The following is a 143,309-nucleotide window of genomic DNA, read 5'->3' as shown; positions in this document are numbered from 1 at the left end:
GTCTGTGAATGTTTGAACAAGTGTGGTCTGATGTGTAATGTGCATGCTCGAGGGGTGCCAAGGTACCACAGCAGAGTTACCTCCCCTCCTCCTCCTCTTCTCATTATCCCGTGCAGATGTTCAGCGCTGGGCCCTCGCCGTATCAGGTGACCTCAAATCTAATTGATATCAAAACTCTGGCGGGGGAAGCCTAAGCCTCTCTGTGCTCTCAGGTTTCGGCCTGTTATAAGCCCGGCCCGACTTCTGACAGCCACTTTGAGCGTGAAACATGCACTGTCTTCACTTCAAAGGAGGCAGGCGTGGAGAAAAAACATCCCGCCGCCACCTAGGAAGAGCCTGACAGATCCACGCTCTGCCCTGTTTCCACTGATCAGATCACGCCTCAGACTTTGGTCTAACCGAGCAGAGAGCATTTGTTTTGGCACGCTGAAACAAAAGCATTAATAAGCTCATCGTCAAACAGTGAGTTTAATACGGGAAAGTGATCCGAGGTGGGTATTACAATGCAGCTGAGAGGGGGAATTGGAAGCTTAAGGAGAGGATGTGATGGTAATGACTTTAAGGCGGCATAATCCTCCCCATCTGGGCCCGGCGATTGTTTGATATTTATGGTTGATGATCAGCACTAATAGGTTTGTTATTGTCTTATGGGCTGAATATATGAATGGAAGGGAGCATGGGAATAGGGTCCTGATTTGTTTAGTTTTCATTTTGTTTTGGGTTCAGACCCGGGATCGGTTTCAGACGGAGAAGTGTCTGATCTTTGTCTCGCTGTGGAGACGCACAAGGAGGGTTTTTCTCACACTGGATGGACTTAAGACTCAGACTGAATCTTTGGACATCAGGCCTACATCCTGCATTTATCACATTTGTCTTGTAGTGGATCTTATTCATGTCCATCTCAGTGAACCACTGAAGCAGCGATGATTAAATAGCTACTGATGCTTCAATAATTTGATCCCGATAGCACTGAATGCAGTGTGGAACAACAGGACTTTAGTTTAACCGCTTCAGTCAGTAACAAGCTTGAGGGCAGATTTAATACTTTGCTTTTCTGTCCAATCTGAACACTAAAGGTTGGATGTCTCTGCCATATAAAAATGTTCAGGGCTGTCAACATAGTTAATCGCGACAATTAAAGTCTGAAATTAATACATACATTTTTTTAAATCATATAACTATTAATCTTGTTCTGTTTTGTCCCTTCAGGCTCTCGTAGATAGTCGTCCTCAGTGTCTCCCTGTAGTCTCAGTGATGTAAAAGAAGGACACTGCTGCATCTTTGAATGTCTCATTTCACTTTAACAAACTCTCAGACAGCTCAGCTGACGAGTCCAAAGTAATATCTTATGACATCACACATTGACCTTATGACATCACACATTGACCTTTGTTACCGTTCCTTTGAGCTGTTTGACCTCAGTTTGGGATCTCTAACCACTTCCTGTTTCTGTGCTAAACTTCAGGTTCTAACCTTCCATATACAGGAAGGGCCTTACTGTATTTCAAAATTAAAGCACACAGCAAGTAAAGTACTCTCAGCTTTAGACAGGACAAACCTTCAAAATAAAAGCATCACATCTAACTAACAACCTTAATGGCGATTAAAAAATGTAATGCTTTGACAGCCCTAATGTTTTTTTAATCTGCGTTCTGTGTTTGTTTTTTAGACATCATTTAAAGTGTTTATTTAAGGAGCAGCTATTATCTCAGATGAGTGTCCTTGAATTCCCCGTGAAGAAGAGATCTGGGACGATCTGTGCACGCAGCCACATTAGAGTCCTAAATAATGTAGTCGTAAACTGTTTTAATTACGAATGTGCTGACTCAGAGTCTGAACGTTTAGAGACGTGAGGTGAAAAAAAAAACAGACAGGGAAGGAAGGAAAAACACTCTGCAGTCTAAATATTTTTCAGTGTGAATTCTGGAGTATTCTGGGACGTTCCCGTTGTGATTTTCTCGGCTGCTCGCTCCTCACCGACCCTTGGCCCACTTGTCTGATGGATGACTTTATGACACTATTTTTAGTCCGGAGCGTCACCGAGGGCCAGGCTGCCCGTGCCCAGGGCATGAGACCTTTCTCTGGTTATGTCGTTACAGGACTGCATGCGTCAGGAGCGGCTCAATGAATCCAAAGAATCATGTTGAGCATGCAGAGAGGAAGGGGAGGGGGGGTTTCCACTGGACCAGTCTATATTCTCTCCTGAACTTTTTTACATGTTCATCTCTTCCTTCTCTTGTGAGTCAGAACAACATAACACACATTTAGTGATGGGAATAAAACATTCAATTTTTTTTGGATCATCACCAGATGTTTCTTGTCTCTTTTGAAACTATTTAAAACAGTGAAGCTTGTTCAATAAGATTACTTTAAAACACAAATTCAAGTTTCAACAAACATCAATCCACATGTCTGAAGTTTTGGCTCAAGATCTGAACTTTTGTCGGCCCTGTGTCCACCTGGCCTTTTTTCTAGGCAGAGAAGCGCTGGCTGTGCACTCCAACTAGTGTTTGCATGAAGTGTTTGTACGCTGAAGAAAAGTGCTGCACATCCGTCCTGTCTCTATGACAACAGTCTGTTGACAACGAGGATGTGACATCCTCTTTGCTCCGTGTCTGATCAGGAAAAATCTAAAATAAAAAAGCACACAGCCAGCGCTTCTTTTCTGCTCGGAAAAACACTAGGTGGACACGAGGCCTAAGAGATCTAAGGTCATCTGACCAAAACCTTCTGTCCATGCCTAGATCCAGGACAGACTTTTTTCTATTGATGGACCAAAACCGTGAACATCTCTACCTCCCAACATCCGTCTCTCACCTACTATTGGGACTTTTAAGAATCACCTTAAAACATATTTCTACTTCATTTTCAATAACCCATAAAGCTCAGAGATCCATAGCGGTAACTGTACATAATTGTTACCTTCTCTTGGCTTGGGTTTTCCTCTATCTACTAGCTGTTCAGTACTTTGGATCAACTGTGTTGTGTGTGAAGTGCTATATCAATAAAGTTGAGTTGAGTATCAATCAGAGACATCGTGTTCTGTACCTGCCCTCAGTAATTCATGAGAGCAATCAATCCGGGTACTTTGCCCAAACGATGCATGAATGAATGGTGGTTAATGGAAAAGTTGGGGTCTTTACCGATTTAAAGTCTTAAAAAAAATGAAAACCTAACTTTAAAACAGAAAAGTATGAGCCTAAATCTGATGACCAGTGATGTAAACATTTAAAATATGACATTTCTGAACAGAGATCGGCATCATAACAGTATAAAATTATCCATGTATGTGAGTGTCTGTTTAATCTCTCTCCGTCAAACTGCTCAAACGAGTCATCAGAGGATTCATAAACTGACTTTAAACACCTGATGAGTAATTATTAACCGTGTTACCCGAGAGGAATCCTTATTTTTAAATAATATTATAATTTTTAATAGTTCCTAACAGTGTTCATAGCTGTAATGGAGTGGTTACAGACATTTATTTTAGAGAAAAGGGGACATAAACTCTGAGTTATCAGCTGATTAAGAAAAGAATAACATATGTAAAGTCACCTGGATGATGTTAAAACCTGTTGTATTCATACGTGAGTGTAAATAATGATGAGAGGGGCGAAACTAGGTGTTATATCGAGCTAGAGAACTTTTTATTTTGACATTTATTTTTCGGTAAGACGATTTGGTGTAGTGTTCCTTCGTTTAGAGACATTTTCACCAACATATTTATGTGACCTGACAGTTGAAACGCTGTAAATACGTTAGTGAATGAATGTGTGAAGAATCTGTTAACACACTTCTCTTCTGTCACGGAGCGATTGCTGCTTTAAAGCTAGCAGGAACATGACTGCGGTCCCACAATTTACCACTTTAGTCCTCTCTAGTTTCAGTCCAAACACACAGATCTCTTCTTTTACCCTCCTTTGTCATTTGTAAATGAAAACCCGATACTAAATTGTGTTTTTAAAATAGTTTGAAGTACAAAAAGCTTCGCAATCGCATTTAATTGCACGGCTACCACTCTAATCTAATCTACCGCCGATATATTCTCAGGTCTTGTTTTCACCCAAACTCAAAAGCTCTCATTAAATTTCCATCTTTTACGTTTAGTCTCGTTGTTTTTGACATTAATGCAAACCAAAGTATCACTGGCCCATCCTAGCAGCTCAATGTCGTCTTTGACTTCTTCCACCCTGCTCATTATTTTTGGTGTATTTGATTTTAGCAGGAGTTTAAAAGTAGATTCAAATCCAAAGATAGAAAATACTTAAATGTCAAAGTGCCAAATCCATCTAAAAGTAGCCTCCCCCAGGTGAAAGATTAGTCTATGATACTCTGATGGAACTAACATGTTTCTATCATTCTTTGTTTTTGGTTTCAATATCAACTCTTTCACAAACGTTTTCCAGCACTTTGGTAACATCCTCCTGCGTCCTGCAGCTCGAGCCACACCTAAACGCCTCTCGGACGGATGATTTGTGACGTTGAAAGTTGGCTCTGATGAGATCGGCTCTCTCATGTTACATTTCAGGCATTTTGCTGACTGCCTTCATCCATAAAGACTCTCCAGCAGGCCGCCGGGAGAATCATGGAAACACATGTCATGTTGAATCTTATCCTGGAAACATCTCTCAGTATGCGGAGCAGGTTCAGTTTAGCACAGGGAGGAATCTGTGGGAATAAAGACTCAAGAGGAGTGACAGGACAGTCCTCTGCAGCCGCTGGAATCATGAATGAGACACCAACTGTTATATGACTGACAGAATACTAAGTGGGACAAAAAGTCCAGTCACTAAAGTATCCGGATTCTTTTTAAAGTCCACTGTACGATATTTATTGCAAAATTTTAAAAAAGATAAGAAAATTGACGACTCAGAAAAAAGTCAGTTGTTTAGCCTGATGCTATGGACCCCTCCCCCCCTTTCGTGCCAGAAGCCCAGGAGGCCTTGTCCCAGCAGCAGAGGCCGGGCTCTTGAGTGGATGGAGACCCCCCAACCTTTTAGCAAGGTGATTTGGCAAAACGGCAATCAGACTGTGTCGTCCCACAACCACCGCCTTCCTCATTCATGCACGGCCTGCTCCGACCTCCACCTCAGCGGCAAGGAAGTGTGGACAACAGGAACGCGAGGAATACAAAGGAGAAATCCTTCCTGCATATTATCCCATATGCTCTTTTGTAAAGCGTCTGGAGATAAACCTGGTTATGAATTGGTCTTGGTCTTGTCTCGTCTCGTAGCACTCTGGTCTCAGTATGTCTGGGTCTCAGTTAGTGTAGTCTTAACTTCAACATTAGTGACCCTCTTAGCACCCCCTGGCAACCCCCCAGGCGGTCTGGACCCCCACCTTGAAAGAAAACACTGTTGTATACAGGTTATGCACAAAATCAATGGAGCTCTCATGGTGGCTATTTTCAGATATCCTTGCAGAGTAAGAGAGTAATGTTAAACTGAAAAATGATAACTAATCTTCAAAGAGCGGGTCAAAGCCTCATGTCAACACAAGTTAAACTGTTTTTTAACAGTAATTCAACAATTAATGTTGCGATGTTTCATATCTTTTTTTAATTTGACCTTTAGAAACATAAATCTGTGTTTGAAGCCTCAGAGACTCTCAGCTCACTGTTGCCCCCCTGAGGCCGAGGCGATCACTGCAGTCTGTTTCTTCAGTCATGTGGCATGTTGGTTAATGTGTCGTCTAATGCTCAGTAAGACCACGGACATGCTGGGAATGTAGCACGCACACAGACACACACACACACACACACACACACACTCTTCAGGTTTCTTTTAGGGTTCAGAATAGCCTGAGGAGAAAAGAAAGATAAACTTTTCTGTCTGTATGTTTATGAAATGTAACCTGATCCAACACTGATAAAACGAACTTGGTGGTGTAGTAAAATATACTAATTGAACTGTCCTAATGTCTATCATAAAATGTTAAGTTTCAGCGGGAACTAGATTTTGTCAAGTAAAATTACATGTATGTACACAATTTATTCATGTATTGAAAATGACTGTGTGGAAGGAGTAAGTCTTGTTTGAGGAATAGGCCTCAAGAATGGAAGTAACACATAGTGATGATAAAAATGGAGGGAATTAAAATGAATGTGATTTAAAATATTTGGCAATTAAAATGCATGTGAATCAGAAAACCAAGTAGTGATGATGTGTGTGAATTAAAAACAAAAATGATCACTAAGTGATTAGATAAACACCATTTATAACATCCAACAAACACTTATTGTTCACAACATGCAATTTGTGATACTTGACATCTTTTGTTTGATGTTATAGTTGTTATCTTATCAATTAGCAATTAAGCATTTTTATTTTAAACTTACAAACATTGTTGCTGCTTAATTTTGTAACTCACATGCATTTTATCAAATAAACTTTCAAGTATTTAAATCTCTGTATTGTTTAAGACTTTATTTTTAAATTCAAACTTTAATCACTCCTTTAGTTCACATGTATTTTCATCACCTCAGCTTTTATAATTTCATTTTTGTTACTGTCACCCTTTAAAAAATGTTTTAGACCATATTTTGAAATCTATCATTTTTTCTTTTCATTCACAGGGTGACCCTACTCTTGGGAGCCAATACAGTCGAGGTCTAGGGAAGAGAACAGATAAAGAGTTTCAGCAATGGTGTCATCAAAGAGAAACAGTAGGCTTCTGGTCATGCAAAAAGTGTAGCTTGAGGACATTTAAACGCTTAGATCTCTTAAAACATTATAGACTGAAAGCACCTACACTCTGGTCAGGGCCAGTCACTACCATGCTTGTATTCAGATTGTCTTTGTACATTTAAAATGTGGGGTGCACTTCGCTCACATTTGTCCAGGGATCATTATCAAACTGAAAAGGTGGGCAAAATTGTTTCATTTTTGTGTCTTGTATGTAACTCATGTAGTTTTCATACAGAGAGGCAATATTTTGAGCACCTTGGAACTGACACTATTACTCTTTTCACAGAACACAAGCACTGACATGAGGCGTGACGCAGTTATCCGTGGCCTCATACTATACCTTGGTGAGAAAGAAGAGGAACTTTTCAAAGTTTTTTTTCTAAATTAATTTTTAGTGACATATACCTGGGTTTTGAAGTCACAGTTCAGTATGTTTTTGGTAAAGCAAGAAAAAAAGAAACAGACAGGTTTCATTTTTTTATGAAATAACGGTTGAGTGAATAAACTATGACTTTAACCAGAAAGAAAAAAAACTTAGTATTGCTGCAACCCATTTTAGCTTGTCCTCAGTGGAGTGTAACTAAGCAAATACACGTAAATAAATGTATACTTCAAATTTCTGTGTACTTGTTTTGCATATCAATCTGATATCAAATTGTACTTAGCACAGTATAATATCAAATACCTGAAGACCTTTACTTGAATACCATTTCTACGGATGATTTTAATAAAAAAAAAAAACTCTAAAAATTCCTACTCTAATTGTTGTCAACTGAATAGTTTTCTTTTTTCTTGTGAATTTTATGCAGGAGGACAATCGCAGTGATGCCACTCAACACATAGTCAAGATCCTGAAGAACCAGTAGATGTTTCCATCCTTCTTGAAGGGAAGGAGGTATTGACAGGATGCAGCAGCACAGCCAAAGCTTGCACGTTGCTTTTGGGACTGATTTATGCCCTCAACCTTGCATACCCCTCGGCTCTGCGCTACACCTTTGAGGTGTTTCAGAAACTTTTCCTGGAACTGAATGGGATAAAGCTGTCACCAAAAGTACATAAAGCTTTAAAGTTGAAGTTGCTGTCTTAAATGCTATTTCCAGGAGGTACACAGTGCAGTCTAATGGCTAACAAGATGTTAGGAGTTTTCTTTCTTAAATGTTCCTAATTTTGTTGTCAACAAAGGCGACTGCTGTCATTCATGTTCACAAGGTAAAGAAAAAGTTAAAATTGTATTCTTTGTCTAGTAAATGTTAATATTTTTGTCCTAACCTTTGTTTTTAATCAAGCTTTTAACAGAGGATTTGATGTTGTACTCAACCTGTTTTGGCGTGCTTTAATGTTTTAACCGAATGCTAATATAAATATGTTACTGTTAATGTTGCGGTTTAGAATGTTGTTCATGTCAGTACAGCATATTTTGTCAGGTCAAATCCTCATAATCTGTTTTTGTCATCTGATGTGCCCTTAATTTTATGCTTCCAGGGGTCAAAAACATTTTCAGTTTCCAGTGATATGCATTTTTTTTTCTGTAGAGCATAATGATCACTCAGTAAAGGTAAACATTTTTTGTTTATTGATGCCTATCAGCATTTACTGCTGCTGAGATTTTATTTCAATTTTGTCAGGTCAAATGTTAGCACAATGTACAATTTTACACGGCTCTTGTAAAAATGAGGTGTTACATAAGGTACCTGACAAATGTTTATAAATAAATAATAGAATTGTATTTTAGCTCTGTGATTTTTTTTTTTTTTTTAAAGATTTATTTTGGGCTTTTCGTGCCTTTTAATGCAGAGAGAGGACAGTGGATAGAGTCGGAAACCAGGGAGAGAGAGTGGGGAATGACATGCGGAAAGGGGCCATGGGTGGAAGCGAACCCGGGCCTACTGCTTGAGATGAGAGTCTCAGTGCATGGGACACGTGCCCTAACCATTGCGCCACCAGCGCGCCCCAGCAACATTTACATAATTAGATTAGGTAATATAACTTCAAACAACTAAGTAATTAAAATGATCAAACAGGAAAAAAAAGATAAAAAGTACTTGATAATTTTATGACAGTAATTATCAAAGATAAATAAAATCTACTCAATATTTTGATGTTGAAAATGTGTATACAAAAAATATACTGTATTTTACTTAATTTGTGTAAGTAATAAAAAATTGAAACATCAGTAAAACTAAGTAACACTTACCTAATATTTTCACAAATGTTACCGTAAGAGATAAGTAGATTTTACTTAATACTATTAAGGAAGTTGTACTTAATATTACAGCAGTAAAATTTACTCAAAAATTTTGAGTGCAAATTGTTACGAGGATTTTTTAAAGTAAATCTTTTGAGTTGTTTTTTTTCAGTGAAGATTCTTGTTTCCTGTTGCACCAGCTCAGTCTAAGTTGTCTCTAAAGTTTGGGTGTAAAGTCTGAACTAAACCCTACCCTAGCATCTTTGTTAAAGCTGCATTCATTCCAATGTTTCTTCTTGGGTCTAATCGTCTCTGAACAGACTAGTGTTGTAGTCAAGGCCACACTAACCGAGACCAAGACATCCCAGAGACAAACAAAAAAATCAAACTACAAATGAATTGAAGTTATTTGTTTTTTTATAGAGAGGCGTTTTCTTTCTTATCACAGTGATGACGTGGACAAATAGCCGATCAGTGGTGGTCTTGACCGGTCTTGATTTAAAATCCTGAGTCCGCCCAGTCTGAGAAAGAGACAAGACCGTGTAAAAATGTTCAATTCGGAGACGAGACCTTCAAAAAGTGGTCCCGAGACCGGTCTTGAGACCAAGATTGATTTTGAGTACTACAACACTAGAACAGACTAACAGCTAAAAATATATTTTGTTCACTGACGTTAATTCAGAAACGATGACGAAGCTGACATGATGAGGTGATAACTAAAGCCTACACCTTTAATCTACAGCTCGTTTCAGATAACAACAGGGAACTTGAGTTTATGAAAACTTCATCTGAAACATGAGGTAGTTTAACAGCACTCCATTACTGGACGGATGATCTCGTCTTATGGAAAACTGAAGCGGGATCACAAATCAAAGTCATGATACATTTCTGAGGGATGTAATCAATCAAAAAACCCTCTGCTCCTCCTCATCCTCCAAGTTATCCCACCTTTTAAAACCATCACCATGACAATCGTATTCAACACAGGACTTTACACCTACTAGCAACTAGGTGTAAGATTTAAGGTGTAGCTTCTGCTGCCTACGTTGGAACGATCTTCGCTGGTGCAACACTTTACATATTAGTGGAGCTTAAACACCATCCTGAATTAGAAATGATCATCAAACTAAGTTGCGTTTATCCTCCTGCAGGGCTAGCAGGTAGCAGGAGTCGGATTGGCAGGGAACTCTAAAATCCAACGATTGATTAGAAGTCACTACTTTTTCTGTAATTGTCATGTAACTTTAGCCTTCAGTGTCAACTTACTACATGCCACACGACCTCATCAACCCCGTGGACACACACTCTTTCATACACAACACTCACACACACACACACACACACACACACACACACACACACACACACACACACACACACACACACACACACACACACACACACACTTGAAAACACAAACACACACAGCAAAGCACAGCACTAACCTCTGGCAGCCTCCACCTGCCCTCCCCCTCTACTACACATCATGCCATCGCTGTCATGTGCATGCTATGTGTGTGCGTTGGTGTGCGTTTGTGTGTGTGTGTGTGTGTGTGTGTCTCCTGTGTCCATCTTGACTTTTCATTTGCCGTGCTCCGTGACATTTGTTCCTGCAGCTGAACATGTGCAGGACAATTTCTCGATTCTTCCAGCAGTGGACAGCTGCAGCGTGAATTACACTAAAGCTGCTGCTTTGGGGGGATTAGGCTGGTGAAGTGTGTGTGTGTGTGTGTGTGTGTGTGTGTGTGTGTGTGTGTGTGTGTGTGTGTGTGTGTGTGTGTGTGTGTGTGTGTGTGTGTGTGTGTGTGTGTGTGTGTGTGTGTGTGTCTGTCTCCTGGGACATGTTAACCTTGTGCAGTCATAGGTCCTCCATGTCCTGGACCAAGATCTGAACTCTTACTGTCTCTCTGGTTGTGGACTCTACTTTACTTTCATCTTGTTCCTGAACTGATCCAAGAAGCTCAAACATCTTCCCTTATATAAAAGGAGTTAAAAGTGCTTTTATATGACTTAGTGTTCCACAAATAGTCCATGTAGCTTCATCCGTTTCTTTGATAGTCGTCGGGTAACGCCATGTCTGAAAACCAAAGCCAACCACTGCATGGCAGGATAATGCCAAAGTGCATTGTTGATGATACACATACTCTCTGTACTCATCTGTAACCATAATCTATTGTCGTCTGATGGACGGTACATGTCTCTGGCTACTGATGTGAATTTACTCTTAATTCTGGTGAAGCCAGCGGTTAGCGTTGAACGACTTACAGGTAAAAACTCCTTTTTCCTGTGGTGCTCACATCTGCAGCTTAAACTGCATCATTTCTTTGTCCATAACATCCCAGAGAGCCAAATGCAACGCCAAATGCATTTCGCCAAATGCATTTCGAGCCAAATGCAACGAAATTTCGTTCTTATCTGCACTGTAAAGTACAAGTTTGAATGACAATAAAGAAAGTCTAAGTCTAAGTCTAAGAACCGCCCGTTCATCAGTTGAGACTCAGTGCAACAGAAGAATATAAGGGCGCACTCACACTCGGCAATCCGTGCCCAAGCATGTTTAACCCATAGACTGTAAAAATAATGGACAGGACAAGCTCCCCAGTGGAGTGAAGCTTTGATTTTTAGAGCTCCCCCTGCTGACTGGCTGCAGTATAGGCCATAAACCCCGCCTCCTTAATGATAACAGAGGGGATGTGGGTCAAACTGTTAAAGCTAAAATACTTGTCACATAATTTTTTTCCAAACCTAAACACTGCTGTGATCATTAGTTATTATCACACTACATTGTGTTCAAGTTTCTTTTAAATAAGTTATTTGAGGTTGAAAAAACAGGATTTTACGTCATATTTGACGATGATTGACAGCCGCTGGTCTTGCGTAGCTCTCTTTGGGAATAGCGAAGCTACGTAGCGAAGGAAAGCCGAGACGACATTGAACTTTTCCACTCCGTGTTTGTCTCTCTTGGGCTGACAGAATGAGTTGTTCTGCTGTAAACCCATCTAACCAACCTGTGGGATTTAAGGATATCTGCGTTAACTTGGTAAGTTGAAATGTTTGTTGAATGTTCTGTTCGCGGGTAATTTCGTTAGCTAGCTAGCTAACACTGAAGTAGGCTAACGGAGCTAACGTTATGGTGGCAATAATATGTTACTGATAGCTGAAATTTAACATTAATATTTGGAAGAGGCAGAATATTTCTTCATGTGTTCAGATAACACTAAAGTTATTATCTGGTTCAATAATGTCTCTAGCTGTTCAAAGAAAATAAACAGAACGGACATGTTAACATCAGCAGCCGACGGTGAAATGTAATATGAACCAGACATGATTTGTACAAGGACTCAAAACGGGCTGATCATATTCTACTAAGACTTCAACAGGTTGACTTTAGTGTTAATTTACTTTAGTTAATATTTAAGATTTAGGCACATTACCGGGAGTCAATTCAATAGTTTACAGTTGATTTGTTGTGACTTTGGTTCAGCTTATTCAGAATTTGTTCAGAAATACTCTTCTTGCTTTGCTCCATGATTATGTGATTCATATGTTATATAATAACTTTCCTGTTATTAACACTATTTCTGTTCAACAAGATTCATTTAAAATGCTCTTTTGGATATTTCATTATCATATTTGTATGTTATAACTTTTTAGTTTTAGGCTTAAATTTTAACCTCAAATAACAAAGCAGTCTCAAATCTCTTGAATTCTACTTTGCATACAGTATATCCTCTGATAAATAAACTGAAGTACTTTGATTGCATTTCTGTGGTGTTCCTGTAGGTGACCATGATGCACCCAGACTGAAGCAGCAGGTTGTGAAGGTGGACGCCATCATCTTGTCTTTGCAGTGCTGATTCTGAAGAGCATGTCTTCACAAAGGACTCAAAGGTAAAATGATCTCTTATATGATTGGACCGTTTTATTGTAACCGCTATCAGCATCAAAGACTAGCAGAAGATTTTAACAGCCTCTATGATTCTGCAAGAAGTCTAGTTCATGTTTAAATTGTTCTTCTTTCTGTCTTCAAGGAAATCAATGCCCAAAGGAAACCGCAGTCCAGACTCTGATTCCAGCTCCGGTGAGGTTCTGCACACAAATTGGCTGATTCTTTTAATAGGTATTTACCACACAACACCAAATCAGTACATTGAATTTACTTTTTTTAGCTAAATACTGAAGGTACTTCTGCATATTTCTCATGAAGCACAAGAATCCAACTGACTGCAGTTTCTGCTCACACTGCTGAAATCATGTCTCACTGTTTAAGTTTCACAGTTATACTGTGAGTAGTGAGAAATAATAAATCAACAGGAGACACTGTGGTGCAGTGTGTGGTAAAATTATTACATTCATGTACAAATGAACACAATACTTTTCTGCAGGATTGTTCTCTCGTTACTTATCTGCAGCTGCAGTATCCTGTTTTACCACATTAACTTCATCATCACACCTCATTATATTGGGCTGCCTGCACTCAGCACTTTTGTGAATAAAAATGGCAAAAGACATTTCACACGCCCCCTTTCTGTGACGCGCTGAGAGCCTGAAGCAAAACGCCTGAGTTAACAGACAAAGTTCATAATCAGCTCATGCTATCAGATATCTTCATCTGGGGCTTCTGACTATGCTGAACTAGCTTTCTTGAAGAAATCCTGGATATGTTGAACTTGCTTCAGGGCACATAACAATACTGATCAATAACTTAAACAACAGCCAAATACTGCCACCTAGTGTCTACAGTGAGTTTTGTCTAAACTAAATATGTTGATGTGTTTGGACTTCAGAAATAAAAGTTTCCATGGCTAACAAAAACGAGTATAAACCGGTTCTGCTCATCTGTCTGTCCCTGTCCATAGGCTCACTGCAGACGTGAAGAGAGAGGACACTTGGCTTCCATGTATGTGACACACAAGTTCCAGATTGTGTCACTCTTTCAGGTAAAGAGCTAGCTCACTTTAAAGTGATATAAGAAGGTGGAGTATTACAGAATAATACGAAGTTAAAGTTAGTGGCTGTGTGTTTCGGGGGTTAATCTGAAGGTCTGAGGATGAGCACTTTGACGAACGGCCTATCAGCGGCAGCAGCGGGTGGCCGCTGAGCTCGGGATTAGCTTCGGTCAAACCTTCAGCGCGAATCGTTTTTTTACTACACAGAATATATTGATTTCCACAGGAAGACACTAAAACCCCTGAAATTTGTCCGGGGTAACGGGACACGGTGAGGCGGAGAGGGGATTTCTGCCACTCTGAGAGCCTGTTGTGTGTTAATCGTCGGCTCAATCTGCAGAATCTGAGCGTCGTGCCAAGACAGGATCCTTTTATTGCTAGTTTGAAGTCCTGGGGCCGTGCCAGAAGTTTGAAGCATGACTTGTTTTGGAGTTAATGCTTGTGCTGCTGGAAGTGACCTCCGACCTCTGATGGAAAAGACAAGGATGATTAAAAGTTTCTTCTGTTTTTTATCTGAGATTTTTCTCAGCATCTCCTTCATGTTTCCTGCTGATTTAAAAAAAATAAAATGTTTTGAAGTTTGAAGTGTGAAAGCACTATAGCTTACATTTACCCTGCATTCTAGATCGTTCTCCTTAAAGGGGCCACGCTGACCTGCATCTCCTGTGACTAATATACTTACCATTGACAAATTAATTTTAAGTGGCACACAATCAGGGCTATAGTTGAGGTAAAGGGTGCAAAGAAGTGGTCTGTATTTGACCAGAGAAGGTAGGCGGTTTTAAGGCTCCCACACACAGCCGTTTTGGATGCCCCTCGGTTGTTTGCCAGATATGAGACCAGTTATCAGGTCAAACCAACAGGTTGGAACAGCGATGGAAGCGGGCAAGAGAACTGGTTCAGATAGAAGTGATTGTACTCGACCTAAAAAGCCTCTGCATGTTTCTAATAAGATCCACGAGCAGAAACGTGCTCAAACTAGGATCAATATTGGAGATGCTTTTGACAGCTCCCTACAATGTTTAGAATTTGGACTGCAGTATCCATTTTAAACACTAGGTGTCGGAGTTACATACTTACATAATTATCAGATTTATCAGCTGCAGAAGGTCGTGTGCACAGATATCAGCCATAGTTAAAGAACTCTTCATAGTCTGGTTTTCACATCTCGAGGGCCTGACACACTTCAGAAACATTTTAACTGTGAAACTGAATCATCCCCTCCGAGCGCTGCGATGAGTAAGTGACCTCTGATTCAGTGTGTAACCTGCTGTAAAAACACAGAGAGGAGGACACACAACATGTGGTCAGAGACTTCAACCACTTTACTGTTCAAAGCCTCAGAGCTTTATTTCATGTGTTAGCAGACAAACAATCATATCACACCAACCACACACGCGTCGGCCTCTTAAACCTCCACACTGCTTTGTATTCCACTAAAATAAAAACACCACAGAAGAAGACTGTAACACAACACGGCCCTTTACTTCCTTTAACAGGTGAATGAAACTACATCCGTGTCTCGATCCGCAGTGAGACCGCTTTGTTTTCGGCTGGATTATCGAACTCAACCTTCAAAAGTGGAAAACCATCTGCGTGTGTGTGTGCGTGTGTGTGTGTGCGTGTGTGTGTGTGTGCGTGTGTGTGTGTGTGTGTGCATGTTTGTGAGGTGAGTCCAAAGATAACAGGCTTTTTAACAAGTGTTTTTACGCGGAAGGCAAGTGGCCGCGCCACGGGCCGCCACGAGGACGAGTTTACGGGACCTCACAGGGAGACGGTTGGTGAGCAGCCTCGGTTTGATGGAGGGCCCCGATCTTTACTGCGAGTCTGTTTGGAGGCTTTATGAAGGTGGATATGAGGATCAGGTAGACTGGGTGAGGAGGAGTTGGCGTCTACGGGATGATGTTTAAGCTTTAACAGACGAACAACTGCTGAAGTTATTGAAAGTTAAAGCTCATCGAATCGTCAGAGGTAGCGTGACCTTTACCCCCCAGGTCAGGACCAACAAATCCTTGAACACAAACAAAAACACGGTCGGCGGTTTCAGAGCAAATTATTCAAACACACTTTCTGCCGAGTTGTAACGATTCAAAGATGTTGTAGAAGAAAAACAGACTTTGTGAGATGTGGAAACTGAGTCCCATTTTCTTTTGCATTGTACAAAATATGATGGTTTAAGAGAATTATTGTTTCATGGAGTAGCTTGTCAAAAACCTGAAATATTGGGGTGGACAGATGTGCAGAAACTGGACTGGCTGTTTAACTTTGATGTGTTTTAAAGACTTGTAAAAGAAGACAAGATACTAAGTTTCATTAGGGTTTATCTTGCTTTTTGTTTTCTCTCTTTGTTTCTTGACAATGAATGACCTGCTCTGCACTCTGATCCTGGATCGTTTTAACGCATTGTGTCATGTGAGCCCAAGTGGGCTTTGAATATAAATGTATGTTTGACACAATTATAAAATAAAAACTTCAAACTTCCAACAACCAACCAGAGGGTCACCGTGATATTTTAGATGAAGCTGCTTTAGTCTGTGTTTTTTCTTGGCTTTATCCACTGGACCGTCTGATTCTGTTAAACACAATGTGAAACATGACAGCTTAAGAAATCCTCTCAATACAAGATGTGTGGCTACTTTTTTGTCCACCAATTTGTCCTCATCGTTGTTGAAGAAAAATACATTAGTTTCATATTTCATATTTTTCCTAACCGATAGTTGAACACGTCGACAATCAATTATCAGTGAATAATTAAAAATGAATGTGCTTCAAAATACACGTCTTTTTCTCAGTTTATGATTTATTAAAACCATTATAGCAGCACAACAGTGACTTGAAACGTTAATGAAAACACCGCTCTTTTAAAACGTAGGACTGTCTTTACTTACGAGTGCGCTGCTAACAAAACAATGCCAGACGTAAACTAAATCCTTCTGTTTTAGAAATGTAACATCTACACGTTCAGGAGTGAGTTGTGAGCACAAAAAAATTGCCACTCACCATAAAATATTGAGGCCTAGTGGTTTTTTATTTAGAAAGATGAACATATCTACATGATCAAGGCTGAGTTGTGTGCAGTCTATCCCAATAAGTCCAGCTGCAGAAAACATGCTTCATTTGTGCCTCACTTTTCTCAGTCATGCCTCTTCCTGAAGTTGTTATAACAGTAATAATTTTTCTGGGTTGCAAAGGTGAAGCGCCCTGCCCCAATGGGTCTGTTTCTGGAGTGTGCGCCCAGCAGAGTTGGTGTATTGTTTTATTTTGAAATGTACTGGATGCTCTGTGCGTTTCATGTGTGACTTCCTGTATGCGTCAATCTGTTCTGTCCAGCTTGACTCATGCTTGCAGCGGGCTCCGTCGAAAATATTCTCGGCTCGGAGTGTATTCGAAATGAAGCAGTGTGTCCGCAGACGGACGGCAGCGCTTGTTGTGGAAACAGGAGCATTGACTAGAGTGGAAGAAAATGGCGCCTTAGCGCGTGGACAGACCGCGGTGCACAGACTTTGTGGAAATTGGCAGCTACTGTGTATGCTAGAGAGCTTATTTTAGGCTTTCATTTCTAAAATGAAACCGCTCTATTAACAGTTTTAACAAGTTTTCAAGCACTTTTAATTTCCCTCATTCCTTAACAAAGTACTTGACTTCCTGTTGACACCTCGACAAATCGACCTCAAACCCAAGTAAAAAAAACTGCAGACTAACTGGCCATCGTTGCTATTTCTTCTGTTTGATTATAGTTTTTTTTAACTAAATTGACCAAGTCAAACTTTCCGTCTTTTCAGCATTTCAGGTGTTCATTTATGGATCTATCATGTTGAAGTATTTTTACTGGATGTCCACTTCCTGCAAAGGAATCCTCCTGGACTCTAAAAACTCAGAAACAAATGAATCTAAACATGTAGCACGAGTCGTACTGACAAATAAGAGAGACTTGAAAGTTTCTAAACGCTGCAGCCAGTTGAAATCTGCTCATCACGTTTTCAGAGTCTTAGGCAGCAGCAGCAGCAGCAGCACTAAAGTGAATTGACAGCTCCAGGTGTCAGCTGAGGGCTTCAGAGTGGACAAGAGGCTGAAGAGCAACTGTTGGCCTGACGCCGGCAGATAAATAATAAACCAACTGTGAGCTGAGCGGCGCTCTTCAGTGAGAACAGAGAACAAGACGTGGTGCAGTGGGAGGAGGAGGAGGGCGGCAGTTTAAACCTCTGCACTCGCGGTTTGGCACATATCGATGAGGATTTTTAATTGAGCAGATGTCACCGCGAATATTTCAACTTTTTGAGCAACACGATACTGACGGCAGTGATGTAAGACGTGGAGGGATCAGCCAGTAAGCCGAGGAGCATGTGCAAAAGTCCAACCACCACAGCTCCACCACTGAAGAGGTCGTACGCACAGAGATATTTCTCTTCTGGTGTTTCTGTCCCTTAACTTTGTCCTCTTCTGTTTTTTATTTTTCATTTATGGCCTATTTTTTAATTTCACAACTGATGCTGTCTTACGGACAAAAGGAGAAGGAACAGTGCAGTCTCTTGAGTTTCCAACTTTCAGTTTCAGACACTCCTGGACTTTAGAGTGAAAGTATTTTCACTCCGAGACAAAACTCGATGACAAACCGTTGAAGCGCCTCTTTGGCTTGGATGGTTTTCCATTTTCTTGGTTGGCTCATTGAAAAATAAATGACCAGCTGCTTTATGAAACATCTGTTTCTTTGGTGAAAAAGTCAAAGGTACAAGTGTGTGTTCAGTAAAACTTTATCCCAAAAAGTAAACAACTCCCAAGATGCATCTGACAAGAAATATCCTTTTACTGGCCTTAAAATGTTGTGCTCTTGACTGCTGACACCTTCTACAACCTGTAGCTTAAATCACATTTTTTAGTTTTCACCAACAAGGAGAACTCAAACAGGAATGTGCAACTGTTCTGATTTACATCTCTCCTAGTGATATACAGCGTCCCAGGCTCGTGGGTATTATAATCTAACTTTCATTATTAAAAAGGTCTAACAATTGGAATACATTTCAAGATTATTGGGTATGATCTTTGTTGACATCAACTCTGCAAAAACTGTGTGGGTTTGTAATTTGTAGTTTAAAAATATCTCTTAACACCACTTCAGATAAACATCTTATTTTGATATTTTAAAAAAAGTTAGGCCCGCTTGTCATAACTTGAGAATATCTGCAGATGCGGCGAGCACGTTTAATATGTTAGGTGTTTGACGAGGAGATGTAGTGAGTGCTGGCTTCACATGCAAACAGCAACAGCAGCAACAACTGTTTTTCAAATTAAATATTTTGATCCGACGTGTAAGATTTGTTCATTTTGATTATTAAGAAGGAGCTGTTCCATCTCGTCTGAACGTCTTAATGTTGATGATTTGCGGACACGTCTTACAGCTCAGTCTGAACATCTTCAGAGCGAGACCGTGCAAGTTAAGAATGTTTTTTGTTCCCAACGGTATCTCTCTATCAGTGGTGTGGATCAGCGCCAAATTACGTCAATATCAGACCCGATAGGGATATAAGATCTCTCCACTTTGTTGTTGAATTTATGACATTGCGGTCTTTGCTAAGGATTTGAATAATGTCACTTTAGTTGATAACCAATTTAAAGATCCTTTTTATTGTTGTTGTTTTTTGTTGCTGATGCTTTAATTCTATCAAACAGTTTTTTGAATGTTGGTCACTGTTTTGCGTCGCTGTAATTCTCCTATAAATAAATTGGACTCAACCTGACTCCTCAGTTATTTTTATCTAAGGCCTCAGTAAAGCTGTAGGTGTGTGCGTGCGTGCGTGCGTGTGTGTAAGAGAGAGTGAGCAGGGTAAATCCAGTCAGGAACCAGTCTGGACAGGATTAAGTGCACAGTGAGCTCATGGTTTACTGGTTGTAATGGTTTAATGTTTCCTCCATGTACCCAAACACAGAGATGGCATGTGTTGATACATTAAATCATTTATATTTTGATAGACTAATAAGTCTACAGAAAATTTTCACCTGCTTGTTTTTCTGCCACTGTCCTTAATAATAGTGTAATGATGCAATAGTTTGATCCATGCTGGTTGTTTGGTTCTGTAACTTTTCATCGTGTGACCTCCCCAGCTCAATATTTCGTTTTTTAAACACTTTCAAATAGTGATGTTCCCAGTCCAATGATTTCCTAGTTGGTTAAACAACATTTTTAAAATCTGTTAAAAGTTAGACTTAAAATGAGAAGATCAGTCAGACAAAACCAAAATTGATGTGATTTGGTTTGCTGATTGTGGCTAACGTTAGCATTGCTAGCACCGACAGTTCTTCAGTCCTTCCTGCAACTTATCTTCCCCATGCTCGTGCTAAACGTGGTTACGCATTGCGCCGGTCAATATGCTGGTTTTTAACCTGACGCAGCCTACGTACAACTTTATCTCCAATAGATCAAAATACTGTTGAACCCAGCTGCTCCCACACGCTAACTGTTCACTGGGCTTGTTCACATCCAGGTTGTAGAGCGAGGAGGGCAGGCCCATTAACCAGAGCTACAGCTAGTCTATCTCTGCAGCCCCAGCTAGTGGTGGGCAGCTTGGCTGCAGTTTAAGCATAACTTTGAGGCCATGATAGCAATAAACCGTTTAACCGACGAGTGACAGTGATGACGTTTAACCGTTTAGTCGACACACCTCTACTTTTCAAAGCACATCGTGAGCTGTACACCGGAGATGACAGTTCTCCTTCTCTTAGAGCAGAGCATGCAGAGCCTACATGTACCAGAATGCATTGCTCTCTCACTGCCTCGCTTGCTGTATTCCTTTGGCGTGATTTAAACACTAAAATGTGTCCTTCTCCATCACATCGTCTGCACTCAAATTTGGGGAAGACATTTTTGCTTTGATAGCATTTCCCCTTAAAAACACTCTACTGCATAGATTCTCATCCAGGCTTTAAAGAAACAAAACATTTAAAAAAAATCTGTTTTCATGTGTTAATAAGGTTTTCTTCGAGGGTTTAATTTTTAATTTGAAGTAGGCAGGTTTTACAGACGTCGTGTTGATGCAGAGTATAACTTGACGTTGTGATTCTTTTCTAATAAACTGGTGATGCTTATCAAGAGTAGTGTGCAGGATTTTTTTCTTTTCAAGTGATAGTTTGTCGTCCTACGCACTGACTTCATGAGATAGATGGATGTGCGAACACCTCCTTATAAAACAGTGCAGAGTAACCACAAATGACCTGATGAAGACTACTGAGTCCAAACGTTGTGATTGTAAACTGAATTTGACATTCATTGGATTCAAAATAACTAAATTTGGAGAAACATGTCTATTTTAAATATTGGGCTGTGAGTTAATGATCTTTTTTTTTCTCATTAGTAATTAGTTGATGACAAACACAGTCCTATCTGGTATCCATCCCAGTTCTCCTATCTCTTCTCTTTCTTGACAGAGATGCTTTCTGGCATGTTGACGTCATTTTATTTTTGTTGTCATGACCTCAAATAACAAATAAAACTTATTTTAAGTCTGTTAATGAAGAGAGAGAGATAGCTTGTAGTCAGTTTTTAGAAGACGGAGGTTTTGGTGTCTGCTGCTCTTATGAATGCAGCTACAGTGGAGGTTAAGTCCTCTGTGTTTTCCGCTGGTCAATGACTCGCCTGCTTTGCGATAAAGATTGACAGCTGCTGGTTTTGACGACAGATCGAGTGTGAGCGGCATAAACGGCTCGACGCACGAACCGTGACACGTTCCGTGTTACAGGGCATCAGAGGGTGAAGCAGCTGGGTGACATGCAGCCCAGGGGGGAGGGAGAGGTGTGGGGTGCTCGGGTGGTGTTGCGGTGGTGGTCGTTGCCCCCCCCCCCTCACTTTAGACCCCTCCAGATGCCCCACGATGACAGAGGCCCCCACCATGGGCCGCACCAGGACACTTTGCACTGACGTGAGCTGTCGGTTCTCCCCGAGGCCGGAGCGTGCCAGGCGACAGCTGCAGGGCTCAGAGTCTCTATGCATAACAACCCAACCCCCCCCCCCCCCCCCCTCAAAAAACACCCCCATCAACCCCCCTACCAAAACCCCCCCATAACCCTCCATCCAAGCCAGGCCACGCGGGGCAATGTCCTCCTCAATACGACCATTGTTGTGCTTCAGGCTGGTTAAGCCCTCCATATCTCACAGACACACACACACACACACAAACACATGCGCACACACACACACACACACACACACACACACACACACACACACACAGAGCAGTGATCGTGTGCTGGTGTGTTAACATGAGGCTGAGGATGATGGACTGGACTTTGAGAGCTCAGCAGCTGTTTGCTCTGTAGAGATGCACAAATGCAGAAAACACTGCAGAGAAGAAGAAAACTCATGAAACCACGACCGTCTCAAAAAACGACCTTAATCATCCTGATGTTGAGCTAAAAAACTGTGTTAAAATGTGTTTGAACATTACGCGTCATATTCTACATTCGATCGAAGTATTTTCGTTTCACAGATTAACTTGCGGTATTCCTCAAGTGGCCACTAAATCCCCATAGAGCTCCATGGTGTTAATACGTCCAACAGCAGAAAAAACAACTTGATTACACCCTCTTAAAATAAAAACACGTTGACTTGGTTTGTCAGAATTTGCTCCGGACAAATCATCAGCTGGTCCGAGTGTTTAATACACCAAAGTTTATGACTGTCTGACTTCAGTGAACACTTTAAAACATCTGTGAAGTTTAAACTCTCAGCACAACTTCAGTTTAAAGCTGATCAGTTTACTGAAAGTGAGAGCAGCGCGCTGTGTGTGTGTGTGTGTGTGTGTGTGTGTGTGTGTGTGTGTGTGTGTGTGTGTGTGTGTGTGTGTGTGTGTGTGTGTGTGTGTGTGTGTGTGTGTGTGTGTGTGTGTGTGTGTGTGTCTGTGTGTGTGTGGGAAGAGGTTATGTAACTGGCATGTTCCTCTGGACATCCCCTGACCTTTGACCTCAGGGCGGGGGGTGAAGAGGAGCCCTCATGATGATCTTTCACGTCAAACACACAACTCAGGTGTCACAGTTATGTACAACTGCAGCAGAGGAGGGAGGGAGGGTGGGGGTGGGGGGGTGTCGTACTAAGCATGTGCAGAAGACACTTACACAACCTGAGAGGGAGCTCTTAACAAGAAACATTCACATGGTCTTACTCAGCTTCTGGGCATGATGTGATTATTTTAAAATGAAGACGAATTCTGCAGCTGAGGATGAAAATATCTCACAAGTCAAATTACTGTGAAACAAGGCTTTCATTTGTTTCAATCTATAAACTCAGCCCACCTTCATTAGTGATATACACCCATCTGATTAATCTCTAATTTAAATCATGTGTTGTAGAACAACACGTCTATGACAGCCTGCTGCTCTGAGGGGAGGAGGGACAGATACAGGCTGATATACGGTGAAACTTCAAATATTAGCCCCGGCTTCTTTTTACATCTCTAGAATCACGCTGACGGACTGGAATTACTTATGTTCAAGCAAAACGTCTGCACAGCAAAGATGGGAAAGACGATAAAATAATCAATCTAAACCAGAGAGAATGAGTTACTGTGTATTATTGCTTGGGTGCAGCGCTCCGTGACGTCCAATAAGAGGAAAGATCAGATCACAACAAAAGGTGTCACGCTCTCCTCAGCTCTGAAATACAAGTTTCAAGACCTACTAGGACATCGGCAAGAGAGCTCGCTTGGACAGAAATGTCCGACAGTTTGGAGATACCAGGCAAATGTGTGTCTCCTCCTCAGCAGAAGAAATTCACATTATTTTCAAGATTTAAGCAGAAAAAAACCCATTAAAAAACAAACTGAATCAAACTGTGTTAAACTGCAGCAGAACGAAAAGTCTGTAAGGAAGACCTGAATTGTGTGTGTGTGTGTGTGTGTGTGTGTGTGTGTGTGTGTGTGTGTGTGTGTGTGTGTGTGTGTGTGTGTGTGTGTGTGTGTGTGTGTGTGTGTGTGTGTGTGTGTGTGTGTGTGGTATAGCGGGTGTGTCAGCGAAGCACTCTAAACTGTGATTTATTCTCAGCTCTGACACTGAAACCTCACTGTTACAAGATCCTCCATGACACCCTGAGTACCTGGAACCCACCTCATCAGCACCTTACAACACACACACACACACACACACACACACACACACACACACACACACACACACACACACACACACACACACACACACACACACACACAGAGCGCTGAGAAGTCCGAGTGAAGAATGTGCTGCTGTGAGGATCATTAAAATGATGGACTTAGTGTGTGTGTTAAAGGTTGATCATCAGTCATGTTCATTTACTCATAACTTCTGTCCTCAGCAGCAGGAGTCGTAGAGAGACTCATGAACATGCATATTATACATTTACTACCCTCACGTTTATTCATGTGTGTGTGATTGGGTCGTCACAAAACAGAATTTTGAACTAGGAAAATTTAACTTTTATCGATACCCTGCTTTCACACCTGCAGAAAACTCCTGAAAAACTCCTGATATTTCCAGCAGGAGCTGCATGTGTGAATGCAAACACACCTCTGTGTATCGCAAACACGATGTAACTTCTTCAGCTACGGCTTCATCTTTATTAAACTCACACGCAGCAGCCGCATCGAGCCGGGTTACTGCTAACTGCTTTACGGAAGCTATACGGTAACTCTCTAGCGACACAATACTCCAAAGGCGAGAGGAAAAAAACACAAATCAAAAGACGATGAAAACATGCGGTGCAGAATACGTAGCGTTTAAACTGTGTGTCGTATAAATACTAGTTAAATGTTTAACCACGAGCTGACAGCACGAGGAGAAACCAGCAGAGACAGACATCACTTCACATCATTTACAGGCCACCATCACGGCTTGATTTTCTTCTAAATTTGTCCGATTCTGCAATTTCTCTAACACTTTATTACTGTTTGCTTTCCTCCTTCCTCTTTAAGAGTCACATTTATGTTTAGAGCACATTTAAGAACAACTCAGAGAGAGAATATGATTAAATTAAATTTCCAATAAAAGAATCAAAGCACACACATATCCAGACAAAATGTAATATATAAGAATGAAAACAAACATAAATAGAGTCGAGGTTCCTTCATACCTCCTGACCTTCATCAGTCAGACGATTACAAGGACTTATTATCTTCAGTCTCAGGATCGTTTCTTTCTTCTGTTTCAAAAGTCAGAACTGAACTGGTGAAAAAGGCGTTTAAGTTTGCTGCTCCCTGTACCGGGAACGAATCACAGCAAAAGCTGAGACTGAACGAGCTGCTCTGATTGGATGATTTTAAGAGGATGTTAAACGACTTGGAGGCGGACACATCAGGCTGTGGATGTTCTCCCTGATGTGTTTGTGGATGATCATGACAAACATGCTGTTCAAACTTGTTATTTGTGTCTTGTGATGTATTTTTGTATTAGTATGTGTTGCTGCTCGGTGTTTGTGTGAAACTCTGTAAATCGTGTCTCAGCCAAGACGCTTTTGAAAAGAGATTTTTAATCTCAAGGAGTTTCTTTCCTGATTAAATAAAGGCTTGATATTAAGGCCATTGAAACGAGGTTGGTGTTCAGCTGTGAGTAATATTTGATTAAAACACACAAATCATTAAATCTGTCTTCCTGTAAGTATTAAGAAATGTCTGTAAAGAAATGTTGAACTCATTTAAAGTCTGTTCTTTCAGAAGCAGAGTCCTCTTTACCTTCTGTGTCCACTAAGAGGCAGTAGAGAGTTACGTTTTCTTCTCAGCTTCATCGTCTGCAGAAAACAGTTGTAATCTCTCTGTTTGAACACTAGAGGGAGCTGTTGACTCATGAGGAGTGAGAGGTTTTATCTGCTGAGAGTTTCTATAAGCAGGCTGTTTTAAAATCCCCTTAGAGATTCTGACCCTCCTGTTTTTAGAGATTTAATAAGACCCAGAACACCACAGGAAGTCTTTTCTTCCTGCAGACATTACTGTCACTGTTCAGGCCTCTGTCAGTGTGTCAAGTGTTGAATGTGGGTCAGAGTAGAAGGTGACGGTGTTACTCCTCGACTTTCTGCAGGAGGAAAAATGGAGCATAACATCACACCATGTGGAGTACAGCATTTCAGTACTGGGCTGTATTATCCACATCAGTGTTTCCCATTAATTACCCAAACTTCCTGATCTTTGGTGTTGTGTTGCCGCTGCCTCTGCAAAGCGCCTGTGACCCCCGTTTAGTTTAGCTGAAGTCTCTTCCTTGGCTGTACTTACCTGTGACCTGAAACTACACCGTGCACTTTTAGAGACAAGATTACAGCTCACACTTTAACTCTTAATACCTCTTTTTTTAAATCCTCTTTAAGTTACATTTTCTTTACTTTTAAGTGTCATAAAAGTTTGTTAAACACTTGTCATTGTTTGTTAGTTCTCTCATATTTGGTTCTCTTTAGTGTGACTCCTTTTTGAACAGATTGATCTCATTGTGTCTTCTTGTGTCTGTGCTCGGTTCTGTATCACTGAGTGTGAAACGTTGTAATGCAGCGTGCTCGGTCAGAGCGCTGCAGGATCACATCTTCTCTTATCGATCCATCGATCACTCCGTGGTTATTCTGGTGACTCTGATCAATGATTCATGAAGTGTGAAACCTTCAAGCTGCTGCACTCTGAGTTCAGGGAGGACTGGGACATCTGAACCCCTGATTATTACTCTCCGATTAGTGATTAAAAAATATATATATTTTTTTAAAACGAATAAAGGAATTTTCCGTTAGGAGTTCCATAATAATTCTCACTTTGATCAGATTTTGTCGGACTCTGAATGGATCCCTCACTTCAGACATGTTTTTATGATCAATCAGAGTTCGACTTTAGTCCACTAATTGACTCCAAACAGTGTTTCCCCTTAGGGCGGCTGTGACTCAATGGTTCAGTCGATTGTCTATCAACCGGAAGGTCCCCCACCTTCGACTTTTTTGAGACCACATGCCCAGGAAGCCTGGCAGCAGAAGCTGAGTTCTCGAGTAGACGGAGTTCCCCCAACCTTCAGCGAGGTGATCTGGCACTACTACCACCCGACGTCCCTGATGCCCAGCCTCCACCATCAGACTGTGTCGTCCCCACAACCACCGCCATCCTCATTTATGCATCGCCTGCTCCGACCTCCACCTCAGCGGCAAGGAAGTTTGGACAACAGGAATGAGAGAAATACAAAGGAGAAATCCTTCCTGACCCTAGGGTTGTCACGAAACCAGAATCTTAAACTTCGATATGATTCAAGAAGAATTTCAACAAATATTGACACCTGTTTTGAAACCACAGCAACAACAAATAGAAATCTCAGTCACCCCAGATTGGGTAATTTCTTGTTTTTAATCACCAAGAATTGCAGGAAGACCAAACATGCCAATGATTGTGGTTAATTTAGACAGTGCAGGAGTTTGACTGGGTTAGGGGAAGAAAGAGAGAGTTTATTGATTTAAGCATCAATCGATAAATCAATAAATATTTGTAAAGTGCCAATTCATAACAAGTGTTACCTCGAGTAGCGGGATAGGGGTAGATGGACTAATGTGCACACATGGTAATGGAGACCTGCTGATTGTTGAAAGTGTCCACATCATTGAACACAACAATCAACTCAAGACGTCTGTGCGTTTCAGGGCATCATGTCACCGCTCGCTCCTTTCTCTCCAAACAAAACCTCAGAGTTTTTTTTTATTCTTCTTCTTCCGGCTGCTCTGATTGGTCAGAGAGGAGTCTGTCTCCACAAATCACTCTAATCCTCTTAGATAAAACTGAGCCCTCGTCCAATCCCCTGCTCCAATCCCTCTCTCTCTGTCTCTCTCTCTCTCCTTCTCCCTCTCTCTCTCTCTCTCTCTTTCTCTCTCCATGGGGAAGAGCAGTTTTTAATCCAAGTGGATTACGTTGCAAATTGGGTGACAGTGGAGCCGAGTGGCTGCAAAATCTGCTGCAGACTGCCGGCTTTATGCCCTCCTGAACGCCTGCAAGGTGGAGAAATTAACCCACTTTTAGGTCCTGGAACTAGAAGAAAGCCTGGAACTACCTGGAACAGGTGCAGAGGAAACGGTTCCTGTGGGCTCTCTTTGGAGGACCTCTTTTCAACTTGATGTTTTTGGTTTTTCTTGCACCAAATTTGCTTTAAGTGCTTCATCAGGTAGTTTTGCATGACTTTCAAGTTAAACAGCCTAAAGATGATAAGAAGCTAAAAGCCAAAGTGGAGAGAAGATGCCGGCAGAAGGACGGGTTTATCAGGACATGAAGAAGAACATTCATTTCTTCAGCTCGCATTAGCCATCATGAGGAAACCTTTTCCTAAAAACTCTTGATGATCCTCTTCAACTTTCACAGCTGATCCCAGTTTGAAAAACAACCTCCAAGATTTTAGACTGTGGGAAATGTCGGGAGCTGGATGCAGGATGGAGGGCAGGACGCTGGGAAGGAGGACCCTACTGGGGATTCTGGCATTTCTCTTCCTATGGATTACAGCTGAGGCTCAGATGAAGATCCCACCGGAGACGTAAGTATCTTCTCTTCTGTTACTGGATCTCAGCTCTGTGCATCAGCCACCTGCTGGAGAGGAGACTTATCACATGAGCTGGTAAACTGATTTAACCCTCTAACATGCAGGTCGGCTTTTTCCAAGTGAAGGACTTCAAGGTTGAAAGTGTGTCATGGTTACAGCTTTCCAATCAAATCATCAATCAATCAATCAATCTGTATTTGTACATACTTCACAAGAGGACGTCTAGACTGTAATCTTTGTTGAATTATTTACAAAGACCCGGCATTAATCCACCACGAGCTCAGCAATAAGCAACATTTAGCAAAGTTACAGTGGCAAGTAAAACCTTCCTTTAACAGACAGAAACCAGACTCATGTCTGCTGGGTTTCATGAAAGCTGGTTGCAAGTCCTGGTTAACAACTTGGGTCAAAAAGCCTGTAGGAGCTTTTGGGGGGTCCTGAGGCAAGTCAAGTTGAGAACCAGTGATCCAGAGGAACCTGCGAGATAAGGGAGCCCAGGTGCTGAGCAAAACTAAAACATGGTCCAAGCCTGAGCCAGCCCTAACTATAACCTTTATCAAAAATGAAAGGTACAGAGTGTGTCTGTCTCCAGGACCCTGACTGGTAGATGATTCCAAAGGAGAGGGGCCCGATAAATTAATGCTCTACCTCCCATAGTACATTTATTTTTGGGGGCTTTTTGTGCCTTTATTTGAGAGATAGGACAGTGGATAGAGTTGGAAATCAGGGAGACTGAGAGTGGGGAATGACATGCAGGAAAGTAGCCACAGGTCAGATTTGAACCCGGGGCGCCCGCATGGAAGACCACAGCCTCCATACATGGGGCGCTGCGCCAACAGCACCCCCTCCCATAATACATTTAGAGACTTTATCATGATAGAAACTAAAGTTTTATGCGTTTGAAAAGCATTCGGCTCCTGAGTTTCAGTTCATAATGACCGACAAACCGGTCTGTAAGGTTTGAACGTTTTTGGGTCGTGTGTGTCTGTGTGTATTTAAGATGGCGACTCATAAATTACACCTTCAAGTCTGATGTGCATGTGCAATTCATAAATCCTTCAAACGGGAGCTTTTTGGTGTGCAGATCTTGTTATGCTTTTCTTACCTTCTGAGTTTTTTGGATCCAGCACCCACTGAGTGATGTGCATGTCTTTTTTAATTTTTCATTCAGGTTTGAAAGATTACCCAAACACTCTCATCTCAATGTGTCAAATATCAATGTTTTGCTCCAAGCTCTTGGCTTATTAGTCACATGTTCAAAATGGGTTCTCTTTAGAGGAACACCTGTCTTTGTTTTAATCTACGCTTCTATTTAATTCTCTCTTTTCTAAAATAGTTTTATCTTAAACATAATTTCTTGATTGTTGAGCGAACATTTGATCTATTTATAACCTACAGACCTACAATCCTGAACGGCCCTGTTCCAGGTAAATGACAACAGTAAATTCCCAGAGTGCATTTTGTTGTCAAGACCATCCTGAGGGACTAAGTTTGTGTCAGCTGATGTTAGCTGTCCCTCAGGACTCTGATGCTCAAATCTGCTCTTCTCTGTTTGTGTCCACAAATCAGCTGATCCCACACGCCAACATTACTACTGCTTTAACCCTTTAAACTCTAACCCAAAAGTAGATCAATGCACAGCATTTCTTTTGTAATTGTGCTTATTCTTAAGTCATTTCTTGGAGTATTTTCAAAAGCATCATTGTCCTAAAGTGTGTCCAAATACGCAGAAAGTTATAAACATTATCAAGTTATGGATGTGATCCTGCACATCTCCTGGTTGTGCATATTTAAATGAACCATTATGCAATAATTAGGGGGGAAATTGGCCCCTTTCTGGGCAAATAAGCCTCATTGCAAGAAATATTACAATGCACAAACCCTCGCGCTAATCACCACAAGCAGTCAAAGTGAAGCACACACCATCTGTTGATAGTTGGTGGTAACTGCGCCGCATTTTATATAAGAGATGTCTTAAATTATAAACATAAATCAAGTCTGTAAAAATTACTTTGAAATTACTCTTTTTACAAAACCAAGGGATATATTATATCTCCTTGCAGACGGCTTTACTCCACGTTTAGTTTGTTCTCCTGCTGCTTCAGAGTGTGAATGTGTATGAATGGATGAGTTAATACTGATGGATACTTTACACAGCAGCCTCTACCATCAGTGAGTGAATGTGTAGATTTGACCTGCAGTGTTAAAAGCGCTTTGAGACTCTCAATTTAACGATAGTGTTTTTCTATCAAACCCTCCTCTGTATTGTTTCCTTTGTCCACATTTCTCACTGCATTTCCCAGAATTCACCAAGACAGTCAGACAGTCCCGATGGTTCTGTTGCCTTCCTCCTGTTGTGCTCCCTCACTCTGTCCAATAACTTCGTTATTATGAAGCTGTGGTGCCGCCATCACTTTCTGCAGCTGCAGGATAAAACTCTCCCTCCTCCATCACCATCTGTGAGACCAGCTCGGCTCGCCTGGGCACGGGCCAACAGACACGCCCTGGTAGCCCTGGTTAGACCGGTCACCTTCTACTCTGACCCACATTCAACACTTGACACACCGACAGAGGCCTGAACAGTGACAGCCATCTTATATAGTCACAAAAATGATCACAATACACACCCTACAACTGTGTTAAGAGACTGAAAAAAAGGGCTTTTATCTGCTTTTTTGCCTTTATTAGATAAGACAGCTGAAGAGAGTCAGGGAACACTGGAAGGAGAGAAAAAAGGATGAAATGCAGAAAAGGTCCTCGGTCGGATTCAAACCTGCCACCACTGCAAGGAGGACTATACCCTCAGGCTCAAAATAAAAATATACAGTTTTTGTTTTCAGGACTTTTCTCATTTCAAACATTACAGCAGAATCTGTACAAACCTTCTCTGCAAGATTAAATGTATGGATATGCTTTTGTTATACCTGACTGAACCTACGACCAGGGGCATGTCCAGAGAGAGCATGCGCCCTGCTTCAAATCTGCTTGGCCACCCCAAAATCCAAATCTGTGATAGGCTATTTGCCGGGATGCATCTTTGCTATTTATAATTTATGTTACATAAACAAGGCTCATTCTTTCGACTGCTGACCGTCTGAACTTCTTTCAGTTGATTGTAGCTCACAGAATGAGATGATGGCTGTGATTCGTCTGTCTTTGTTTGTGTCCAGGTTTGAGTCAGATGTGGTTTAATTCTGCTGCATCACCGAGGACAAGATGATTAGATTTAGAGGTGATCTTGATGGAGGATTAATTTTTAGGTATTTTGTTTGGAAACTGGTGACTGATGGAAAGACATAAGAGTTTTTAAGATGATAAATATCTTAACACTTAAACTTTAAACCAACACAATACCAACACATGTGAATGAACAGATCATTTAAACTGTAGAAGTTTATTTTGCAAGTCACCCAGTGTTTGAGAGTTTTTGTACCATCCCCCTCTTAAAGAGTATTTTTTGGAGTGTTATATTTAATTTGTGAAGCTTTCTTTGCTGTTGGGCTCTGTTGTTAGCAGCCAGAGCTGTGATAGGAGACTTAACAATAAATCTGTGAAATCTGGGGAACTGAACGCCACATGAAAAGATTTATGACGGCTTGTTTGGTTTCTGTGTGAGCGGCAGCTTGAGGGACTGAGAGAAAACAGGTTTTATCAAGCAAGTTTGTAGTGGTGGGCGATATAACGATCTTAGATCGTGAAGGATTTTAACGCGCTGACGATCTGCCAAAGCAGGGAGATCGTAGATCGATGTTTATTCTATCATACTGCAGTTTATGCTCCGACACAGACACGTCTCTGCAGTGAAAACGAAACTTAAAAGTAAAGTCCGCAAAAAGAACTCCATCCCGGTTATATGAAACTGTTGTGATATTTTTCCAAAACGATACGCCGTGAGCAACAGTTAATTTATCTGCACAGTTTGCACAGTTAAGTTTATATCTCAGATAGCAACACAAGAAACCGTTTAACGAGCCGGAGAGACGTTCACAGTCTGCAGAGAGTCAGACAGAGCGGAGCTCAGACAGTCAGTGATGAGAGATATAACCCTGGTGTTTAAAATATTGTAAGTTACTCTCAAGCTTCTCCACCCAAAGCTCACCTGTTGTGATAACCGAATTTATAGGGATTACGCTAAACAACGTTTCACGATGTGTGCAGCAGGCAGGTGAGAGTGAGTAACCATGGTGACTGTCTGTCTGTCAATCAACGATGTCCCGCCCCCTCAATGAATTAAACTCTTCTGTCAGTAAAACTTGATCATGTGTCACAGAATGAACACATTCTGTATTATGTTTGATTATATATAAACCAAACTAAAGTTAGTCCAATGATGTCGTAAACAAACCGCCTATGAACAAAGGCTGCAGAGCCTGTATGAAGCTATAGCTGTAGGAACTCTGCAGAGCTGAATAGAACAGAAACACGAACTCAACGTCTACATGTTTTTAAATGAATGCATCACTGCGTGAAAATGTTCCTGATGAACATAAAAAGAGGACACATAACTAAATCATAATTTCAAAGTGGTGAGGACAACCTTCAAATTGTGCATAAATATTGATCAAATTGAGGGAAAGACATTTCTGTTGCTAAAGATGTTCTGGGTGAGATCTCCAAACCTCCTACAAAGATAACAAGTTTGGTTGAACTGGTCAGTAACTTACAAATTTGTCTAAAGATCAGTATGAAAAAAATCGTGATAAAATCGTGATCGTGATTTTGCAAAAAAATAAATAAATCGTGATATAATATTTTTCCCATATCGCCCACCTCTACAATTTTGTATATTTGGGCTGGACAGTAAGGACCAAACAGCATACCTAGATATTTGTAGTCTGTAAAAAGCAACAACAAAGTCAGTTCTCAGTCAAGTCCTCATGGGCCGACTGTCACACAGGCACTTTAATTAACAGCCAGCTGCCCAGTGTCAACATGTACATGAAAATGTTCATTACTGATCGAAAAGGGAATAAAAACAGCTAATGGGAACAGTAAAAAGGCGTGTTTACATGGATGGGACCACCGGCTCCTCCCCTTGTGTATAAAAGCTGTTTTAGTCAAGGACTAGAGAAGAAGAACATACTCAGTGATTATTTGGATGTTAAGAGTTTTTAGATCACGCTCATTCTGTGTCAGTTTACATCCAGTTTGAAGCCACGAACATGAGCATGCTAACACAACAATGCAGGACACAGGTGATTGCAGACAAGGACAATTTTGTCCACCGCTTGTGCTTGACTCCTTGATGCGAGCTTGATTGGAGAGAGGTTGGAGATGTGTCTCTGGAGGAGAGCGGAGGCTTCAATATGGAGGAGGTGTGGCGAAATAGAAATGTGTTTTTGTGTCATGCCGGTGCCTCAATGGCGACATCTACTGGATCAAAAAGTCGCACATTCCTTTATCTGAAATGAGACATTCAAAGACTCAGTGGGGTCGTTCAGTTCCATCACTGTGAATACAAGAAGACGCTGAGGTGACTTACGGTGTTCAGAAAAGGACAAAAAAAGAATATGATTAATTCTATAAAATAAACAATGCGTTCATTGCATTGGGATGAAAGGGTGAACGCTGACAGTCCTAATTCCCTTCAAAAGCATAGAATCATTCAAATCCAAGGGGAACTGGCACGATGGACAGAAGCGTCCTCTTAGACACCTACAGTCTCTTTAGTTGTTTTATACAATCAGAAATGCTGTAACATCCTGGATTGTCTGTTTCTATGAATTAAACCCAAACTTGGTCTTTTGTTTCTCTTAAAACAGACTGCTGATCTCTAAAGACTCAGCCTGCAGCTGTATGTTTCAGTATTTGAGTGTTTTTGTGTCATTTTAATTTGTGCTGAGCAGACACCTGCGGCTCTCTGTGTGACCCACATGAAGAACAGATTATCTAAATCTCTTCATCACCGTCATATTTAACAGCCTTTTCCTGTTGTTACTCTCACTGACGCTAACAGACAGCAAAACTGGGAGAAACGAGTCCAACAATCACACTGTTAACAAGAGTTACTTTTTTTAACTGTTTTCTGCTGGCTTTTTATGATTGGGTGTTTATGTGACTTCTGGGGTTCTTGGAGCCAGCCTCTAGTGGACACTCGAGGAACTGCAGAATTTTGCAATTCCTCAACACTGGAGGTTCCCGCTTGGTGCAAAAGCACACCAAACTGAATTCTTACATATTGTTTGCTATAATACAGATTGATATGTTATATATTTTACACATATGACTCCTGATACTTGACTTTCCTTTACTACTTTTGGTCAGACTATTGAAAATGTTCATGCAACATTTCCTCATCAGTTTAGTTTGAAATAAAAATCACCACTGTATGTTTTTTGCTGTGTTCTTCTTACCTGTATCTTGCACGTTTATATTGACTGTTGTCTGTGTGTGTGTTTGTTTCAGGGTGCAGCAGTGGGCGAATGTGTTCTCTGTTCAGCTTCGAGAGGTCAGCATCAAGTACTCCGGCTCTCTGCTGCTGCAGAAGGTAAAACAAAGAAGTTGTTCTTTAAATCACAAATAAGAGGTTTAGAGGAAGAAATCAGTTAGCAGTTAGAAGGATGGACTTCCCCCGATCGTAACAATCGTGCCTAATGTGAAAACGCCCTTAGTCTCCTTTTTTTTCCATCTAGTGTTGTTGTGTCTGGTGCTGTGGGTGTTTAGTGAGTGTTAACTTGTATCGTTTCTGTAAATGGTCCACACACCAACCTCCTCTGCTGTTTCAAGGCTTCAAGTAGAATGTTTTGCTAGTTTGTGGATTCCTACATTTCCCAGGATTCCATAAGATTTTCCATAAGCTAGCATCGCAAGAATCAAGAACGAGGCAAGTTTTGGGCATGGTTTCAGGCAGCAACGATAACGTTTTTTTGGTAGATAAAGGAGAGTATCGTCTGCGTAAAGGCTGATTTTATGATGCAAAGTTATTGTTTGATTCCTGTGATGTTTACTTCATTTCCTGAAGTATAAAACCTTTAAAGTTTTTGCCATAAATTCTGCGAGCACGCATTTAAGTCTTTAAATCTATGGGACTAAAGGTACATAAAGCACAATCAACTTCAGTTATAAAGGACCTTTTAAAATTAAGTGTGGGTGTGTGTGACAGCGTGTCTATTTATATGATACCAGGAAGCCCGAACACACACACACACACACACACACACACACACACACACACACACACACACACACACACACACACACACACACAGGGATCATGGTAATGCCCAGATTGAGGACCCAGCCCTCTTTAACAGCATCAGGATTTGTGGCTTTTTCCAATTTTAGACTTTCATCCATTTATCTGTCAGATTTAGATTTATTATACACAGTCTGCCTTCACACACATGACCACGTCATGTACTCAGAACAAACTACCAGGAAACACCTCTGTTAGGACATAAAGCCACCTTTAATTTAAACACAATATTTCCTCACTTTTCAGTTGAAGTGGAATTTATTTCTGATTTCGAGTGGAAAGCACAGGCAGACAAAAGATAAAACAAAGTTATGTCTCATCCGGCTTATTATATGATTACTTACTCAGATTTCTCAAGAGTCTGTGATGAAACGATACGTTACACTATGATATGACACGATAATATACGAGATGATATGATACAGGGCAACCAATGGTGCAGTGGTTAGTGCTGTTGCCTCACTGTGAGGAGGTTCCTGGTTTGAATCCCCGTCTGACAGGAGCCTCTCTGTGTGGAGTTTACATGTTCTCACCGTGCATGTATGGGTTCTTTCCAGGTACTCCGGCTTCCTCCCACAGTTCAAAGACAAGCTCGTTAGCTTAACTGGTGACTCTAAATTGTCCGTAGGTGTGAATGTGAGTGTGGCTGGTTGTCTGTCTCTATATGTCAGCCCTGTGATTGGCTGGTGAACAGTCCAGGGTGTAACCCCGCCTCTCACCCAAGGACAGCTGGGATCTGCTCCAGCCCCCAGTGACCGAAATGGGAGAAACGGTAAAGAAATTGAATGATGGATGATATGGTTCAATACAATAAGATACAATAACATACAATTTTTGCAGTCATATTTCTTAACCGATAGTTGACCACGTTAACGATCAAGAATCTATTAATCATGAATAATTAATGAGCTACAAAACACACATCGTTTTCATTAAATACAAGCAATTTAAAGGACGAGGCTCTTGCTTGAAAACGCCTTTTTAAACGTACGACTGTCCTGCTATTTCAAGGTTTTGTCTCTCCCCTATCCCAGACCATAAGTCTTCATGATTAACATTTTTGAGTTTTTGCTTTTCTCTCCAGTCTGGCATTCTCACGGCTTCAACATTCCCGCTCAGAAACTAATATTTCGAGTAGCAGTCAGTTATAAAAAAAATGCAAAACCTGTTGAAGGTTCTCATAGAGTTCCTATGCAGCGAGGCGACTTCTCTAGAGAGGTGACTCTTCAGTGTTGACTCTAGAGAGGCGACTCTACATATGCGACTCTATGGAGTTGACACTAGAGGCGACTACAGAAATTTCTCTACATAGGTAACTCTACAGAGGCGACTCTACAGAGGTTACTGTACAGAGATGACTCTACATAGGTAACGCTACAAAAGTGACTTTACAGAGTTGACTCGACATGTTTGGCTCATCAGTAAATTGGGTTGCTTGGTCTAATTGGAATTAGTGAACAACTTAATCGTTTGAATCAGAGAGTAAATAACCGCACCGGCCGTCCCTCATTCTCGCTCTTAACTTCTTGATCCAGAGAGAGTGACCTGGTTACCTCGCAACCAAAACAGAATCGCTTCAGAGCAGCGGCTAAATTTCATCTGGGCTAGTCCCGCTGACTGAAATAGCCACTGTTGGGGTTGTATCAAGTCAACTTTAGTTATATTCTTTAATAATTATATTTAATTATTAATAATATAAATAAAAATGTAATTAAACTATGTTTAATCTTGTTTGGGGCACCACCCTGTAATCAGGGAAATATAACCAAAATAACAACTGCTCTCTTAAATTATAACAGAATTTATTTAAACAAAGCAACATCAATCCAAAATCAATGAACTTAATCAAACAAATAACTATTACAAACTAATCTAAGCAAACAAACATTATCAAGCAAGGCTTGTGGAAGAGGTGTAAAGGTGTAGTTGGGTGTGTGTGTGTGTGTGTGTGTGTGTGTGTGTGTGTGTGTGTGTGTGTCTCTGTGTTTGTGTGTGTGTCTCTGTGTGTGTGTGTGTGTGTGTGTGTGTGAGAGAGAGAGAGAGAGGATGGGAAGAGAGGGAGGAGATGGCTTCATACCCACGTGGTCGGTCACGATGGCGCACACCTAACAAAGACCTAGTGGTCTTATTGTCTAAAAGAGGCCGAGTTCGGCCCTGCACGATCACAGTCCAAATCCCGCGCCACAACTCGGAGTAATTCCCTTCATTCATAGAACGAAACCAATGGCCGAATTCAAGTTAATACGGCTTACACTGGCCTTTCTGATCAGAAGAGTAATACCCGGTTATAACGCTGTTACGCTAAACACATATAGGACGCAGCGGTCCGAAACAACAACAAGAGTTTTAAACAGGTAAACTTTCTGATAATCTGTTATAGTCTGACGCTCTCCGAGAAACTGAGATGCGTTCACTAGACAATCCGAGCTCGGAATTCAGAACACTGCCGGCCGCGGATTACCTGCGCGTCAAAACTTAAAACAAATGAAGATTGTTGCAGAAAACAGGAGGTGGGTCTCCGAACACTTGAAGTCAGCGCGTGGAAAGAGAGAGAGCAATGGAAGTCTTGGAGCTTTGTAGCCTGGCCTGCTTCATGGGGGGTCTATGTCAGGTCCCCTCCAATGAGGAGAAAGAGGTTCCGGCCCCCCCTTTACTTCACGCGTAGGTGTGAAGTACTGCAGGGGATTCTGGGATTAAGAGTCCTTTTAGGCCTCTTTGTGATCTCAGTGAATAACTCAAATGAAGCTTCTCACAGAGTTGCAGAGGTTTGACTGTCCAAAGCCTGCGTGGCACAGCACCACCTAAAACAAAACTATCTGCCAACACGGCGGGGTAATCTTCACTGTCTCACCTTGTATGAGAACACTTCCCCAAAGTAAAACAGATCAAGTCAGGATTACTGTCCAGATTAAAAAAGAATTAAAGTATAACTTCATTTCAATTATAACTTTGAGATATCATAACTCCTTTGCAAATCATATTCTCCCATAGACCCACCGCTGAACAATGAAGACAACAACTGAGTTTGTCTCTAACTATTGAAGATTTTTATTGTTTTTTTAAAGTTATTTTTTGGTCTTTTTGCATTTATTGGATAGGAACGCTGAAGAAAGACAGGAAGTGTTGGGAGGAGAGAGTAGGGGATGACATGCAGCAAATGGCCATGGTCAGATTCAAACCAACGACTGCTAAAGACTTTAGAAGAAGATGCCTTGCTCAAGGTTACCTCGGCATTGCTCAGGAAGGAAGTCACCTGGACTTGAACTAGTGACCCGCAGGTTCCCAATCCAAGCCCTTACAGACAAAGCCTCTGCACATGTGGGGCGAGACATAACCACTAATCAATTAGCGCTCCATACAGAAGATTTTTAGTATTTTTAGTATTTGTATCATCAGTATCTTCTTCCTGGTTATCACATAAAAACAGTCTACTCATTTCCAATCAGTCCTTGTCTGGTTGAAGCCTCATCATGTCGGCTGTGCTTTTTTCAACAGGCTCTGTTTTTGTTTCAGAAACTTAAAGACGTGGAGCCCATCGTTAAGATCGTGGAGGTAGACGGAGAAGAGCTGGTGAAGGATTACTCGGATGAAATCGAACGGATGTTGGGCAGCAAGATGAAGTCAGTGAAGGTGAGGACGAAGAAAATGATTCCACAAGTCCTTCTGCACATCCCAGTCTGCGATATTTCAGAGAACCAGCTGATCAGCTTTAATGTTTTAATTTAATTAAACTGTTGTATCAAACAGTAAAAAGACGGGCTAACTGGCTGCTTTTCATAACTGAAGGCTGAGAGGGTTGTAGAGGTTCACCTGCTCCGGTTCCTCACACCTCTTGTTTTTAAATAACTTGTGACGATACTGAAGAAGACCTTACTTTAATTAATATTGTAACAATCCAGAAAGGATATAAAACACTGCAGTAAAGGATCGTTGAGTCCTAATAAGCAGAGAATCATTCCTTAAGCTTTTGTTTTCTGTTTCTCTTCTCTCCTCAGAGATTAGCCGAGTCTGCAGAAGACGCTGACCTCTACCACGAATACAACTCTTCATTAGAGGTACGTGCTCCTGTTCTTTACACAAAACCATCGAGTGCATATAAACTTTTGTACGAAAGAGAAGCCAAAACAACCTCTGTGACGAAAGCTGACATATTGATCATTTAAAGTCAGAGTTTGCAGTAGAGATTGGCTGGAGGATCCATGGTTTTGCTGTCCAGCCCCCTTCCTGTAACCACAACACACATTAAACGTCCTGATGAAAGGTCAAAGGTCCCTCAGGTGGGTTCAGTCCAGAGCAGGACAGACTCTTGTGTCGGTTTGAAGAATACACTTACGGACCCTGGTGTTGGTGTTTGTTATGGTTCCTCTGCCTCTTCCTCATCTCTACTCTGATAATCAGGTTCTCACAGCGCTGCAGGAGCCTCATTTGTCAACTGAGCTGCCAATCATGATGTTACACCCCTTTTTATGGCATAAAATAACTAATTAAACTAAACTTCCCATAAATGAACACCTGCACTATAAGAACTGACTATTAATGTGTATTTTGGTTTTAGAGTTTGGCCCATGTCCCATCTGTTAACATGGAGGAGGCGGAGCTTATGGCCTGTACTGCAGCTGGTCAGCAGGGGGAGCTCTAAATGTTTCGGCTTCACTTTCAGGGTGGTTTCACATTAGGGACCGAGTATTGAAAACATTTGCAAATCGAATGATCCATGTTGTCCACAAGTAGACCAAAACCATGTCAGCAAAATGTCCCCTGCTGCTTAACAAAGCCAGCAGCCTCCCGAGTACCCTTGATCCCAAACCCTGTTGATTTCATCAGTGTGTACACAAATGTACCGTACACAAATGTACTGTACACAAATGTACCGTACACAAATGTACCGTACTCAGGTACCGTGCCCAAGTCTGCTTGAAGAGGTGGTCTCTGGCACAATACATGTGTACTCGAGTACGGTCAGCAGATGACAAAAACGCAACAGTGCTCAAACAAGGCAGTGGACCGCTATATGACTTAATTCTAAACGGCTCCTGTCTCTTCAAAAGCCGTCGTATCTGTGCAGCACAGGCCTGTTTCATCCTATGAGCTGCATGGTAGCTGTTGACACAAGAAGAGGGTCGTTGTTGGCGTCTCAGAAATAAAAAAAAACATCCACAGTTAGCAGGACGGATTCAGACTCGAGTGGTTGCCATGGTTACTTCTTCTTCTTTCTGCTACTTAACAGATTTGCAAACCAACTTTGTGCTTTTTTAATTGCACAGTTTAAGTTTGATTCATCTAGGGGTATTCTTTAAATCTTTTTTCAGGTTAATATATATGTATGGGAGGGGGGGCGTCGGTTTTGTGGTTTAATTTGTAACAAATGTTTCATATCACGTACGTCTTTGCAACCTGCTACTGGATGCTTTGAATTTCCCTCGGGATCAATAAAGTATCTATCTATCTATCTATCTACAGCCACCTGCTGTAGCGAACTGTGTACATACACAAGTGTACTCAGGCACGGAGCAATGTTATTAATGTGAACGCAGACCAGTGGGGGAGAGTTGTTATTTCTATTTGTCACTTTGCTCAGATGGTAGATGCGTTAGCATTAGTGTTAGCGTGTTGCCTCGCACTCTCTGTGTGTATTTGTGGATCAGAGGTAACAGTCGGTCAGTCTGCTACGGTCCCTGCAGCAGATTGAGGTTTTAAAGCTGCGACTGACACCTGAAATGAGATCAGATCAAACTTCACTGATCCTGTGAGGAAACTGGGTCGAGGCTGCAGCGGAGAAACAACACACAGAAGAGAAACAAACGAGGAGTGCAGCGTGTTCTGCATAGTCTGTGTTTGTTCTCTCAGTGATTGCTTTTGATAACATCACCTGTCTACAAAACTAGAAATTTATAAAAGCACAGAGCTAATCCGTATATGTCAGCAGTCACAGCTCGGACTCTGAGGAATATAACCTCTAAAGAGTAAAGCTCTTCCCTCTCTTCGGAGTTTAGGATTCTTATTTCGAGCCACTCCGGATTAATTTATACTTTTTAAAATGGCTTTCTATTTTTTTGTTGTTGTAATATTTAAAGGTCACATATCCGCCTCCTCTTCAACCAGTGTAAATAAGTCTCAGAGCTCCTCAAAACATGTGTGTGGAGTTTCTTGTTCTAAATCCACTCTGATCCTGTATTTGATCATGTCTATAAACCCCTCTATTTCAGCCCTGCTCAGAATAGGCTGTTTCTGTGTCTGTACCTTTAAATGTAAATGAGCTGTGCCTGACCACGCCCCCTCTCTGGAAGGGCTTGGGTGTCTCGGGCTTTCTCGCTCCATGTCCTATTGTTTACGGTGAGAAGGCAGACTCAGAGGGCAGAACAAACACCTAGCTGTGGGAGTGTCACCCACCTGGGGGAGGGGTTACTGCCCTTTGTGATGTCATCAGGGGAAAATCTCCAAACGACCTGTTTGAGCAAACATTTTCTGAAAAGTGGAGCAGGCAAAAGACGGAAAGGATGGACTTTTCTCATCAGGGGGTGAATTATGGGACATAAACTGGACGTAACCCCTCCCCCACCTGAGGACATGGAGAGGTTAATTTGCAGTACATGAACACAAATGATGACAGAAAAAATAACGCTTTAAATTATCTAACATCAGAACATGAATAAAATAAGAATTTAAAAAGATGAATGGACGAAGTTAAGGCTGGAGGGGTGTGGAATTAAGGTCGAGGAATGAAGGTCAGGGTCGAGGGGAGGATGGATGAAGGGATGGAAAGGAAAATGTGGTTGACGTTGGGCGCATGTAGATGAAGGGAGGCCTGGTGTCAGCTGATGCCGGTACGACATGAGGAAACCATAGTGGTGGAGACTCTGGGTGGGGTAGCCGTGTCTTCTTTGCTCTCTGAATGGAGCCTCACTGGTTCCTGTATTTAGACAAAAAAGGGAAGTGATAAAACACAGGGGTATGGGGGTAGGAACATGAGAAAAAAGAGCAACAAAACAGAAATGTGTTGTTTATTAGACGGGGTCAATATTCCAAACAAGTTATAGAAACAATATGAGTCAATAAACATACATGGCTGACACTAAAAACATAACTTCATTCACATTTTTTTGTTGTTCTCATGTCCCCCCCCCCCCCCCATTTGTTTCTGTTTACATGTTCAGTTTGATTACTACAACTCGATGATGATCAACACAGTGGACGACGACGGGAACACCATGGAACTGGGCGGAGACTTCCCTCTGGAGGAGAACGAGCACTTCAACAACCTGCCTGTGAACACGCAGCAGAGCGACATCCAGGTGCCCACCAACGTCTACAACAAAGGTCTGGCCTCAGCCCACAACAACAACACCACCCCCCCCCCCCCACCGGAACCGGTCCCTCTCACTCAGGTGATTTCTGTCCCCTCCAGATCCAAACATCCTCAATGCCATCTACAACTCTGAGGCGCTCAACGATGTCTTCATCAGTAACTTCCAGAAAGATCCAACGCTCACCTGGCAGTTCTTCGGCAGCTCCACCGGCTTCTTCAGGATCTACCCCGGTCAGTTTAAGACTCAAGAGCCAGCTGGTGTTTGAAAGTCCAAATGAAGTAAAATAGCAGGGGGGCTGCTGGCTTTGTTAAGCAGCAGGGGACATTTTGCTGACATGGTTTTGGTCTACTTGTGGACAACATCGATCATTCGATTTGCAAATGTTTTCAATGTTTTGCTCAAATTAAAATTAGGGCTTTCATGTGAACCAAAGTGCTCATGTTGCTCATTTTATATAAACTGAAACAAACTGTTTAACGTAGGTGCAGTGCCGCTCTCAGGTAGATGTTGTGTGAAATGAATCCTTGTGTCTCTCTCAGGTATCAAATGGACTCCAGACTCAAACGGTGTGGCAGCGTTCGACTGCAGGAACAGAAACTGGTAAGTTCAGGCTTCAGATGATGAAGAGGTAAAGTGGTCTGTCCAGATGGAGAGACATGCACACATGAACGTTTTACATTTTCACCCCTTTAGTTTTGGCTTCTGCCCATCCATTTCATGAGATGGGTGTGTAGGGGAGGAATGAAGCAATCAAAAATTGCAGGCAGACCTTTTTAGGTCGGGTACAATCACTTCTATCTGAACCATTTCTCTTGCCCGCTTCCATCGCTGTAACATCTGTTGGTTTGACCTGATAACTGCTCTCATATCTGGCAAATCGAGGGGTGTCCAAAATGGCCGTGTGGAGGTGTGCTCTGATCTAATCAGATCTGATTAGCTCGTGATGATAGTAATAATTACAGTTTGTGGTGAAAATAGTCAAATTTTAGTTTGCTACTCGATGTATAGGTTTTAAAATGAAAAGGTGGAAGAGAGATCACAAGTAAACACTAAAAAAACACAGAGTAAAAGGCTTATTAATTATCTTGTTTATTCAGATTTGTGACATTTAAAATGTTGTATTCAGAGCCTCACTGAGCAGATATTTAACTCTGGGATAAAAGTGTCTCCTATGGCCGATACAAACCAGAGACAAAAACAAACCTGTGTGATTCCGTCTGAGTCGGCCGCTCTGCTGGATGTGTGTCGGCTGAGCAGCGGCCAGCCACAGTCCTGATCCCCTGGAAAGACGATAAGCTGCTCCTTAGCCGGGTCACTGCTGCCCACATGGCACCATATGTGTCTGCTCATGCATTTGTAAATAATACCAGAGAGCTGCGTATGTCCCTGAACGCAGTGCCATGCCGCATTACTGCAGCTGAGCTGGAAAGAGCTGCTGTATGCATCTGCTGCGAGGAAATGCTCCTCAGAGTCACTTTTTATCATTTTTATTATTTATTTTAACAAAGTGGAGACAGAGGATTATACTGACTGCATTCTACCAAAGCAACAAGACGTTTATTAAACGCCTTACTTATGTAAGAAGATTCTAATGTTCTGTATTTGATCTCAAAATAAATAAAGGACTGTTTCTTTAACAGAATCATTCAGAGCTCAAACAAAGGCATGGAAATATGACACTCCGTAAGACTTTTATTAAAGGAAGAATGTGTGACATTTTACACATAAATCTTAAATCCAGTCTATCCTGTGTAAATGTGTCTCTGAGTCATGACTGTCTACAATGAGTGAGAAGCTTGAGTCCTGCTGGCTGTGTTGTTGTCAGAGCCGTGTTTACATGGACAGGACGGCCGGCTCCTCCCCTTGTGTATAAAAGCTGTTTTAGTCAAGGACTAGAGAGAAGAAGAACATACTCACTGATTATTTGGATGTTAGTAAGAGTTTTTAGTTCACGCTCATTCTGTGTCAATTTACATGCAATGTGAAGCTAACTAAAAGGCGCTAACATTAGCATGCTAGCACAACAATGCAGGACACAGGTGATTGCAGCTCAAGCAAAGAACAAGTTTGTCCTCTGCTTGCGCTCAATGGTTCTTAATTATGGTGCATTCTACTTTATAACTCCTTCATGTGAAAGTGAGTGGAGAGGGGTTGGAGGTGTGTCTCTGGAGGAGAGCGGAGGCTTCAGTATGGAGGAGGTGTGGCCAAACAGCAGTTTGTTTTGGTTTCATGCTGGAGCTCAAGGGCGACATCTACTGGATCAAAAAGTCTCACATTCTTAATTTAAAGTTCACATATTATCCTCCTTTTCAACAAGTTGATAGCTTTAAATTGAATTGCCCAAAGTGGCCTTCAGCTGCTTTTTAAAAACGTCCACAGAGTTCACAGTCAAGTCACATTTATTTATAAAGCACATATAAAAACAGTGTGAATAAATGTTCGAGGTCTGTTCAGGTACATCCAGGCCGCCACGTCTCCTAAAGACATCATCATCATGGTGGACATCAGCGGCAGCATGAAGGGGCTGAAGATGACCATCGCCAAACACACCATCAACACCATCCTGGACACGCTGGGAGAGAACGACTTTGTCAACGTCATCGCTGTGAGAAACACACACATTTACACAAGTTTCATCTTTGCCTCTAGTTCTTTGTCGTCTGCTTGTTGTGTCAGCCTTCACATTATTGAAAGTGTTTTACCTGAAAATAGTAACTTATTACAGGAATAGATCAGAGCATCACGCTGTTTTGTTTAAATTTTTCAGCATTTTGAATGTTTGAATGCCAGATTTAAAATTTTAAGCTAACTAAGACGTTGGCTTAAATGTCAAGGAGGAGATGTCAAGAGTGAAATGAAAAGAAAACGGTGACGCAAAGTTCAAAAATCTCAAGAGTGTGTACTCCAAACTGTTCTGTAGTTTTCTTCTTTATTGCAATGAAAGGTTTAAATCCTGATCGAATGTTGACGGTGTGAAGATATTTGTGAAGCTGCTGCTACTTGTGTTTAAACCAGAATCTCCTGTGTGTGTGTTTGTTGTGTGTGTGTGTGTGTGTGTGTGTGTGTGTGTGTGTGTGTGTGTGTGTGTGTGTGTATGTGTGTGTGTGTGTGTGTTGTTTGTGTTTGTTGTGTTTGCTGTGTGTGTGTTGTGTTGTGCAGTACACGGACTATGTTCGGTACGTGGAGCCGTGCTTCAGAGGGACGCTGGTCCAGGCCGACTTGGACAACAGAGAGGTAAGACCATGATCTGCTTCACTGAGGCTTTAAGAGCTGACCAGGAGCATTAGTGGCCAACAAGCCAACACAGTACACACAGTACACACAGTACACACGCACACACAGTACACACGCACTCACCCAGGAAAACCCCTGACGTCCTCGCCTCGTCAACCTGCTGGCCTAATTCCTGGAGTGACATCATAAAACAAACTCAAGGGTTTGTATCTTTTGATGTTTTCAGACCTCATGAAAGTTTTCATAGAACTGTTGGGACCCTCCCGCTTTTATTGATTCCTCAGCGCAGGGACTATGAACTCTTTTAGTTCCTCCTTCAGAGGAACCTGTGTAGCTCCTGTGTCAGAGTAAGTTCAAACAAACGTTATGCAGGTAAATTATGGATATATGTTTTACACTGAATACATTTAAAGCTCAAAGAAAGGATGTCAAAGTAAAATAAGAAACTCTGAGCTTTATTTTGCTGCCTTATCTTTTGAGTGGACGGAGAAATTTAAGCTCATTTCAAAGGAAACGCTGAAGAACTGATCTGTGTGCACCTCCGCCTCTAGTGGCCAGAATGAGAATGACAACAACAAACACTTAAAATGATGCAGGTGATTTTTGTTTTTTCTCACTTGCCGATATTCAGTCCAGGACTCAGACTGAGATCCTCTGTAGAGCTCTGCTGTTGAAAGGTCCAGGCTGAAAACTAAAGGCGACAGGGCTTTTACTGTCAGACCTCCCCAGACTTTGTAACAACCTCTCACAGGAGATCAGACCTGCAGAGTCAGCCCCTCGTTTTACTTCTGAACTCAAGTCTTTCTTTTGCAAAAAGGATTTTACTCTCAGTGAGTTTATTTGTCGAGGACAGTGAGAGCAGCAGAGAAGATTATAGGTGACCCTCTCCCCTCCATGGACAAAATATACACAGACAGGTGCCTCATGTCGGACCCCTCCCACCCCTCACATCATCTCTTTGCACTGTTGTCATGTGGCCGTCGGCTCCAGAGTTCACATGTTTGTATGTGAGGGACACATTTCTGAAGAATCTGGAAACTAAACAACCAAAGATCTTCATCTTGATACAGTATCATCCCACCTGTGATGTTTTTAATCTCTCCTTGTGTTTCCGTCTGTCAGCACTTTAAGCTACTGGTGGAGGACCTGCACGTCAAAGGAGAAGCAAAGATCAAGCACGCCATGAAGGAGGCTTTCAAAATCCTCAACGAGGTTTGTAGGGAGCTTTCTTTACGTTACCATATCATATCGATTCTTTGGATTCTTGGATTTGATTCAGAAATTCCTAGGATCCATTTCAGACGACATCATGTTCCTGATCAACACAATCAGTTTCTTTTCACCTGAAGACAAAAAATTATTCTGATCATTTTGAATGTTTTTGTGTTGCTGTGCATGGTCTTTCACTGTCTTCATGTATTTGTGTGTGTGTGTGTGTGTGTGTGTGTGTTTTTGTATGTCTGTGTGCAGGCGAGGGTGAACGGTCAGGGCAGCATGTGTAACCAGGCCATCATGCTGATCACAGACGGAGCCATGGAGGACTTTGAGTCGGTCTTTGAGGAGTTTAACTGGCCCGAGCGCAGGGTGAGCGCGAGAAGAGTTTAATTAGTTCAGATTGAGATTCTGTTCAACTACACATAGCATTGATAGAAAGACACATATTTTCGTTATAGCATCGTATAGAGAACTCTATTGCTTCGGAGTCCTTTTTTCATCACATCACATGCCTCAGGAGACCCCGCCCCCCCTCCTGTCTGACAGGGATAGTCTCCAGCTGTGAGGAGCATGTGTGAACAGCCTGAAACAACAAGCACACACCTGTTTGTAAAAACTTGTTTCTCTGTTCAGGTGCGAGTCTTCACCTACCTAATCGGCAGAGAGATGACCTTCGCTCAGAACACAAAGTGGATCGCCTGCAACAACAAAGGTCAGTGCTGTGTGTGTGGGTTGGTTCTTCACACCTGTTAAGTGACTGTTACGAGTATCAGCAGCGAGCATATCGAGGCTAGTTGTCCTCATGGGAAGCAAACAGTCCTTAAGGTGGGGATTTAGGTCCTGGTGGGTTTCAGGTAAACTGTGTACCAAGGTATGGTTAAGGTTAACGGGTTACGGTTGGTAATTGGAGTCCAGGTTAGCGCTTTACAATAAACGGAGGTGTATAAAATATCCTGTCAAAGATACATTAGAGGAATATGCACGTAGGTGTCTGTGTTTACTTGTGCTTCTTCAAATGACAACTTCTGGGGCTGAAAACATAAAATCCTGTTAATTGCAGTTCCCCAAATGGCCACTAGAGGCTGGCTCCAAAAGTGAGTCAGTCCCCATAGAGCCCCATGTTTAAATGTCTAATTCAAATAAACATGTTTACAGCTGGGTACAAAAACAGTTTGTGTCTCTAGAGCTCATTTCTCTCTTCATGACGACTGTACGGGCTGAATGTTTATACTAGTGCTTAAAGGGATATAGAATTAGGGGGCGCGGCCTCTTTGAGTGACAGGTGGTAGCTGCTAGCTTTCTGCTAGGTGTCACCTCAGCTAACCCTGTCTGTGACCTTTAATCTCTGGGCCCTGTCTGTGCTGTTGGAGCCTTTTGGAGGTTTGTTCTTATAAATATCAGACCAATAATCTGTCTCTCTGTGAGCTTTATGTTATGTTACTATGGTAGGGTATGCGTACCCCTATTGGTATGTGGGAGTACTGCACGTACGTGACAAATGTCAAAATATGACATAACATAGAATGTCAAAAAGTTGCATCACAGAAAACTAGTGGTGTGCGAAATAACGATCTTAGATCATGAAGGATTTAAACGTGTTGACAATCTGCAAAAACAGGGAGATTGTAGAACAGAGCTAATGTGTTCATTTTATCATGTTGCAGTTTATGCTCCTACACAGACGCGTCCGCCCACCCTCGGTTGTTGAAAAAATGTTTTTGAACAGTCACCTACAAACATTTATTTCCATGCATTAGTATCTATGCATGCTGCTTGAAGTGATGTCAGTCAGCAGCGCTTTCTGATTTCGTTCAGTGTGCAGCAGGCAGGTGAGAGTGAGTAACCATGGTGACTGTCTGTCCATCAATCAACGTTGTCCTGTCCCCTCCGTGAATAAAACTCTTAATTCAGTAAAACTTACTTTGACCATGTGTCACAGAATAATCACATTTTGGATTATGTTTGAAGTGTACATGTTTTTAAATGAATGCATCATTGTATAAAAAGGTACCTGATGAACCCTAACATAGATTTAAAGACACAAAAGAGCACACAATACTAAATCATTCATTTAAAATGGTGCATAAAAGCCTACAATTGTACATACAAATTTGTCAGAATGCAGGGGAAGACATTTCTGGTGTTAAAAATGTTCTGGGGCGATGTCCAGCAACAAAGACAATTTTAAATAGACTAAACTTATAAGCACAGTATTTGTGCAATTAAAAACATTATACAGGGAAATAAGTTTGGTTAAACTAGTTGGCAACTTGCAAAATCTTTTTTTAAGATCTGTATGGAAAAAAATCGTGATAAAATTATGATATGATATTTTTTCCATATCGCCCACCACTAATACATTTTTATGGGATTTACCTCCACGTATTCTGTTCCTCCCGAAGCACTGTTTGTCTTTTGTGGGATGACATAAGCCAACAGCTTTATGAAGACCACATACATTTGTTTAGTAATGTTCTTTTCCAAAATTATTTCCTGAAAAATGTCTTTGGCCGGATAAGGGGGGCGCTGAAAAACATTCTGAAAGGGGGTACACAAGCCCAAAAAGTGAGAATCCCTGCCTCACACAATAGGAGGGAGCATTGTTAGTTTTTCCTGCAGAAAGGACATAAGGCTGTTGTTATGAGCAGATATAACTCTAACTGTTTAATTACTCACTGCTCTTTCCTAGCCCCGCCCTCTTTTCCAAATATGGTCACTTCCTGCCAGAATGCAATAACAGAAAATACACAAACCAAAGGCATCAGTGTGGCTATGTTCACTTCCTACAGATTCATTATCATATTGTGTTTCAGGTTACTACACACACATCTCTACTCTAGCTGACGTCCAGGAGAACGTTATGGAGTACCTGCACGTGCTCAGCCGGCCAATGGTCATTAATCACGACCATGACATCATTTGGACTGAGGCCTACATGGACACAGTGGTGAGAGGAGACAGCCAATCAGAGCTGAAACACATTTTCAGCATCTACCTTCATTATTTCATTTTTTCAAATATACTCCTGTGAATCCTCGATCCGTACATTGATCATCGTCATTGTCATCTGTCTGTCTGCTTCCTCCATGTGTGTCCGCTCATTCTCCCATGATCCTCTTGGCCTCCCCTTCCATCGCGTCTGCAGCTACCAAACACCAAGGAGGTAAAAACGAAGTTGTAGTTGTAGAAGTTGTAGAAAAGTAGATTTTCATATTTAGACTTGAAGGTTTAATTATTGTCAAGATAATTTTTGGTGTTTGATTTGGATCAAAACGGCCGTGTGGGGGTGTCTTAAAACTGCCGACCTTCTCTGGTCCATTTTTTTTTTTTTTCACACTTTATGTAGCAGAAATCAATCCTCTGGGGCGCGCTGGTGGCGCAATGGTTAGGGCGCGCGTCCCATGTATTGAGACTCTCGTCTCAAGCGGTAGGCCCAGGTTCACTTCCACCCTTGGCCCCTTTCCACATGTCATTCCCCGCTCTCTCTCCCTGGTTTCCAACTCTATCCACTGTCCTCTCTTTGCATTAAAGGCACGAAAAAGCCCAAAATAAATCTTTAAAAAAAATAAATCAATCCTCTGAAAATAACTCTGTGAGTCATGACTACAATGAGTGTGACACCCGAGTCCCGCTGTCTGTGATGTTGTCCGAGACATATCTACAGCTTGTTTACATGGCCGGCCGCTAATCCCCTCATGTATAAAAGTTGTTTAATTGAGGGATTAGAGAGAAGAATAACATACTGTACTCACTGCTTAATTTAATGTCATGTAAGCGTTTTTAGAACGCAGTCATTTTGGGTAAATTTATTCTCGTATTAGTGAAAATATGAGCATGATAAAGAGCGCTAGCATTAGCATGCTAACACAACAATGCAGCGCGAGTTGTTTTGGTTTCATGCTGGTGCTCAAGGGCGACATCTACTTGATCAAAAAGTCGCACATTCTTCCTTTAAAGCTGATGATCTTAATTCTTCGACTTAATTTGACACTCTTCTGGGACTAACAGTGACAACAGTTACTTTGTTATTCTAAGTGCCAGAAATTACCGAAAGTGTCCATACAGAGAGAAATCTTTCTGTTAACCAACAGATGTTTACATCACTCTCTTCAAAGACGCCAAACTACATTGACAAGTACTAACTGTTAAAATGTTGTGATAGTGAGACCTCCATGTTGGTTTTAAAATGTATGAAGCGTCACCTGGGGTCCAACCATAGAGCTGCACAAATCTAACATGATGTCAAAACAAACATGAAAGATGAAGATGCTGCATGAGTATTACATGTTTAAAATTAAGATGATCGACCTTGAACATCCGTTTAATCAAAAACATCAAGAACACATTTTCAGCTTCATGAAGCAGGTGCAGGATTGTTTATCTCAGGGGTTAGAGTTCATAAGATTAGTCGTCTTCAAAATTAACCCTTTTGTGTTGATTGTTTATCCGTGTCTCAGCTGTTCACCACCAAGGCTCAGAGTCTGCTGCTGATGACCTCGGTGGCCATGCCGGTGTTCAGCAAGAAGAAAGAGACGGTCAGTGCTGTGAAGTATTTAAGAGTGAAGCTCCCCAAAACATGTGTGTGAAGTTTCTTGTTCTAAATCCACTCTGATCCTGTATTTGATCATGCCTATAAACCCCTCTATTTCAGCCCTGCTCAGAACAGGCTGTTTCTGTGTCTGTAGCTTTAAATATGTAAATGAGCTGAGTTTGACCACGCCCCCTCTCTGGAAGGGCTTGGGTGTCTCGGGCTTTCTCGCTCCGCTTTCTCATAATTGGGGGGTTTGTAGATGGACTAGGGACACATGTTAGAGTTAGAGAAACTGGTGAGTAGGATTTTACAAAATATGTGACTTTTAACATATAAATATATTGAATTATATTCTATCTTGATTATATATGTGTGTCAGTTACTGTAGCCACATTTATATGTATTTGTCACTGTGTCTGATTTTTTCTTGTATGAGCATACCTGGAGGATGCAGACAATTACATTTTCACTGTTCTTGACGATAAAGAAGATAATAACTTAATTTCTCCTTCTCGCTCTTCAGTAGTATAATAATGAAAGTTAAACAAAACATAAACACAGAGTCCAGTTTTTACTTCCAACAGAGGAGCAGACCGGCAGACGTGACTCTTAAAAAAAGTTTTAAATGATGATTTATACATTAGTTTATATTCTGACTAGTATTGACTCTTATGCCTGTCTCTCCAGCTGTCCCATGGGATCCTGCTGGGTGTGGTCGGCTCCGACATCCCGCTGATGGAGGTGATGAAGCTGGCGCCCAGATACATGGTGAGTTCAGGCATGTGTAACTGTGTAGGAATTGGAGCTTATCCAAACCATAGAGAACATTAAACAAGTAAAAACAAGTTTGATGTTTGTGTTACAGCCAAGCAGCAACCAAAGTGTAAAATCCTGCATTTCCTCGAGTGTCCACTAGAGGCTGGCTGCAGACGCACAGGAAGTCACATACACACCCATTCAAAAAGTCTGTTTTTACAGCAAATATTAACATGTTTACAGCCTGGTACAATAACCAGCTCATCCATTTAGGGTAGGATCTGTACCTTGGCACCCAAACAGAATGCTAGCAAAAAAGTAGGACGGTACGGATCAGTTAATTTGGGTAGCATTACCAGATTTTAATAGTGGAAACGTCAATAAATGATTATTACTGTACTAAACCAGACCGCTTGGTGGAGACGAGGCTTTTGACTCTAATTGGGACCTTAATTTGCTAAATGAACATCAGGCTGTTTTGAAGAAAAAACTGGAGATACAAATCGTTCAGTCAATGGGAACATTTTTACAGAGGGAATAAATCAACTGGCCTAAAACCTTTTTAAGTCTGTGGTGAACAGGCGACAGGACAATTTCCCAACACCTATGGTTTCTGAGGTTTGAGTTTTAAAAAATAAACTTCACAGGCACCTGCACAAGTAAGAGGCACTGATCATAAACAGGTATACTAGTATTTATCATGTACACAGAGATATGAATAACCAGGTTTCTCTGTGTGCATGTAAACAACATATGCTGACTATGTTAAAAACCAGGATACTTGAGTCCATGTGAACGTGATCATAGACTTCTTCATCGTTCTTTTTTTACCAGTGGAGTCGCCCCCTGGTGGCCGTTAGAAAGAATGCAGGTTATATTTTTAGAAACCAGAGATCACGTCCTCTTCTCACAAACAGCCTCAGATCCAAAGTGAGACATGACACAACTCATTTAACACCTTTTGTTCCTTCTTCTTCTTCTTCTTTCTCAGCTGGGACCTCACGGTTACGCCTTCCTCATCACAAACAACGGCTACATCCTGGCTCACCCTGACCTTCGACCTCTGGTGAGTTCTTCTTCATCTAGGAGAGTCACAGCAGCAGCTCAGATTCTCTTTGTCTCCATTTAAAGGCTGAGATGCTAAAGTAATGAACCTTGTGTTTAGAGAAAGAGGTCTGAAGTGTTACCGTGATTCACATCTCAGACACACACACACACACACACACACACACACACACACACACACACACACACACACACACACACACACAAACACACACACACACACACACACACACACACACTCACATACTCAGTAACAGTGTGTCCTCTGTCCAATAGTATAAAGATGGGAAGAAACTGAAACCAAAGCCGAACTACAACAGTGTGGATCTGTCTGAGGTGGAGTGGGAGGATACAGAGGAGAAGGTAACAACACACACACACACACACACACACACACACACACACACACACACACACACACACACACACACATACACACACACACTCCGGTACTGATATGACTGAGCATTAAGGGGACTGAACGCCCTCTGTGGAAAATATTGGTGTTCATAATAAGCATATCTCCAAGTCTATATAAATCAGACATTTCTACTGATACTGTAACCGTTCACAGAATCAAATATTTTATTGTCTAACTTAATGATGAACTTGTTTTTGTCTCGTTTGTTCAGCTGAGGACGGCAATGGTGAGGGGAGAGACCGGCACCATCAGCCTGAACGTCAGAGCGTCCGTCGATAAAGGGGTGAGGAATCAAACCAGTTTACATCTTCACACTACATCACCGACCTGCAGCTCCTTCCCTCGCGTCTCATTCACATCTACTGTTCTGTCTAAAAAAAGGAAAGAAGCTCAAGGTTAACTCTTTTAAGCTGAATCCTTCAATCCTAACATGTTTCGATTTTCACATAAAGAGTTAAAAAATGTGAAAGAGAAATTAAAGTGCTATCGAAGAAAACTTAAATTGTGTTGTATTTCACACAACGGCTGTGGCTCAGTGGTAGAGTCGGTTGTCTCTCAACTGGAGATCCAGGGTTTGACCCCCAGCTCCTAAAGCAACATGTGCGATGTGTCTTTGGGCAAGACACTGAACCTGTTTGAATGGGATTAGTTACTAGTGACGGTCACTTTACATAGCAGCCTCTACCATCCATTCAGTGACGGATCACATTGATGTTTTTCTTCTTCTCCTTCAGAAACGACCTCTGTACCTCACCAACGACTACTTCTTCACAAACATCGATGAGACACCTTTCAGGTAAATCCGTTTTTTTCTTTTAATCTCCTGCCCCTTTGAGCTGATTTAAAGGAGCTTTTGAAAAACTCTTAAGGCGCTGTATACACCTAATGTTTTTTATGGGGCAGAAAAGCGCTGGCTGTGTACTCTGGAGTATGACTGACACTGCTTTGTTGCTCTTTGTTGTATGTTATATGAGAAAAGACACGGCAACACAAACTGAAATCACAGGTCGACTTCAGACAGACTAAAATGCTCCTCAGCTGTGATTTAAAAATATTCATGTTGTAGAAAGTCTGACCGAGACGAGGAGGTGTAAAGATGACCCAGATTTATTTGATGGAACCCCAAAAAAAGCCTCATTTAATAAATAAAAAATTTTAAAGCCATTTTTTTCTGCAACTGTGCTGATCTTTCACTTTTGATGAATTCAGTTGCATCTCTGTGATTTAGCCACTAGAGGGCAGCATTTCACACCGTCTCCAGTCCACTCGCTGTGCAGAGGTTTCACCATCCTCATCTCTCTGTCTGTGTCTCTGCAGCTTCGGCATGGTGCTGTCAAATGGCCACGGGAGGCTCACGTTTATGGGAAATGTGTCAGTGGAGGAAGGTAGGATTTCCCACAATCCCCTGCAGTAAAGGCCGTAAACCCGCTGCTGTGTCTGAAGCTGTGGTTGGTTAGAATTCAGACAACAATTCAACTTGCTCAGCCAAAAGAAACATGATGAGTCGAACAGCACTCAATAAATATGAAGGTTTCCTTGATGCCTGCTCTGTTCTGGGTTTTTGCTGCTTCTCTCCCAAAACAAAGCCATACCTCCAAATATGAATAACTGAAATCAGAGTGTTTTCTTTACAAAGTGTTTAACTGACTGAAATGTGTTGATTAAGATTGACTTACCTTTTTTGTTCCTCCCTCTGCAGGCCTGCATGATCTCACCTCTCCAGACCTCAGCATCGCCACCGAGTGGTACGTCCCAAACTATACACCCTCTTTTTAAAACATGGACTCTTATTGAAGAATTTCCTGAAATTCTCTGGAAACTTTCAGGAGTTCATGTGTAGCTTATGTTGCCTTCAACGATTAATGCTCAAAAGCAGGTTCAGACATCAAGTGAGACATCTACAATGAGTGAGAAGCTCGAGTCCCGCTGGCTGTGTTGTTGTCAGAGTCGTGTTTACATGGACGGGACGGCCGGCTCCTCCCCTTGTGTATAAAAGCTGTTTTAGTCAAGAGCTAGAGAGAAGAAGAACATACTCACTGATTATTTGGATGTTAGTAAGAGTTTTTAGATCACACTCGTTATGTGTTAATTTACGTGCAATATAAACTAAAGAGCGCTAACATTAGCATGCTAACACAACAATGCAGAACACAGGGGATTGCAACTCGAGCCGAGCTGCTTGCACTAAACTCCTTTGTGTGACCGGGAGTGGAGGGTTGTTAGAGTTGTGTCTCTGGAGGAGAGCGGAGGCTTCAGTATGGAGGAGGTGTCGCCAAACAGCAGTTTGTTTAAGTTTCATGCTGGTGCTCAAGGGCGACATCTACTGGATTAAAAAGTCTTACATTCTTCATTTAAGAAACATGAGAGCATCCTCATCTTGTTTTCATTTATGTTAAGCAGTCCGCAGCGGTCAGGCAAGATTCTGTCTATTTATAGATCCTGATTAAAAAACCTTCTCCCCTCAGGACATACTGTGAGACCGACATCGATCCCGCCCACAGGAAATACTCCCAGCTTCAGGCCGCCATCCGCTACCTGCTGGGGAAGGAACCCGACCTCGAGTGTAAGTCCTTCAACCCTTTATGGAATACATTTTCTAATTTCTATCTCAGTTTAAAAAGTCTTCTTTGATGACAGTTTTTTAATAACAAGCACAAGAACAAAATCTTTGAAGAGGTTCGTTCAGACCGATGAGTGTGTGACTGTAAAAATGAATCTTTGTGTGACCGAGCCTGTCCGTTGCCTAGGTGACGAGGTGTTGCTGCAGCAGACGCTGTTTGACGCCGTGGTGACGGCTCCACTGGAGGCCTACTGGAACGCCCTGATGCTGAGAGAAACGTGAGACGCTACTTATTCAGCTGCATGTGACTCCTTAAAGGGACAGTTCACCCACAAATATAAATCTTAAGTTCAATGAAGTTTAATAAACTGTTTAGTTTATTTTAGAAAAGGGACACGCCCCTGGTGCCCCATTATGATCCTACTTTTGAACAGCTCGTCCCTAACCATGTATAATCATGTGTGTGTTTGTGTGTGTGTGTGCAGGGTGGAGCCTGGGATTGAGACAGCCTTTCTTGGTACTCGTGCCGGCCTGATGAGGATCATGAGATATGCGGGAGTGGAGAAACGAGTTGCAAAGTAAGACTCGGTTTGTCTCCGAGGAGAACTCTCGTCTTTGTAAATTCCCGACTCAGCAAAAACAAAACCTCCAGAAACAGAGACAAGCTCAACCACGATTAACCTTGTGCTATTTTGTCCCTTCAGGCCCTCTGTAGATACTCGTCCTCAGTATCTCCCTGTAGTCTTAGTGAGGTAAAAGAAGGACACTGCTGCATCTTTAAATGTTAATTAATTTAATTAACTTACTTTAACTTAAACAAACTCTCAGACAGCTCAGCTGACAAGTCCAAAGTAATATCCACCTTATGACATCACACATTGACCTGCGTTACCGTTCCTTTGAGCTGTTTGAGGTCACTTTGGGATCCCTAACCACTTCCTGTTTCTGTGCTTAACTTCATCTGCCAGAAGGGCCTTACTGTATTTCAGAATAAAAGCACACAGCAAGTGAAGTACTCTCAGCTTAAGACAGTACAAAACTTCAAAATAAAAGCCTAACAATTTGAATTATTGAAATTTAACGATTAATCAAAATTAAACATTTTAATAATTTGACAGTGCTACACAAAAAGTGTCCACAAATGGATTTAATGAATGTCTTCTCAACAGGAAGTTTCTGACTGTGTCTGATAAAGATAACCTGTTCACCATGGATCACTTCCCTCTATGGTACCGCCTCGCCATGGAGAACTCTCCTGGAAGCTTCTTCTACTACCCCGTCAACGACAAAGGTCTGACTCTGCAGCAGAAACTCATCTTTCCTCTTATTTCATTGTTTATCTTTTCTTAAACTCATCATGTGGATGTGATTGTTTAAAATCTGTGTTGCTTCTCGTCTTGGTCTCCTTCTAAAAACGGGACCAACCTGGCTCGATAAAGGTCAAACAAATCAAATGATCTTTTCTTTACAGGAGTGCAGTACATGTTGGCGACAACGTCAGTGACCGTTTCATCTGAAGGAAGGACGGCCATGGCTGGAGGTGAGTCTCTGAAAACACTCGAGCATTAAAGCGTTTTAAAGTCTGACCGAGGTGACGAGCGGAGGTGACGTCTTCTGGGCTATGTTGTGGTTGTTTTTAGCTCGTTGTGCTGATTTATTCACTGCTCTGTTTTTGGATCACCTTTCATCAACTGTCTGCTGATAGAAGTCGACTGTAAGAGCCGGGGGTATATAAGTCAGGCCTGGAGTTTGACTCCATCCCTGTCCACATAAACACTCACTGTGAAGGCTAAAGCCGAAATTCCACCAGATGTGTGTTTGTTCCATCTTCGTAATGGCAGCGGAGCTGATAGGTTACATAACAAAAGTGTTTTTACTTGTGAGAGGTCTTGAATCTTAGACTTCTAAGAAGGAAATAAGAAGACATTAGATAAATATAGTTTATTATCCTCAGCGTGGTTAACAGTCCTTGAGTTAAAGTTGAAACGTTTGAAGTGCTTATCACAGAAAATATCAACAGAATGAATCATAACATGTCATCTTTTTTTTCTACTGGGAATAATAGTTTATCTTAGCTGTTTGTTTGTGCTGGGTTGAACGCTGTTGTAGCTCAAAGCCTGCCCTCTAGGTGGCAGTACAGCTGTAGTATTGTTTGAATGCATTTGCACCTCAGTGATGAATCTTAAAGCAGCATTTCCCTGAAAGCAGCAGAGCTCTAATGTTGTCTAAAAAAAGTTATTGTTGATTGAAGGGAATTCAACCGGGCGTCAAGATAAAGAAGTGTGAGTAATCATTTCTCAAAGTAGGGGAGTTTTAAAGATAACACAGAAACACAAACATGATCAGGACTAAAACAAATGTGTGCAGCAGACAACGGGAGAGAGTTCACATTTTCAAAGACGTTTGTACTTTTGGGGCTTGTGCTTGTCGGGCTCAGATACAAAGATGGACTGCCTGAACGAAAAGGAAGTTTCATATTTCTAAAGAAGGAACAAAATGACGGATGAAGGGAAGTCAAGGTGCAGAAGTGCCAAACAGCAGCTTCACAGGAGAGTTCAGGAGCTGGCTGTGAGATGCAGTACGGGGAGTAACAATTCACAGAGCATCCATACATTAAAAGAAGTGCCGCAGCGTTCCCCTCTCTCTGAATCCAGTCCGGTCCATTAGCTGAACAATCAGTCCCCGCCCAATCACAGCGCTGCAGGGATCCTCTCTGCAGACGTCGTCTCATCAGTGATGAGAGCTGAGGAGCAGAAGCGGCGAGAACGTCTCAGGAGGATCTCAAATCAGTGGAAAGCAGCCGGTCAGAAGCTGCTGATTCGATACCCGTGTACAATGCCGCAGGCCTCTTTCGGCGGCGAGTCTCCCGGCGAGGTTGGAGATGACGTTTGCCCATCCTCGATGTCCGTGTCGGCTCCAGACTCGGCCATCAGAGGCTGACCGCGGTTCTTCATCTCCCTCTGGTACCGCGCCATCAGCGAGGCGTAGACACAGCCGTACGTCGCTGCCACCACCATCATGACGCACACCGTGCCGCAGATCACTCCCGCAACTATTTGCGTGCCGTGTGCTCGCCGGACACTGACGGGCCTGTAGCGCTGGCGAATACATTCGTCATTGCTGCTGATCCGGCCGGGTGGGCAGGGAGGCCGGGTGGCGTAACCCGGCGCGCCCTCTTTGGTCGGACTCTGCAGGCAGTAGTTGAACATCTCGGCTGGCACGCTGCGGATGTCCCTCCCCCTCAGATTTCCCGGGAGACTGCACTTCATCGCATCTACCTGGCCATCTACAAAAGAGAGGAAGAGGAGAATGAAGGATCGGGAAGCAAACAGGGAGAGACAGGGGAGGATTGAGAGAGATGGAGGTCATTATGTTCTTAGATGTCTTTGCTCAGCACACATCCATCCTGCAGAGCGCAGATTAATTGCTTCGATTAGACAGCTTTTGAAGTGCAGACAAAAAATACAAAGCAGTTTGCTCTCGTATAGCTTTAGAGGCCTCTGAGCCGACTGCCAAAAACTATCAACTTGAGAGTATTTGAGATGTGGAGAGGCCTGCAAACAGCTCTGCTCACCCCTGTAAATCATCCACTCCATCCAGTGTTTAAAGTCCCGCAGCTTGCAGTCGCACTCCCAGGGATTCCCCGCTAGCTGGAGCTGCTGCAGCCCCACCAGGGGCTCGAAGGTGACTCTGTCGAGGGCTACGAGCCGGTTGCTGGCTAAAGACAGCCAGGAGAGTCTCTGAAGTGCATCCAGCAGACCTTTGGGCACCCACAGAAGCCCATTGGAGGACAGGTCGAGCCCTCGTAGCCGCCACAGCCCCTGGAAGACCTCCTTGCTCAGTCCAACGCTCCCTTGACTTCCATTCAAACTCTGAGAGACCTCTGTGCTGTTGTTGGGGTCAGAGGTCACCAGTCGCACTCCGAGGTAGTTAGCAGAGAGATTGAGCCAGCGTAACCCGCTGACGCCTGAGAAGGCTCCAGGCTGCAGGGCGGAGAAGCGGTTCTGGGAGAGATCCAGGAGCTCCAGGCTGCTGAGGTTGGACAGCTCAGTTGTTCCCAGGGAAGACAGGTTGTTCTGGGGCAGGCGGAGGATCAGAGAGTCGTGGTCCAGCAGTGCAAGGATGGGCGTCAGAGAGATGAGGCCGACAGCAGAGCAGTCAGTGGTGTTACCGTAGCAGGTGCAGACACCAGGACAGCTGTGGACCGAGCCCAGCAGTCCCAGCAGAACCAACACCAGACTGCACAGAGCCGACCAGACTGAAAGACAAGAGAAACAAAATTAAAAATGATAAAACTCAAGATCCTAATAAGCCAAAAGACCCCTGCCATGTTTTTGCTATCCTCCTTGTTGGCTAGAGTGGAGCACAATCTTTAAATTAAGGACGCACACCATCAGAGGTTTAATCGTCGTCTGTCAATGGCCTATGAGTTCAGACTTTGAAGGACTTCAATCAAAAGATGCAGCAAGATGGATGTGCTGTTTGAGGAAATGTCCCGTCGTCAACAGTCAGATTTCTTATTTTGAATATTTTGTGACGACTTTTTGACACACTTAGTTGAGCTCAAAAACAATAGCAGAAGTCACAAAACCAGCAAATAAAGATTGTTCTCTGTTTGCTAAACTACCACACTTTGGATCTACAAGGATGAAGATTCCTAACTACCCCATACAAATGGGGTAAATATTCCAGCTCTCTTTGGGTGAATATCTACAGTGTAAAGGGTGAAGCGTCTGTCCAGACTGACCCAGACTCTCCAGGTGACTTCGTCCATGCTGGTCCTGGTTCTTCATGTCTGCCACCTCCAGTCTACGGCGGCTTCAGGCTCTCATCTGGCTCTCTCTGTCTTCTGTCAGTTCACACCAACGTCCAGCGGAGGAGAAACTCCTGGAAGACACAAAATGGAGATTTTACTTCAAGTGAAGTGAAAACTGTAGCTGGTTCCAAAAGTGTTTTAATACACTTTGGGATCTGGACTTCAGAAATACGGTCTTAATGATATCCTTAGTGACCCTCACAGAGAAACCAAATGTCTTCTGAGTATTTTCATGAAACTTTAAGATTATATTTTGGGACTTTTGGGTTGTTATTTGACAACTGAGGAGAGATAGGAAATAAAATCTTTGTCATGAGCTGCATGTGTGAATGCAAACAGCTGAATTTTTCCCCACAACTTCACCTGGAAGTTTTCCAGCCAGCCCCAAGGTAAAACTTTGCATGAAGTCAGGTTGGGAAAATGTGTGAACGCAACAAGAAATGTTCTGGAAAATTTACCGCAATTCATGCAATGCACCCAGAAGGAGGCAGCAGAGGGACACGCCCAAATGAACCGAGGCATAAAGAGCGAGTCATGCAGTGTCACTGGATAAAAGCAGCAGACCATACTAGCATGACTCAGCAGTTTCTTTAAGTTTAGGAATCATACGCCTGTGCATATGCTGTTGTTTGTTGAGTAGGTCAAGTAAGTTACAGCAATGCTAATTATGTTAGCCAGTTAATGGCCTTTTCCACTATGTGTTAGCATCAAGCTAACAGACTAAGATATACAACCCGAGCCATCTGAGAGGATTCTGCCCGCCCTGGAGAATAACACACCAGCAGCCACTGCTACGTTGCGACCTGTGTTTGTTATGAGATGGACATTTTACCGGCTTACGTTAAAGGATTATCCTTTTCCTACTTTACGCCTTTTCAGCTTTACTTTCATTCATGTTGGAATCAAACAAAAGATTTCCTCGTTCTGCTCTCCATCTAGTCCACGGATCCAGGCTGAAGATTTTTCAAACCTCTCAGCCACCATGAAATGTGAAACTGGATACGCGAGATTAAGCGGGGTATGCTGTGCATTCTGATTAAAAAAATAAATAAACATCAACAGCTTAGCCTGTGGCAGAGCTGATCTACAGCATATTGGCATTAGGAGCCGGAGCTTCACTGTATTTCACAGCCTTTCGCTTGTCCTCAATCCTTTTCATTCTTCAGAGAACACACAAGGAGCTTCATGATGAGGAGAAATAATCCTCCATGTTTTCATCCAGCAACAGCGGAGGAAAAGTCAGTGCCAACTTTCTCCTCTCAACGCCCACTCGCTGCTCTTGTATTCTGCAGATCGAGTACAGCGTCAGCACCGTTTAACACGTGCAATCAAGGGAGATGTTTGTACTTTTTGATGATGGTTCATTTTTTATATCCCTCATTTTCATTCCGAGATGTCCCTGGCAGTTTGAGGCTCTTAGATATGCAGAGGGAGAGTGTGCATGAGAGATAAAGCTGAGATGAGTGCTGTCACTCCATCACGCGTCTGCAGCTGCTTTAAAGAGCGAGAGAAACGCTGCCTCAAGGTCTTCCTTTTGTTGCAGCTACTTCTTTTGTTAGGTTGGCTAAGTGATGGCAGTCACTCCACTGGGGACCGCGTGAGGCAGGAGGGAGCCTTCAGGCCACAACTGACATTATATTAAAAAAAATTAAAAAGCAGCCGAAATGCCAATGCAGGTAGAGGACGGAGAAGCTAATGTGACTCCCAGAGGAGATTCAACAGCATGTCACATTAGCAAGGGTCCAAAAGTGAGAAGTGCAATGTCAGAGCCTCATTTAAAAGACAATCACAATCAAATCTTTTCTAATGTATATGTTAAGAGAATGTCTTACCTAAACGTTGATGGTTTCTGAATCAAGATGCTAATAAGTTTGCATTTTGTCAATTCAATCTTAATTCTTGGTTTCCATTCAGATGCACATCACAGACATTCAGATGTTTCCATTTATGTAAAAGAGCAGAAAATACCTTCTCTTTCGGGATTTTGTTTTTCTCTTTTCAAAATGAGAACCCTTTGACTGTTATGTACACAAACCTCAGTCACTGCACTCATTGAACTCAGTGTTCTTGTGAAAGCTCTATAAGACAGTCACAATCTTAATATTTAAACTAAGGATACTTGCAGGGTGAGACTCTCTCACATGAAAAACAGAAACGGTTGTTTTAAAGTCCAAAGCGTGATTGTTTTGGTTTTTGCAGAATGACTCTCCTCTTTTAGAACAAGAGCAGCAGGTGCCAGATATTTAGACGTTAGAAAGATGTTTGTATGACTGTTTTTTGTTTTCTTTTGACCTGTATGGATTTGCTTCTTTTATCAACACATTCATTTCTAATCCGCCCCCTTACAAGAAGCTTTTTTTGACCTCCTGAGTCTCTGCAACATTTTCCCTTCACATGCTCCTCTTTGGATCTGCAGAGACATTTCTGTCTTTCTTTGCAGACATCAAAACCTTGGATTTGTGATTCGTTATTAGCAAGTCTCAGAACATCTTGGACATTTATTAGATGTCTATAGTCGTTTTCACACATGCACTCCTGAAATTTCAAGAACATTTCCGACAGCCTTCCCCTGAAATCCCCTTCCTGAGTTGCTCGTTCACACATTTCTCAGAGCGAAAGAGTTAAATGGACTTGAGTTTATATAGCGCAGGTCACACCCACCCATTCACACCCTTATGGTAGTGATTGCTATGTGGTATCATCCATCAGAAGTAACTAATCCCATTCATACACCACCACTGAAGCAGTGGGAGCAACTTGGGGTTAAGTGCCTTGCCCAAGGACACATTGAACATGTTGCTAGGCTGGGGATTGAACCCTTGACCTTCCAGTTGAGAGGCAACGACTTTACCAACTGAGCCACAGCCGCTCTCATAAACACATAAACATGGCGTGATCCTGCAGGAGGTCGACTCTTTATCGTCTAGTTTAATTTCCTCTTTTTGATTCTGAACATTAATAAGTCTCATTTTTTGGTTAGGCGGGAAGCTTTCAGAAGTCAGGATATGACATAAAAAGCCAGAAAATAAACCGTCTAAATAAAAAAAAATGGTAACTCAAGAAATCAAACCCCTATACCCCTCTGCCTTCAGATATCACAATAAGCTACAGGGACAGCATGTATTGTGTACCGAGCTGTGGAGTTGTCCACGTTTTCACCATTTGACCTACAAACACGTCCATTAATATTTACAGTTTTGGATGATACTGACTTGCTTTGAATAAATAGAAATAAGAAAATTATGTGTAGTCAAAGGAGGATGTTGACTGTCAGCTGTCAGTCACAATATCCTCTAATGCTGCAGCCTGATGAGTGTCCTATGAAGAGGATGACCTTTGACCTCTCTGTCACCAAGTGGATGATGAATTGTGTTTCACGTTTTCAACATCAGGGAGGATTTTCTGCAAAACTGGATCTCTCATCACATAATCCTGCAGACAGGATTAAACAATAAAAAAGCTCAGAGTCCTTCCTGACGTCTACATTTAGACTCCCCCATCACCCACCGCTGCATGCTTACACGCACCATTAAACACATCAAGCGTAAAGACGAGGAGCCCAACAAAGCCTACGTGGAGGTCTGAATGTCATGTTCTGTTAATGGGAGCTGAAGTGGCTCCCGGCTGCTCTCCTTCTATTCAGCGTCTCTCTGGTCTCCTCTCTCTGAACTACTCTGCAGCTCTTTCTTTAGACTCCTGACTTTTAAGGATAGCACAGAGAGCTCGGCCGCTGCTGGGTGTAGGTCGACAAGATGTCAGATTCACCTAAACTCAAAGTTGACCCAGTAGGTGTATCAGTGGAACGCAGAGTCTACCCACGCTCTGAGGCCGGGGAAAGTTACATAGCTCTGTCTTCAGTAAAGGAAACGTGTGAGTTTGGAAGTTACTTTGTTTTTGTCCTGGATAGTCTTTAAAGATGGAGAAGGATTATCAGCAGGCTCACTCGGGCAACGCCTGGTTTCAACTTTTAAGTGTGGTTAGGCGTCTTGCTTCGTGCTTCTTTTACGTGTTTTGTTCTTTTAAAGAAGCAGGGAGTATGCTCTCCTGTGATGGCAGCTAAGAATCGCTCCCAAACTTACAGAAGATAAATGTTGTTTTGCGTCATCACTGTTTGACTGTGATGACGTTTGTTAGCCTGTCAAAAGCACCATCAGACAGATTAGACCCCGCCCACACAGCGGCGGGTTACAGATTAAAAATGTGTTTTCAATCCCTGAGCAAGAACAGACGACTGTTTGGACGTCCAGATGGTGTCAGCACAAACGACCCCCCCCCCTCTGTTTTTACTGTTATGTCATCATTACACATCTGCTGCTGGGTTCGGACTTTGCTTTGGAGCACGCTGTAGTTAAAACAGAAACTCTTCACATGTTAGCTGATGATGACTTCATCATCTCAGAGCTTCTTGGAGGGAAACACTGAACACAGCACGGCGCTCTTTGTTGTTGCTGCTGATGTTTCTGATTGTATATCGGGTAGTAGACATTTTATATTTATGTTTCCAACTCTGAACTCACTCCCCTGATCAGAGAAGGACAGTTAGTTATTTGAAGTTTGATCCAAAGGCTACTGGACTGGTTCAGGATCTTCAACCAGTCCAGTTGCCTTTGGATCAAGCTTTGACCTGGATGACTGAAAACCTACACAGACAACAGTTAGTTATCATACAACCCTGTTTCCTAGAGAGTCGAGACGTCTGATAAAATGTGAATAAAAACAGAAAGTGAAGATTTTCAAACCCTTAAATCCAGATGCTTGATTTAGTATAACACAAAGAAAACACATCTAATGTAGAAACTGAGATAATTCATTGTTTTTGGACAAATCAAAATTTTTTGAATTTGAAACCATCAACATATTTTCTAAAATACCACATGAACCATCTCATAGTTAGTGAGGTTAACTGGTAACATGTTTGGGTATAAAAAGAACCTCCCAGGGGTGCCTGATAGGAAAGTGGTTATGCTGCGCGCCCCATGTATTGACGCGTGTTGCAGTGGCTGTGGGTTTGAATCCGACCTTGGCCCTTTGCTGCAGGTCATCCCCCCTCTCTCTCCTCTAAATGTTTCCTGTCTCTCTTCAGCTGTCCTCTCAAGTGAAGGAAAAAGTGCCCAAAAAAACATCTTCATTAAAGAAATAAAAGAACCAGAATCGCCTACTGCATACTGCGTTGGACAGTATGCCAGTCGATGGTTATTCTGCAGAACAACAGGCTCTGCTGAGCTAGTTTCTACAAAAACAGCCTCTCTGAGGTCGAGATGAAGAGGAGTTCAAGACTCTATGAAAGACTGCGCTGGAACGAAGAGCAACAATTCAAGAAAGATGTCACAAAGAATCTGTGGATTTCATCGTCTACAAAGGACGAACTCTGATGCGATGCATTTTTACATAAACATAAAACTTCTTCACACATGGACGAGGTGACAAAGTTCTCCTGAGCGTTTAGGAATCCAACGCAGCACGTTGGCTCCAGGTTCACTTTTTCAGCCTCTCCGTTAAAAGAAGCACTAAAAGCCACCTTTTATTTTCGTGATGGATTGTTACCTCGATGTAAAACTCTGCCATTTGTGATGCTCCCTGCTTCATCTGCAGCGCATCGCTCTGCTTTTGTGGGCTCTTAACGTGGCGTCCTGCTGGCTGCTTAATGGCCTCTGACAGACAGGACCCCCCCCCTCCCCCCTCAACCCCCCAGCGGCTGCACTTTTCCTTCAAACAGCCTCAGAGCGACTCAGCTGAGCGTTTAGAGCAAGAAGAGGAGAGCAGAGATAGACTGCAGCATCCTCAATGAGCAGGGACGGAGAAGTAAACAAGAACGCACTCCTACATGCTCTCAGTCTCTAATAAAAGCACCAACATGCACTTCTACTGAACAGGGACAAAAATATTTCAACATCTTAAGACACCAGCGATAGTGATAGAGGAATACATATCTTTACAAAAACGAGGCTTCAATATGTCTCCACACAAACTCTTTCTCTCATTTTCTTAACGGGTTTGAAACATGTTTACACCCGGCATCCAAATTACTCCAGCGCTACAGAACCCTTCAAACCGAGACTTTATCTAACACTTCCTACATTTAAGTTTAACACCCAGGGACAGAAGTAGAGACTTTTGGATTTGGGGTGTGAATCACAGTGAACTCACTCGATACGGGACGGTACAAGATGATACGATACGATACAAATGAGGTTGCTAAGTTATTCGCTTGGTTCGCATTTTGATGTAATGTCTTTAAAGTGATGGAGATCGTGAGTCTATATTGTGTTTTATTTTGAAATTGACCGGAAGCTCTGTGCGTTTCCTTGTCTGACTTCCGGTTTGGGCCGTTCAATTTTGTCCAGCTGCATGCCTGCAAATAGACTTGCAGCGTATTTTCAACGGTGCAGAGCATTCTGGCGCTGCTGGCACGCTTCGGAGACGGACCGCGACGCTTGCTGTGGAAACACAATCATTGACTAGAGCAAACATGCGGCATGTTCGTACTAACGGGGCTAAGATCTGCAAAGCTGCTGGAATGAGCCTACAGAGATCGTGTAAGGTCAACGTGTCCCATCACTGGTGTGTGGGATCAGATCAAATGTTGGGACATTTCAGTATAATCCGAACAAAACCATCTTTTCTGTATAGAGCTTCATCTCTGCACGGGAGGAATGTCACGTGCACAGAAAACTGTTGAAAGCTGATGTCTGCACATCAATTTACAACAACAAGGAGTCCAACTACAGGAGACTGACTGGACACTTAGATTTGAAATTCAGTAAGTTTTATACTGCTGGTCAGGATGAAGGGAACTAGAAGATGGTATGAGATGGTTTTAGTTTTCTTTGACATTCAGTCGATAAAACCACTCATCGTCATGTTAAATAAGCTTTGCTGGTCCGCTACACTTTTTAAGATTTGTGTGAGGAAAACAGACCAAAGTACAATAAAATGTGTTTGCAGGAGGGTCCATTTACTGACAATATATATCGTACATGCACACACACATTGAGGTGCACACACTCTTAAAGGCACATGCTCATTATTGTGCTTTCAGTATCGACACACACACGCCGCTCACCATCTGCTCTGCTGCTTCAGCCTCCGAACAGAGAGAGAAAACACACAAACTGTTCTTCTCCTGCTTCATCTGCAGCCGGCACAGAACGAGATGGGGGGGAAAAACGACCCAGACTCTTCTGTCATCAAACGAAAACAAGAAAAATCTGGATTTGTCTGTCAAATCGGAGCGGACTTGTCTTCAAGGACAGAAACTCGTCTTGATTTGAAGTCGCCGAAGCTTCTGTCCTTTTTTAAACAGCTGAATCTGAAATCAGACGCTGTGCAGGAGTTTTTATTCCAGGTCTACGCCGCTCGTTGTCGTCCTCCTCATCTTCATCCTCATCCCTGCTCTCTCAGCTCCTTCTGATTGTCTCAGAGCTCCGTCCAACACACACCCAGCCCGCCGACTGAGGGCGAGCAAGCCTCTGTGTGCGTTTAAGAGAGAGAGAGCGAAGCCACATGCTGCTGCTAATGGTGTGTGTGTGTGTGTGTGTGTGTGTGTGTGTGTGTGTGTGTGTGTGTGTGTGTGTGTGTGTGTGTGAGAATGTGTGTGTGTGTGTGTGTGTGTGTGTCCTCTCTGTGTTGTACTGAGTGTGTAAAGGCATTAAAGCAGTTTGACTGAAATAGTAACAGTGGAGTGTGCTGCTGCTGCAGGCTGAGCTCTGAATGAATGAAGAGAGAGAGAGAGAGAGAGAGAGAGAGAGAGAGAGAGAGAGAGAGGCTGTGTATTAGAGGGAGAGAGAGGGAGTGTGATATGTAGCATTTCTTTTACAGTTACACGGCAGATTGTGAACATGCAGAAAGAGCAGTTTTTTTATTTACGTTTTCAAAAAAGGTTCAGCATTGAGTCGACAATATTTTGATAACAACCGCTGTGCATAGGGATCTGCAAAACATGCTGTAGTTCACATGCCAGGCCAGCAGTCGGCGACGTCACTTTGTTATAAAATAACATGCACATGCCCACATTGTTTCACTTCTACAGTGCTGATGATGTCAAAACATAAAAAGATGGCTAATACCTGATAGCCTAACAGTTATGTCATGCACCCCATGTACGGAGGCTGTAGTCCTCATCGCGGCGCCGTTGGTTGGAATCCGATCTCGGCCCTTTGCTGCACACTAATTAAGAAAAATGTTCACTGAGGGAACCGAAAAGTAGGAAGATTCCCTCTTGTGCAACCGGTGAGGATTCCTCCTGCTGGCCATTACATAGAATGCAGGTTTCTAGCCCAGTTCAGACGTCCCATTCAAGGCGCCATATCTACGCCCCTATGGAGTTTACGCTTCACAAACAAACAGGAAGCAGCAACAACCGTCAACAAACTGAAGTGTAAGAGTTGTACTTTTTGATCATATAGAAGAGGCTGTTCGATCTCGTCTGAATGTCGTCATGGAGACGATTTGTGGACACTTCTTATACTTCAGTCTGAACGTCTTCAAAGAGAAACGGTGTGAGCTGAGATTGTTTAAAGTGACCAACCATCTTTCATGATATCGGCACTGCCAGTCCGATATCCCATATTTAAAATACGTACGATACCGATATAAGATCGGATCGGTCCCATCTCTATTTACAAGAGCTGGAGACTCAGTTATCCTCCGTGTGCAGCAGGATCCAGAGGCCAGGTCTATTATGCTCTGAAATAAGCATGCTTTTATTTTGGTAATAAAGAATACAAATTAACACACCCTTAGGTACAAATGCTGTGTTAAAAAGAATAAATAAGGAAACACAAACGCAAGAGACACTGAATGAGAGGTGCTGGTTATTGGTCAGACAGAGTAAAACATGCAGCTGCAGCGTCTCTTATTCTGTCATCAAAAACATCCATAAAAGGACACTAATCCTGAGAATGTGCACACCACGAGATATTGCACACATCAGGTTAAAAAGTGGAATTAAACGTGTCGAAGGTGTTTTGTCCCGTCCCGGACCCGTCCTTGTTTGGGAGTGCAGACTGCAGCAGAGATGATGCAGCTGCAGCGCTGAAGGGCGGCGATAAGGACGCTGCTGACAGGAAAGAAGAAGAAAAGAAAAACACAGAAATGAAATCAAACAGCAGAGCAGCAGACCACTGAGTCTGCAGAGAGGATACAAAGAAAAGAGGGGAGGGAAGTCTGAGAGGTTTAAAGGACCCAAAGGTCACAATGTGAAGCGTCTTCATCCTCCACCTGCTACACACTGATCACAGACATTTCTCATTTCTAAAACGACTGTTCAGCTTCTCATCGAGCAAACAGGGATTCCTCACAAAGACGACATGAAGGGCATCGCAGAACAGCGAGCGTCGATCTCTTATTCGGGGGATTACCGAGAAATGAATCCGTTATCTGTTTGAATTCAAGTTTCCAGGAAGAGCTGCTGTCAGGACACGACTCCTTTACATCGTCTTTATTTTTTCTCTTTGAATTAAAGCAAATATTAAACACCTAACGGACATAAGGGGGGGGGGGGGGTGGCAGAGGTTTACTTTGGTAACCTAGCAACAATGAGCGCTGGTAAGAAGCGGTTGAAGGAGGTTGTCGCCGCTGTTGGTGCAAAAAGCGCCGTCTGTGGACATGGATCATAACCCCAGATTTCCACATAATCCCGCAGCGCCGCGCTCTAAGCCGTAGTTTGCAGCCACTCTTGTCAATCATTGTGTTCACACAGCGAGCGCCGCGGTCTGTCTCCGGAGCGTGCCACCAGCGCCACTACACTCTGCTCCGTTTCAAATACGCTGCAAGTCTATTTTCGACGGAGTACGCTGCAGGAACGCGACAAGCTGGACAGGAAGTCAGACAAGGAAACGCACAGAGCGTCCGGTCAATTTCAAAATAAAACACAACATACAGATTTTGATTGTTTGTTGAAGGAGAAGCGACATTGACGAACGTGCTCAAAAAGTTGTACCATTTTCAGCTGCGGCCGCTCTGACTGGGCGACGTTTTTGCAATCAGGACGCCGAGCTCTGAAAACGCTGAGCTGCATCGGTTTGTAAAGAAAACAGGACGACAGACGGTGTCAATGGACACGGGCACGAACAGCAGAATAACCAGTAACACAAAGATATTCTCCATAAACAGGCCGCAGCTTTTTTTATTCAGCTTTCTGTGAAATGTTCAATAACCAGAAATGAACTGAAATAAAACCGCTCCGCTCGCCAATAACAGCCGCACTCACGAGGCTCCACGTGCCGCCTCGTATCAGTCATTACTCTGTGTGTGTGTGTGTGTGTGTGTGTGTGTGTGTGTCTCAGACCAGCTGCCTGTATGAAGAAGAGTTTTCATTAGTGAAGTGACAAACACAGCAGCAGGTATTATGTCGGTGTGAGTGGAAACGACCCCCGCCGGTCCTCTAACGCCGCCGCTCACAGAATGATGGGTCGAAGGCTGCAGAGGCGGAGCTCCGTGTTTGTATCTCAGCAGGACGGGCGTGTTTTTATGTTGCTGTAATAAAAAAAGGAACAGAGGTTTTTTGAGGAAAAAGCGACTTGCTGGATTTATCTTCTGACAGAAACACTTAAAATATTGTCAATAAAATGTCCTTATATGTGATTTTTTTTAACAACTAATAAAATGTGAGGCAGAACTTTTACAGTGACAAGCAGTGAAGTTTGTGATGTCATGAGACTCCGGTTTTTTATTAAACCGCAACAAATGCTTCTTTTGTCTTAAGGTTTAATTTTGGACTTTTTTCCTTTATTTGACAGGACAGTGATTAGAGTCAGGAAGAGAGAGAGAGAAAAGGAGCCAATTCAAACATGGGTTGCCCACTTTAAAGGGGACATATTATAAAAGATCCACTTCTTCAGTGTTTTTGAACATATATTTGGGTAACCTGAGTGTCTACTGACCCACAAAATGTGAAATAAACCCATCCAGTCCTTTGTTTGTGGTCTGCATAAGTCTTACAACACAGAGAAAAATGTTCCGTTTCAAATGTGCTCTCCTTGTGACATCAAAAAATCAAAAAATCTAAAAATCCCCTCCCCTCCCCTGGTATCTCCACCCATGGACTCCACCCCCAGCCTAGAACAAAACTTTAACGCGGATCCGCCATTTTTATTCTCACTACAGAGGAGTGATGTCTACTGGGAAAACGCGGGGGGGCTCATTGAATTTAAAGAGACACACACACTAAAACAGAGCGTTCTGAGAGAGCTGGTTTATACAGGCTCACAAACCTCCTCTGGTGCTTGATTCATGTTACATTTTGATCAAAGCACAGCACAGATGTTTAATTTAGACCACAGGGGACTGTTTGAAAAGGTGAAGGGGGAGAATATGTCCTCTTTAAGGACCAAAGCCGTTGTACATGGGGCGCCCAAACTGACCACTAGGTTAGGCGCCACCCATGATCATGTCTCATGAGTGGACCAGGTCGAGCAGCATCGCTCTGCTCTCACAGTTAATCACTTATCCGCATGAACCGTGCGTCCACTTTCAGTGTCGGACATCAACTACGTGAATGTACCCACTGTTGACAAGTATGTCATACCACCCCGCATTAAAACTTTACAGCTCTCCCTTTAAAGTGAAGATTTGATCTGCATGAATCAGCGCAGCACTTTTTTCTGCCTCGTCATGTCGGAGTCTGTTGACGTTTTCTTTTCCCTTTAGTATTTTTAAACGCCGCAGTATCCCAAAGCACGCTACCTTACATGTTTACGTCATGTGCCATCTTTAGTTTAGTCGTTTTCTTTGTCTCTCAGTTGTAACGTCTTTTAACCCCTTTGCTTAGTTGTTATCTCCTCTCTCTTTTTCCGACAGTAAACAGATCAATGCTAAATAACTGGACTACTTTCCACTGATTGATACGACTCATTTAGTCCTCCACGGTCTGTGATAAGAGTCCCTAGCAACCATCTGCCGATCTTAGCAACGGTTTTGATCTTCTTAATGACGGTGATTTATCATGGATGGTTTCCATGCATAATGGGTCAGACTGCTGAGATGATTGGACAATTGTTGGTCAGCACTCAGACTGAGCAAACTTTCAGTTGAATGTTAGAGACACAGCGACACGTCTGGCGCCTGCAGCTCTCATCTGCCTTCTCGCAGATTATCAACTCGCTCCTTAATGTGTGCCGCGGGAGTCGCTTTGATGCTCTGAGTAATAAAGCTGCTGCAGTGCATTACAGAGGGACCGGGGGGGTCGTTACTCGTGCTGCAGGGGACACACACACCATCAGGCTCATCAGTGTTTACATCCCTTCATTAGAGCCAGGACACGACAGAGGTCAACCCAGGGTCGAATAGATTTCCCGTCTTCCTCCTCCATCGCTCCTCAAACACGGTGAAGTGTCCAGCCTCGCATCTGCAGCGTTCGTCTCGCCCTGCGTCTGTCCCTAATGCTTCTGTGTGTGTGTGTGTGTGTGTGTGTGTGTGTGTGTGTGTGTGTGTGTGTGTGTGTGTGTGTTTTCTATTTTTAGCCATCGGACTGCAGATGTCCCTGGATTGGCTGGAAAAGACGTTCTGGGACCTCGCAAAACAGGTGAGTGGATGACTCACACTCTAACACATGTTGAATGTCACTTTTGGGGACTTTTATATGGACTTATCAGAGGCAGGAAAAAAACTGATCAATAAGCTGTTTTCTCCTGCTTAATGTTGTGACCTCATTAAGGTCAGCAGTGGCAGTTCTGGAGGCTGTTGGGGCCCAAGGCGGGGATTCAAAGGCGGGCCCTCCAAATGGCGTTCATCCCCATTATGTTACAAATAATGCTACACCAACAAAATAATTTAGCGGACGTCTCTCCCCCATGTTTAGGGCTCGACAAGCATCATCCAGTCAATTACTATTATAGTGAGAGCTGTCAGATGGGGCCCACTTAGGGAGGTTTCCTACTGTCATTGCAAAATTTGCACATTTTGAGCCACTGCTGTGGTTTAAAGTTTATCTCCCCTGCTGGCCTGGGGCCCCAAACAGCGCCTCTGGACATCAGCCTCTGTACAAGGTGCACGTGGACTGACCACTAGGCCACCGTTATCGGAAACCTAACTACCGTCTGCTCGTCACCTTGAGCCGCTTTTTGCTTCAACAGACCTCAGAGCCGAATATAAAGAGAAGCTGCGTGATCTAAGGTGGTTTTAGGAAGCCGGATTGTAAGTGGAAAATTAAGCAGCACGTGCGTCACCAACACAAAGTTTCCAAGGTCTACCTCGTGCTTCTTTTCCGTGTGAGCGTCCACTAATCATCCCCCGCACTCAGAGGTCATTTTTTACATTTCCCTTTTACTTCATTGGGGAACAGAATCCATTAATTACATCCTCTAAGTCCTTTTGACTTTTTAAAACCAAGACGAAAGTGGAATGTGTTCATAATTAGGTCCCATTCAAACGTGAATCAACAGGATTTGACCCTAAAGAGACCGGAGTAATGAGGCGTGCGTCTCCTGCTCGTTAGCCGGCACTTCACTTTCACGCGCAAGGAGCGTTGAGGAGGCGACTTCAGTGATTCAGTCAAAATGCAAAATCATCGATCACATTCTGAATAAATGAAGCGCTCCGTTTGCCGGAGCAGAAAAAAAACACTTGATAAATAAATGAACGATGGTTGGAAACGTGTTAGTGGCTTGCACAGACGCGGTAGCGGTCTCAGTCGTGCACCGATCGCAGGAAACAAACGTGGCCACACCCTCCCACTCGCTCGAGGTGAATCCTCTGGTTGAGGTAAAGTCTGTGTTTGAGGTCTCCCAGGGACTCATAGCCCATTAGACCCGTCTCCATCCTCCGTCTCCGTCATCTTAACATTTCCTTCCTTCCTTATGTCCTTACGCCCTTACTTACCTACCTGGCAACTTCCTTCCTTCCCTCCTTGCATTCTTACTTACGTACTTCCTTCTTTCCTTCCTTCCTTCTTTCCTTATTTCATTGCCTTCAGACTAACTTATATACATTATTTTTAAATCCCACACTACATGCTTCCTTCTTTCCTTACTTTATTCCTTTCATACTTCCTTCCTTACTTCCTTATTTCTCGACGCCCTGATTTACCTACCAGCCTACTTCCTTACTTCATTACGTCCTTACCTTCTGACATACTTACTTCCTTCCTTACTTCCATTTCTTACTTCCTTAATTTCTTCCTTTCTTACGTCCTTACTTCCTTACTTACCTGCATTCTTACTAACTTATATCCTTCCTTCCTTCCTTGCTTCCTTTTTTCACTGTATCCATACTTTCTTACATACATTCTTCCTAAATCCCTTCACACACACACTACATGCGTCCTTCTTTAATTGTCAACTGTCTGGACCTGATCCTCCAAAATAAAAGACAGAAGTTTCATCTTAATTAAAATCCTCAGACGTTTTTATTTCTCAGTTTAACGATCGATTATAGCTTCTCAGAGAGTTCCTGAGATTTGTGCTGGACTTTAAAATCTGATACAGATCTTGTCTTCAGATATGACGTGACTCAGACACACACTCTCTCTCTCTCTCTCTCTCTGTCCCTCACATACACACATGCACACACAATCTGTGTGCAGGTCTGTGACCTTGCGAGCGTCTCCTGCAGCTCGGTGGAGCAGAAGGCAAGCTGCAGATGTCCTGTAGAGGTTGACGGTGCAGATGACATTATTAATGAGCACTAACAGCTGTGACTGACTGTTTGAATATATTCACTGCTCACATTAGCTCGTCCACACACCACGCTCACATCCTGTCCGCTCTCATTCACACATTCAGACGTTCATAAAATGTTTCTGCGCCTCAATGAAAACCAGAAATGTGAAAAAACAGCCGAGCAGTTTGAGATCAGGAGAGAAAAGGTTCTCATCTCATGTCATGTACAGTTTTCTGTTTCCTTTACGTATTTTTTTTTCATTATTTGCAAGTCATACAGATCTGTTTTTTTAAAAGGATTTAAATCTCTTTAAAGGAGCAATATGTAACTCTGACACCTAGAGTTTAAAATGGGTACTGCAGTCCAAATTCAAAACATTACAGAGAGCTGTCTCCCCCCCGCCCCCCCCCTCTCTAGAGTCCATGCTCACACAGGTTGCCATGTGGTGGACACTGAAGCTTCAGTGTTTATCCAGCTCTGCATCAGTCTGTAAACCTTTCTGTGTTCTGACCTCTCTCCATTTTTCAAAAGCATCTCCAATATTGATCCTAGTTTGAGCACGTTTCTGCTCGTGGAGCTTATTAGAAACATGCAGAGGCTTTTTAGGTCGGGTACAATCACTTCTATCTGAACTAGTTCTCTTGCTTGCAAACCGAGGGGCGTCCAAAATGGCCGTGTGGGGGTGTCTTAAAACCGCCTACCTTCTCTGGTCCAAACAAATCCAGAGCATTCAGGACCAGAATCTAAAGTTAGAAGGAAGACATACTGGCTGCTGCATTGTTGTCAGAGAAGCCAGCACTTCAACATAGCATGTTTCCTTAATGTCTGATCATATAGTAAGGTCACTTTATCCGCTGACAGTTGAAGCAAAGGCAGCACATAAAGAATGAAAGTAGAAACAAAGGGTCTGAAGTTTTACAAATGAAGATACAATATTTCTGTCTTTAATGTAACAATCTTTACTCTTTTATCTCTTCTTGTTTTTTCTCCCTCTCCTCTCCATCGCGTTGCTTTCAGCCCGATGACACCGACGTGAGTAAACTCTGAATCTATATGATGATGTGTTTTTGTTTTAGTTTGCTTTGTTTCACATCATTAAGCACTTTGTAACGTAAGCGCTCTAGATTAAAATCTTCTTCTTCTATCTTTCCCTCAGTGTTCGGACGTGGAGGGTGTGTGCCCTCTGAGCTGTGAGAGTTTTGTAAGTACTCCTCCTGATCTGCTCTTCATCGTCACCTTCTAAATCATCACCAGTCCTTCACTTTAAAAACTTTAAACACAAACACTCTCATATTCCTGTTCAGGATCTCAACTGTTACCTGGTCGACAACAACGGCTTCATCCTGCTGTCCAAAGAGCGGAGCGACGTAAGAAACCAAAACTCACCTGAGACCCACACTGATCTCTTTGCTTTCCTCGGCCCGGATGTTTTTTTGGTTTTTTTTAAAGATTTTAGAAACTCAAATTTAAATGGAAACAAACTTCCTCACAACACCTTCAAAAACCAAATACTGTTGTGTCTTCACTTCAGTTTTTCTCCAGAGTCATTAGGTCACATAGAAATTCCAAAACAATCCCACTTCCATCTCGAGGCGCCCCCTGCTGGCCATTTAGAAAACGTCCGTTAGAGGCACTCCTTCTTTAACCCATAGACTCGTCTTACACACAGCCTCTGCTTCAGGGAAACATTTTTCATTTCCACACTTTCAGACATTTCTGTCTGAATAATTCATGGATTTATCAATAATGAAAATAATCATTAAAGGCAGCTCACTCTGGAGGCTGATATCACCCTTTAACGGCCGTTTTTCCAGCTCCTGTGCCTTTAGTTCTACTTTTATACGTATCACATGTGGAGTGTGTACAGATGCCGCTCAATTTTATCATCCAATTAGAAGACTGTACGTGTGATCCGCTCTATTTAAGAGATTTCACTGCTACAGGAAGAACACTTCAATCCGATCTGAAAATATTTAATCACACATTGTGATTATCCTCAAAACATGTGTGTGAAGTTTCTTGTTCTAAATCCACTCTGATCCTGTATTTGATCATGCCTATAAACCCCTCTATTTCAGCCCTGCTCAGAACAGGCTGTTTCTGTGTCTGTAACTTTAAATGTAAATGAGCTGTGTCTGACCACGCCCCCTCTCTGGAAGGGCTTGGGTGGCTCGAGTTTTCTCGATGTCCTATTGTTTACGGCGAGAAGGCAGACTCAGAGGGCAGAACAAACACCTAGCTGTGGGAGTGTCACCCACCTGGGGGAGGGGTTACTGCCCTTTATGATGTCATGAAGGGAAAATCTCCAAACGGCCTGTTTGAGAACACATTTTCTGAAAAGTGGAGCAGGTAGAAGACTGAGAGGATGGACTTTACTCATCATTGTGGGGTCTGTAGACGGCCTAGAGACACATATTAGAGTTAGAGGAACATGGTGAAGTGGATTTTCTGAATGTGTGACCTTTTAAGGAAACGGAGTGTTTTTTTGTTAGGCTCTGTGGATCATTTAATGTGTTCATAAACAACATCTGGATGCCTCACTGGATTTTACTCTTAATCTGTGTGCGCTGCATTAGCAGTGGGATATATAACAGCTGCTGCACCTGCTGACCTCACTGAATGTGGACTACATGGAACACGCGTCATTACCGCTCGGCTATCAGCGCCCCTTACCGCTTAATTCCACTCCAGGATTTAAAGTTGACTTGGAGCGTTTATTTTTAGTACAACGCCAAATATTTTATCCTGAATGTTTAAGAAACTGGCTTATCAGGTTTCCTAATTTATCAAAAATCTTTGAATTACGAAAACCTCACATTTCTTCTGTAAATGTTGGTTGTTTCATCAAGGTCTCGACTTTGCTCAATAGTTCCCCTAGTGGTCAAAAACTCAGCAGGGTCCCTTTTTTACTGAATCAACACTTTAGAGGTGGTAAAAAAGAGTTTTCATCCGCCGCCCCCACCCTGACCACAACAGGCTTCCGTATGTTTCAGATCATTTAAAAGGCCTTTAAAGTGACAGTGTGTATGTGTGTGTGTCTGTGTGTGTGTATGTATGTGTGTGTGTGTGTGTGTGTGTGTGTGTGTGTGTGTGTTCATGTGTGTGTGTGTAGAGTCTGACTGTGTACTTGCTGTCTATCTGACATCTGCTCGTTAGCTCTGGATTAACTCATCCCGTTAAGAGCCATATTACCGAGGATTACTCCGAGCCCACCATGTAAGCACAAACACTCAACTGAGCAGCCGCACACACACATACACACACACTTCCTGCCCCCGTCTCCTCCCCCACTGACATCTTCTCTTCTATTTTTAGTCATTTAATCTTTCTCCAGAGCTTCAGCTTGGTGTGTGGGTCAGGTCTCGTTACCTGGACTCGAACCTGTGATTTATTACAGGTCGTCCTCTGTGACTGTGAGGCTGCCAGCTGTGCAGCGACAGCAGCTGTTTTTTTTCTGAGTCCAGATGGGGCAGCTGTCGCTCAGTGACCCTGTGATATCAGTAACCAGGTCATGGTCAGAGGGACGGAGCTGCTGACTGAATGTCAACATGTTCAAAACTACCAACTCGGCCTGAGACAATTCAGGTTCCTCAGTAGACTCAATTTGACATGTTGGGTCTCAGAGGGGAAGTTTGAAATGATTAAAATTAGAGCCCGACGAATTAATCTGCCAGTCGATAATATCGGCTGATATTAGCACATCAAGTGACTATCGGTATCGGCTAATTTTATCTCTGATATGCGCTGATATTACTATATTTATTCACCAGTCAAATAGCATTACGTTTGAATTTCATTGTATTACACAAGCAGTTCTCTGTCACCAGCAGAGGGCGCTATATGGATTACAACGAACATCATCACTCTCCAGAGTGTCGAGCGGTGATGCACGTACATGCTCAGTTACTTTCCAGCTGAGTGACCATCTTGTCTTTATTATAAATCTTTTCCACAAGTGTTTGATAACTGCATTTGAGGGATGAACACGATAAATGTGTTTATCTGAATCTAAGAAAGATATCGGCCGATATATCAGTCATGGATTTTTGTCTCTGTTTTGATTTAATGAAGGATAAGAGTTATTCACAATAAGGCGTGTAGCTGACCTGACTGACAAGTGGGCGTGATGTAACGATTTGTCAGGAGTCTTAAAACCCGCCTCAGCTCCAGCTCTCAGCCTGTCGCTAGGTTGACTGAAAGTTAGACTGAGACAGCATTTCCAACATGGAGACCGCCATCGATGGGACTCCAGCAGGAACAGACAGGGGACATCACTGAGGCTTTGTCCAGTCTGTGGATAGTTCCAGTTTCTGAAAGTGAATCCTATCAGAGCGATTACAGTAATCAATATAACTGCCTGAAGAGAGGAAATAATCAGCTGAAAGTCTTTATTTACTTTTCAGTGTGAGTGCTTGCAGCCTCTAAGAGTGTTGAGATGAGTTTTAAAGTTATAAATAATTCAATTAGAAGTCAGATTAAAATGAAATCTCTGCACTCAGCAGCAGAATGTTCTGGTGAGAAATAACCTTAAAGTAAGAATCCTTTTCTGCGGACGCTCATTTTTCATGGTTTGTATGTGTGCTGCGTTCCCAGCAGCCTTACTAAGCAGATATTATGATGAAGTGCTTCCTGCGTGTTTGTGCTGAGCTCTGGACTTTACGGGAGGTTTGTGGAAACACCCGGAATCCCCCCCGGTGTTAAAGCTGCTGTGGTGTGAAGGTGCAGTTTGCGTTGCGTTGCAGGGCGCGGTAAATATTTAATCAGAGTCGGTGCTGACTTAAAGAAACGGGTCAGAGAGAGGAAGTGTAAGGAGCAGGGTGACGCGGGGATTGTTGTTGTCGGTGGTGTTCAGCATGCAGAGGAAGTGTCTGTTTGATCAATGAGGCTGCTGCTGGAGGTCACTGTTCATCCTCAGGGCCGGGACGAGGTGAGACTGATAAAAACAAACTATTATGTCCTGAAATTAAAAAGACGATCACTCTGAGGCCACACAAACTGTAGAGTGGGACTCTGAACAACTTCAATATCCTTTAAAGGGGACATATTATGAAAAATCCCCCCATCTACAGTGTTTGTGAACATATATTTGGGTAACCTGAGTGTCTACTGACCCACAAAATGTGAAATAAACCCATCCAGTCCTTTGTTTGTGGTCTGCATAAGTCTTACAACACAGAGAAAAATGCTCTGTTTCTAATGTGCTCTCCTTGTGATGTCACAGTGGGATTCTGGTAAAAATATTTCCCCTCCCCTCCCCTGGTATCTCCACCCATGGACTCCACTCCCAGCCTAGAACAAAACTTTAACGCAGGTCCGCCATTTTTATTCTCACTACAGAGGAGTGATGTCTATCGAGAAAACTCAGGGGGGGGGGGGGGGGGGCTCATTGCATTTAAAGAGACACACACACCAAAACGGAGTGTTCTGAGAGAGGTGGTTTATACAGGTTCACAAACCTCCTCTGGTGCTTGATTCATGTTATATTTTGACCAAAGCACAGCACAGATGTTTCATTTAGACCACAGGGGACTGTTTGAAAAGGTGGAGGAGGGGGATAATATGTCATATTTAAATCATGAGGGTTTGTTGCACAGGAAGGTTGTAATTAAAAAAATTACGATATTCAAGGGTGGCATCCTCTGTACTATGGCCCTTTCAGGACATCATCTAAACTTGTCAGCTCAGCTTGAAGCGTTAAACTCAAGCAGGAACCTCTGTGGTTCAAAAAAATGAAGCCAATGTGAAAGTGCAGTTCCTCAAGTGTCCACTAGAGGCTAGCTCCAAATGTGAGTCACTCCCCATAAACACCCATATTAAAGTGTCCTTGTTTTACAGCAGAGATAAACATGTTAACAGCCTGGTTATAACCAATATACCCGACCCGGCTAAGCTAGTTTCTATGCTAACTTGGCTCCTTGCAAATTGTTTTAAAACCTAGTGACAGGAAATTATCAAATATAATTTTAAGAGATACTCTGTCATGATTCATTGTTATTATTATGTCTGGACCGACATTTAAAGTCAATGTGTCCAATATTTATAGAGAAGAAACTGTGGGAAACATCTCCGTCTCTGCGCTTAACGTCTAAGGACTAAAAACACATCCCTAACCTTCGAACTTCTTGTGTGTCTCTTGCAGCCGATCGTCTGAGTTGACGTTGTACAATCAGCAGTGTTTTCAGTTTGCTGCTGCAGTCCTGATTTTAAAACCTCAGCTCTGTTCAAAAATTTCTTCAGGCTAAAAGCAGAAAGAAAGGCGTGTTCAGCTACTGCAGAGCTCCTGGCAGCGTTGTGACTCTGGCTCTGGTACTGTTTTATATTTCTGTTTATTCCAGCACGTTCAGCCTCTGCTGCTGCTGATGCTGCTGTCAAGTAAACAGAGGGTCAGGTTTCGCTGTAAGCAGCATCCAGCGAGCTCAACCTGCGAGCCCTCCGAGGCTGCTGGGGAAATCGGGTCCAGGTGGAGAAAGGGTGTGGGCAGCGAGCAGCTTGTAAACACGAACAGAGCTGCTGAGACAAAATGCTCTGAATAATTCAGAGACTCTGCTGCTGCTGCTGCTGCTGCGGAGGGCCGGAGAGGACGCACACAAGCGATGTTAAATCACAGCTTTACACTCCCTGCTGCAGCCTCAACCAGACCTTTATTTTGTCTTTAAATCTTTTCTGTAGGCAGTAAACCGGAGGAGCAATCCTGGAAACAATCTCTCTGCAGACGTTGAACAAACTGCAGTGAGGATGATCAGACAAATGGCTTCTTTGGGGACTTCCTGCTCCGTCTTTACTGGAGGCTTTTAGAGAATCGATTGGTTTTGCCTTTATTGGATAGGACCGCTGAAGAGAGACGCTGGGGTGAGAGAGTAGGGACGACATGCACCAAAGGGCCGAGGTCAGACTCAGACCCTCAACCGCTGCAACAAGGGGCGCGCAACATAACCGCTATGCTACCGGCGCTCTGAGAGTAGATTTTCTTTTTTAAATATAAATGCTTTGTGAAGGGATTCAGAAATAAATCAAAAGATAAGATTCAGCATTAGAAACACTCCCCGCGGGGGAAATGTGTGCGCTCCAGTTGCTCTTATCAGAATCAGAATCTCTTTGTTGCCATTGCACAAATACAACGAGACTGAAAGAAGAATCCGCTCTCCCATTCAGAGCTTCAGGAGCTGTAGATGAAAAAGGAATAAGTATAAAATACTCAACTTGTATTTTATCATTCAGGAGATTTTGCACAGATGAGAGAATCATTCACATTGGAGCAGCATTTAGTGGCTTCATGGCTCTGGAGTAGAGACTGTGTTTGAGTCTGTTTTAAAGTCTCCCAGAGAGCAACAGGTCAAAAAGTCAGAGTCCTGCTGGGTGGGACGAGTCCCTGTGGACTCTCCTGAGGCAGTACGATCTGTTACATCTCCTCAAGGAAGAGAAGATCGAGGGCATCCAGTCGTTTCTGAGACGGTGTTAAAGGTCTCATTTTATGCAAAATACACTACAACATGTTTTCTAACACTAATCTGTGACTGTGATTCAGGAAGAACTTTATCGACAATTAGAAATTTCAGGCGACCCTATTTGAGTTTTTTTTTTGTAAGATTTATTTTTGTGATTTTTATGCATTCATTCAGAGACAGGACAGTGGATAGAGAGGGAGAGAGAGAGGGAAAGAGAGAGAGAGAGAGAGAGAGTGGGGAATAACACGAGGGAAAGGAGCCACAGGTCGGATTCAAACCCGGGCCGCCCGCTTTGAAGACTACAGCCTCTGTACATGGGGCACACAAACTAACAACTGCTCCACCAGCTCCCTCTCATTTTTAATACTATGCGACCCCAAGGATGGGAGAGTCTGCATTATGCACTTTGAGAAAAAACGTTGAAGTATCGTTAAAATACAATTTCAAGAATAGAGTTTCAATTTAGGAAATTGTGGGTTCGACTTTATTCCCGACATTTGGACTTGTGTTTTCAAAGTCTGTAATAATAATAGATCTTCCTCCTCTCATGAATGTATTCCTCCTGTCTGACCCTTATCCTCTTCAGTAACTGAATTAAATCACAGGATTCAACAGTGTGTTGCTTTAGGTTCATATTTAACGATCTTTGTTTCTGTCGTTTTCTTCCAGGTGGGTCGGTTTTTTGGCGAAGTGGACGGCTCCGTCATGGCGTCACTGATCAAAATGGGAATGTATAGAAAGTAAGATTAAAGGATATATCTGTTTAGGTTCTCAGTCACTCAGGTCATAGTAGATTCAAAGCTAGATCCACAGCAAACTGGACTGGTTTTAGATCTTTGAATAATTTGATGCATTTGAAATAATAATAAGTCTTTGCTGTTCAAAATGAGCCTCATATCAACTTCAACATCAAACTGCTCTTTACTTTAATGCATGAGGAGTAATGATAATCTAACGCAAACTGTGAGTCAAACATCACAGGAGATATCTAACAGCGTTCATTTAACCACGCTCAGTGTGTTTGTCTCCGTCCTTCAACCTGCTGACGTTACCTTTCTGCTCGTTCTTCTCTCTAATAATCTGTTTGTGTTTCTCGTCTTTCTTTGCAGAGTGTCATTGTTTGACTACCAGGCGATGTGTAAGAACAGTCATCATCACGCCAACAGCGCCCGCCCTCTGCTCAGCGTGAGTCTCTGAACACAAACACAAACACAGTAATGAAACTTCTGTCAGGTACAGCTTCAGGTTTAAGCTTCTTTAAATCATCATTAAAGCAACAACATGTCACTTTAAAACAGTCGCTTCAAAAGTCGTCTCTTTCCTCGTCGAGCTTCAAGTTAGCTCCATAAGTTTGGAACCTCACAAACTGATCTCAACTAGCAGGTAATAAATTAGCCTCTCTTATGTAGACATTTAGCCACGGCCTATAGTCGTCATGGTAACAGCTGAATCCACACACACATGCTATCAGTTAGCTAACAACATGTTGAAGATGCTAGCAGAGTCAGATTTGATCTAAATCTGGTGATACAAATGAACCTCGTCAGTCGACCTGGTTCTTTATCTTCTCACGATTGTCCAGAAATGTCTTAGAGGGCGAGGCGCTAACAGCACTGTGTGTGTAAAGAGAACTTTGGTGGGCGCCAAAGAGCACCAAACCAAATTCCTACATATTGTTGCTTTAATGTTGTCACTGTAAGCTGAGCTGCATCAAATCAAAACTTTGTTTTTGTCTCTACATCACCTATATTTCTAACAATAAATGTTGTCTTCTTTTTTTTTTGCAGCCGTTTTATGGCATCGTAGCGTTATTGAGATGGCTCTTCACCAACGCTCTGATGTGAGTTTTGCCTGATTTTTTTGGCAAACTTTACAGACATTAAATCATCATTAAAGTAAAGTGAACACAAACATGAGTCTGTAGAGTTACAGAAAATAAAAGACTGTGTGGACAAGTTAAAGCTACAAAAAACAAACATGTATGTCTGAATCCAGCTCAGGTGTGTGTGTGTGTGTGTGTGTGTGTGTGTGTGTGTGTGTGTGTGTGTCTCTTTAATGAGGTGTGTCTGTGTCTCCCGTCAGGTTCCTGCTGGACTTTAACTTCTGTGGTCTCTGGCACTCTGATTATTTCGTGGACGGTAAGAAGTTCTGATGGTCATCCAGTCTCTGCTGCACTTTGTATAAACCGCTAATTAGCATGAGTTAGCATGCTAAGAGGGGAGCAATATGTAACTCTGACACATAGTGGTTAAAATGGGTTCATACATAAAGACGTGATTATATAAGGAGGGTCTTCAGACAGCTGGTGTGTTTGTGATCATCATGTCATCACAGCTTTGTCTCATTCTCAAACATTCTGTTTCACAATGGGGGCTTCACATTCATCATCATCATCATCATCATCATCATCATCATCATCACCGCCCCGTGTCTTCACTGTGATCCATCTCCATCCATTCAGCCAAGGCTGGATATCACACCTGTGAGTACATCATGTGTGTGTGTGTGTGTGTGTTAGATATAATGTTCACATCTTCAACTTTTGATGAATTTAAATTAAAATAAGAAGTGTAACCGTGTGTGTTTGTTTGTGTGTGTGTGTGTGTGTGTGTGTGTGTGTGTGTGTGTCTCAGCTCACAAACAGAAGAAGGTGGATGCTCTGCAGCCGTGTGACACGGCGTACCCCGGCTTCATGTACGACTCATCGGTCAAAGAAGCAAACAGCCTCATCAAGTGTGGACGCTGCCAGAAGTACGACACACACACACACACACACACAGACAGATACACACACACACACACACACACACACACACACACACACACACACACACACACACACACACACACACACACACACAGGTAATCAAATACTACTATGTAAACTTTGTTCTTAAGCGGCCATGAGGACTTAAAAAACTCACTCACACTCGTGTGTGTGTGTGTGTGTGTGTGTGTGTGTGTGTGTGTGTGTGTGTGTGTGTGTGTGTGTGTATATCTGTCTGTGTGTGTGTGTGTGTGTGTGTGTGTGTGTGTATATCTGTCTGTGTGTGTGTGTGTGTGTGTGTGTGTGTGTGTGTGTGTGTGTGTGTGTGTGTGTGTGTGTGTGTGTGTGTGTGTGTATATCTGTCTGTGTGTGTGTGTGTGTTTCAGGATGTTCGTGGTGCAGCAGATTCCTGACAGTAACTTGGTGTTGGTCGTCACTCAGGCCGACTGCGACTGTTCCCGTCAGTACGGCCCGATCCTGCTGGAGGCCAAAGAGATCAAATATATCCTTTTGTTTACGCTCACTGAAAAAAAACAACAACGCTGCCCCCTGCTGGATGAAACAACAATCACACTTTAGCTTTACTTTTTGTTTCTTTACAAACAGCTCGTCAGTGTCCCGTGGCGATGTGATGCACCACTGTATGTACGTGGTTATTTCCTGCTTACAGACCGTGGAGCTGACTCTGTATGGAGTGTCTCCTCCTCGGTGTGCAGAGCTAACGTGAGCTGCACCCGGGTCTCGGGGGACTCTGGGGGTCTGCAGCACTGCGCTCTCTGACAGCGTGTTGTTGTTGAGCTCGGTGCGTCGTTTTTGTGAGAGAAGTTTGCCTTCCTGCACTCGGACTCCAAATCACTACTTCATTATGAAGCTGAATGATCCTCTTCCTGTGTTTGTTTACAACACGCGGTGTCCTTTCTCCCAGAATGCATCAGTGCTGACGTTGGTGTAAGTGTCACATAAAGTAACGAGTAAAGTGATCTTTAAATGTCTAACCGTCAGAGCTTCAGAACGTCGATTGTCTGAACTCCTCAGTGTGGTGTTTTCCTTGACGACCGTGAACATAACGCCACGGTGAAGTGCAACAGGATGAAGTCTCAGAAGGTGCGACGGCGTCCGGAGTCCTGCCACTCGTACCACCCAAAGGTGAGTTCTCTCTCTCTCTCGCTTAGAAGCGTCCAATCAGGAGTCAGACTGCGTTCAGAGAACGAGATCGTCAGGTTTGGATCCAACAGGACAATAGAAACATGAAGACGATGTTAGCGATACAATCAGCGGATTCTCAACATCCGTCTTTGGTTTATAAAATATTAATTACAAAATAAAAGCAGTCACATAAATTAATTTGTGTCGTTTTAAAAACACTAATATTTTGAAATTCTCCAACAGGAAAACGCAAAAGAGTGCGGCGGAGCGGTGGCCATCTTTCTTTCCTTCTCTCTCTTCTTCTCCTCCATGCTCATCTCGTCTCTCCTCCACTGCTGGACGTAAAACCAGAACCGTCCAATCAGGACGCTCCGAGGGGCGGGGACTTGAAGCAGGAAACTTGTGGAGGAGGAGCCAAAAGGAGAGCGAACAGGACACTCAGATTTTTATTTTCCTGCCGTTCAGAGGAGTTTCATCTCGCTCTGCAGAGAGGATCAAAGGGCTATCAGACTTTAATTCTTATTATTTTCTACTTGAATGTCGTTTTTTATCTTCTTTCTGACACAAACTGAAACAGAAAGAAGACTTTTTGAAGTCGCTGGAGGAGGAACGAGACTCTGACGGACGTAAATGTGGCAGCTTGTGGAGAAACGTTGCCGTCACACGCGCAGAATGTAGCGACTTTTTGATACAGAAGTGATGTATAAATGTCGAGTTTTTCATTCAGGTGATTTTCTATTTAACAAGCAGTCGGGGGGGGGGGGGGGGGTCCACACTCTGAGGATCTAATCTTTTTTGAGGGCTCAAAAGAAGAAACAGTGGCCAAAAGTGAAAGCACCCGAGTCAGGACGTGCTGCAGCGTCTGCGTCAGCTGTGACTTGAAGTCGGGATTCTCATAAATGTGAAGAAGCAGCGTCATCCTCAGATCATGTTTCAGATCTGCGGTCGACGGTTTGGATGGATTTCCACGACAGGGGACTTTTGTCTCTGGACCGGGACCCTTTGGAGGAACTCGCTCAGCGCTTGTCCAGCAAGATTTTTCTATGAAATCAAAAACTTGTAGAGAGAGGCGGTCGGTGCTGAAGACTTTTTTAATGAGCGTGTGTTCACAGCATTCCCGAGCCGACACGATTAAAAACTTAAACATCAAACCTGTTTACCTCTTTGTTTCTTGGTGGACACCACGCACCTGCTGTTTGAAGTAACGATTCCACAGACACGAGATCTCACAGATCTCTGCAGCTGGCTGACTGTTAAAGGTAAATGTAACATTGCTGCACTTCACATGTGAGGTCACAGGAGGGAGGAGCTTCAGCAGAAAAAAACACTTAGAATATTTAGTTTATGGGGCGCCTGTATCCTTGTGGTTAGTTTGCACGCCCTTTGTACGGAGACGACAGTCCTTCAAGCGGACGATCTGGGTTCAAATCCGACCTGTGGCTCCTTCCCTACCCCACTCTCTCTCTCTCCCTGATTTCTGACTCTATCCACCGTCCTATCTCTAAAACTAAATGGCATAAAAAGCTACAAAAATAAATTGTTAAAAAATAAATATGTTCAGGAGGATTCAACTGATCTATTTATTTTTCTGTAATTGGTGGTAAAAACATCAAATCAGTGAAGCAGCGCTCGAAGCATCACTAAGGTTTATTCACACAAAAAACATCCTGCAGGTTCACAGTCTATGGTTCAGAGTCAGAGCAGATGTACTAAAGTTAAAGCGAGGACGCCCCCAGCTGGACAACTCAAACAATGATGACACTGCTTTAAAAAAAAAAAAAAAAAATCCTTGTATATATACTTTAACATTTGATTTGTCTCCAGCAAAGAGTCTGAAATCTTAACACCATGACAGATCTGTCACGTGAGCTTTTTTATTCTTAATATAATTTCAGAAAAAATTAAAAGTCCGAGTCAGCAGCTTTCTCCTTCAAAATAAATAATACAGACTTAATTCCTAAAGTAGAGCTGCTCCATTGTCCCTTCTGGGCCTCCATCCATGTGTGGTGGTGTGTCTGCAGAGACCCTGACCTCTGACTGGATTTCACTGTTCTGGTTGACTCGGGACATTTCTGGGCGGAGCTGGTGTGTTTCCTCCAGCCAATGAGAGCGCTGCAGGTGAGTTTAGGAGTGGGTACAATTCAGAGATCGGACGAGGACATAGCTGCAAAGAAGAGCTATAATCAGGGTGAGGAGAAACACCAAGTGGATAAAGCTCGTTCTAAAACGAGGGTGAACCTTGTGTTGTCTTTTACCCGTGGACGTGGAGTTGGTCTACTTCCTGTTGGATAGGCAGGTGACAAACACCAGCGGTTAGCTTGTGCTAGTGCGTGTTAGCTTGCAGTGTAGCTACAAGCAGTAAACGTACACACTACATCCTGCAGGGGGCGATGAGCCCAGGAGGAGGGGGGCAGTTTGAATGTTTATATTTCTACTGACTCTACCTTTGGGGTCTTCACATTTAGTGAAAGTGTAAGAAAAGGAGTAAATGGTTTAATGTCTGAATGACTTAAAAACAAGTGTTTGCATTTTCCCTGATTTTTATTGAGTTTCACACTGGTTACACATCATGGGGAACCTGAGGTCAGATAACGATTACATTTCACACACTGGACTGTTTTAGTTCATTTAGTTTCTAAATGTTCAAATTTAATCAGCCGTCAGTCAGAAGAGTTCACACTAAAACTTTTTTTAAATAAGGACTTTAGATGTGACTATTTCTCACCGTTATATGACCATTACAAAAACCCTCATCCTGCTTCTCTGGAGGTCGCTCCTGCTCTAAGTTTCATGACTTGCAAAGGGAAACTGATGTTTTATAAAGACAGAATCTCTGCTGTAATCAAGAGAAATGATCATCCAGTGCAACAGTCTCAAGTCTTTGATTTTTTTAATCGTCCTGTAAATATGAAAGCTGATTGGAAGAAATGTTGAATTCACCGAAGACATAAAAAAAAACTAAAACTTTGACTTCTGTGTTGAAGAAGTTTTAAATAAAAATCCATCAGAGAGAAAATTAAACCTTTTCCTGTCACGTCATGAAGTGAAGATGTAGCTGCTTTAAGATGGGTTAAAGGAGGTCAGAGTTCAAGAGTAAAACGAGATTAATTCAGGTCTGAAATAAAAAAAAATTGAACCAGCTGTAAAAACAGGCTTTTTTGAACGGGTGTGTATGTGACTTCCTGTGTTCCTGCAGCCAGCCTCTAGTGGACACTGGAGGAACTGCAGGATTTTACACTTTCACATTGGCTTCATCTTTCAACACTAGAGGTTACTGCTTGAGTGAAGCATGCTCAGGCACACTACTGATTGCCTAGTCTAGTGTGAGTGCGCCCTGAGACAGTACAAAACTTCAAAATAAAAGTGTGATTAAAAACGTGCTTAATCCCGATTAATTAATCCTTAGACAGCAGCACTTATTACACAAACAGTTTACAGTTTTTTTTACAGCATCAGTGTGTTTATAGGAAAGAAATCAACGCCGGGGGAAATCTCAATCGCTCAGTTTTTACAGTGAATCCAAGAAAAAAAAAACATCAGCAGTAACTTTACAGAAATCAAAAATCACTTCAAAATATTTAAACCTGATAAAAATGTGACGGCTCCGCTCCAAAAAAGTTCTTCAGGTGACGTTTTGTCTTCCCGTCGAGTCTTCAGTGAAAGAGCGAAAAACTTAATTTCTATCGATAATAAATAAAAAGACAAATCAGTCTGTCGACACGCTGAGGGGACGTGTGCATCGTTTACACGCTGACACATGAATCAGTCGATGTTGGTCTCCTGTTGAAGGCAGCTTTGAGGATCCTTAAACGTTCTTCTTGGTGCAGAGCCGGGCAGGTCTCACTTCTCATCAAACACATTAAATGCACTGTCTCTTTAAATAAAATCTCTCTTTAACTTCTCGACTCCCACTTCTTCTCGTCTGAATGTTGAAGCTTTCAAACACTTGGAAACCCCAGTAATCAGTAATCTGTGTTTTTTGTTTCTCATGTGCTGGTGGAGATTAAACCGGAGCTGAAGATATTTAAACTTGAGTTCATCCGGTCAACACAAAGACGATTTCAAACGACCGACAGGCTCAGACTGATCTTCTACTTCAGTGGCGTCAAATCACAGTTTGGATACCACATGTTTCTGCGCAACTTTAATACAGTTGTACCTGCTGGGCTTAACAAGAGTTTAAAGTTATGTGAACGCTTCAACTTGATCTGGAACGAGTTATTTATCTCAAACTCAAACTTCACAACGTATGTGTGCGATGATGACACGGACAGTGTGCTGGAGTCTGTCTGCAATTTCTGTTGATGAAAGGCGTTTTCACATGAGGCGCCATCGTTTCATATCGTCCCCGAGAGCGATTCCTCCCCCCCGCTGGTCTGCGTTCCCATTAATTACATCGCTCTGTACTCGAGTACTCTTCTGTATGTACACAGTCCAATCCAGCAGAGGGCAGTATGCACATAGTTGGTTCTGCAAATCTGCCAAGAAGCAGAAAGAAGAAGTAACCATGGCAACCACTCACAGACTGAGAGCATCCTGCTAACTGGATGTTTTTGTTATTTCTAAAAAAACAACAATGACCCTCTTTCTACTTCCAAATCTACTGTGCAGCTCAGAGGATGGAACAGGCCCCCTGCTGAGCGGCTACGACGGGTTTTGAAGCAACAGGAGCCGTTCAGAATGACATCATATAGCGGTCCACTTCCTTCCGAGTACACATGAATCATGGCCGAGACCACCTCTTCTACCGTTTGTGTTAACGCTGATCAAATGAGCCGGACTTTGGGGTCAAGTGTACTCGGATCCGGGTCCCTAATGTGAAAGCACTTTTAGTGAAACAATCCAAGCCTGTCGGTGTCAAAAACAACTTTTAGAGGACGCCTCAAAGAAAGAGTCACAGCCGGTTTCACTGCTGCCGGCTGTGTGCTGAAGTCGTCCAAATACGTGAATACAAAAAAATTGTGTGTTTGAAGATGTAAAGGAGGAGGAGTTGTATGAACCTGAGCAGTTATTGCTGTGAAGTCTTCTTGAGCCTTTTTAACTGAGCGTACCGAAGAACAAAGAACAAGCTGATTTACTAACGTGAGGAAGGTGTTTCTGAAACATCCCCAGGCTCTGTGAAAACACAGCTCTGTCTGCTCCGTCTCTACATGGCCTGCTGTTTTTCCTGAGTCGGGGTTGTCGCCTCCTCCGCCTCCTCTCCTCTCTCCTGGTTCCAGTCTTTGAGGCCCTCAGGCAGACTCGTGTCCTCCTCAAAGCTCCCCGTCCCCTCCACGAACTCCTCGTACGTCGACTTCTCCTCGAACGGCCGCGGGCCCAGAAGCTCCAACATGTCCGCCTTGTCCAGGACCTCTTTCATCAGGAGACGCTGCCCCACCTGAGGAGGAAACCAAGGGATCAATGTGGGGGGTTTCAACAAAAATCTCTGCTATACACATTCATACATCGGCGCCGAAGCAGCGGGAGCAACTTGTGGTTAAGCGTCTTGTCCGAGGACACATGGGACACAGGGCTGCACCCTCCCCTCATCTTTCTATTTGTGCAGCGGAACATTCACTCGATGTTTCTCACCATCTCCACCAGCTCCCTCTTCTCCTCGATCAGCTGCAAGGTCCTCTGGTACGCTCGATCCACCAGCTCCCTGACCTCCTTGTCGATCAGCTCCGCCGTGGCCTCGCTGTACGGCTTCTCCATCACCATCTCGCCCTGCCGGGGCAGATCGAACGACAACTGCCCCACCTTCTCGCTCATCCCAAACTGCACCACCTGAGGGAGGAAGAGGAGGGGCTTGAGATCGAGGAAAGACAGCGACTCTCCTTTTGCTTAATAAGACAGATTCTGGAGGTGTGTGTGCGTGTGTGTGTGTGTGTGTGTATATACCTGGGCGTAGGCCGACTGTGTGACCTTCTTCAGGTCGTCCTGAGCTCCGGTGGTGATCTTGCCAAAGAAGGTGTGCTCGGCCACGCGGCCCCCGAGCATCATACACATCCTGTCGAACAGCTGCTCTCTGCTGTACAGGTACTGCTCTCTGGGCAGGTACTGAGCGTAGCCCAGACCTTTACCCCGCGGGATGATCGACACCTGCACACAGGAAGGGGGTTACGTTTAGTCAGCAGCTTTTTCCTAAACAATAAAATATAGACAATGTCCTCCTTCTAACTTTAGATTCTGGTCCTGAATGCTCTGGATTTGTTTGGACCAGAGAAGGTAGGCGGTTTTAAGGCTCCCCAGAGCCTTAAAACTCAGATATGAGATATCAGATATGAGAGCAGTTATCAGGTCAAGCCAACAGGTGTTGCAGCGATGGAAGCGGGAAAGAGAACTGGTTCAGATAAAAGTGATTGTACTTGACCTAAAAAGCCTCTGCATGTTTCTAATAAGCTCCACGAGCAGAAACGTGCTCAAACTAGGATCAATATTGGAGATGCTTTTGAAAAATGGAGAGAGGTTAGAACGCAGAAAGGTTTACAGACTGATGCAGAGCTGGCTAAACACTGAAGCTTCAGTGTCCACCACATGGCAACCTGCATGAGCATCGAGTCCAGAGAGGAGGGGGCGGGAGACAGCGCTCTACAATATTTAGAATTTGGACTGCAGTACCCATTTTAAACACTAGAGGTCAGAGTTACATACTGCTCCTTTAAATTACTTCTAAAGCGTCTGTTTCTGCCCAGACATCTTTCTGTTTTATGTTGCTAATCTTTTCAAACTAAAATCTGTCTCGTTGCTTAAAATAAAACTGACAACAGACTTTGTAAGTCTCAAAGTTTCAAACTGAACTCTGTGATGTGAAGAATGTCGTGTTGTGTACGATTATGTCGCAGAAGATAGAAGTCGTACTTTCAGCAGCGGGTCGGCGTGCTGCAGGAACCAGCCCACGATGGCGTGACCCGCCTCGTGATAGGCCACCGTCTTCTTCTCTGTGGGCTGCAGGACCTGAGTCTTCTTCTCCAGACCTGAAACACAAAACATAGACTGTGAATATTAAAGGACGTCACCCGTCTGTTCCTGAAGGGGGCGCTGGAGTCCCATCAATGGCGGTCTCCACGCTGGAAATGCTGTCTCAGTCTAACTTTCAGTCAACCTAACGACAGGCTGAGAGCTGGATCTGAGGCGGGTTTTAAACCTCCTGACAAACCGTTACCCTGCGCCCACCTGTCAATCAGGTCAGCTACACGCCTTATTGTGAATAACTCTTATCCTTCATCAAATCAAAACTGATGAGTCATCAAAACATTCACCCCCGTACAGTGTGTGTCAATCGAGACATGAGCTAATCAGACCTATTTGTTTTATTGAACCAGGCTGTAAACATGTTAATCTCTGCTGTAAAAACAGGCTTTTTAGAATGGGTGTGTATGTGACTTCCTGTGCTTCTGCAGCCAGCCTATAGGGGACAATCGAGGAACTGCAGGATTTTACACTTCAGCATCGTCGTTAATATTCTGCAGAGTGAAATTACAGATTCTGAGACACGCTGAACGTTGCTTTTTGAACACCGCCTACCTCCAATGACCCTGTCGATGGCCTGTTCAAAGTGTTTGGCGTTGACGGACGAGTCCAGGTGTCGGGCGGCGATCAGCGCTGCCTCGTTGCAGACGTTGGCGATGTCGGCTCCTGAGTCATTCAGAGAGAAATAAAATTCAATCAACAAACATGAATCTCAACACACACGGCTTCACTAACGTGATCTTAATATTTCTGCGTATTTATCAAGCGGAGAGCAAACCTGAGGAAGCGCCGGGGAAAACGTTGTTGTTCACTCAAATGTTTTATGAGCTTTAAACTTTAAAGTCGATCGAATGATCCTGGTGTGCACCGGATCACTCTGATCTCTACATATTCCCGCCTTTAACAAACTTTAACTTAAATCTTAAATCGCTGCATTCTAACAGAATGTGTAGATGAAGCGTACCGGTGAATCCTGGTGTGGCGGCGGCCATCTTCCTGGCGAGGACATCTTTGTCCATGGCGGGATCCAGTTTGATCGGCCTCAGGTGGACTTTAAAGATGGACGCTCGGCCTTTGATGTCTGGAGGACCTGAGAGGAGACAGTCATGTTCCTTTAAACCTTTATTTTACCGCATGACTCGGACATTTTCATGTGCTCGTTATTCCAAAATAAACATAAATGTGTGATAGCGTTTTTTTAAGACTTGAGTATCCCTGTTTTTATCTGGTTTTTAGAGTTTGTGTACATAAACATCACATCCTGATTTCAGAAACCTTATCAAGAGTTTTAGAAACCTGATTTTGCTACCTAGAAAACTCCAAAAGATAACAGGCTACTGTGGCATGTTTCCGCCTTACACCGGGTTTCTGACATCTGCCGACTACCTGCACAGGCAGTGACGCATCAGTAAAACAAACATGGCTGCCAGCATTGAGGGCGCTTACTTCTGGAGCGACACCAGTCACAGATGAGGGAATGATTGACATTTGTTGTCGCTCTCTTCTTCCAGAAATGAAGGGGAGATGTCTTTTCTTTCTTCCGATTGGCTCGTTCTTAAAGTTTTTTTTTTTTGATGCCTTTTAACTCGTGGAACGCCGTCCAGCTCACGCTAAAGATTGGAGTTCTTCCCTCTCTTGCAGAGTTGAGCATTTTGATTTCTACTTGGAAATGAGGGCATCCTAAATGTCCTTTTCTAGAATGAATAAAGGTTTGAATTCAATTTGGCCTCCTGCATTTCTCTCACTTCATCACTTGTTTACTAGATTTCATTTTCAGATTTTTTAAATAACTCAAAGAAATCAAACCCCACTGACTCAGTCTGACTCGAATGATAATTATAAGTCATTAGTTTTCAGTTTTACCGATGTAGATCTGTCTGTCGAAGCGTCCCGGTCTCATCAGAGCCGGATCCAGGATGTCCGGTCTGTTGGTTCCAGCCAGGACCACCACGTTGGTAGCCGTGTTAAAACCTGAACATTAAAAAAATAGAGAGTGTCAACATTGAAAGAGTGTTCAAGGACACATTTCTTTGGGGTGACGATAGAGAAGAGAATCACATAAATTATGTTCAAGCCAAACTGTCAAGACGCACTTTAGTCCTGAGTGAAGACCAAACATGTCCCGGATCACAGATCTCTCCTATTCCCTCGTTTTAACGTCTTTAAAGGAGCAGTATGTAACTCTGACACCTAGTGTTTAAAATGGGTACTGCAGTCTAAATTCTAAACATTGTAGAGAGCTGTCTCCCCCGCCCCCTCCTCTCTAGAGTCGATGCTCACACAGGTTGCCATGTGGTGGACACTGAAGCTTCAGTGTTTAGCCAGCTCTGCATCGGTCTGTAAACCTTTCTGTGTTCTAACCTCTCTCCATTTTTCAAAAGCATTTCCAATATTGATCCTAGTTTGAGCACGTTTCTGCTCGTGGAGCTTATTAGAAACATGCAGAGGCTTTTTAGGTCGGGTACAATCACTTCTATCTGAACCAGAGCCAGCTAAACACTGAAGCTTCATCGACTCTACAGAGGATGAGGCGTTTGTTTGTTTTTGGTCTTTAAATAAAAAAAGGAAAATGTTTGAAATAAAAAAACATTCATCTCATACATACCGTCCATTTCGACCAGCAGCTGGTTCAGCGTGTTCTCCTGCTCGCTCTGACCCCCAAAGTTCCCCCCTCCTCTCTTTCTCCCCACGGCGTCGATCTCATCGATGAAGAGGATGCAGGGGGCGTTCTTCCTCGCCATGGCGAACATGTCCCTCACCTGATGAGGACAAACTCAGTCAGCAGAAACCATGCGTGTGTTTTCAGATGTAACTCGAGTACGTCTTTGCTTCATCAGTAGAGTCCAACTAAATGTTTTAGCTGCTTTAAAATTAAGCTGATTGTTTTATTTAAATATATAACTACTTTTGGATTCTTCAGTTCTTTTTCAGTATCGGGATGATCCTAAAAGTGTCCGACTTCTCAGATCAGATAAAAACCCGTAATTGATCAATAGAGAGGAAATCTGCAAAGTTACATAAACCGACACATAAGTATATATAAAACCTGGTCACACACTCACCCTGGCAGGACCGACGCCCACAAACATCTCCAGGAACTCGGAGCCGTTGACGGTGATGAACGGGACGTTGGCCTCGCCGGCCGTCGCCTTAGCTAGCAGAGTCTTTCCAGTCCCCGGAGGTCCTGACAGCACGGCGCCCTGAGAGACCACAGAACACAGTACAGTCATTTCACTGGAGTCATGTTTAGAGTTCTTCTTCAGGACCCTTCAGGTCTCGCTCCTGACTAATATCTGTACCTTGGGGATCTTGGCTCCAAGGTCCAGGTACTGCTGTGGGTTCTTCAGGAAGTTCACAAACTCGAGGATCTCCAGTTTGGCCTCCTCGCAGCCGGCCACGTCTTTGAACTTCACGTCGATGTTGTCCTTCATCATCTTGGCCGTGGATTCGCTCATGCTGAAGGGCCCGCCTCTCCCGCCGCCGGCGCCTCCTCCCATTGGTCCTCTCCTCAGGGTGAGGAGCAGGAAGCTGATGAGGAGCAGGGTAGGGATCATGCTGAGCATGAAGGAGCTGAGGAGAGAGAGGAGGAGGGTTATTATCAGTGGGGGGGGGGGGGGGACAGGAGTTTAAATCGATGATGTTTGCATGTTAAACTCACCCATCGCTCTCGGTGCTGTACACAACAGCAGGTCGGTGTGACGCCTCCAGACCCAGCTCCACGCTAGCCGCCTCCAGGTTCCTCTCAAAGGTGTCCACGCTGCCGATATTGAACCAAACGTAGCTCTGAAGAAGGAGTGCATGATACCAGAGTTTTAACCTTTGATATGAAACTCGAAAAAATAAAATAAATACCATGGCAATAAAATTGAAGTCATGGGCACCAATTATCAGGTCATTTCTTGTTTTAAATTTAAAAGAAATTGCAGGAAAACTCCTTCACACCGTCTACATGAACAAGAACATTGGCAAAGTTTTGGTAATGAATTCATGATGTCAGTCAGGGTCAAATACTGAGTAGCATAGCGAGATGTGACGAATTTCCCTCAGGGATTAATAAAGGATATTAAAAAAAAAATCTAAATGTGTAGCTCAATACTCAGTAAAACCCCTCATTTCAACCTCTGCCTGAAACGGTTCATTTTAGCTGCTGTCTCACAAGAACGGTTTCTCGTGGGCACCAGATATCAGGTGCACAACGGAAACCAGCCAGTCTCAGCCTTCTGTGTTCTTGTGATAAAAATGACAGTACAGGACTTTGATGAGCTATATTTTAACCTTAGACTCTCTCTCACCGCGTCGGCATCAGCTCCCGGCACCAGGATCACTCTGACGTACTGTTTGTTGACGACCTCTAACCGCTCCACCTGCAAGGAAATAATGAGAATAAACATTTTCATTTCATGAATTAATTTTATGATCATTAGCAGAGGGGTTATAGGTTCTCCAGTCATGTTCGTTTCATTTTATTCTGATGAATGTTGATCAGGTATTCTGTGATTTCTTCAAGTTTAAATTCTGCTCACCATTCCTCTGCCCACAAAGTGATGAACAAAGTCCTTCCAGCTGATCTCTCGGCCGTTGTCTCTGAAGTAAAAGTAGAGCAGAGCTGAACTGATTCCGGTCACGGTCAGCGCCAGGTAACGGAAATCCTTCTCGTCCCAGGGGAAGTCTCCCTGCAGGGCGCATGCACACAAACACCAACACACACACACATACACCAACACGCACACACACACATATTAAGAACAAAGTTTGTCAAAGTTCTGCACAGCGAGTTCAAATATCAAGAATTGAAACACAGTCAAATAAATAAAACCAATAAAAGCATTTAAGAATGATCAACGCAATAAATGTGTAAATCTAGATTATCTATATCTACAGAAAGATTTAAGAAATATATCGGCCGATATATCGTATCAGATTTTTTCTCTCCCTAATATCAATATCAGTATCAGCCCCAAAAATCTCATATCAGAAATCAGACGTACCTTTTGCATTCGGCTCCACCAGTCTTTTCCTCCTCCTTTCTTCCCTCCACCTGATCTTCCTGCTCCTCCTCCTGCGCCTCCTTTTCCATCTGAAACTCACAGGATTTTTTAGATTATACATCTGCCTGAATTAAATATTAAACTGAGAACAAAGTCAACTCAACTCAACATCAACTTTATTTGTCCCCGAAGGGCGATTGGTTTTGCTGCAAGGAAGAACAAGACAGAAAAAAGACAAAAGACAAAAAAACATCCAAACAGCCAACAGGGCAAAATGTAAGAAGCACTGAATAAAGCAGCCTTCGAGAAACAACCAAGATCCTTGACTGAGGCTCTAAGCAGCTTCCATTAAAATACAGAGTCAACATGAAATATAAACATGTCACTGTTTAATATACAACATGGTAACTCAACTCAGTCAAATACATAGTGAAACAAAACCACAATAAGATTAGACTATATATAAAAGTGAGAACTGTCGACAAAGTTTGCAACAGAAACTGACCAAAGAGACACAAACTGAGACACATCAACTATCCCTCTCTTCTTGAACATTTGGTTTCCTCACTTTATGAAATATCACAGTTTGTGATTTTTTAAGTATCGCGGCAGTTGTTTCTGATGAAGTCTAGAAGAAAAGTTATGAACGATTGAACTCGTCAGCCTGTTTGAAAATTAAGTCTGAACATTGAATTTATAAAACATAACGTTCTTCCTGAAAATGGACTTGGACTTGATTTTTTTTTGCCCTTTTTCAGATCGGCGTTTCAAGCCTCGATATTTACGCCCCTGTGACATTTCCCCTTCAATCTGAATGTTGCAGTGTCGCCCCTCAGTTCTGTCTTCTGAGGTAGTAAAAGAAGAGTTACAGAGGTGAGCAATTTCAGCGGAGCCCGCAGGGGAGCGCAGCGCTGTGTGTGTTCATGTGTGACTGTGTGTGTGTGTGTGTGTGTGTGTGTGTGTGTGTGTGTGTGTGTGTGTGGAGCTCCTGATGTGCCGTGTTTAAGCAACACCAAAAAAACCTCACAGAATCGATATGAAAGAACAAAGACGTGACGATGGCAGAGCTTAATTACGGCAAAAAAAAAGAAAAGCAGAGTGAAAGGGGCTACAGACTTCTGACTACTCACAGCACGTTTTACGCTCCACACATTCCCCTCAGTGTCGTCCGTTTATGTCACCAGATTTTTGTTCATACATTTGTTTCGTGGAGAGTGTCTGTGTCCATTTTCAAAGCTTTATAATTTTTCATTTGCGGACAACTTATGTTCTTTTTTTTTCTTTTTTTACCTGCTTGATGGTAAGCACAGCTTTCACCTTTTCTCACTCTCACCTTTGGGTTCAGTGGAGTAAAGCCGTCTCTGGGCCGTCTGAAATCTGCGACAGGAGAGGAGGTTCGCTGGAGTCCGTGAGATGTTCTGAAAAAGACACACAACAGAGATACAGTTAGTACACAACAACAACAACAACAACCAGAGAGGGTCTGCAGGGGGAAAACAGAACATGTGATGCCTCTGTGCTACGTGACGGCCTTCCAGACCGATAACAAGGTCTAAAAACACACACTGAAGGTAATTTGATTAAAAACTCCAGACCAGAGAAAGCTTAGGCTATCAGATGTGTCTCGTCTCGAAGCAGAATATTGCACAGCTTGCCATTTTTGAGGTGTAAGGTTTATTTATTTACTTAAATGTGTAAGACACCGGCACACAGCTTCAGGCATTAACACTGAAAACCACAAACCAGGTAAGAAATCTGGGTGTAGCGATGGACTCACACCTGACATTTAAAAGCCACATTAAAAGGCCCTGACTCACCAGGCAGACTCAAAGAACTAGTGGCGACGAAGGCCGACTGTGGCGTCGCCTCAGGTCACCTCTTGACCAATGGCACTTTTGCATGTAAGTGAGGGAGCGTGGCTTTTGAGGGAGCAACAGAGGGGAACCCTGCCTTTAAACTAATGTGCAAATTATGTGCAAATTTTGTGATGACCGCAGGAAACCTCCCTAAGGGTACCCCATCTGACAGAATGTACTCTCATTGCCCTGCTGAACGCTGGTTGGACGGCCCCCCCAAAAATGATTTTCTGCCTATATGGATGTTATTTTCTAAATGAAATTAATGCCGATTTAAACAGTAGATCAAAGTAGATCAGATAGGATCAAATAATGAGATTTAAAGAGTACATTCAGAAGACGAATCATTAAAATGAAGATTTTGTAATGAGGTTTGGTATGGGGCCAGACTCCGCTTGATAGCCAATCCTCCACACGCACAGATTTCAGCTTAAATGTAACTACAAACCTCACCTGAAGGGGACCATAGGTTACAGAGTCACCGACAGACTTTAACTGTTAACAGAAAACTGTTAACTTAACAATCCTCCACGTTTTGCTTACCGGGACAGCGGAGCTCCGAAACCCGGCTGCGAAGAGCCGACTAGCAGTCACAGCGGAGAGCCGAGCTCGGGCTGCTCCGGCCCGGCAGAGAGGCAGAGCGGCCTCCGAGAGAAGCCTCAGAAGCTGAGACATCCTCCCAGTGCCGTGTGCCCGGTCTTAAAGTCCAAAACACGATGCTTTTTGTTTAATTTCCACTTATTGTTGAAGCTCCGAGTGTTATTGAATAAGAGCAACAGCATGAAATGTCAACGAGAGGATGATTTTAAGACCCGACGGACTGACTCTTCAGATTCCTGCTGGACGATGTTGTTCGGAAAAAAATATTAAATTACTTTTTCTTATAGATTTACGGTCAGCGACGGTCACTCCTTGATAGAATCATATAAATTATTTTTATTTAATGTGAAAGAATGAAATATATTAAAGAAATGTACAATTATTTAATTTAATTCAGGCATTCGGGAAGCCACTTGCGGGTCCTCGCAACGCACCTTCGTCCTGATTGGCTGAGACAGAGACGCACTTTCTGTCATGTAAGATTTCATGTTACCAAAACATGGAGTGACTTTGCGTTTTCCACATATTACTTAACATGACCGAATTACATAGTTAAACGAAATCATTTAATGTTTAAAGGTATGAAACAAATAATCCCTAACCTAAACCAATAAAACAAAGAGGAAACATTTTACAGGTTTAAAGAATGATGAAAGTTACGTCACATTTAGTCTTACATATTCTGTAACCTGCAGACAAACAATAACTCTGTGGTTCCCAAAGTGAGGTGACTTTTACTGTTTTCTTTTAATTAAACGTATTTGTATTAATATTCTTTTTACCTCATAATAATAATAATAATAATAATAATAATGAATTTGTCTGATATAGCGTGTGAAAGGGGCGATATAATAAACTTCCCTTGCATTAATATCAGTCTCACTGAGAAACCACATACATCAGAGGTTCATTTTATTTTTTCCCAAAAATAATAATTAAGTTTGCAGTATTAAGACAAGTGACAAAAAAGTGACATTAACATTGAAAACAACCGCAGACGATTCTAACGGGACAAAGAGAAGAGTCTGCGGTTACATCCATGATCATGATTACATTAAACGATAGATAAATAAAACAACACAAATTGTTGTCACAATCAAGTGTTTGAATCTTTACAGTTATAAAATGTATCACAAGTCTGCCACATGGCCACAAAGAGGACAAGTCCAAGGCCTCTCAGCTTCCTCTGTACGTGCTGTAGGAGAAGCGACTCATCAGCAGAGGGAGGTGGAACCTCTGCTCCCGGTCACTGATGGTAAACACAACCTGGAAACACACACACAGAAACACACAGGTCAGCATCACAAATATAAACGGACCTCTACAAAGTCCATGTTTGGAATCATCATGAATCTGTGACAACGATGTTTGATTTAAAATTTTTAACTAAAACATACTGAAGACAGTGTTTCTGATGAGGATTTTCAGATTTGAGGTGTTTGGCGACATCTTGTGGTTGTCACTGGTAACAGCTTCTATCCTACAGCTACCTGAAGCTCACCTCTACATAGGGATAAAATGAGGTCTGACCCAGACTCTCCCAGTATGAACCCGTCTCAAAGCGCAGCTTGTACATGCCCGGGCTGAACGCTTCTCGGCCGATGAGTCCAGGGCAGCGGCCATCTGTGTTTGTTGTCCTAAAATCATAAAACAGCTCAATTGTAAAAGAGCAGATTTTCAGAACACACACCTTCCTCCCTCGTGGCGTCCTGTCAGCGTGAACACAGAGCTGAGAACAACAAACCCAGAGGGAGTTTGACTTCACTCTCTTTCTCAGGAGTCATTACTCCATGATATATATTTACATTTGGTATATTTTATTTAGCTTTGTAAATATTCTGAATGTTGCAAAACGATGGCCTTATTTCTAAAATCACATATTTTGATGTTATTGATTTTCCTCGCTAACATTGATGGATTTTGTCTGCAGGTCATTTCTCTACCCGACGCTCAGCATGCTCCAGATCATCAGCTTGGAGTCGAGTCGGTGCAGACTGAGGGCCATGCGGGCTGCAGGGACGCCGTCTCCGGTGTTCAGCACATGTGTGGTCAGAGGGCTGTACTCTGCGGCCGCCATCATCTGCTGGACAGGCGAGGAAAAGACAACTTTGTTTAGTATTTATTAAGAGTTAGATTTTTATCCGCCGGTTACGTCCGCAACCTTCCCGGTGTTACGGTCTAAGTGAGTGACACGCCCCCTGCACACAAGATGATGATGTTTCAGTGACTTATGGTCTTGGTCTTGTCTCGGTCTCTGCACGCTCTGGTCTCGAGTATGGCTTGGTCTCAGTTACTGTGGTCTTAACTACAACACTATCTGTCCTTTCCAATAAAGGCAAAATTGTCAAAAAAATATCTTAAACACAAGATATCTAAAAACACAAAACATTTGCTTATTTAACGAACATCTTAATCATGTCACTGAAAAAACTTTCCTTGTGACATTTGAAAAATCTTATTGAGGCAGTAAATCAAATCTCTGTACTTCTCACTTCAACTTAGATACTTCATTAATCCTCTGACACACACACACACACACACACACACACACACACACACACACACACACACACACACACACACAAATACAGGACAAAGAACATTTAAGCACCTAAAACAAAACATCAAAAACACTCATCAGGTTTAAAAGAGACTCAACTTTACGAGTGTGCATCATTGTGGTAAAGTTTTAAGAATCTAAAAACCCCAACGTAAATATAAATAAACAAGCTAGCTGAAGGACTTTTAACCTTTTGATCTTTGAACCTCAGTTTGTTTTTCTCAAATCTCCCCTTCTTTAGGAACTATGTCGTTGAGCAGGAATGTGGATCTGAGTCTGGAAATGAGATATGTTTCATTTTTTTAAACTCAGAGGCATCAAACTTCTGTTAACTTCCTAAAAAAAGTGTAAAATAATATTTAAACACCTTTTCTGTATGACAAGAGGACATGAGGAGGTCCACTTACAGGCTTGGAAACTCTGAGCATTAGAGATGTTAAAAAAACAATGTACTCATGGAAGGAATATGCACAGACAGTTTGAAAACAAAAAAAGAGGGGAAGCACCGTGAGCAGAAAAAGTTGAAGTTCAGCTCGGTTGTCGATACAGCTAAGTGGAATAGAAATAAAAAAAAACATGCAAAATGTTGTAAACTCACTCAGGCAGAGCCCTCACAGAGCCCCCTGGTGGTGGATTTATGTAAATGCTCGTTCATTTAAAGGTTAAAGAGCCTCTGTAATAACCGTCGTTTCTCAGTGAAGTCTTACCTCTACGTGTTCAGCTCTCTCTCTCCTGCTGCAGCTTCTATCTCCAAAAACTCATCCGACCTGTCGTATCATCACTACACCCAATGCTGCTTACCCAGCATGCACTGCAAACACACGCAGAGTCAAAGGTTGTCCCAGCTCCAGGTTGGATGAATGATTAGAGAGGGGGAGAGAGAGAGAGAGAGAGAGAGAGAGAGCAGCTCCCCTTAGGTCAACATGTGATCCTCTGTTTGACTCTGTAAACTGTTTTTACCTGATAAGCTTCGACTGATTTAATTAAAGTTTATTGTTTGTTCTTTTGTATACTGATGTCATGAGTTGTTTTAATGTTACATATAGCTTCTAAATTTTCTTTGAGTATTTCTTTTTTCTTTAATTTAAGTTAATACGGTGGCCAGCAAGGAACAACAAGCTGCAATTGTCCAAAACTCAAAACAACTATGGAAACACTAAGTGGACATACAGCCATACTTTTTTATTTTACTCTTTTTCATGATACATTTTGGTTGTTGTTTCAAGATCTCGACGTGTTTATCTCGTTGTCTCGGCTTTATAACGCTGGCTTTGCTTTGGAAACTATTTAATTTCTGAAGATCTTGAGGAAACGACTGAAATAAACTCTTCATCACAGAGTAGAATAAAATGTTTAGACGCATGTCCTCTTACCCCCAATTTCCACATACCTGTGCGTGCCATGGTTTTGCTCCGTTGGATGGCGTCCGCCCTGTCCCACTGGCTCCGTTTCTGGAGCGTGAGCACAGCGTAGCGCACCCATGATCAGCTGAACGCACATTACAGGAGAACTGCAAGATCACCAGAGAATAAAAAGAAAAATGTTGCTTTGTCTTTCTGAGGATGCTTTGTTGCTATGTTGATAAAGTGATTAAAAATACGATCAGGAGTCTGTATGTTTAAACCTGTTCAAATTTAACCTGAAGGATGTGCAGAAGATAAAAAAATACCTCACAAAAATCTCCAACACACATCTATTTTGTGAAAAACATCTTTACTACACACACATAAAACACACTTATCACAAACAATGAAGCACCAACAGCAGAAAACTAGAATCTAAAGAAGAATCCCAACATGTCGCTTTACATCTCTTTACATCAATCATGTTCAAATACAAAGATCGAGCCACTAATTTACACATCAATGTTTTCAAGTGTTATATCATATCTTACATCAACACTTTAAAGATATTTACACTGAGATGTAGTCGTCCCCATCGTACAGCTGGTTAACACAAGACAACATAAGGTGTGTTGGTTTGCTCTCTGTAAAAACAGTCAAACATCAGGTAATTTTTTTTTTTTTTACATCTCATCTGTTTTCATTTATGAACGATACGTGTTATCCATAGCTAGCTGTGTAGCTGACCTGATTGACAGGTGGGCGTGGTGTAACAGTTTGTCAGGAGTCTTAGAACCCGCCTCAGCTCCAGCTCTCAGCCTGTCGTTAGGTTGACTGAAAGTTAGACTGAGACAGCATTTCCAGCATGGAGACCGCCATCAATGGGACTCCAGCGCCCCCTGCAGTAACAGATGGTCGAGTTCTGACATTAGCATGCTAACACTACAACGCAGGATACAGGTGATTGCAGCTCGAGCAAAGGACAATTTTGTCCACCAATTGCACTCAATGGTGCTTAATTATGGTGCGTTCTAATTGATAACTCCTTCAAGTGAAAGTGAGTGGAGGGGGGTTGGAGGTGTGTCTCTGGAGGAGAGCGGAGGCTTCAGTATGGAGGAGGTGTGGCCAAACAGTAGTTTGTTTTGGTTTCATGCCTGTGCTCAAAGGCGACATCTACTGGATCAAAAAATTGCTCATTCTTCCTTTAAGAGACCTCTCTTGTCTCATTTATGTCTCAAGAGAATTGATGAGATTAAGAAATGCATTGGAGCTGCAGGTGTTCGTTTTGCTCCGACCAGGTTTTGAACCTGAAATTTTGTAATTTAGGAGCAGAGTGGTTTCTGTAAACTTCTGTACTGATAACCAGTCAGCTCAACTCGATGGTGTTGGTTCAGTGAAAACAGTTACGCTGATAAAGAAGTGGCAGACATACTGGTGTCTGGTTATTGTTTCATAGTGGAAGAATACAATCTCCTCTTTTATAACTACTACAAATAAATGTTATTAAGTGTAAATGCACATTTCAGGAAATTACCAGAGTCTCTTTTTCACCCACAGAGTCATAAAGTGTGCTCACTGAGCCCTGAACACGCTTCACTGAAATACGGTTCTGTGCACATCTGCAAACACTGATGAGAGCAGAGCTGATGAAAATAAACGGTGCGATAAGGAGCCACCAGCTGCTGCCGCACGGATGTTATTTACATAAATCAGAGGGACTCCAACATGGGAAGCGAGGTTACTCTGATGAATGGATTTAATATAAGGATACCTTGTTTTGTAAGGATTATTGTCTGCTTTCATTTGGGTTTGGAGCAATACTTGATATAACAGAACAAAAAAGCTTAAAATGCTGCCAAACATAGCTCATAAATGTGGGGAATAACATGCCAGACCCGGACTCCAACCTGGGCCGCCCGCTTGGAGTACACCAGCCTTCATACATGGGGCACGGGCACCAACCACTAGGCTGCGGGCGCCACATAAACAGCCTGTTCTTGTTTATTTTCACTTTTCTTTTTGCAGGATTCCTAAAAAGTACAAGGATGTAAAACACTGGGTTCCTTTTTTTTTTTTTTTAAATGTTCATTTCAACAGAAAGTCTAAAATCTCTGCAGGAGTATTCATCTTTTTTTTCTGGGAAAGAAAATAAAACAGGTATCTTTAATGCATGCAAACCATACAGTTTGAAAAATGGACCTGCAAAATATTATGCTGATACACCGGAGGCGCTGAAGTTGTTTATCAAGACAGTTCAGGAGAAGAAGCACAATAATCCGAGCGACTAGATTTTGGTGTGTTGTTGAAAGTTGTGAGTTTATATCATGTCATTCAAATCTCAACTGCACCTACTTACAAGTCCACGCCTGTCCATGATTTATCATGCTGATGTTGTGGAAGTAGACCATCCTACCCATAATGCACTGCTCGTGCTCGACTGGCTGATGGAGGTCGGTAAAAGTTCTTACCACAGATGAACTGCTCCAGAGTCTGAAAAAGTGGACTGACACCTTTCAAGGGACCTTTGCATGTTTGTTTGGGCCACGCCAGGGATTAATGACAGTTTTCACACCAGTGCAAACAAACTGCACTAACTTGCACTTAACAAACTGGATTTTTTTTTTAACCAAAAAAAAAACAACCCAAAAAGGTTAGGTGTGAAAACTCGTTAAAACAATGCAACCAAATAGGTCTGATTAGCTCATGTCTCGATCGACACACACTGTACGGGGGGGGGGGGGGAATGTTTTGATGACTCATCAGTTTTGATTTGATGAAGGATAAGAGTTATTCACAATAAGGCGTGTAGCTGACTTGATTGACAGGTGGGCGCGGTGTAACGGTTTGTCAGGAGGCTTAAAACCCGCCTCAGCTCCAGCTCTCAGCCTGTTGTTAGGTTGACTGAAAGTTAGGCTGAGACAGCATTTCCAACATGGAGACCACCATTGATGGAACTCCAGCGCCCCCTGCAGGAACAGACGGGTGACGTCACTCAGGCTTTGTCCATTAATATTTACAGTCTATGGTTGCAACGCTCTTTAAAAACACTGAATTTAACTCTACTGTTCCATGTGGCGATATGTTGGCGTGGAGCACCAGAGTCTGTGATCGAACAGGAGAACATTTTGGGGATGTTTTTATTTTGTGGTCTGGAGTTTGTTCAGAAGAATAGAAATCAAAAAGGCAGTGATGAACAGATGAGATGGATTCAGGGGGAGAGAAGAGTCCGTCCAAGAAAGTTCCTGTTTCCAACAACTTCTAGAAGAATCTTCCATCCCTGCTGCGGAAAATCCGAGGTCCTGGTGCTGGAAGGATGTTGGAAGAAAAGAGGAGAAATGCATTACTCTGTAGAATCTGTACTCAGAGATTTACCTGTTCACCCTTTGAGAAATGTAGAATATAATAACACCAGCTTCCTAAAAAGTGCAAAGAGGAAACTGAAGTCAACGACAGTGAACAGTGCAAGAGGCGACATTAGCGTCAGAACATGCTAGCAACAAACGATGCAAAACAGTCAGAAAATATGATTTTCAATGTTGGCCATAATGGTGGACTCTTGGAGAGCCAAATATATTCCGTGGTGGTAATCATTGTGAAAAGTTTGAGAACATACCAAGAGTGTAGTTCTTAAGAGATCTGATACCTGAGCTGCAGTATCACAGATCATCCTCCAGGTCAGACTGATGCTGCTTTATCTGGAAACAGAGAGAGAGAGAGACAGAGAGAGAGGGAGAGAGAGGGAGACAGAGAGAGAGACAGAGAGAGAGGGAGAGATAGATGGATAGAGAGACAGAGAGAGAGAGAGAGAGAGAGACAGAGAGACACAGAGACACAGAGAGAGAGAGAGACAGAGAGAGAGAGAAATAGAGAGAGAGAGAGGGAGAGAGAGACTTCATGACACAGTGGGTCCGCTAAAGCAAACTGCAATTAGCTGTAATTAACACAATCTTTCTCCATCATCTTCCTCATCATCATCATCCATGCAGCCTTGTCGTCTTTGAGAGTAACACACACACACACACACACACACACACACACACACACACACACACACACACACACACACACACACATTGTAAAAGTCATCTCTACCTGCAGGGAGCTTCAAATCTCCTTTTCTTATTAACACAATGTTGTTACACACACACAAACAAACACACACACACACACACACACACACACACACACACACACACGCACACAGAACAATGCAGCAGATTAGGGGGCTGTTCTGTTCTCCGCCTGCGCTCAGATTAATGAAGCAGTCTCGCTCCGTCAGGCAGGTAGAAGCCTGCAGGCTAATTCTATATCATTATGTTTTCCCCGTAAAGACACGGAAACATGGAGAGCAGCGTTCCTCCGCTCGGCTCATCTGAGCTTCAATAAAAAATAAAACGACCTGCATCATACAGCACAGATTATGCAAATTGTCCTCCGTGCAGAGTGGAGCAATGAGGCGCACTTTGTTATGTTTTTTGTCAAAGATAAAGGACCAGAGGTAAAACTGAGGTCGTCATAAAGACAGGTGAGGGGAGGGGCCTAAGCAGGAAAACATAGTATTCTCAGTTTACTTTTAACATGAACTAAAGACGCCTCATCTTCCTCTTTTTGCAGCGCGGCCAGCTTTGTTCTGGCTTTATTTAACATGTTTTCAGAGTGGATTTGTAATTATTTTGAAGTCTAAACGTTGAAACCTGGTTCATATTAAACTTCATTTTTAATTTTTTGTACATTTTATACGCAAACGGACTCGGCTGTGTGTTCACCTTATCCTCAGATGGAGAATAAACGCCGTTAATAAGAGAGAATCCACAAGATGGCGGTATATCCTAACCTGCTGAAACACTGAGGTCATAATTTACCCCACGGTCGGCTGGTGTTGTCAGGGTAATTAGGATGCTGGTTAGAGTAGTTTAAAATGTAATCTGCACTGGGGGCAGTGATTTAGAACAGAGGTTCTCAAAGTTTTTCGGCTTGTGTACCCCCTTTCAGAATGTTTTTCAGCGCCCCCCTTATCCGGCCAAAGACATTTTTCAGGAAATAATTTTGGAAAAGAACATGTGTAAACAAATGTATGTGGTCTTCATAAAGCTGTTGGCTTATGTCATCCTACAAAAGACAAACAGTGCTTCGGGAGGAACAGAATACGTGGAGGTAAGTCCCATAAAAATGTATTAGTGGTGGGCGATATGGAAAAAATATCATATCATAATTTTATCACGATTTTTTTCCATACAGATCTTAAAAAAAGATTTTGCAAGTTGCCAACTAGTTTAACCAAACTTATTTCCCTGTATAATGTTTTTAATTGCACAAATACTGTGCTTATAAGTTTAGTCTATTTAAAATTGTCTTTGTTGCTGGACATCTCCCCAGAACATTTTTAACACCAGAAATGTCTTCCCCTGCATTCTGACAAATTTGTATGTACAATTGGAGGCTTTTATGCACCATTTTAAATGAATGATTTAGTATTGTGTGCTCTTTTGTGTCTTTAAATCTATGTTAGGGTTCATCAGGTACCTTTTTATACAATGATGCATTCATTTAAAAACATGTACACTTCAAACATAATCCAAAATGTAATTATTCTGTGACACATGGTCAAAGTAAGTTTTACTGAATTAAGAGTTTTATTCACGGAGGGGACAGGACAACGTTGATTGATGGACAGACAGTCACCATGGTTACTCACTCTCACCTGCCTGCTGCACACTGAACGAGATCAGAAAGAGCTGCTGACTGACATCACTTCAAGCAGCATGCATAGATACGAATGCATGGAAATAAATGTTTGTAGGTTGTGGTGGAATGTCTGTACTTATTTAGATTATAATGTACAGATGTCACTAGGGTTATTCACTGTTCTCTAATGTCAGTCAGACCTGACAGAGTTCAGCTGTTATTAGAACACCAAGTACAGCTTGGAGAGTGTCAACTGTTCTTCCTGATATCTGCAAGGATGTTTGGTAGACTTGTTGTCTGCTTCAGTGTTATAGACGTCACAGTTTAGTCTAGCTGGGTCAATGTGACATGACCCTGGTATTGAGAATGTCTTTTGGATATATGCGATGCCGTTCGAGAAGTTCGGGAGATGTGATTGAGCAAGACACGAGTACAGAAGTGTGATGTTGAATCATGTCTCCTCCAGAGTATTCATCTGATGTATAAACTTTCATCAACGTAAGCCATCTGAGTCAACTGAGTCTTATTGTATGGAGTCAAGTCTTAGTAATTTCTTCAACAAAACATTTTTTCAACAACCGAGGTCCAGACCTCGCTGATATTATCGCCTCCCTCCGTTTCATTCTCGTTTCCATTATCACAACAGGTGAGCTTCGAGTGGAGAGGCTTGTTAATAACTTTAAAAACTAAGAGAGAGCAGAAAACACCGACAACATCAGTTTAAATAACGGGATTACAAGACAAATTCCTATCAACTGTTGGTGAAATGGCTTTAATAAACTTGAACTACATCTCCCATCACAGACTTTCTGTCTGAGCTCCGCTCTGTCTGACTCTCAGCAGACTGTTAACGTTTCTTGGGCTTGTTAAGGGTTCATTATGTCGCTACCCGAAGTATAAACCTTAACTTTGCAAACTCTTCAGATAACTGTTTATTGCATCCTGCATCCTGTATCTCAAACAGCTGCATATAACCGCGGTGGAGTTCTTTTTACAGGCTAACTCTTAAGTTTTGTTTTTGGGCATCCCACTCCGCTGCTGAGCAGAGGGTGGGGGGGACGCGTCTGTGTAGGAGCATAAACTGCAGCATGATTAAAATGAACACATTAGCTCTGTTCTACAATCTCCCTGTTTTTGCAGATTGTCAACACGTTTCAATCCTTTACAATCTAAGATCGTTATTTCACACACCACTAGTTTGCTGTGATGCAACTTTTTTTAATGACATTTGTCACGTACCCCCTGCAGTACATACACCCCCATTTGAGAAACACTGATTTAGAAGATCAAGTAGGGTAAAAAAAATGTCTAGATTTACTCCCTGGGGTAGTTGTGTGGTTGGTTTTTGTATACTTACCCCGTTGAGGTAGTAGTCATTATTATTGCCGGGTAAAATAAGTTTATATATTTACCCTGTGGGGGTAACTGTGGGGGTAGTAGATGTTTATATTTACCCTGTGGGGGTAACTGTGGGGGTAGTAGATGTACCCTGTGGGGGTAACTGTGGGGGTAGTAGATGTTTATATTTACCCTGTGGGGGTAACTGTGGGGGTAACTGTGGGGGTAGTAGTTCTGGTAGTGCAGCGGCTCGTCCTCGCTGGCCTCTCCTGGTTCCGGACTTTCTCTCTCCAGACTGCTGACTGAACCTCGATGAGGAGAGTCCAACACACTCTGAGGACACTCTGAGGACACACACACACACACACACACACACACACACACATTGATTTTGATGAAGTGATGACAGCAACAATACTTTCAGCCTAAATGTTACTGTTGATGCTCATAGCAGCCATGTTGGATTTTAATAATTTTTAATTTTAATTTTAATTTTAATTTTAATTTTAATTTTAATTTTAATTTTAATTAAGTTGCCAAGTTTCCAGTTCGGTATTCCGACTTCAGGGGGGCGTTCCTGACAACGTATCAGACCAGCAACTTGGACTTTTCCGACCATCATCCCACCTCTCAAAATGATGCGCAATGACAACCATATTTTACGGAGGACTTTAAACCTACTAGAAGGTAGGTGTAAGATTTAAAGGTGACATATCCTCCTCCTCTTCAACCAGTGTAAATAAGCCTCAGAGCTCCTCACAACATGTGTGTGAAGTGTCTTGTTCTAAATCCACTCTGATCCTGTATTTGATCATGTCTATAAACCCCTCTATTTCAGCCCTGCTCAGAACAGGCTGTTTCTGTGTCTGTGGCTTTAAATGTATAAATGAGCTGTGTTTGACCACGCCCCCTCTCTGGAAGGGTTCAGGTGGCTCGGGCTTTCTCGCTCCATGTCCTATTGTTTACAGTGAGAAGGCAGACTCAGAGGGCAGAACAAACACCTAGCTGTGGGAGTGTCACCCAACTGGGGGAGGGGTTACTGCCCTTTGTGATGTCATGAAGGGAAAATCTCCAAACGACCTGTTTGAGCACACATTTTCTGAAAAATGGAGCAGGACAAAGACGAAGAGGATGGACTTCTCATCATTGGGGGGTTTGTAGACAGACTAGAGACACATATTAGAGTTAGAGAAACATGGTGAAGTGGATTTTATAGAATATGTGACCTTTAAGTTTTAACTTCTGTCTACGTTGGAACGCAGCTGCTGCAACACCTGAAATGTAAATAGAGCGTAAACTCTGCCATAAGGTAGCACTTACAGAGCAATGTGTGTTCAAGGTTATGTTTCAAAAAAGATAATTTTTATAGACGACCAATTTTAATAATCACATAATCCGTCAGTGTGAATGTAGTCCTTTGTCCTTCTGTTGTTAAAAAGATTCACCCAGAGAGCGGCCGATATCTCAACCTAACTTTTATGACTGCTCACGCTCAGCGAGGAGCCGCTGGTGCAGAGAGTGTCTGTGTGTTTCCCTTCAGATGTGATCGGCTATCATGCTGAATCTGTGAGGAATGGTTCAATGACAGAGCTGCCTCCAGCCGAGCGTGGATTATGACAGGGAGGTAAACAGTGATAAACGGCCGGCCTCATAACCTTTCATAAGCTCCCCTTCAGCGCACAGGAGTTATCTCGTCCCCAAACAACTGTGTGTGTGTGTGTGTGTGTGTGTGTGTGTGTGTGTGTGTGTGTGTGTGTGGTTTTATTTCCTCATGAGGATAAAAAAGATGAGGAAATTATCCAAAGTGACATGTTGACAGTTTTTACTTCTTTAGATTATCTTCCTGCAACAAACTTCTCTCCTTCTCAGCCGAGCACGAGGCTGCAAAACTTTACAGAAATGGAAACCAGCGGTGTGAAACTCATAACATTTAACCAAGCTCTGTACAAAATGTTTAAAGGTCCACTCATCCATATGTGTGTAGAGGGGTAAAAGATTGCACTGCACCCTCATTTTGAATGTCTAAACCCTCAATTGAATGGATGCAAAAAAATAAGATATTTTTTCTTCACAATGTGTAATCAAGGCTTTCAAATGACAACAGTGACTCAGATCGTGTTTACCACATCCTTGATCTGATGGTCAGGTGCATGTGACCTGGCTGATCACCGTGGACCACATGACGGACCTGTGACACCTATGGCAGTTTTCATTGCTGTTGCCCCTTTAATCTCAGATGCACCCTACGTCATTTTATTCTAGAAACGTACCTGTACTACATTCACTCTCAGACGGTGGTACGCCCTCTTGTGGTATGCTAAGAGTCTCTCTGTGTTTTTTTTTAAATAAAGATTTACAAATCAAATGGTTGACAAGCAAAACTGTGATGGCAAGCGGCGGAAGCAAAAAGGACAGTTCAAAAACAACAAACTGCATTTGTGCAGGGGTGTGTCCATAGGGGTTTCCAGGGGTTACATGGGCCACCCTTGAAATCTGATGCCATTAAATCACTAAACTTTGATTGGCTATTTGCCTTGTCAGAGGTGGGACTTGAAGGAAGGAAGCTTGAGCCAAACACAACTGGACTTAGTTGAAGATCTTGAAGACGGTTCACCTCTCCTCCTCCGAAAGGCTTCTTAAATTGTAAACTATCTGGTGGATGGAGCTAGAAATGTAAGCCTTTAGGATGACTGAGTCGTGGACATAACCTCGCCTAGAGTCGACTTGTTGGGGTCAAATGTTCCAGGGTGGGACTGGGGCTTCAGTTGTTTTGAGAAAGAATTCAAAAACAGCATCTTAGGTTTGAGATAGACGGTGTCTCAGACCACCACCTCGGTTAAGAGATGGTTTTTCCACATTAACATAGATGGCTTCTTTAAGACCCCTTTCAAACCAGCGGTCCTCCCTGGCCAGGATGTGCACCGTGTCATTTTCAGAGGAGTGTCCTTTGTCCTTTAGATGTAAGTGGACAATGACATGCCATGACATCTGAGTCATGGCAGAGGGCTGGAGAGATCATCTGGAACTAAACAGTCTACGTCATGTTCATATTGGGGCCAAGTTATAGAAAAAGCACAAGATTGAGGTCTGATGTGTGGGTCGGGGTAAACAGTGTACAGGGACATGAATCCGTCCAATAGATTTCTCTACCTGAGCAGTCCTTCCTCTGTCTGTCCATCTTGTCTACACAGTCCAACAGTCCGTCGATCTGACCCTTTATGACCATCAGCTCCCTCTTAATGGCAAGAAGCTCCGCCATCTTCACTGTATGGATACAGAGAGAGAGAGAGAGAGAGAGAGAGAGAGAGGGAGAGGCTCAATATAAAACAATATCAAAGTCGGAAATAAACGAGATAAAACAACAAAGATTCTGAATTGAAGCTGAACGTTGCTAGAAGGGAATCTTACTGCAACACCAAAGTGGTTTTAAGAAATTGTGCTCCTCCTACTTTGTGCCAACAGTTTGTGTTTGTCTATTTTCTGTTTTAAAATGAAGACGCTCCTGTGCACAGCTCCATAAAGACAAAAACATATTTATGACAGGACTTCCCCAGTTTTGCTGGGAAACTTCCCTCTATTGCAAACTTTTAAGATGAACTAGACCAAAGACCCAAGACCCGTTTCCACCATGCGGTCCGATTCAGTTCAGTACACAGTTATTGGCATTTCCACTGTCAAAAGTTAGGAATGGTACAAAAATAATCGATCTGTACTGTCCTACTTTTTTGCAACCCTTCTCCCGAGGTGCCAAGCCAACAACCCGAACCTAAAGGCTGGAGCGTCACACACTGCAGTCCGCTGATTGGTCGAAAGAATCATCCCTTCCAGTCTGACATTGATAATAAAGGACAACCCAAAACGCACCATGTTTAAATATCTGCTGGATTACCAGAGAGTAAATTAAAGGCTCACTCCATTTTTTTTGGCGACTAACGTCTGTTTGTAGCTCCGCCTCATGGATGACCTCGGAGGTGAAGGACCTCTGCTGGACGTCCTCCATTGCTGCCCTTTGTTTACTTTGTTGTCTGGACATTATTGCACGGTAAAATGTTTAGGTGTGAAGGGGTAGTTTGAATGTGTTCGATCGGTATGTGTCATCTTCTAAATTTGTTCAAAGTTGATTTTATTTTAAAGTGACATCACTACTACTTATAACTGATTATAAGCAGCTTCATTGACGTGCACTAAGATCCTGATCTGTTGCACACTGGTCACATGATATAAAGATCACCTTTATATCATGGTGGATTCTCCTGCTGTGTTCTTACATCGGCTAACCTCGACTTCATGCAGACATTTTACTCGGGGGCTGGTGGCAAAAATTACAGAAAAATTCTAAGTGAAAAGAATTGACAATTTCTGTTCACACATGCAGCTCACACTGAAAATGTTTGGACAATTTAAGGAGTTTTGTGCATGTGTGAAAACGGCTTTACAGATTTATATCCACAAAAGACGAGAACAGCCCAAAAACAGAACAAAACACTTACTGCGTAACCCCACAGAAAGTCTTTCAGCTGGTTTTTCACATCATCTACTCAACACATACTGTTAAGAATCAGTTCAGGCTGGCTCCATGCAGATTCAGACGTTATCCAGTGACCCCTGCAGCCATCAAGCCTGTAGTCCTGCGACACAAAATGATTCCCAGCGCTGCACTCCCACCTCCCTCCACCCCATCGCCCTCGCGGTGCTCTTAAAAAAGGGCCGCCCTCGCCACCAAACGGCCCTAAAAACTGCATCACTCCTGACAGCTTCTCAACCTTTGGAGCTGGCAAAGGCAATCTAATCTCCCCATGATGGGGCGAAGTGAAAACTATTAAGGCTTGTAATAATCTAGTATAAACAATTCTGATTTGCCATGCACTGTTAACTCGGTCTAATTGCGAGCGCTGATAGGCTCGGCTGGCTTATGAGAGGAAGGAGAGCCCTGCGGTACAGAAGCTTTTAATGAAGAGACCATCTGCTGCGCCCCCCCCACCCGCCTCTCTGCAGCACCCTGGGGCCCTAACATTGAGGCGAGCCATCACACGGGAGGGAGATAACATGAAAGAGGCTTCAGGAGGGGAGACATCGTCATGTCGGCTGCAGATAAAATGATTTTTAAAAACGGTCACAATCTGGAGCACATAGGCCGCCGCGGCTCTTGTGTGAGTTTAGAATCTAAAAGCCTTTAATTGGAGGAGGTCGAGGCGTTAAACACTTCTGCGTTTCGACCTCTGCCGTCAGCATGGTGCTGGTGTCTCGGCCCTCTCTGCTTAAAAAGCTTTTAGCATTCAAACCCACAACACAGGAGCATGAACTGTTTCTGACACACACACAGGACGCACACACAGGCAAAATGTTTCCTCTCATCGTTTGTACCGCGCAGTGTCGTGGTCATGACCCCTGGTATGATGAATTTACTCATGTGGTTCAACAAAAAACTTGGATCTCAGAGGAGAGTTAACGCTGCACTAAAACTCCAAAAACCAAACGGCAGAAGGCAAAGATCTGAATCATCCAATCGAAATGGTCCCAACGTGTGGTACTAACATTTGGTTTTAAATACTCAAAGAAATACCTTCAAATAACATGCTGGTGCAGAGGACGTCAGAGAATAAGCTACACTATATTTGGAGTGTAAACATCTGAGTTAGTTTCCTTTGAGAAGAGACCAAGAGGAAGGTGAATGTTGCTAAAGGAAGTCAAGAGCATCTCCTTTTATTTCAAGCATGACATTTTCTGGCCTGTTGAGAGTAAACAGATGCTTTTTAAAATACCATAAGCATTAATATGGTGGCCAGGAAGTGTCGCTTAGCATTGCTTAGCTAAAGGGAACAACAAAACGGAATGAATGACACAAAAAGCTCAAACCCTGTAGACTCAGAAACGGCTCCTCCTGACCTGAACTACATCTACGCTCCCTCTCACCTATGATACTCTGCCAATGAAAGGCGTCTGTTCCGACCTTAAAGCCTAAATTCCACCAGATGCATGTTTGGTCCGTCTGCGCTCCGAGCTGAAAGGTTTTTACTTTATTCAATGTGTGTGATTCCACTGGCTCCGCCAAATAAAGAGAGAGAAAGAGACTGGATCCGACCATAATACAGCATGCTGATGATGCTGGCACCGAAAAGCACAAAAAAAACACCAAAACCCATGAGGCTTACGGACATCGATTTCACTGTTTCAAATCAAAATGAGACAAGACAAACAAATAAATATATATGTATATATACCGTATATACTGCTATCAAGTGACCTATCTTTTACACTATGTGGTAGGTTAGGTAACCTGTTGGGCTTCATTTTATTTATTTGAGGAGCCAGGTCGCTTGTTTTGGGCTTGTTTCCATAGAGCCGGTTGCTTGTTTCTCTGGCAACACTGTTAAGCAGTGAGAGAGTTAACTGTTCCTTGTTAACTGCCGGAATCACCAGTTGTGTTGAGTGCTTTATTGTGTGCGTCCATGAGAACCTAGTAAGTACTGAAAGAAGTGATATGGGGCGCTGGTGGCGCAGTGGTTAGTGCGTGCGCCCCATGTACAGAGGCTGTCGTCTCAAGTGGGCGGCCCGGGTTCACATCCCACCTGTGGCTTCCCGCATGTCGTTCCCCACTCTCTCTCCCTGATTTCTGACACTATCCACTGTCCTATCTATCCATTAAAGGCACAAAAAGCCCAAAAATAAATCTTAAAAAAAACACACATTTACTTATTCTGTTGTCAATATGATTGCTTATCATAGTGTGTTCAGGGCTGTCAACTTTTCAAAAAACCTTGGAGTGAGATTTGGTGGGGTCAACCAAAATTTTGACACATGCACAGCAGTTTTTTGTTCGGCCCATGCAGGATCATAACCATACAGCAAGAACTTACCATACATCAGTGGTTCTCAATGTATTAGCCTTAGTCTGAGTGTACAAATAGAACCAATTGACCCAACAGTAAGATACAAGACACAGCATGGCTCATTTTGTACATGTTTACTTTGGGATTCTGTATAAAAAAAAGTCATCAAATAGTAAACAGATATGTAGTATACAGATATGTTGCAAGAAACATTTAAATAAAAATGAAAAACCCCAAAAGCTAGGTAATGTTTTCACATTTTTGAACATCCCCACACTACATGCAGCTAATACCAATTTAAAGCCCCCCTTGGTAGGATGAGCTAGGATTTCCCCCTCTGCTGGAGAAGTTGTACATTATGCAATTTCATACTGAACAACTAATGGCATTAAGCAAATGTGGAGTTGTTTATAAGCTGTGGTAACAGTCAGCATAAATTCAGCAGAACAATGTGGACTTTACAAGGTAAGAAACTTAACGAAAAGGAGGCTACTGTCAGTCCTTAAGATGCATTAGCATTGGCAGCTATGTTTGTTATTTGACTTATAGCCTAAGTGCATACTTTGTATTAGCAATAGGATATTGGTGAACATTAATCCAGAGACAGTGTTTAATCTCTGCCTTTATTGTTTTGCAGACCACACACCCACATAGCACACACACACACATACCCACACACACAGATATTCTTACACACATCCTAACAGCTACCTATGCCCAGATACTGTACCAACTTGGCTGTATTTCAACATACTGGAATAAAGGAGAAACTCAAGAAGGAAAACTGCTTCACTGGTGTTCTTACCAACATCACCTGAACAACACTCACCATTTCTACCCAGTTATACAGTCCTAACCAGGTCCTCACCTACATTGATTATAAGGTTTTAGATCACGTAAATTGTATTATCTCACACTGTTGAGAGTGAATCTGTAAAATGATCGCAGGAATATCTTTGTCTCTGCCTCTGGCAGCGCACAGAGAACGCGGCCTGTTGGTGTTGACGGAAGAGGGCGCACAGAGCCGTAACCGAGCGGACATGCAATGCTCACGTATCTGGTGGAAGTTCTGGGTAAGTTTCTAACTAGACTCTGTGGCCACCCGGTGGTGGAACGACCTACCAAACTCCATTCCACCTGCAGGGTCCCTTTGCACCTTTAAGAAAAAGATAAAGACCCAGTGCTTTATGAACACCTACAACCTTACTGATGATGATGATATTTAGGATGGTGTTGATGCTGATTTGAATTCTCCTGGAGAATATAATAAAAAATGATGGTGTTACTACTGTAGTTTCTGTGTGTTTCCTACTAAACGCTTTTTGAATTTAAATCAGTTGGTGAAGGGAAACAGTGTTTAATCGCCCTGAGCCTCAGAGTACAGAGTATTAAACTTCTGTTCATTATTCAAATGAAATCTGAGTGTGTGTCAAATGAGAAGTTAAAGAACCACAAACGTGAAGTGTGTGTACACAGCGTGTCTCTTACATTTACTGTCAGAGGAGGAGGAGGTGTGTGTGTTGTTGGTGCTCCTGCTGGACGCTCTGCTACTCTTCATCTTCAGAGCCGCCGTTGGGGAGGACGAGGAGGAGGAGGAGGATGAAGGGCGGGGCCGTTTGACAGGACTGGGATCCACCGGGACCGAGGAGGGGACACGCTGGTAGTCAAACACCCTGCAGACACACACACACACACACACACACACACACACACACACACAGAGTCCCATGATGCATCACTGCCCGAGGCTTTGTGCAGAAACATGCTGCTCGATTGTGTCTCCACTGTTTTATCACCGTAATGAAGTGGAGGATGATTAATGCTATGAACAGAATTTTATCTTTATTTCCAACAGACTGAAGAGCAGCTCAGACTGTGAGGTATTTAATTTATCATAAATGTATAAAATAAACCTGTTCAGGGAGAATCATGACAAAAAAAAGTTAAATATTTTATTTTCTTCAGCAGCTGCAGTTTGGAGGGATTTGGGTTGAAGAAGACATTTTTTAAAGGGGACATATTATGAAAAATCCTCTTTTACAGTGTGAACATATATTTGGGTAACCTGAGTGTCTACAGACCCACTAAATGTGAAATAAACCCATCCAGTCCTTTGTTTCTGGTCTGCATAAGTCTTACAACACAGAGAAAAATGCTCCGTTTCAAATGTGCTCTCCTTGTGATGTCACAGTGGGATTCTGGTAAAAAAAAAATCCCTCCCCTGGTATCTCCACCCATGGACTCCACCCCCAGTCTAGAACTAAATTTTTGAGCTGGTCCGCTATTTTTATTCTCGCTACAGAGGAGTGATGTCTGCTGGGAAAACTTGGGGGGGGGGGGGGCCTCATTGCATTTAAAGAGACACACAGCGTTCTGAGAGAGCTGGTTTATACAGGGTCACAAACCTCCTCTGGTGCTTGATTCATGTTATATTTTAGACCACAGCGGACTGTTTGAAATGGTGGAAAAGGGGGATAATATGACCTCTTTAAGTTAAACAACACACAGTGTGCTCCTGATTCGTTAAAAACACAGAAGCAGGGCGACCGAGGTGTTTAAAGCCAGCTCTCCTGCCTGAAGGACTCTCTCTTTTGCTCACGCTTTAACCTGCTCACCTTGAAGAAAATCCCCCTTAATTCTTATAAAAGTATTAAAATGATCTATAAGGAAGTTAATTAAGAATGAAAGCTCGAGCGTTATGATGTAGCTGCAGCTGAAAGTCAGCTCAAAGTGAATTCGGTCTTAAACCCGCAGCACAGCTGTTCCTCCGCCGGGCTGCGATACCTGCTCGAGGTGAACTCAAACTTCCTGAAGGACAGAATAATTCATCTTATTAAAACGGTTAACCTACTCTGATTTCATTTCATCACATGATCCCACGTTTCTCCCTCTCAGCGTTTTCTCTCTGCCGTGTCCTGTAGTCACCGTTGTTGTTGTGTGCCGTTGTTACGCTCTGATAGCGTGTGTTGTGCTACGGATGAGAGCTGACTGACAGCTCCAATTTGATGCAGAGAGCGATAGAGGAGGAGATGAGGAGGACAAGGAGCAGCCCTTCCTTCTCCCTGCCAACCTCTGCTGTCTATCACAGCATCCATCTACAGCTTGGGGGGGGGGGGGGGGAGCATGAACACACACTATCTCCAACAATGTCTCACACAAACACACAAACACACACATGCACACACACATGCACACATGAAACCAATCCCAGTTATTTTCAAAAGCCGCCTCAGTGGCACAGAAAATACATTTACACTTCAAAAGGCTAGAAAAATGATATCATGATGTGTGCCACTGAAAACATGCAATAGTACAATATAGAGGATATTGTTCTTCAAGAACAACATGGATCATTACACCTCAGCTTAAAGTTAAATCAGATGAAGTTAAAGGTCCAATCAGTGAGATGTGTAGTGAGTGAAATGATAAAGTGAGCTTACTATATGATCAGACATTAAGGAAACATGCTATGTGCTGGCTTCTCTGACAACAATGCAGCAGCCAGTATGTCCTCCTTCTAACTTTAGATTCTGGTCCTGAATGCTCTGGATTTGTTTGGACCAGAGAAGGTAGGCGGTTTTAAGGCGACCCCAACATGACCGTTTTGGACGCCCCTCGGTTTGCCAGATATGAGAGCAGTTATCAGGTCAAACCAACAGGTGTTGCAGTGATGGAAGCGGGCAAAAGAACTGGTTCAGATAGAAGTGATTGTACTCGACCTAAAAAGCCTCTGCATGTTTCTAATAAGCTCCACAAGCAGAAACGTGCTCAAACTAGGATCAATATTGGAGATGCTTTTGAAAAATGGAGAGAAGTTAGAACACAGAATCACTAATTGATAAATTTAAACATGTTTCCATAAATAAGAATAAGCATCAGTTTTCCAGAGAAAAGAGAAGCCTCCAGGAGTGTGTGATGTGTCTCAGCCTGCAGCTCTGAATCTTCCCTTATACACAGACTTTTATTTTTTCTTTCCATCGTTCTGTGCAGCTCTTTGTGTTCCCCGCTCACAGTTTACTGCAGCGACCGAAAGAAGGAGAAAAACAGCATCACAGCAGAGGATTAACACACCATCAGCAACTTTTTAAGATCTGTGAGCAGGAGTGATCATCACACACACATTTAGACCTCCTGCTGTTTATCCCTGCAGCCTCACACACACACACACATCCTGATGTGTGTGTTGGTCGAAGAGGGCGACTGTACCTCCCTAAGCTGATAATCCGCAGCCCGGCAGATAAACACCTGTAAATATTTACAGGACGGCCGTGTGGACGCGAGCAGAGTTTCCCTCACACGCACTGAAGACGAGTTATTCTTCAGGAAAAAATTTAAACAACTTTAAATCATTCCAGCAGGGATTTTCAGAGGAGACAGCATGCAGGAAATATTGACCTGCTGCCGACTGGACGAGTCAAATCCTCTGATCCATCCCGACAAACTCTATTCAGGTGTTTTACATGAAATAACAACGTGAAAGAGGCTCACAGGGACAGAATCTCATTAAATCTGACATCCTCTAATCCCACCATGTTCTTCTACCGCACCCGGAGACAGACTGCTGTCAACAGATGACAGTGAGGGTGTCTTTGCTGTTTATATATTGCACACACTCACTTTGTGCACATCCATCCATTCTTTAATGTTTTATCAGGTCTTGCATTGATCTGCACAACAACAAGAACATGTTGATGACTTATCCTGCACTGGAATAAAAAATGTGTCCGCATCCTCTGCACCAAGTCAGACGCGTTCCCGGTGTGTGATGCCCATTGTCACCGATTCTGTTTGTGATTTTCATGGAGAGAATCCCAAGGCGCAGGGTTTTTTTTGTTTGGAGTCCTCAAAATTTCATCTCAGCTCTTGATTTTTACCTGCAGCCCCTCCTGTGCACTTTGAGCTCAGGTGTGTTCAGAGATGATTTATAACAAACTGCTTTCACTGACTTTGTCAAGTCGTTCACATTAAGTTGCCGTGGCGGCACATTCTCCCCCGACATTCTCTCACTAACACCCCGGCACTGTGTTTGTTGTTCTTCTTCTGTTGTGGGGAATCTGCTGAGTCCTCTGTGAGCTCGAATAAATGCTGAGTCACCTTCAGAGCCGTCAGTGCGTTTTACAGGCTGAGAAGAAGAAGCAGCTCGTCTCTCACTCCTGAGTCTGATGTTAAACTCAGAATTAAACAGTGATGAGAACATAAGATGATGATCTTTATCTCTCTCTCCTCTCACACAGCATCTCTGTATTTCACTCTCTGTCTCATATTCTTGTCTTTCAATAAATCTTAGTGATTGGATTTAATCTTCTCGGCTCAGTACTGTGATTTTTCCCACCGTCTGATAAATTTAATCACTGCACAAAGTATCTTCTTCTACTGTCTTTTCATCGGCGTGCAGAAAAACGTGAGCTGAGGATGAATAGCTGCAGCTCTCATTCTTTAAAAAAGCCTCTCTAACCGTCTGAAAGCTGGAAACAAAAAGGTCAAACGTGGATCCACTCACAGTCTTTGTCCTGGAGCTGTCAACATCTCAGAGAGGAGGAGGAGAAGGAGAGTCGTTTTCTAACCTCTGAGTCTATACTGTATGCTGCCGCCAAACAGGAAGTCGTTATTTTCCAGACACAAATGGAGAGTAAAAGTTCATGTGCTCGGAGGGGACAACAATTTCCTCCTCTCGTCTGGAAATGAGCGGTGTGAGTCACTCAGGAAACACTCCACTGTCTCTGTTCAGACTCGGAGAAGTAGAGAGGTCGTGTGGGGTCATACACAGCTGCTGCCTCAGGACCAAAATATCCAAAAGAAAAAGGATAACGCCTTTGCCACGTGTACTCCAGAGCTATCAAACATGCTTCCTTTGGAGATCGGGCCACCGGCTCAATCAATGCTTTAAAGGTGACATATTCTCCTCCTCTTCAACCAGTGTAAATAAGTCTCAGAGCTCCTCAAAACATGTGTGTGAAGTTTCTTGTTCTAAATCCACTCTGATACTGTATTTGATCATGTCAATAAACCCCTCTATTTCAGCCCTGCTCAGAACAGGCTGTTTCTGTGTCTGTAGCTTTAAATATGTAAATTACCTCTCTGGAAGGGCTTGGGTGTACTCGGTCTTTCTCGCTCCATCTCCTATTGTTTAAGGTGAGAAGGCAGACTCAGAGGGCAAAACAAACACCTAGCTGTGGGAGTGTCACCCACCTGGGGGAGGGGTTAGTGCCCTTTGTGATGTCATGAAGGGAAACTCTCCGGATGGACTTTTCTCATCATTGGGAGGGGGTTTAAAGACAGACTAGAGACACATACTAGTGTTAGAGAAACATGGTGAAGTGGATTTTGCAGAATATGTACCTTTAAAAGAAGAGGTATACCTTTCTCTTTATTTTGGCCTTTGTAGAGCTTATGATAATCGGGCCAGTTCTCCAAGCACCTTCATATCTCTTCTGTTATCTGCATTTTACTGTTGTAAAACTTTGTAAGTCAATCACATTGCATGCATACAGCACATAACTACATACTCAGCTCTGATTGGACGGTGATTTAATCTGGTCCCCCACAAACAGTAGCAATGAAAATGTTGAAATGGTCAACTCCTTCAAATATCTTGGAGCTTTGATCGACACACCGCTGACCCTCACAAACGCTGCCAGCAAAGACTCTCAGCTGTAAGCATCATCCAGCCCATCCTCCTCTACTGCTCGCCCTGTTTCTTCAACAACAGATGGGAAACTACATAAACTCACCCATATCACAAATACAGATTCAGAAATCATTGGTCTGCCCACCCAAAACCTCTCACATCTCAGCTACAAAGCCCTGACTCACAAAGCTCTCATCACAGCCCAGGACCCCTCTCACCCACTCATCCCACTCCTCTTTTTACTGCCATCAGGTCAGAGATCGAGGACTCAGACCTGGAAGAGTGGGTATTCCTGTTTACCAACTTTGCTAGGCTGTAATGACAAATTTCCCAGAGGTCAAATAAAGTATTTAATTGTATTTCTGTTGCCGTTCAATAGTGCATTAACGTACATGGTGGTTGGTCGTTTGCGGTGTGTTCAAGTGGAACTTTTTGGCCAAGGCAAAGGCGACGTCGAATTGTAGGGGTCGAGGTAGATTTAAGATACTTGTGTCTGATTTCTCAAACATAATTTCTCTTGAACATCAGAGGAAAAATTAAACCTTTCTCAAACTCAAACTCAGGATCGTTGAAACAAAGAACATTGGTAAAAAGCTTCTCAGTACCTGTTGTAGTGGTCATCGGGGTATCTGCCATACTCCACCTCATAGTCAGATCTGAGGAAACCAAGAAGGAGACGAAGGTTAGGATAAAGAAACAGCTTAACGATCACTGAGAAACACTGTAAGAGAAGTACTGTAGATCGCCCTGAAACACACAGACTGTGCTGCATTAAAACCTGTAAGGTTAAATTCAGCCCGGTCTGCGTCACTATGAATCCTCACAGCTTTCAAGCAATAATGACTGGAGGTGAAACTTCAAACATTTCAGGTCGTATGCAGTGTGTGAGGAATAAATAGGTATCAAAAGCGCGTCCAGATTGTTTGAATGCTAAAAACATGCCTAAGTTCAAAATAGGGGAACTTTAGGAAAACGTGCAAGATAAGATAACAGCATCTGAATTAGGGATGACCCAAAACCGATACCAGTATTCGGCATCGGTCCGATACCGCCTTTAAGTACTCATACTCGTAAAACTATGCGGATACAAAGGCACCGATACCACTTTATGGCGGGCGTGCACCTCTTTTCAGTTGAGTGGGTAGGCGGAGAGAAGCAAGATGTCAGCGGTGTGGATATATTTCAGCGTAAATGATGACAACAAAAGAAGAGCAGGCTGCAAACTTTGCACGGAGTGTAGCTGACGGTAGTCAGTCGGACGTAAAATTGTTGGACATACACATTTTTCGTACTTATAGGGAGCAGGTGTGTGTGTGTGGGTGTGTGTGTGGGGGGGGTTACTGGTGCTGAATGCTGTCATTAGTGTCTGAGGGGGGTTAGCGTTAAGTAGCAGCTATATAAATGCAAATTCCTCATCATTTCCTCACCGTGTCTCCTCTCATGTTGCTGCGTTTTGGTTTAGTTCAGCCATGTTTACTCCCCTCACCCTTCACCCACCCTCCCCCCACACATTTAAGCATTCGGCATTAGCCTACTCCCGCCTGAAGACATTCAGCTGCAGCTCAACCAGCCCGTAGACTCCAACGAGAAACAGAAAAAGAAGCTTATAATAAAATAAGGAGAGAAGAGAGTGGAACAGAGGAGCCCACTGGCCCAGTACAGAAACAGAATATAAAACAAACTAACACAATAACTAGATCAGAAAAGACAATGTGAGGGGATTATCTGAGTCGGTAATCAATGAATAAATCCATCAAATCAAACTCTCTGACACACTGCAGCAGTCTGGTGTCTCTGGAGCCGCTCCACAGGCCGTGCTGGACCGAGCAGATGGTGTTCAGACCGACGTGTCATGGTGCCAAAGAGCCTGTGGGCAAGGCAGCACACATTCCCAGATCTGGAAACCCAGCGCACCCAGACACTGTTTAACTGGGTCAATTAAACCACCGGGAGCAAGTTCTCAAATCACACGTTTAGGCTAAGTACGGGTACCTAAAGACATACCTCACACCACGGGTTAGAAAGGAAGAAGCCCACCCAGAAACAGAAGTTGAAGGGTATCATGACACCTAACCACATGTATAAGAAGAAGACACACACTCTAAAATAGACTCTGAAGGGTTTGGCTCTGAAGGGTACCTTGAGACAGTTGCCTGTCTAACTGAAAACAGAGACAGAACACACTGAATGTCCTTTAAATGTCCTTTATCTGGGTAAAAGCAGCAAAACAACGGACAACCTTCATCAGCTTTGTGCTGAAACATTGAATGATATTCAAGGTCTCTGCAAGAGTGACTCTAAATATCCACATTGTAATCAAGGAGGCATCGATCTGTAGCATTCAGCTCCAGCGCCACATAACTCTCAGCTGTTTATTGAAGATCTTGTTGCCGACATTTAGACAATATTTCAGACCCCTGGCTCCAGAAATGGCGAGCAGCCACGGGAGGACAGCTAACGTTAGCCGACATTACTCGCATCAGACATCTGCCATGTGATTTTTTTTTAAAAAGCTTTTAGATTTAGGGTTCTCCTCACTCTCTGTCCTTCACTGAGGACGAGTTTAGAAAAGAATAAAATCAATTAAATCTAAATTAAAGTCTGGCAAATCGTGGGGCTTTCTTTAAATTGATTCAAACAGGAAGGAGCCTGGCCACAAGACATTTTGTCTAACCTAGCAACAGTAACTAAGGAGGGCGGGGCTTGACAGAGGCTTACTTCCTGGTGAGGACAGGGCTTACTCTGTTGACGTGATCTCTTTTGTTTAAAGTACAAAAACAAAAAGAAACAGTCTGAGGCACAAAAGATCAACACAATGTTTGAATTGGTTTATCCTTAACTTAAATAATTCAAACTTAAAGTGCAATCATTTCAAGTAAATGACAGCAAGAGATTATTTAAGACGTTTTAAAAACCAGTTGAGGATGTTAGCGCAATGTTTAATTCAAATGTAAATAAAACCATAAAGGGACAAGAGATCTAACAACACACACACACACACACACACACACACACACACACACACACACACACACACACACACACACACTCACACACACTCACACACATCCTGCAGCAGCAGCATGCCTCACTAACAGGATATCGAGACTCCGATAGAGAAACAGCTGATCCGGTGCCAACATTAATTTTCCTTCTCTGTTGTCTAAACATTTGTATCCTCTCATTCATCTTCTTCAGCCGTGACGTGTATTAAGCAGCGTTTGACGTCGATATCGATCCAGCCTCTCAGCTCAGCGGTGCGTTTCCTATCGAGCCGTGTAGGAGTGAACCTTTAAACATGACTATTGATCCTCTCTAAATGACTCTTTCATGGCTCACTCTGCTGTTTTATCTGTGCAGTTAGGTCTGATGTTACAGCGCCTGAGAGGACACTCCTCGCGGTGGGTATGAACACATCACAGAAGCAAAACAAGCCGCTACTGAAGGCGTCATAAAACAAGCGGGAAAACGTCCTTCAGGCTGGTTTGGATGTATTAGATCAGCACTACAAGGATTTAAAGAAGCTTGCGTTAAAGGAGTTCAATGAAAACCACCTTTAGCTAGAATCTTGTTTGAGTGTTTTATAAATCCCCATTTTGCTGCCAGCAGTCAGAGAGTGAAGCCTGAATCACATGACCACAGAACCAACCTTTTCAGGCACTTTTCGGGCGAAAAAACATCAGAGAATACTTCAAATTTAAAGAGACAGTCAGAGTCTCGGTCCTCATTGTTTAAACATGAACTGTATAAAAAAGATGGACAATATGACGGCTCCTAAAAAGTGAAGCCAAAAACATTTGGAGCTCATCCTCCTGACTGGCTGCAGTAAAGGTCATAAGCTCCGCCTCCTTGATTCTGCATTTGTTTCTGTGTATGTAAGACAGAATCACAGACTGTAAATATGAATGTTTGAAGCCTGAGTGAGTCACCCGTCTGTTCCTGCAGGAGGCGCTGGAGTCCCATCGATGGCGGTCTCCATGTTGGAAATGCTGTCTCAGCCTAACTTTCAGTCAACCTAACGACAGGCTGAGAGCTGGAGCTGAGGCGGGTTTTAAATCTCCTGACAAACCGTTACACTGCACCCACCTGTCAATCAAGTCAGCTACACGCCTTATTGTGAATAACTCTTATCCTTCATCAAATCAAAACTGATGAGTCATCAAAACATTCACCCCCCGTACAGTGTGTGCTGATCGAGACATGAGCTAATCAGACCTATTTGTTTTTTGAACCAGGCTGTAAACATGTTAATCTCTGCTGTAAAAACAGGCTTTTTAGAATGGGTGTGTATGTGACTTCCTGTGTTTCTGCAGCTAGCCTCTAGTGGACACTTGAGGAACTGCATTTCTGCATCGGCTTCATTCTTGCCGTAAAAAGGTTGGGTAAAAAGTCGTAGAAGGGGTATGAAAATACAAAAAATACAAAAGTTTTTATAAGTTAAGATAAAAAATGAATAACGTATAGATACTTCAGCCGAGGTTGCGTTGGTGTTGCTGTCATGCTCATGGTGAAGAAGCCCTTTCAGGTGCCAATAAAGCGTTTAATTTGCTCAGCGCTGTCCTGCTGCAGACTCTAATGGAGTTATTAGAGAACTCAGCGGCTGCTCTCCTGATGGGACTAATCACACAGCAGCACAGAACGTCGATAAACAGCACAGGCCAACACTCTTACAGAGAACAGGAGGAGCTCAAACATCCTTCAGAGATGTGATACGAGAAGTCTGTGGATGGGGGGGAGGGTGGGTGAAGGGTGAGGGGAGTCAACATGGCTGAACTAAACCAAAACGCAGCAACATGAGAGGAGACATGGCGAGGAAATGATGAGGAATTTGCATTTATATAGCTGCTACTTAACGCTAACCCCCCTCAGACACTAATGACAGCATTCAACACCAGTAACCCCCCCCAAACACACACACACACACACACACACACACACCCACACACACACACCTGCTCCCTATAAGTACGAAAAAGCATGTTTGTGTGTTCATCCATATTCATTTGTTCTGGCGGCAGGTGAGAGCACGCTGAGCTGTTTGGTTTCGTCTCCCTCGCAGCAGCAACGGTGTGCTTCTTTTTCAGACACACACGCACACACACTCCTCCACATCCATTTATTCTGATTTACCGCTCACCATCACCAGCCTGCTGCAGTGTCATAAATCAGCGGCGGCGTACTGTAGCGTGGCTGCGGTGAGACGGCGGTTAATGGGCCGTTCAGCCGTGTTCCTGCCATCCTCAGCTCGCTCGGCGCAGACCCAAAGGCAGCTCGGGTCAGGTGACCTCAGGCTCCGGTGAGCACTGAGGCCCACAGAGACTTTGAATCTCAATACGGGAACTAAAGCAATGCTGGAAAGAAGCGTTTACTTTTTTCTGACTTTTGAATTCTATCCATAGTTTGCTATCTCAGATGTGATACCTGAAGAGAAAGACAAACAAAATATGACCTCCTCACATCAGCAAGAATCGCAAGATTTCATGCAAGACCTCGCTTGTCACCTGGTCTATCTGCTGCTTGTGGCCGTGAACCATGTAGGTGTGAACCATGCAGCTGTCAATCACAGCAGATCATACACCATGAAGGTCAAACAAACTTTTTATTTAGGGCACATGGGTCAAGATTCAGAAACGACATTACAAATATCTCACACCAAATGCTTTCAAAATGAGATATCAGAGCACAGTTGAAGTAGCTGCCATGTTGTTTTAGGTTTGAATGCTGGGTTAAAAAGCCTTTCCTGTTAATCACGGGGAGACTCCAGAATATCCAATCAAACGACAGATCGTGCAGCTCACATCACACTCATTTGATTATTGTTCGCTGAAGTTCAACTTTTGTCCCACCTCTTTCTCACATCTCGTGCCTGCACCTGCTCGCCAAACATCCCATAATCCTTTGCCCTACTCGCATGTCGTGTCCAATACAAAGGGAATGGGGCGCAAGAATAGTCGCGTATATTGTGGCCGGTAACAACCAGGAAAAAGGGATCCAGAACATTTTTTTCAGGATTAAACATTTTGAAGAACCGGATCCTGGGTTCTTGTTATGACGATTGTGTCATCGCTACAACCACTGCCGTCCTCATTCCTGCACGGCCTGCTCCACCTCCAGCGGCAAGGAAATGTGGACAACAGGAACGTGAGGAATACAAAGGAGAAAATCCTTCCTGCATCTTATCCCATAAGCGTCTGGAGATAACACTAATAATGATTGATTGTGATTTTAAATAAATGTCTTAAGATATTTTCTGACTTCAGACAAATAAACTCGCTGAGAATTGAAGGTTTTTGTTTTTTTTGCAGTGCGCTCCAATAAGACGATCTTAGAAATATTCCTGCAGTTTCTCGGCGCTCCAGATAAGAGCGACAGAAAGCGTCAGGGTGCTTCTGCTGGTTTTTCTTTATCTGCATTATAATCTTAATAAAATTTAAATGGAATTGTTTTGTCAGCATGTAAACACGATCAGAGGTGATGAGCTGAAACAGAAAGAAAACACCGACTGCAATCACAGACGACAACATTTACATTTAAACGAGGACGCTGTTTGGGTTTCTCAATTTACCCTCCCCGACGGTGTGTGTTTGTGTGTGTGTGTGTTCGGAGGGTTAAATGGTTTTTTGTCGTCTTGTATTTTTTCCCGTGCAGCCTCTTTATTGAGCTGTTGTTTTTCTCCTCAAAGGAAACGCTGATTCATCTTTTCTCTCTAAACGCTCATCTCAGCAGGGCGATCGAGGGGACAACAAGACATAATTACAGTGTTGTGCACTCACTCTCTCTCGCTCTTTGATTTCCCCCCGTCTGTCATCCCCGCTCTGTATCTGTGAAGTTAATCAGAAGGTGGTGAAAACACCGTCAAGGCCGTGCGAACATCCACCTCTAACAAACCCACAAATCAATGAGAAAACTGTACAAACTGAGACCTGCAGGGAGTCTGGGAAGCTTCCACATCGGTTAATAAAACACACATTCAAAGAGACAGCCAACCAGCGTCCCAGCATGTCGTGCGAGTCGGAGCGCGAGGGCTGTGTTGAGGTTGACTTTCATCGTCTTGGACTTCAGCAGCAGAAAGAAAAAAATATGCAAATATAACATTTTCAAAAATATGTTACAAATAGTTACTATTTGTGTTTCTAAAATATATCATAAGACATTAAGGAAACATGTTATGTCCCACACGACCATTTTGGACGCCCCTCGGTTTGCCAGATATGAGAGCAGTTATCAGGTCAAACCAACAGGTGTTGCAGCGATGGAAGCGGGCAAGAGAACTGGTTCAGATAGAAGTGATTGTACCCGACCTAAAAAGCCTCTGCATGTTTCTAATAAGCTCCACGAGCAGAAACGTGCTCAAACTAGGATCAATATTGGAGATGCTTTTGAAAAATGGAGAGAGGTTAGAACGCAGAAAGGTTTATAGACCGATGCAGAGCTGGCTAAACACTGAAGCTTCAGTGTCCACCACATGACAACCTGCGTGAGCATCGACTCTGGAGAGGAGGGGGTGGGGGGGAGACAGCTCTCTACAATGTTTAGAATTCAGACTGCAGTACCCATTTTAAACACTAGGTGTCAGAGTTACATACTGCTCCTTTAAAGCAGCCAAATGGACAATAATCTAAGAGACACAAATATAGAACATTAATAGACAGAATAAACAATTTAGACAGCAAGTATTTGTCAAGATCGCCCACAATCATTAAAACATCGGGCAGAAGATGTTTCTGCCTTTAAGATATTAAAACATCTTCCCTGAGAGAGAACCGGAGATGATCTTCAATTTAAGAACCAAGTTTAAAGGGGTCATATTATGCTTTTTCTGGTTTTATATGCTCTTTAGTGTGTTTTCCATGTATCCTGTGCATGTTTAGGCACATCTATGTGCAAAAATTCAAAGTCCGTGGAAACGCGGCTTCTCCCACGTCCTCTTGTTAACTGTAGCATTAGCTGCATGTAACGCTCGGTTCTAGCCCCCCTCGAAAAAATGTTGCCAGTGTGACGCCTTGTCAGTGTGATATCACTGATGTAAGCCCATTGGCTCGTTGTGGCAAGCCCTGCAGCTCATGTTGCACGCCCGTTAACTTCTGTAGCACGCCCACGATATGCCGTAGCCTGCAGTAGCACAGTAGTGCTAAGGTTCTAATGTTTATGCTTCCTTCGGAGCCAAAGTGGCTGCATTCCCAATATGGTAAAAGTGGCGTGACATCTCCGAGAACCGTGCTGAGCGACTGACCAATTACAGCAGAGCCGACAGGCCGACCAATCAGATCAGCCTTGGCACACGTGGGGACTCTGAACGTGGGCACTTCAGAGCCTTAGAGAGAGTCAGAAGCGATTCGGTGCATGGAGGAGCAGTACATGAAAACAGACACTTTTATCGAACTTTAGCTATTGTAAACATACTTTAGTAGGTACATAGATTAAATATATGAACCCTAAAAAGGGCATAATATGACCTCTTTAACAACAAGCAGAGCGAGTGTCTATCCCAACAGACACCTGAACGTCACGTGTAATTCATGTGTGGAGTGAATGGAGAAAATGATTATCTTTTGTTTTCATTATTTTATTCCTAGTAGAGTTAAATTGGTTTTATAAGTTCTTACTATTGGAGGAATTAAATGCTTTGTTTGAAGTGTAAGCAGGAAAGGCTTAGAAGTGTTGGGCGCTGGTGGCCCTCCTCCTCTTCCTCTTCCTCCTATTCCTCCTCCTCCCCTTCTTCCTCCTGTTTCTCCTCTTCCTCCTCCTCCTCCTCGTCCTCGTCCTCGTCCTCCAATTCCTCTTCCTCCTCTTCTTCCTCCTCCTCCCCCTCTCCCTCCTGTTCCTCCTCTTCCTCCTGTTCCTCCTCCTCCTCCTCCTCCTCTTTCTCCTCTTCCTCTTCTTCCTCTTCCTCCTCTTCATCCTCTTCCTCTTCTTACTCATCTTCCTCTTCCTCCTCCTCTTCATCCTCCTCGTCTCCTTCCTCCTCCTCCTCCTCCTCCTCCTCCTCCTCCTCAGTGTGTGTGTGTGTCCTGCAGTATTTCCTGTATGAACACAGCAGGTTTTGCTCCAGATGGGTTCAGCCTCCTTTTTCGGTCTGCTAATCAAAGCTAACGACAGTAAACCTGCTCCGAGCAGCTGAGAAGACGTAGGAAAACATCCGCGGGTTCAGCGAGGATCCAACATTGATCAATGAAGATTTACAACCAACGCAGAAGACTTGTCGGACATGTCGTCCTGAGTTTCAGCAAGGATCTTTTCAAAGTTTACTTTATGTATGACCAAAGAAACATCAACTTTACATGATCGTCAATTATCACTGTTTCTCTACCTTCTAGTTTGTGTGGAAAGAGAATGTGATTCGTCACCTTAAAAAGATAGTTCAGTATTTTTAAATCAGGTTTGAGGTACTTGTTAATGTTAAGGATATTAGCCGCAGGAGATGTTAAAGGAAGAATGTGCTACATGTTCCACATAAATATATCATAAATCCAGTCTATCCTGTGTAAATGTCTCTCTGAGTCATGACTGTCTACAATGAGTGAGAAGCTCGAGTCCCGCTAACTGTGTTGTTGTCAGAGACGTGTTTACATGGACGGGACGGCCGGCTCCTCCCCTTGTGTATAAAAGCTGTAAAAAATAATGTTTCGGTAAATGAACTTTTATGACCCTGGTTTAGGGGGAGCAACATTAAGGAGTCAAAAACATATAATCAGCAAAAATAATCTTTATTTCTAACAAAATTTAACAGAAACTCAGAGGAGGGGAAAATGGTGGCTGAGGTTTCTGGTCCTGGCTGCAGATTGAGAGAGAAAGGGGAGGAGCTTGACTCAGGCTTTTGTAGTCAAGTTTGCACAATACAGTACGATGTATTGAAAAAATTCACATTCCTTTACTTTTCTGCGAGCAAGCCACCTTGTTTTTACTTCGGCACAGCACATGTGCTACTGTTTTCTGATGATTGGTGGAGGCTTTGACTTGTTACAGAGTATTTCCACACTGTGATATTGTTCTTTTCCTGTTTAAGAAATATGAGCAGTTCTTCCACTTCTGTGCTCAACTTCAGATCAATCCAATCGGGGTGAATCGATTTGTATTGCAAAGCTGCTGAGTTAATTTGTTGTTGTGTTGTTTTACTGATTACTGCAGCAGAACACTGTCAGTGCAGCCGCTGACCTCTGACCTTTCCCCTTGGTTTCTCACAGTAATGTTGATTTAATCCTCACAGAGCTGGATGAAGTGAGTTATTTATAAACTCTGATGAGTGCAGCCTGAACTCTTCCCTCTGCCTCTCTCTCTCTCTCTCTCTCTCTCTCTCTCTCTCTCTCTCTCTCTCTGTGTGGCTACCTGGCTCGAAATACCGGCTCTGGACGCCGCCGAGTAGTGTTTGTCCAGGTTTTAATCCGTCCAGCGGCGGGCGGCAGTGGGATTTGGAGGACAGTTTGGCTTCAGTTTTCATGTAAACAGAGAATGAGGTGAAAGCGGGGGACAGCTGGACCGTCACACACACACACACACCCGCACGCGCACGCACACACACACACACACACACACACACACACACACACACACACACACAGACACACACAGACACACACACGCACGCATGCACGCACGCACGCACGCACGCACACACACGGTATCTACAGCCCGTTGTCTGCAAACAGCTAGCATGTGTATGGGTAATCAGCTGTTACCATGACGACTATAAGCCGTGGCTAACCATCTACAGGAGAGGCTCATTTATCACATGCTAGTTGAGATCGGTTTGTGAGGTTCCAAACTTATGAAGCTAACTTGAGAGACAGAACTCGGGTTTGACGACTTCCTGCAGCCGGTGAAGCTGCTAAACACGAGACGACGATGACACCGCTAACGATGCAGGCAAACGCTACGTCTCAGTCTGTCCTGAATAATATCTGCAGGGATGAACACTCTGTAGTCGGATTGTTTCTGGCCCATAAGCCATCAAAGCAGCAGTGTAACCAGTTTGCAACAAACCAACAGCAACAAAACCAGCTCACTCTGCATGACACACTAAGTAACTGCTTAGCATGAACTCAAACACAACATAGAAAACAAGACAATGTAAGGAAATGCTCAGGAGTGGAGGACACGTGAAAGAGGAGATACAACTCATGAACTGCAACAAAACTCAGGTGCACACTGACCTGTCAGGGGCGCTGTTTCCTCTCTTTGCTGTCGTGGTGCGACTGACTTTCAGCTCGCCGTTCATCCCGACGTCTGGAAACACAAAAAGAAAAACATAAAATCAGGTGAGACACTGACTGACTGACGCATGTGTTTCACCAACCAAGCTCAGGAAGACAATGCTGAAGGTAACACTGTCTGATACACACACACACACACACACACACACACACCCAGCGGGCTCAGCCGGCCACCTTAACGAGGATCCTGAGACTCTAATTGGTCTCCATCTGTCAGACTGAAATTTAACAGGTGTCACATCCATGACACTCCTCGGACTGCCTCCAAAAACATAAACATGTATCTGTCAGTCAGAGAGACACAATAAGACACTTTGAGACGACAGGAAGAAAAGAAACTTCTTAAAGCTGAAACTGAAACTCAACTATGAATCATGTCTTCTTCATATTTATCTTAATGAAAGCCAGAGGTTGTGTTACATAACAGAGAGAATTCTGTTTACCATCGATTGGAAATACAGGATTAAAGGAGAAAGCCTGAGTGGTGTCACCCATCTGTTGCTGCAGGGGGCGCTGGAGTCCCATGTTGGAAATGCTGTTTCAGCCTAACTTTCAGTCAACCTAACGACAGACTGAGAGCTGGAGCTGAGGCGGGTTTTAAGCCTCTTGACAAACTGTTACACCACGCCCACCTGTCAGTCAAGTCAGCTACACGCCTTATTGTGAATAACTCTTATCCTTCATCAAATCAAAACTGATGAGTCATCAAAACATTCATCCCCCGTACCCCCGATCGAGACATGAGCTAATTAGACCTATTTGGTTTTTTGAACCAGGCTGTAAACATGTTAATCTCTGCTGTAAAAACAGGCTTTTTAGAATGGGTGTGTATGTGACTTCTTGTGCATCAGCAGCCAGCCTCTAGTGGACACTCGAGGAACTGCAGGATTTTGCGCTTCAGCATTTACTTTTCAACAGCAGAGGTTATGTGATAATAGGTGACCTTTAAGTAAATCACTACACAGGGTACTGGGTACAAAGCTTTACAGCAACCCATCCAAGAGTCATGCTTCAGTTTGAAAACACCAACATGAGCGACGACATATAAATGTGTTGTTGTGATTATAAGTTTTGTATTTGTGATTAGAACAGCATTTTGTCTTTGTAGGGGTCAGAAAAGGTTTCCTTGTTGATTAAAATAAAACTTGCAGCCTCTCCGTCTTTTCCCTGATGTTTTCCGTCTCTGTTTGGATTCTGTAATTGAAATCCAAGAGCGCTCTGTCTCTCCACGACCTCCGTCAGAGCTCGGTGCACGGCTCCGAGGATGCCCACTATGTCAGGCCGTGTTCGCCCGCCGTCACCCCCCTCTGAACACCCACGGCGCCCGCTGACAGTCGGCGGCAGGGTTGTTTACGGCTTCCTCGACGGCTGCAGCTTGTAGGACATTAGTCTTTGAGAGCGGGGTTTATGAGCGCCGTCACTCACCATCTGTTAACTGCTGGGGAGCCTTTAATCGTCCCCCCCTCAGAGATCGATATGACTGCCAGGTTGCAACGTCTCCCGCAGCGTGCAGAGCGGGTGATTGTGCATCATCGACTGAGTGATTACAGCTATTTGCTTGCTTATTGCCTCACATTGTTTGGGCGACACATCAGCTCTGGAGAGGTGGGGAAAGATGTAAGGGAAAATGAGAGAGGAGGAGAGGAAGAAAGAGTGATGACAGGACAATTTCACACCCTCACGGTTATTGGTTTTTAGGGGACAGGCTATTTGGAGTTTGGCAGAAAATCAAGCAGAGGCCACAACAAACGTTTCTGTCTGTCCATTTCTGTTTGACTGTTTGACTGGTGATATCTGTTTGCTGTAAAGTGATGATGATGCAGCCGCCTCAAACAGATTTGTGTCGGTTTAAAAGCAGAGAGATAATCAGAGACAACAGAAAGGTTTAAGGGATCAAAATCAACCTGCCAGAAACGTTTTCTGTCGTTTAAATCAGTAACAAAAAAAAACATCAGAGAGGAATCATTTGTTTGTGCTCAGACCTTTCTACTCTGCTGTACTCATGTTTTTGAACATTTATCCTTAAACTCAAGGACAAATCGATCGGAGCGATGAGAAGCTGCAGCAGACCGCTTAGTTTCTGACTTCAAACTACCAGAAACGTTTACCTAAAAAAAACAGGTTGCAATTAAATCAAACTTAAGTCTTCTTGTAGCTAAGTTCACTCAAGATTTAACTAGTTGCAGCTGGTCAATAGAGGTTGCTAGAGATGGCCACAGGAAAAATGCAACCATGAACACAGCGTCACTGGATCAGAGCAGCAGAGTTTAGGAAACGACTGCATACGGTGTAGTTTGTTAAATATGTAAGTAAAATAGACTGTTTGCTAAGTAGAAATTATCGCAATGCTAATTCTGTTTGCCAGTTAAAGTCAGAGTCAGCAGCTTTCTCTTTCAAAATGAAATACAGACTCATCCTAAAGTGAAGCTGCTCCATCGTCCCTTCTGGGCCTCCATACATGTGTGGTGGTGACTGTGTCTGCAGAGACCCTGTCCTCTGACTGGATTTTACTGTTCTGGTTCGTTCTGATGTTTCTGGAAGGAGCTGGTGTGTTTCCTCCAGCCAATGACAGCGCAGCAGGTGAGTTATGGAGTGGATACAACTTCAGCGATTGGACACGATTCAAATTGGTGACTAAGACGGACATAGCAGCGGCAAAGAACAGAAAATATAATCACAATGAGGTGAAACACCAAGCGGATAAAGCTCGTTCGAATGAGGGTGGACCTTGTGTTGGCTTTTACCTGATGCAGAGTAAGTCTGACAGGGAGGTGACAAACGCAGACGATTAGCGTTTGCTCCCTTGTTAAATTATCAGCCTTTCGGGCATTTTGTAGTGGTTTGTCAGGAGGCTTAAAACCCGCCAGCTCTCAGCCGGTTGTTAGGTTACTGAAAGTTAGGCTGAGACAGGATTTCCAGCATGGTGACCGCCTTCGATGGGACTCCAGCGCCCCCTGCAGGAACAGACGTGTGATGTCACTCAGGCTCGGTCCGTAATTTACGTTTCGGAGTTATAACATTCACATAGCGAGAATTTAGTCAAATAGAGCTTGTGGTGTTTTTTTTCTTTGCAGTGTTTCTCGTTCTGCGTGGCAGTAAAACGTTTCAGGATGAGCTCGTCACAGCCTGATGATCTCCGCCTGAGCAGAAATGTAAGCAGCCACATTCACAGCAGCTTACAAAAAAAAACGCATGATGGTCGTCGTCTGTGACCGCGGACGCTGCTGAGGATGTGAGCACTGACATTTTCATGATTTTATGGATGAATAAACAGAACCTTGAACTCGACTCGGTGGTAATGAGTGTGGAGGCTGAAGTGGAGGCTGATCTTTATCGAGGCTGGCACTGTTTTGATCAGAGAAAAGAGATAAATGCTTTGAAATGAACCAGAAAACACAGTTTACAAGCTCTGACGCGTGCTGAGGAGATTTTAATGGCTAAAAATCATTTGTACACTTGGACCAACTCTAATGAGGTAATAAAAGAGAATAAACCTTTAAAACTTAAATAAACACCAGGCCCCCTTTGATTGGAAACCTGGGGGGCTGCAGGCAAAAGGATTTGGACGTTTTAGTTCACATTAGCATCTCAACTGGACGATATTGGGACCTTACTGGAAGGTCTTCCTGCATGCACATGCAGATGATTCAAAAACGCAGCTGCTCGACTGGTCTTCAACCTCCCCACATGTCGGCTGTTCCTCTCATTCCACTGGCTCCCAGTTACTGCTCGCATCAAATTTAGAACTCTGCTGCTTGCTTACAAAACAGCAGCAAACATCCAGGTTTACACTTCCTCCCGCCCACTACGCTCTGCCAATGAAAGGCTTCTGATCCAACCTTCACAACAGGGTCCCAAGCATAGACTGTAAATATGAATTTTTGAAGCCTGAGTGACGTCACCCGTCTGTTCCTGCAGGGGGCGCTGGAGTCCCATCGATGGCGGTCTTCATGTTGGAAATGCTGTCTCAGTCTAACTTTCAGTCAACCTAAAGACAGGCTGAGAGCTGGAGCTGAGGCAAGTTTAAAGCCTCTTCAGAAACTGTTACACCGCGCCTCAAAGGCCGATAATTTAGCACGGTAGAAGCTAAGTATTTTTTCGACTCGGCACCTAATCAAGTGATGTGCGTGTGTTTTTCGACTTCTTTTTGTTTTGTATCTCGACATCATCCTGAATGAGGGAAAAACCTCAATCACTTTCGAGGCTTAAATAAAGAAATGAGCCAAAGTAATCAGCACCAAATGAACACAGAAATAAAAAACAATTTAGAATCTGGGAAACTTTGTCAGACACAGACACCCTTCAAAGATGATTCTTCTGCTTAGGATTTAACGATGTTGCGTCTTTTAGGTTGATGTTGGCGAGGACGACTCCCTTTGCATGTTCTCCCCGTGCATGTGTGGGTTCTCTCTGTGTACTCCGGTTTCCTCCCACAGTCCAAAGACATGCTCGTTAGGTTAACTGGTGACTCTAAATTGTCCGTAGGTGTGAATGTCAGTGTGGCTGGTTGTCTGTCTCTATATGTCAGCCCTGTGATTGACAGGTGAACAGTCCAGGTTGTAACCCCGCCTCTCGCCCAATGACAGCTGGGATCGGCTCTGGCCCCCTCACGACCTCGAGCAGGAAAAGCAGTATAGCTAATAGAAAGGAATTAATGTTATTTGGTCTTTTGTGACCATGTTATCGACGTAGACAGGAGGAAAACATTTAGCCTAAGTCAGCATATCTTCATCAATTTTGTTGTTTTTTTTGGACAATTTTTCCAAAGAAAGTTCCTGAAACAAAGTCCACTTCTGACCTATGACCCTGTTTGAGTTGTCAGCAAAGCACTTGTTTTACATTTAGATTTTGAAGAGGAAGCATTTAGGACCAAACACGGTATCATCTTCATCATGTATTTATTTATTTTTTGTATTTTCATGTCTCTGTCTGTTTCTTTGAGCTCCTTTCAGACACACTGTTCAATCAACCCTTGGAGCGCCGACGGTGCCGATCTCTGGAGCAACTCTCTGAAGTACATTCACAAATGGCTTTTCATTCACTCATTCTCACACGCTGCAGAGATGAAACATCACCAGGAGACATTTAGCTTTCGCTTCTCACCCAATGGAAACTCGGGGATGGATTAGATTTTTCTGGAATTAACCCTGAAACTCTGAAGTTGACCTAATTACAGTAAGACGGTGCACACACACACACACACACACACAAACACCTGCCATATTAACACCCCCTCATTCTGTGTGAATGATGAATTAAATGTTAAACGTACATCCTTCACATCTCAGAGAATCACATATTAGCATCCTCACATGATTGATGAACATTACGACAAAGATAAAAGCTCTTAAGTGAACTTGGAGCATCTTTCATCTGCAACAAACACACAATTAAAGACGTGCTAACTGCAAAGTAATCACACTTATCCCACTGTAAATATGTGTGTGTGTGTGTGTGTGTGTGTGTGTGTGTGTGTGTGTGTGTGTGTGGTACTCACATCTGTCTCGGTTGCAGTCACTCCTACAATGGGTCATAACAAGAGACGAAGAAGAAGAGGAGGAGAGATAAACCTCAGTGCTTCTGAGTGTCTGACTGATGCTTCCTCGCCGAGAGAGACAGAGAGAGGGAGCAGGGGGGGGTGACCACTGAATAAGGCAGCGGGTTGTACCATCTCACACTCCACAGAGGGGGGAGGAGGAGGGATTACCGGATCATTATTTACCTGTAGCAGGGGGGGATGTGGCATCAGTTATAGACATAAAGTGTAAAGCAGATGAAGTGAAAACAAAAGGATAAAATAGAGAATAAAAGAAGAATCAGTCCTTCAGGTAATGCAGACACACACAAGGTGTCAGAGAGAGCCGTCTCCCCCCGCCCCCTCCTCTCCAGAGTTGATGCTCACGCAGATTACCATGTGGTGGACACTGAAGCTTCAGTGTTTAGCCAGCTCT

At 43.0% G+C, this 143,309-nt stretch overlaps 5 protein-coding genes across 8 annotated transcripts; 1 reads left to right on the top strand and 4 right to left on the bottom strand.

The window, feature by feature from the left end:
• The first annotated feature begins 27,641 nt into the window (after positions 1-27,641).
• On the top strand, positions 27,642-88,520 carry LOC109984819 (voltage-dependent calcium channel subunit alpha-2/delta-4-like). Its single transcript, XM_065956815.1, has 40 exons — positions 27,642-28,307; positions 34,719-34,800; positions 39,022-39,138; positions 39,504-39,563; positions 42,663-42,825; positions 42,914-43,045; positions 43,355-43,415; positions 45,270-45,420; positions 45,975-46,049; positions 47,172-47,261; positions 47,520-47,633; positions 47,898-47,976; positions 50,078-50,211; positions 50,410-50,427; positions 51,722-51,799; positions 52,483-52,563; positions 53,543-53,617; positions 53,893-53,979; positions 54,249-54,320; positions 54,772-54,833; positions 55,355-55,422; positions 55,737-55,782; positions 56,503-56,600; positions 56,785-56,875; positions 57,083-57,175; positions 57,767-57,888; positions 58,069-58,137; positions 73,875-73,936; positions 77,029-77,043; positions 77,168-77,212; positions 77,316-77,378; positions 84,126-84,196; positions 84,566-84,641; positions 85,244-85,296; positions 85,539-85,594; positions 85,918-85,938; positions 86,090-86,207; positions 86,610-86,725; positions 87,287-87,369; positions 87,613-88,520. Exons 1-40 carry the CDS (start codon positions 28,186-28,188, stop codon positions 87,712-87,714), a joined length of 3,321 nt encoding a protein of 1,106 aa, XP_065812887.1. The 5' UTR covers positions 27,642-28,185; the 3' UTR covers positions 87,715-88,520.
• LOC109984801 (leucine-rich repeat and transmembrane domain-containing protein 2-like) lies at positions 58,524-69,149 on the bottom strand. Its single transcript, XM_020634929.2, has 4 exons — positions 68,477-69,149; positions 61,345-61,484; positions 60,172-60,855; positions 58,524-59,883 (listed from the first exon to the last, which is right to left on the bottom strand). The coding sequence occupies exons 2-4, from the start codon at positions 61,388-61,390 to the stop codon at positions 59,402-59,404; spliced, it is 1,212 nt and encodes a 403-aa protein (XP_020490585.2). The 5' UTR covers positions 61,391-61,484; positions 68,477-69,149; the 3' UTR covers positions 58,524-59,401.
• A 1,722-nt stretch (positions 88,521-90,242) lies between the features above and the next one.
• Positions 90,243-101,984, bottom strand: LOC109984823 (mitochondrial inner membrane m-AAA protease component AFG3L1-like). The gene is made up of 16 exons (XM_020634959.3): positions 101,708-101,984; positions 100,642-100,726; positions 99,309-99,397; positions 98,844-98,993; positions 98,613-98,684; positions 97,979-98,103; positions 97,620-97,890; positions 97,383-97,520; positions 96,926-97,079; positions 96,184-96,291; positions 95,285-95,410; positions 94,876-94,986; positions 94,210-94,325; positions 93,250-93,450; positions 92,941-93,135; positions 90,243-92,746 (listed from the first exon to the last, which is right to left on the bottom strand). The coding sequence occupies exons 1-16, from the start codon at positions 101,837-101,839 to the stop codon at positions 92,516-92,518; spliced, it is 2,304 nt and encodes a 767-aa protein (XP_020490615.2). The 5' UTR covers positions 101,840-101,984; the 3' UTR covers positions 90,243-92,515.
• Positions 101,985-102,659: 675 nt separating this feature from the next.
• Positions 102,660-105,185, bottom strand: urahb (urate (5-hydroxyiso-) hydrolase b). Of its 2 annotated transcripts, none has more exons than XM_020626036.3 (4): positions 105,032-105,185; positions 103,708-103,844; positions 103,266-103,401; positions 102,660-103,030 (listed from the first exon to the last, which is right to left on the bottom strand). In XM_020626036.3, exons 2-4 carry the CDS (start codon positions 103,842-103,844, stop codon positions 102,941-102,943), a joined length of 363 nt encoding a protein of 120 aa, XP_020481692.1. In that variant the 5' UTR covers positions 105,032-105,185; the 3' UTR covers positions 102,660-102,940. The 2 variants fall into 2 exon arrangements, with proteins under 2 accessions (XP_020481692.1, XP_020481693.1); XM_020626037.3 differs by having other exon boundaries at positions 103,708-103,847; positions 105,032-105,179.
• A 3,508-nt stretch (positions 105,186-108,693) lies between these two features.
• Positions 108,694-142,963, bottom strand: LOC109984791 (RNA-binding Raly-like protein). Of its 3 annotated transcripts, XM_065956977.1 has the most exons (9): positions 137,299-137,371; positions 133,072-133,204; positions 132,922-132,969; positions 126,754-126,804; positions 121,009-121,193; positions 115,841-115,954; positions 112,883-113,034; positions 109,311-109,362; positions 108,694-108,972 (listed from the first exon to the last, which is right to left on the bottom strand). In XM_065956977.1, the coding sequence occupies exons 2-8, from the start codon at positions 133,116-133,118 to the stop codon at positions 109,324-109,326; spliced, it is 636 nt and encodes a 211-aa protein (XP_065813049.1). In that variant the 5' UTR covers positions 133,119-133,204; positions 137,299-137,371; the 3' UTR covers positions 108,694-108,972; positions 109,311-109,323. The 3 variants fall into 3 exon arrangements, with proteins under 3 accessions (XP_065813049.1, XP_065813048.1, XP_065813050.1); XM_065956976.1 differs by lacking the exons at positions 132,922-132,969; positions 133,072-133,204 and adding an exon at positions 142,856-142,963; XM_065956978.1 differs by lacking the exons at positions 112,883-113,034; positions 132,922-132,969; positions 133,072-133,204 and adding an exon at positions 142,856-142,963.
• Positions 142,964-143,309: the final 346 nt, after the last annotated feature.

Source organism: Labrus bergylta, chromosome 7 (genome assembly GCF_963930695.1).
Source record: "Labrus bergylta chromosome 7, fLabBer1.1, whole genome shotgun sequence".
Lineage (NCBI taxonomy): Eukaryota > Metazoa > Chordata > Actinopteri > Labriformes > Labridae > Labrus > Labrus bergylta.
Note: the sequence above shows the minus strand (reverse complement) of the source record. Positions and strands in the feature narration are given on the sequence as shown.

Excerpts from the sequence above, each read along its gene's own strand:
- LOC109984823 (XM_020634959.3), bottom strand. The coding sequence starts at position 101,839 with ATGTCTCAGCTTCTGAGGCTTCTCTCGGAGGCCGCTCTGCCTCTCTGC. Across the intron at positions 100,727-101,707 it reads TTCGGAGCTCCGCTGTCCCG|AACATCTCACGGACTCCAGC; the intron begins GTAAGCAAAACG and ends TGTCTTTTTCAG. Across the intron at positions 97,891-97,978 it reads TACAGCACCGAGAGCGATGG|CTCCTTCATGCTCAGCATGA; the intron begins GTGAGTTTAACA and ends CTCTCTCCTCAG.
- urahb (XM_020626036.3), bottom strand. The coding sequence starts at position 103,844 with ATGATGGCGGCCGCAGAGTACAGCCCTCTGACCACACATGTGCTGAAC. Across the intron at positions 103,402-103,707 it reads TGGAGCATGCTGAGCGTCGG|GACAACAAACACAGATGGCC; the intron begins GTAGAGAAATGA and ends TTATGATTTTAG. Across the intron at positions 103,031-103,265 it reads CATTTTATCCCTATGTAGAG|GTTGTGTTTACCATCAGTGA; the intron begins GTGAGCTTCAGG and ends GTGTGTTTCCAG.
- LOC109984791 (XM_065956976.1), bottom strand. The coding sequence starts at position 142,892 with ATGACCCATTGTAGGAGTGACTGCAACCGAGACAGAT. Across the intron at positions 115,955-121,008 it reads CTCCTCCTCTGACAGTAAAT|TGAAGATGGCGGAGCTTCTT; the intron begins GTAAGAGACACG and ends GTATCCATACAG. Across the intron at positions 109,363-112,882 it reads CCCACAGTTACCCCCACAGG|ATAAAGCAGCATCAGTCTGA; the intron begins GTAAATATAAAC and ends CTCTGTTTCCAG.
- LOC109984801 (XM_020634929.2), bottom strand. The coding sequence starts at position 61,390 with ATGAAGAACCAGGACCAGCATGGACGAAGTCACCTGGAGAGTCTGG. Across the intron at positions 60,856-61,344 it reads AAGTCACCTGGAGAGTCTGG|TCTGGTCGGCTCTGTGCAGT; the intron begins GTCAGTCTGGAC and ends CTTGTCTTTCAG. Across the intron at positions 59,884-60,171 it reads GGAGTGGATGATTTACAGGG|ATGGCCAGGTAGATGCGATG; the intron begins GTGAGCAGAGCT and ends TCTCTTTTGTAG.
- LOC109984819 (XM_065956815.1), top strand. The coding sequence starts at position 28,186 with ATGTCGGGAGCTGGATGCAGGATGGAGGGCAGGACGCTGGGAAGGAGG. Across the intron at positions 47,262-47,519 it reads CTTTCAAAATCCTCAACGAG|GCGAGGGTGAACGGTCAGGG; the intron begins GTTTGTAGGGAG and ends GTCTGTGTGCAG. Across the intron at positions 56,876-57,082 it reads GCCCTGATGCTGAGAGAAAC|GGTGGAGCCTGGGATTGAGA; the intron begins GTGAGACGCTAC and ends GTGTGTGTGCAG.